At 47.0% G+C, this 119124-nt stretch overlaps 1 protein-coding gene and 1 pseudogene across 5 annotated transcripts; both read right to left on the reverse strand.

Moving 5' to 3' along the window:
* Positions 1-8045: 8045 nt before the first annotated feature.
* PXYLP1 (2-phosphoxylose phosphatase 1) lies at positions 8046-78017 on the reverse strand. 5 transcript variants are annotated; one of them, XM_028099269.2, is made up of 7 exons: positions 77923-78016; positions 57529-57654; positions 42627-42758; positions 25833-25991; positions 24747-24873; positions 14785-14924; positions 8046-10349 (listed from the first exon to the last, which is right to left on the reverse strand). In XM_028099269.2, the coding sequence occupies exons 3-7, from the start codon at positions 42703-42705 to the stop codon at positions 9409-9411; spliced, it is 1446 nt and encodes a 481-aa protein (XP_027955070.1). In that variant the 5' UTR covers positions 42706-42758; positions 57529-57654; positions 77923-78016; the 3' UTR covers positions 8046-9408. The 5 variants fall into 5 exon arrangements, with proteins under 5 accessions (XP_027955070.1, XP_027955071.1, XP_027955073.1 ...); XM_028099270.1 differs by lacking the exon at positions 77923-78016 and adding an exon at positions 77352-77435; XM_028099272.2 differs by lacking the exon at positions 57529-57654 and having other exon boundaries at positions 77923-78017.
* Positions 78018-102055: 24038 nt separating this feature from the next.
* On the reverse strand, positions 102056-103081 carry LOC114205662 (methylsterol monooxygenase 1 pseudogene; annotated as a pseudogene).
* Positions 103082-119124: the final 16043 nt, after the last annotated feature.

Below are 119124 nucleotides of genomic sequence, written 5' to 3' on the forward strand. Positions count from 1 at the left end.
GATGGACAGTAGTCCATCAGGATCCATCAGTTGAAGGTCGGTTTAATGATCAGTCTATCCATCAGGGAGCCAACTGTTGAGAATGCCAAACAGCTGGGTCACCAGTAGGACAAAAGGGCAGCTGGGGTGAAACCATCTGGATACAGAGTGTGTTTCTATTTGCTACATCCTGAAGACAATACAGTAACACACACACCCCTGTGTTTGCCATTTTGCTTTCCATGGTTTCAGCTACCAGCAGTTGTGGTCCGTGGTTGGGAAGCATATGATCCTCCTTCCGGGTTATAGTCAGAAGGTCAATAGTAGCCTAACGCTACATCACAGTGCCTACGTGGTTCACCTCACTTCGTCTCATCACGTAGGCATTTTATCATTTCACATCATCATAAGAAAGAGGGTGAGTGCAGCACAATAAGATACTTGGAGGGAGGGAGAGGTGAGGGAGAGAGACCTCATTCACAGAACTTTTATTACAGTATATTGTTATAATGGTTCTATTTCATTATTAGTTAATATTGTTAATGTCTTACTGTGCCTAATTTATAAATTAAACTTTATCATAGGTCCGTATGTATAGGAAAAATCATCTTATATATAGGGTTCAGTACTATCCGCGGTTTGAGGCATCCACTGGGGGTCTTGCAATGTATCCCTCCCAGATGAGCGTGGACTACTATATAGGCAAGCGGAGGGAAGAGTTGACTCCTAGGCCACCAGAGGGAGCTTCAGTTTGCTGGGAAAGAGGCCTCCTCTGGTGTGGGGAACCAGGAGAGGAAAAACTGTAGAACAAGGGCCAGGCCAAGTTGCCAGGAGAGGGCAGTGTGGCTCCCCATTCACATCCACACCTGGCCCACTCCAAAGCTAAACTTGGACTTGTGGGAGCCCAATCTCTGGCCAGCTTGAGGAAAGGCTCCTGAAACGATTTCTCACCCAGGAAGTGCTTAACCAACACATGCTTGACTCCCAAGCTAAGAGGAAGCCAGACAGCTGCCAGCTGGGAGGACGTGCCATTCCCGGGCACTGCTGCAAGGAGCACACCAGCCATGGGGGAGGAGGGAGAATGGAGGAGGAACATCTTACCCCTCTCTCCCAGGACATGGAGGGGAGCAACGCCCTAAAGCTGAGGCACTGAGGGCAGGATCTGTCTTCTGTCCAGGTGCATGTCACTTCCTGGGCTGCTGCTTCAGCTTCTCTAGGGGCCAAGGAGGGGCTAGACCAATGGACCTAAGCCAATGACTCCCATTCCTTTGCTGGCCCCTGTGGTCGGTTGCTTCTTCTGCAATGGGCAGTAACTCTAAGGCACAAAGATGGAGGTTAGATACAGACAACGAAGAAAACGTGGGGAAAAGGATGGGCTATGAGCTTAATTTCCCTTTGGGAATGACTGAGATGTTTATATAAGGTGTCAAATATGGCATTGGGCACCAAGGCAGGACTCAGAAGATTCGAGTTCTTTTCTCCCCCAAAGGGAAGTGCATGAGCCCAGGTAGTGTGTCTCCCAGTTATGCCTGGAGCATGATGTTATGCCTCCAGATGGGCTTCCTGGCTTAATGGGCAGGGACATATTCTAGCTCCAGCTGGTTTGGTTCTCAGAGCAGTTCAAAGAAAGAGTAACTTAGGGGCAGGAGTGATCGTAGAGGTGTCCCATGTGCCTGGTGCTTTATGTACACTCTCAGAGGAGGTATTGTCCGCAGTTTACAGATGGGGCATCTGAGGTCTCACAGCTGGGAAATGACGTGGAACTGGTTTTAAACTCAGTCTGTGTGGTTCCAAAGCTCTTTCCCTTTCTGGGAAACCCGACTCCAGACACAAATGGGGAAGGAGAAGGAAGTGAAAGACTGGGAGGTTGCTAGGTCCTGAGAAAGATTTGCTGGGGGTAGGGGTGGGCTGTGGACAGGACCGGACTGTCCCCTTCAGAGATTCTGCAAACTTGGCATCCCACATGATGACATTAACCCGTCTCCTCTCCCCCGGGTACGCAAAAATGCATCAACAATGGCAGTCTGTGCCCAGCCCCTTCGGCCTTGCAAGTAACAAAGCTGGAGAGGTAAGTGGGAGTCAGACCATGAAGGGCTTCGTGAGTCACTTTCGGGAGCTTGGATTTAATCTAGAAGGGAGAGGAGGACCAAGGGGTTTTAACAAGGAGGGCATGGTTTGATTTGTGCTGCTGCTGCAAGTGTGCAGTCCACATGTCAGAGGGGAATACTGAGTATGGATTTAGCATGTAAGCCCTCACACATACTTTACGTGGGGCCTGGGAGGAATGTTTACTATGATGGTGTCGTGATTATGAGCAAGGGCTCGGGAGTCTGCAGCTTTGACTCACAGTTCTGCCACTTCCCTGCTGTGAGGCCTTGGCAGGGGACCTCTCCTCTCGGTTTCCCTCTCCATCTTAAAAAATGGGAGACAATAAGGATGATTTCCAAGCCACAGAATGGCTATGAGGCTGAAACAAGGTTTTGCTTCTAAAGCACAGCACAGTGCCTGAGACACTGAAGCGCTCAGTGAATGCTGGCTCGCCCTCACAACAAACGCATCTCCTGCTCCGCTCCCGATCCTCTTGGCCTCATATCTTTGTGGGCCACCGTTGTGGTGACTGGACCCAGGACCTGACAGCATCTCATTCTTTTGCTTTCCACCCCAGGGCTTCTCGGATGCCAGAGTTCTCAGACAAACCCTCTGCCCTGATGCATGTCCAACCCAGAAGTGCGGGGCAGGCAGCAGAGGATGGGAGCCAGGGATAAATGTTCCCCCTACCCCAGTCTTCCTCCAGGTGAACCGTTCGGATGTGTCTCATGTTTCTCAGGCAGGCCTGGCTAGAGCAACCAGTCACCATATCAGCTCCGTATGCACCTTCCCTGCAGATTTCCCTCTCCCCCCCTTGTCCCCTTCCCTGTCCTTCGCTTCTGCTCCTTGGGACCACATTCCCTACTAAACATCTACACTTAAGGTTTTTTCCTCAGGCTGCTTGCAGAACCCAGGCTAATACAACCCACTGTAAAGTGATCCTACTTTCTTGGAAATGCGGCATGAGAAAAAAGTGGGAAGAGGAGCACCTGGGTGGCTCAGTTGTTAAGCGTCTGCCTTCGGCTCAGGTCATGATCCCAGGAGCCTCGCATCGGGCTCCCTGCTCAGCGGGGAGTCTGCCCCTCCCCTTGCTTGTGCTCTCTCTAATAAGTAAATTAATAAAATCTTTAAAAAAAAATGGGAAGAGAAAGGGCAGGCGCTAGAAACATGAATGTCTGTAGCAGAGATCATTCCCTGGACTAGGGTCCACTCAGCTATACTCCTGGTTTCAGGTTCCACTAATTCACTCGTATGAGGGTAGTGGAACGAGGGGGCAGAGGACAAGGTGTGCCAAGGGAGCTGGAAGAGCTCTGTAGTCTAGGATGACCCGTGTTCCAGCCCTGGATCTGCCGCTTCCTACTGACTGTGGGATCCTGGGCCGATGTCTACCTCTGAGCCTCAGTCTCCTTACCTACACAGTGAAGATAAGAAATGCTTAACACATCTTGTGAGACATAAAGGCTATGTCAGTTGAGTGCTTAGTCCAGTGCCCCGCCCCTGGTGTGTGTTCAGTAAATGGGAAATCTTGGTATAACAGCTTTCTGTAATCAGCTTTGGGCTGTTCAGGATCAAGTTTCTCCTATTGCTTCTTGTGTGCTAACTTATCTTCCACAATAAAATAAACCCCTCAAAGGCAGTTATAGAAATTTGTGATCAATAGATACGTTATCCCTTTCAAGTAACTGACTCTAGTTTTTCTGCCCAGACTCACAGAGGCCTCAGGCCTAGGATTTGCTTGCCCTCTGCTGCAAGTTGGTTCCCAGGAGCAGACTCAAGACAGGGATGCATGCGGGAAGTGTACTGGGGAATGTTCTTGGGGCCAATGCTGTGGAGGAAGGGAAGGCAGCAGGAGAGGCACAAGTGGGCTGAGATGTAGTCAGGAGGCCTCAGCTGACCCTGTGGGGAACACTGACGCTGAGATGGCCCTTCAGGTTTCTCCCCGGGGTTTTCAATCCCTGCCCTTGCCTCGACATTGGATGTGGCCATCCTGGGAAGGAGGCAACGCCACCTTGCGCATACACCCAGCCACTGGGGAGAGAGTCCTGAAGCAGGGGTTTGCGTGGGGCAGCACCCACCACTTCAGTCCCAGTGGTGGCTTTGGGGGATGTGGTAGCTGCTGCGAGTCCTCTACCCAGGATCCACTCCTTCTTTTTCCTTGTTAAGAGGTGCCTGATTGGAGACAGCAAGATGCCCAACAAAAATACTCACTTTTCGAGATTCCTTTGCAATGGAGGTGGGCCAAGGGACCCTGTTCTGGCCAGTAAGATGTAAACAGCAGTCTGGGTTCCCGATGACATGGTAGGGCCACTAGAGAAAATGAAAGGCTTTGTTTGCTTAACCACTGTACTCAGGTTTCTGTTGCATGTAACCCAATAGTCCTAAATAGTTAGGAGAGGCACCATCACATCCTGCTTAAGAACATGGTCCTTCAAGTTAAATGGACAGTAGCTTGGAGTCCCACCTCCACTGCACGCCAGCTAGCTATGGGAGACCTCAGATGAGTCACTCCATCAGACTTAGCTGTCTCTCGAAAGTGGGAATGGTGGTACTACCTAAGACGCGTCTCATGTCACACTGGGGTAACCAGCTTGTCCCAGCGTGCCTGGAACTTGCTCAGTTTTAGCAAGGGGATTCCCGCATCCTGGGAAACTCATCAGTCCCAGGCAAACCGGGACAGCTATCCTCCCTGTTAAAACACATCCCCAAACTACCCTATCTCCTTTACAGATACAAGCCTGCAGGCTGAAGGCTAAAATGAAGGCTAAAAATGATGTTTGCCACTATCCCCTAATGGCTCAGTATAATATAGCATCACAGCCAAGATTAGTTTTACATTATATAATAGTTTTTTCTTAACAAAAACGGCAACCACAGATGGTCAGAGGCACAGTTGGAATAGTCTCCTGTTCATTTAGATTTAAATTTATAACAGTTGTAACCCCACTACGTTTTAGTACTCACTGATATTCACCAGCAAATATGGTATATTGTAGGGCTATTGGGAGGATTAAATTAGTCTAGGAAAAGCCTTTTCCGTGGTGTGTTACACAGCACACACACTGTAAAGTTCACATACGCTTGGGTTAGACTCTAGGCTTTGACTCTTCCTTTGGAAAAGTCACTTCATCCCCTGCCCCCAACCCCCAATCCAGCCTCTTTCCTCTTTTGTATTAGGGGTAATAGGAACTTCTTGAGAGGGTTGTTTGATTGATAAAGAAATGCTTGTGGGGCTCCTCAAGGGAAGCATGAGCCCACAATGGCCTCAGGCCACCCCTTGCTGAGGGGTTCTGCAGCTCTGGGAGGAGCCCAGCGGACCCTTCAGGAACACCTGCTCCTTGTGAAGGCCAGGCTCAGCTGGCAGATGGGCTTCAGGGGCCAGGAAAGCCTGACCAGACCCTCGGAATTCAGCTGGTTCCTCTTAAGCAGAAGCTATTATTATTCATGAGATGGCCACAGGGCAGGCACTATACAGGGGTACAAGCCCAACATTTAGTTCAGTGGCCTTGAGCAATGAGAGCTAACTGGTGCCCAGGCTGGAACTCTGGCCACCATCCAAGCCAGAACTGCAATGTAAACCCTGGCTGTTCTCTCTGGGCTACACCCACGCTAGCTGGGCTGCTTAATCTTTTCAGAAGGCTTCCTGAAGATTCACAGAAATGGAAGCATGCATCCCCGCCTCTCCAGTATCAGTCTAGGGGTCCTAGAGAAAGGAATCACTTTTTCTTTCCAAAGCCTAATTCTGCTATAGTTTCGAAGACCCTCCAATAGGCTTAATAGCAGTATTAAGTTCTTCAATTCTGTTTATAAATGAAAGTGGAGAATACTCTAGTATATTAATAAATATCTGTAGCTATATTGAAAAAAGGGTTAACTACTCAGTTGGGCAGAAAATTAACACATACAACTGCTGGCTTCTGCTTGTTCTGTGTACCTCAAAAGCCTATGGCCCCATTTTAGTACCTTGGTTTTAAGTTTCAATCTCGTTCATTTTTTTTAAAAGCTTCATTTATTTGAAAGAGTCTTTTTTTTTTTAAGATTTTATTTATTTATTTGACAGAGAGAGACAGTGAGAGCAGGAACACAAGCAGGGGGAGTGGAAGAGGGAGAAGCAGGCTTCCCACGGAGCAGGGAGCCCAATGTGGGACTCAATCCCAGGACTCTGGGATCATGACCTGAGCCGAAGGCAGAGGCTTAATGACTGAGCCACCCAGGTGCTGAGAGAGAGAGAGAGAGAGAGAGAGAGAGAGAGAGAGAGTCTTAAGCAGACTCCACCCTAAGCTCAGAGCCTGACACCGGGCTGGATCTCAAGATCCTAAGATCATGCATGACCTGAGCCAAAACCAAGAGCCGGATGCTTAACCGGCTGCACCACCCAAGTGCCATTGTTTTTTTTGTTTTTTGTTTTTTAATTTGACAGAGAGCGAGAGCGCCAGAGCACAAGCAGGGGGAGTGGCAGGCAGAGGGAGAGGGAGAAGCAGGCTCCCTGCTGAGCAGAGAGCCCAACACAGGGCTCAGTGACAGGATCAGGACCTGAGCCAAAGGCAGACGCTTAGCTGACTGAGCCACCCAGGCGCCCCCAGGTACCATTTTAATGATATTTTAAAAACTTGTGTTACGTATATCGTTAAATATCATGCACTGTCTATAAAAAGAGCTAGCTAGCTAGCTACCTACCTATCATCTATCTCAATGTGGAAATATCTCCAAGACATACTGTTAGGGGAAGCAAGTTAATGAGAAATATGTTTAAGACATACTGTTAAAGGAAACAAAATAATAAAATATATTTTAAGGGAAGCAAGTCACAGAACAATATATATAAAGTGATCTTATTGCTATTTACAAATTACTTATAGTTCTACATCTGCATGGAAAATTTCTGGAAGAATATCTGTCAAACAGCTCACAGTGTTCTCTTTGGAGGTGAGACTAGAGGGGAACTTCACTTTTGAAGTTTTCAGTGTAGATTGTTTTCCAGTGTGCATGTATTAATTTTAATCATAAAAACAAGACAGCTGAATGTGCACATGTATACACCCACACCTGCCATGAACTAAGTCATTAAGACCATTGTCCAGAGTAAATGCATTACATCCAAGAACTAAATGCATTACTCTCGGCTCAGTGCTCAGTGTTTGTTTATGGAGCGAGATGTCTCAGAACTTGATACTGAGGAAGATTTATTAATTATGTGCATACCTGATGTCTTGGGAGGCAAAAGCTTTAGCTATGCTTTTAATGTTGGCTCTTATCCAAAATATTTACCTTTACAAACAGATTTCAGTTTCAAACTGATTTTTTTTAAAGATTTATTTATTTGAGAGAGCCAGAGCGAGTGCCCCACACCAGAGCAGGGGGGAGGGGCAGGGGGAGAGGGTGGGGGAGAGACTCTCAAGCAAACTCCCTGCTGATCCCAGAGCCTAAGCGTGACATGGCGAGGCTCGATCTCACAACCCTGAGATCATGACCTGAGCCAAAAATCAAGAGTCAGATGCTTAACCGACTGAGCCACCCAGGTGCCCCTGAAACTGATTTTTAAAAAATATCTTCTGATCCACTTTTAGTTTTAAGTCTTCAAGCTGTGTTTAGCAGTTCTAAATCAGATATACTGTGAGTGGGAGCAAAAAACAACTGATTAGGCTTTAAATACTCAAGAGACAACACGTGATTTTCAGCAATCAAAGAAGCAATTAAGATAGATTTTAAACCAGTCCAAGGCCACTAGCTGTGCACGTCCCCCCAGCCCCCGGAGCCCAAATGCTGCTGTCAGAGCAGCAAGCCCTGGCCCCTCCAGGCCCAGCACTGCCTGGCCTCCCTTTTCCACAAATAACTGGGAGTTTTCTAATTTAAACGTTTTTACTTCCATCAAAAAAAAAAAAAGAAAAGAAAAAAGATAAATGTCTAAAATATTGGAACTTACTTGAAAAGAACTAGAGTGACTTGTATGTACAAACCATGACTTGTATGTATGACTATTCTTCAAAAATTTATTTATAGAAACAGACGTATCCAAAGGCAACATTAGACAAAAACAAAGAGAAAAGTTTGGAATGCCAACAACACTGGGGATTCTCACTTGCACTTTACATTTCTTCACATGGAACTAGCACCATTGTAGTTCAGAAACCACAGATTTAATTACAATTGCTTCTAATATATAAAATATCTTATAAAGATTATTCAACTATCTAGTAACAAAGTTCTTCGAAAAACGTATTTAAAAATCAATTAGAATTTACCATTTGAAATTGATGAAAACGGTTTAAAAAATTGATCCAATTCTACGGCTTGTCAAAGGGAATGAGCCATAATTAGTTTTATTGGAAGAAAGTGCCTGAATTCAGCTTCTGGCTTCCTTCTAACCACCAAGCAGGTACGGTAAATCGAATATTACCTACGAATAAGAGCACATCTAAAACCGGTCTTAGAAAATATTTTCCTGGACTACAAAAATACTAAATGGAATACAAAAATTTCAGCCTATACAGCAAATAGACTACAGCAGACAAAAATTTTAAACATACTTAAAACTATCTTCTACCATAATCATTATGAACATCAAGTATTATCCTAATGATTTTTCTGTGATTCATTCTGATTTGATGTTTATGTCCCCTCAATTTTTGTTATATAACACCAGCGACAGACCAAAATCGGTGTTTCTCGCAGAAGTTCCTGGAGGCACCACTGAATAATTCTTTGTATTCAACTGGTTCTCAAAGTGCTGAAAGTGCAAATGTAGTAGAGCCTGGGTTTTTGAGATCGGGGGTCAGCAACCCTGGGCCGAGAACATAGCCACACATTCATTTGTTCACATGTTGTCTACGGTTGCTTTCATGCCACATGACTGTATGTGGCCTCTGGGTCCCCAGAGTCTAAAACCTTTACTATATGGCCCCGTACAGAAAAAATATGCCAACCCCTGTTTTAGATAAATCACTTCAGGAAATGTTTTGCTGAACGGGGACAAGGCAATATGTTCCCATTTGAAGAAAATTTTGGCTGAGGTTTGCTGGTTCCGTCATATAGTCAGATCGAAATAATACACATGTGGATTGGCAACTCTGGGTATGGAAATATTCTTCTGGCATCGTAAGCAAGGTCGGGCTATGATGAAAGTACCTTCCTCTCTCTGTGAACTGGCTGTGACTCACGTACCCGATTATAACAGTGTGCTTCCTGTGCTTCCTGTTCAACCCAACCATCTACGTGGCTCCAACATGATTTCTAGCCTTTATAAATCAAAAATCTTACACCCTTGGCAATGGATAGAACTAGAAGCGCACCCTTCCCATCCGTCTGTATTGGCATAGATTCTATCAGCACCGCACTGCCTTCCTTTTAGAATCCCTCCCTGTGACATGCATCATAATAATTAGTACTACCGCTACTCCCCAGGGCCACAAACATGTCCCTTTTGACAAATCGGACGAAGTTTTCGAGGGGGCACATAGGCTTGGAAGAATGCTTGCGGTGGTCCTGGCAAAAAGAGGTGTGGAATGTGACATCGACACCATTATAAAGAATCCGGACAGAATGCTCACTGGGCTTTTCTCTGTCTTGCCAGAGCTCCAAGATCAACCTGGCTGCAAACCTTGGGAATCTGGCTTCCATAAGGCCCAAGGCACTGAGAACTGGCGACAGAGTGACATCGTGAGCAGAGTAGAGGGCAAAGACCTCCTCTCTCCTGCCCTCTGCGGTGCGCTGCATCCGGCTGACGGTCTGGTTGAGGATGGGATGGGCGCCCAGGAGCGCATAGCCCAGATAAAGCTTCTTCTCCCGCCTCTCTCTCTCGTCCTCTATCTGATGCGTCTTGATCACCTTGAAGTGCTCCATGTCAATACAGCCATTCCTAGTGCACGGGAAGCTGACGTTGTGGCAGAAGCGGCAGAGCATGGAGTCTATGGGGTTGGCAGCTCGAAGCTGCTTGGTGGGGACGTCCACGATCCTGGCCATGTCCTCGTAGGTCCTCTCCAGCTGGCTGTTTTTCAAACGTAAGAGGTACTGCCGACGCTGCTCCTTTTCCAGATACTGGTTTCTCACGGGGCAAAAGCAGTTTCCGGAGCAGAAGAGAGCGCTTGGCTGGTGCCTAAAATGAATCTTCTTCCAGTCAAAATCGGGGAGAAAGCCATAAAGCAAGGCCAGCCCACTTTGTAGGGTCCGGCTTTTCCCAGTGGTCTCCAAGTAAAGCTGGTCTGTGGACCAGTCACTCGGCAGGAGTTTGTGTTTCTTTAGATAGATGTCCCTCAGCAGCTGGCCATTCTGCAAATGCTGCACAACTCCTGAAACACAGGGACACAAACCGTCCTCACTACCAGCTCAGCAAAAGGGGGAGCAAAGGGAGGCCGAGTCAGTGGCCAACTCTGCAGTGCTTTCGACCAGCGATGAGAATATAATAAACAAAACCATTCCCCAGCGTGTGGAAGCTACAAGAATGGGTTTGCAGGAACTCATGAGGGGAGCCCCTTGGGCTTATCCATGAAGGGATGAGCAGAAGAGGGGAGCACCAGGACCATCTGCTCAATCCCTCCCTTCCCTGGGAGGGGGCATTGTGACTGGTGGGCCGAGGAGGGCAGTGCTCGAGCCTCCTGGCAGGTGTCAAGGCTGTAATTGGCGTGGGCTTAAGGAGAACTTTCTCCCTCCTGCCCTGGGACACAGCATTCTTTAGTGTGCAGGGAGGGACCATGGAAATCAGTCAGGTAAAGAGAAAAAGGTGCTGCTGGCTGCTTAGTCCCCTCACTGGTGGGAGGTTCTCTCCTCCTCATTCTCCCTACTCTGCCAAGTGAAGGCTCCCCGCCAACCTTCTAGGTACATTCCGCCTAATCCTCCTGGACATTACTGGCTCATCAAGGACATTCTGTCTGCAGAGATATGGAATGATCTCTCAGACACCCAGATAGAATATTTGAAAAAACAAGCCAAGTGCAGAACAGTACATTTATTATACTCCTTTTAAATAAAAATGAGGGAAAAATAAGAATGTGTATTTGCAGTTGTTTGTGTTTTGCATAAAGAAACTTTGGAAAGATGCATAAGAAACCAACAGCAATGGTTACCTGAGGAGATGGGGGCACAGAAATGGGGCAAATGGAACATGGATAAAAACAAGAATTTTAAATTTACCTGTCAACTAAAAGCTTAAAAAGTTTTAGTTTTGAACTACCACAGTACGGTAACAAATTATCTTGGAAAAAAAAAAGAAAGAAAGAAAAGCAAAGCCTTATCTTCAAGCAGAAGACAATCCAAGATGAAAGCAAGCTCACCCACCAGGCAACAGGATGGAGGGGGATGGAATCTCAGTAACAGATCTGAATTCTCTGAGGGTCAACCACACTCAGGACCGACCAGTTCATGACCAATGTCGCTTATTCAGATGCACAAACGGTGTGAAAACCTGAGACAACTCGAGGCTGCGATGCATGAGACAGAGGGCACTGCACTGGCCCAGGAAGGGGGAACGGCTCAGGAAAACATCACGGAGGACGTCTGCGTCCCCTTCTGAAGGAAAAATATTGGCAGCAGAACTCCCTCAGAGATCTGGGCTGACACAGGTCTTAGGCATTTCCAGAATGGTTTGCAAAAAGAGGCAAACCATGATGACAAACATTAAGAATCTGTGTCTGGCCCCAGTTCACCTCTGGGCCTGCCTTACATTCCTAGGCTGCATCTATTAGGGTTGAGGGCTTCCCGTGTGCCAGACCTTTCTCCTTTCATCCTCACAAAACCCCGATAAGGTAGGCATGTTATTATTATTCCCTTTTTTCTTTATTTTATAGCTGAGGAAACTGAGGCCCTTAGCCAATCACTGTTAAGAGTGGCAGAGGTGGCTGGCACTCCAGCCCCTATCTGGGCCCAACCTTGCCCTCCTAGTCCCTGCTTGTAGCACTTCCTCCCTGTCTCTTCAGGCAGACATACTAAGTTCTAGCCAGTTGGGGCCTCTTAGCCTCTCCAAACACAGCCCTTATCTTCATGACCTTGGTCATGCCCTTCCCCTTTCCCAGCCTAGAGAAATCCTCATCCAGTGCCTGGCTCCAATACTGCAGGCTCTGTAGTCTTCCTTCTTCCTCCTCCAGGGCAGACCAAGAATTCCTTCCTTTTCCCGTTCCACTGGATCTCCAGGACTTGAGCTGCGATCGCGGAGCATCCCGCGGCAGCTGCATGCTCCTTTAGGACAAGGCGGGGAGCATCTATTCATCCAGCCACTCCCCGCCCCACCTACACTCAGCAGCTGCCAAAGCATCTTGAATAGAGTAGGCACTAATGATGGGTCTTATATAGTTACTGTGGGGTGCCAAAAGTGTTTCAGTTAGAAATGGTTATTCTAACAGCCATGCATTTTTAATGAAATTTAAAATAGAAGATAAAAGTGAGCATTAAAAGAAAATTAGGGAACAGGAGCAAACAGTACCGTGAAAATGATTTCTCGAGTAATGCTGATTTAGAAAACGATGTAGATAATAGAACAACTGAGGAGAAAGGTAGGCATGAATGAGTGTCTCTAAGTGTGTGAGGGACAGCTCCCCCAACCTTTTCTCGGGGAACAGCCCCTGGATCCAGAGGCTGGGCAGGCCCCCCCTGCTCCGTGCACAGTCACTCTGACCTCCGAGCTGGCTGATGGACACTGACCCTGAAGGACCCCATCAGATTTTCTCTCTCTTACTCTCTCAAGATTTTGGACTTGCAGTTCATCTCTAGGTGTGGCCAGGATTGTCCCTCTTTGGACAGACACGGAGCAAAACCACAGAGGCTGGGACAGATTTCTTATTCCTGGTTCCAGTTTCTGGAGGCCCGGTCATATTCCTGCCCTCAGGGTCTGGAGTCACCCTGAATCCATACAATAAATATCCCTCTTCTGCTGGGGTTGGTTTCGGTTACTTGCAACCAGAGGGTCTAACCAATGGTTCTCAGCAAGCCTGGCTCTGCTCTCAGGGAGGGTTTGGGGGGTTGAGTTGTCATAATATACGGGGAGGAACATTCTGGACACCTACTGGGTGGGGGCCACGGAGCTAGACAGTCTCCCCAAGGAACTGTTCTCTGACCCACATAACTTTTGAATGTATCACAAGATATTACCATGTGTGAAAATCCTGTTTAAATACTTTAGCCTAGAGCCTGTTTCTTTGTATCATAAATACAAAACCATTTTTGCATACCATTAACATCCACTGATTTTTCCAGAAATGCAAGAGAAATTAAGGGACATCTGTATTTTATTTTGGTCAGAACTTGTTAAAAAAATCATGTCCCAAAATGTGGCGTTAGAGTTCCCAATATAATATCCCTCGGTCTGCCAATCTACATTTAAGTGTAAACAACCAACTATGTCATTCTGTTTCCTAGTGAGGGGTGAGGGTGTGCTCAGGCTTTTATACTGAGACACATAGCATTATCTAATAAATTCATTTCCTTTTGTTTCTCCTTTATATTGTGGTTACGGTGCCTGATATAACTGCTTTTCTTTACAATTTTGTATCTAGAAAGGTTATAATTATATTTGAATTTCACTTTAGGAGAGTGAAGGGAGCACCACAAAATATTTGTTACAAAAAGGGGATGCTTGATCTGGTCGGAGGCGAACTCCTGTTTTAAACCACGGCAAACCTTGAGCACATGGAACTAATTATCAAAAGCTTTTGACAAAACTCCTTATTCAAGGCTAGTCTTCCAGAGCCTTCAGCTTTGCCCACTCTGTCACTATCATTCTCCCCAATAATAATGGCTTCAAAAACATGGCAAAACTCCACAGGGCCAACCATAGGACAGAGACCTTCCTTCCATCAGAGCCGAGGTCCCACGGTACTTGTGGGACGAGGAAACAACATGGTCGATAGGTCCTCTCGATTCTTCCAAAAAGGCTGGTGACCACGCAAAGGTCCTCTGAGGTCCCAGACTGAAGTAGGAAGAAGCTAGAACCTACTGGGGGGGCTCCCAGTTCCTTCTCTTCCTAACAGAGGTAGCCCCCAGTTAACTTGCCAACCTGCCCTGACATCCAGGAACTGGCTGTGTAATGGTACATACAGGGCTGCAGAGGGAAAGGTGGGCTTCTGTGAGGGACACACTCAGCCAAACAAACTCTGTGCTCACTGGGGATCTGCCATATGTGTTTGCTCCTGAGATCTCGCACAGGAGAACTGATCAGGTCATTTTCTTTGACGTTTCTAAGCACATGGGATTGGTTACATAAATTATGGCCCAGTAACAGTGGGGTAATATGGAGACACCAGAAATGATGCTGTTCATGAATACTGATAGGGAAAGATTATCACAATGTACCATTAAAGAATACTGATAGGGAAAGATTATCACAATGTACCATTAAAGAGTATGTTTAGTAAGATACTACTGTGTGTGCATGTGTGCATGCACATTGACGAAAAAAGATGACTAGTTTCTTTCTTTCTTTTTTTAAGATGACTAATTTCTTCGGTGGATTGGGATTATGGGTATGTTCAACTTTTCTTCCTTTTGCTTGACTGCCTTTCCTAATTCTCTTCCATTGACATATACTGCTCTTGCACTAGGAAAAAGGGTTATTTTTAATTTTTTAGAAATCAGATGTTTACTTAAGATACCTTGGTGGACTCAGAGCTCCCCGAGGTGCCCGTCCTTAGTCATCCCTGTGAGCCCACAGCACCTTGCCCAGGAGTGTTTGCTTCAATGTATGCCACACAGAAGAGAGCGCAGGAGAAGGAGTGAGCCGATGGATGTCACACATACCTGTCTGCGTGAGCTCTCCCATCTCACACAGTGGGTGATTGGGGTAAAGAGGCAGGGAGTGTAAGGGGCTTTCGAAAGAGGCTCCGGATCCTTTTGACATGTGACTAACGAAAGCTTCCAGTTTAGGGTGATACGGTTTCCTAAAGAGATGACACAGAGAATTAGTGGTCACTATGCTCCAAAACACAGCAAAATCCCAGCTGTGTCATGCCCTGCTCACCCATAATAACAGGTCCTGGCTCCATCACTTTGATTTTTTTTTTTTAAGGTTTTATTTATTTAGTTTGAGAGAGAGTGAGTGCGCAGGAGCAGGAGGAGGGACAGAGGGAGAGGAAGAAGGAGAGAAGCAGATCCCCGCTGAGTGCAGAGCCCGACACCGGGCTGGATCTCAGGACCCTGAGGTCATGACCTGAGCCAAAATCAAGAATCAGATGCTTAACTGACTGAGCCACCCAGGCGCTCTTGGCTCAATCACTTTTTTTTTTTTAAATAAAGATTTTATTTATTTGTCAGAGAGAGAGAGAGAGAGAGAGAGAGAGAGACAGGGAGCGCACAAGGAGGGGGAGTGGCAGGCAGAGGGAAAAGCAGGCTCTCCACAGAGCAGGGAGCCCAATGCAGGACTCGATCCCAGGACCCTGACATCATGACCTGAGGGGAAGGCAGATGCTTAACTAAATGAGCCACCCAGGCGTCCTGGCTCAATTACTTTGAAATTCCAGTATCATTACTGCTCGACCCCTGACGTTCCATGAGGCCAGCCTGGGCCCCCAACTTCTGCTTGAAGCATCCATCATTCCGGGCACTGTGGGAGTCAGCTTTGCCCTCCACCTCCCAGATCCCCAACCCGCACCCCTCCTTGTTTCCCTCCTCGGGAGTCTACCGGCTGCCACCAGACAGGCCCGGGCTGGGAGTCCTCCCTGATTTCTCCCTCCCCTGCTCCCACGCATGCCATCTGCTGCCCAATCCTGCAGATGTGCCGGTCCTCCTGGGGCTTCTCTGCCCCTCCCTCCTGCAGCCCTGCGGCCACTGCCTGGGTTCTGGCCCAGGCAGCTTTTGTCGGTAAGGCATGGGCTCCTCTTTGGCCTACCTGTGGCCTAATCTTGCCTTCTGCACAGCCCCAGATCAACTTAAAAGCAAGGCCGGCTGTCCCGCTCCTGTACACTACCACCTTTCCCCAGTCCGTGCCCGGCCCCGCCTCACTTGGAGGCTCAGGGCTCCCCACCCTCTCCAGTCTAATGCCAGGCTCTGGTCCCACATAACCCAGCGCCTTCTGTCTGCCCAACCACCTTGTTTTTTCATGCGTCCAAGACTTTCCATGCACCACCCCTTCCTCCTAGCAAACCTACCTCAGCCTTCACCTCAGGAATCCCTAACTGACCTCTGGGAAATCTCCTTTGAAGAAAACCACCTGATTAAGATAACCAAGATCTCTATAGCTCTCTACAATTCACTATGCATTTTGCATATACAAGTATCTTGTTTTATGTGGGGTGGTAACGAAGAGCTTAAAAAACATCTCTTTTTTTTTTTATAATACCTGACATTATTTATATTTCTGCCATGAAGTACATGGGGGTAAATCAAGATTTAATTTATCTTTCTGGTTGCTAGTATACAATTTCCCTGAACTATGAAATGCCCTACAAATATATACACATTTTCTCCGAATAATGAGATGACCTATGAATATACACACCTTTTCTTTGAATAATGAAATGGCCTATGAATGTACATACATTCTCCAGCTGAACGGAAGTGAACAGATAAGACGAGTTTCCAGCTAAGCTAAATCAGCATGAAAGGAAGCAGGGATTAATTGTTCTAATGGCAGACCTCTCCTGTCTGAAAGCCCAGTTAACTTAGGCTGCTAAAATGCTTTTATTATCTTTCAAAAATGTAAAGCTAAAAAAGAGCCCATCTTGGGCGCCTGGGTGGCTCAGTTGGTTAAGCGACTGCCTTCGGCTCAGGTCATGATCCTGGAGTCCCGGGATCGGGTCCCGCATCGGGCTCCCTGCTTGGCAGGGAGTCTGCTTCTCCCTCTGACCCTCCCCCTTCTCATGTGCTCTCTCTCATTCTCTCTCTCTCTCTCTCAAATAAATAAATAAAATCTTTAAAAAAAAATAAAAAATATTTCCTTAAAAAAAAAAAAAAAAGAGCCCATCTTTAAAAAAAATGTCCTAAATTTAGAAAATGCTAATCCTGACACGGTATAGTGTAATCATCCTGGATTGCTGCAGGGCACTGTGTCTTTCCATAAAAACAGAGGGTATGTTATTATTCCTGAGGCTAAAACACAGAAATATTTGCAAACTGGGGAATAAGAGTTCCAGACTGACAATGAAGCTGCCGCTATGAATCCACATACACAAAGGCCATCCACCAACAGGAGTCAAATGTTCTGCTCCAGACCATTATTTTGGGTTGGTGATTTTTGAGGATCTGAGAAGGTTTTGCTGCCAATTTCAGGACTGAAATTTCACTACTGGAAGTGTTTGCTGAGCTATCCCAGCTTTTCAGGGCATCTGACTGCTTAATGATATGTTAATATCTAACTGTATACATGAGAACTTGTTTTTGGTTTGGAAAGATGGTGATTCATGGAAGAAAAACTTCACTTACAGAAGAGATAGCAAATGGCTGGATCTTTTTTAACAAGACAAGGACCAGGTAACCTGAGTCCCTGGGCCTGTCCTGGATCTAAATGACAAGATCCTGCCTGCGGAGTCCATGGCCCCACCCCTGTAGCCAAGAGGGTACCGGGCATGTGGCAGATACTCCAAAACATGTGTGAATGAATTTGACTGGGAAGTACCACATCCTTAGATGCTTTATGGAAAGTCCAGGCCTCCCATAATCTGTAGCAATGAATATGCCAAGTTCCTATACGGGTTTATTAAAATATTCAGATTCAATGGAAATACGAATGAAACTGCTAACTGTGATAAAGACTCTCTTTGAGTAAACTATAATTAGGCTCCTCTGAACCCTCTTTCCAACTAGGCCTCAACCTTTGGACTTCCATATTCTTTGGACTTACGTCCATCTTTGTATCGCTCGGCTTTAGCAAAAATCCTGCTAAGCTGAGTTAGCCAGAATATCCCGCTCTTGATATCTGATCAAATTCCTCTTTTAGATAAAAAAAACAACAAAACTTCCTCATCCCCCAGGTGGTATCTGTTCACCCTGCCTGCCTTCAGCAATCAACTCACCTCTGAGGTCTCCTCTTAGTCAGTTTCCATCCACTGACCTCCACCCTGCTCCTTGGCTATAAATTCCCACTGCCCATGTTGTATTTGGAATTGAGCCCAGTTCTACACTGAGATCTCTTTTCCCCTCCTGCATTAGTTCCTGAATACAATCTGTTTTTACTACTTAACAGTTGTACACTAAAATCTGTTCTCCTCTGGGGCGCCTGGGTGGCTTATTTGGTTAAGCATCTGACCCTTGATTTCGGCTCAGGTCATGATCTCAGGGTCATGAGATTGAGCCCCATGTTGGGTTGCATGCTCTGTGAGTAATCTGCTGGAGATTCTCTCTCTCCCTCTGCCCCTCCCCCCACTTGCGTGTACTTTCTCGCTCTCTCTCAAATAAATAAATAAATCTTAAAAACAAAACAAAACAAAACAAAAAAACTAGGGCGCCTGGGTGGCTCAGTTGCTTAAGCGACTGCCTTCGGCTCAGGTCATGATCCTGGAGTCCAGGGATCGAGTCCCACATTGGGCTCCCTGCTCAGCGGGGAGTCTGCTTCTCCCTCTGACCCTACCCCCTCTTGTGCTTCTCTCTCTCTCTCTCTCTCTCTCAAATAAATAAAATAAAATCTTTAAAAAAAAAAAATCTATTCTCCTCTTCTTGGGAAGTTGGTTAGATCCAGTTTCTGAGGTCCCAGTGGTTAGGTAGAGTCACATGGTATTCACTGACGGAACAGAAGGATGTATCCCACTATTGGGTTTAGGTTTTCAGATCATGGGGTGCCCCTTCACATTCTTTTCCTTCCCACTGGCCACTAGGTAGACATGGCAGCAATCCAGGTTCAGTCACGTAGACATCCCCAGGGCATGATGGGAGCCATGACCTGGAAGGGGACCTGGGGCCCTAAATGACCAAGTGGAGCCATGTCATATGACCTGGATCACTCATCTCAGACCTTCACACAAGGCAAAGATCAACTTGGTTATTTGAAGCAATGGATTCTTCAGTCTCTTTGTTACAAAAGGCTAGCCTTACTCTGACTAGCACAGAAATTATATTTGTCCTGATGAATTTTTCTTCAGGAAAAACTCATGTTATTGCAGCCTCATTGGAAATATGTTTTCCTACTAAAAATTGAAAGAATTAAAGGTGCTACTATCTTAAGGCTTCAAACTATTCACTTCCAGTATTCGTATTTACATTTTTGTATGCATTGTTTAATATCTCCCTGTGCCACAGAGCTTGACACAGAACCCCAAGGCTAATCTATACACCCATGAGAAAATTTATTGTTTTAGCTATAATCGGAGCAATTACTGAGTCTTGCACAGAACATTAAAACAGAGAAGAGATATAATACCAGTGATACTGTTATCAGAAAACACAATTCAAAAAAGCTTACATGGCTGGAAACTGGAAAGAGTTCATACCATAGATTTTTACAATTTATGCAACCGAATTTACTTTATATTATTAATGAAATAAAATTCTAAAAAGACCAGCTTAATATATTTTTCTCGGTCTTTGGCTTTCTGGACCTCTGTGCACTACCTGAGGTGATTAATTGCCCCTCATCTTTTCTTAAAACGTTCTCCTTTCTTAGCTCTCCTAACATCGCCTCCTGTTTGCAAAGTCATGGTCTCCTCCTGGGATCCTCCTTTCTCTCTGTGCTATGTTCTAGGTTGGTGTTTGCCAGGACTCTGTTTTTAGCCTTCCCTTGCTCCATAGGCTCTGTGATACCAGTCACACCCAGGGCGTCAGCTGCCATTGACACATGAACTCTCAAATGAACCTCCAACTCCGAGCAGGACAACATGCCAGAGCCCCACACTACACGCCTATACTACCTTCTAGAAATTATCACTTGAATGTCTGATGACAGCTCATGCTTAGCACTGAGACCTGTCCTCAAAACTTCCTTCCCCTTCCTCCCTTCTTCTGCACTTTCTATTCCGGGCAGGGGAACCACCACCAGCCAGACACCCAATCAGAAATCGGGGCATCATCCTCTGTCTCTGTCTCACCCCCATCCTACCTGTCAGCAGGTCCTAAAAACCCCACCTTGTGACCTCTCAGATCCAAGCCTTCTCTCCAAATCCACTGCCACTCCCTGAGTTTTGGCTCTATCATTTATTCATTGAACAAATATTTAATTGTGCTGCTCCCACGTGCCAAGTACCGTCTTAGGCACTTGGGGTCCAGCAGCATTGAACACTGCCCTCAGGGAGCTTACATTCTAGCCTGGGGAAACAGACAACATACAATGAACACTAGAATGTGTGTGTGTGTGTGTGTGTGCGCGCGCGCGCGCGCGCACGCGAGCACGCACATGTGCGTATGTGTGCATGTTTGCACATTAGAAGGTAACAGATGCTATGAAGCATGGACTGGTTTCTAAAGAAGAGCAGGGGAAGGGGGACCTGGGAGACTTGGGTGGACGAAGTGCATGGTAATTTTAAGTGAAGCGTTCTGAGCAGTCTTACTGAGAAGGTGACATTTAAGCAAAGGCTTGAAGGAGGTGGGAGAGCCCGTGGGCCATAAAGCTGCTGGGGAATAGCTGTCTGCAGAGAGGACACAGTGGGAAGGAGAGCTAAGGGCAGTGTGGCTGAGGCGGAGTAAGTGAGGGAGAGAGCAGAGCCCCAGGGGAAGGCAAGGGCAGCACATGGGGAGGAGGGAGAGCACTGGAGGCCTTGTAGGTCAAGGACTTGGGCTGGGAGTGTCTGCAGGAAATCTTTCTTCTGGATCACTATCTCCACAGGAACGTAAACATCGCCTCCAGCCTCTAATCCATCCCACCCCCCCATCATGGCAGCCAGAGATCTTCATAATTTCATCCCTCCACTTCCCAGCTCCTTCGCCACCTTCATGCCTGGCGTCCATACTCCTTGGCTGGGCATTCGAAGCATCCGATGACCTAGTCCCTCCCCGCCTCTCCACTCATGCTGCAGCCTGTGGCTGAGCTGTCCACCTCCCCCCACCTTTGCACAGGTAGGTTTCACCGCCCCAGGTGCCATTTATCATCAGCTGCCACCTGACATGTTCCTGCACACCCTTTAGGTCCCTTTGCCTTGGTGGCCTTCCCTACCCTGCCATCCCACCTCTCCCTCTGCCCCAGGCTGAGTCAGGCTGCCCTCTCATGGTTCATGCCCCCAAATATGGTTCCCAAACTACCTGCACTTCTACTTTTTCTAATTCTTCCACTTCTTCTCTGATACTGCTGCCACCACCATCAGTGCTGACCACCAGATCTGTCTCTCAAAGGGGAGTGGTCCCCCTGGGGGCAGGAACAGCCTTTCTTCTACAAATCTTTAGCAGCCGGCTCTCCTCCTTCCCCCTCCCATCCAGCTACATACTGATCTTACTGTTCTCATACCTGTGCGGTTCTTCTGGCCCCAGGACCTTTGCACTTGCTGTTCCCTCTATCTGGAACACTGTTCCCCCAGATCTGCACAGGGCGGGCTCCTTCATTTTATTTAGGGGCCTGCCCACATGCCATCTCCTGGTACATGGGCCAGTCACATGTCACAATACCTGACACATAACAGGTGTTTAAAAATAAAATGTATTGAATAAATACTAACTGAAGTGAATATTCTTTTCTTCCTTGGATGTAGAAAAGAGTATCTCATTCATATTCATGAATGCAAAAAAAAAAGCATCCAATAAACATTGCGTATCTATGGCTAATAACCTTATTGCTGGCTGAACACTGTCCTAGGAGAGTGAAAATTGCACCTCTGTCATGAGGCACAGGACATTCATGAAGAGGCAGCTTCCACTACAAAGACTTGGGAGAGCCACGGACCGTGTCCCCGTGAAGGGAAACATTGGGGCCGCCAACATGCACGGACATCAGCTCCTACGTTCTCAGCTCACTGCGAACCTGCCTGCTGGCCCAGATCTGCCCTCTCACTAGACTAGAGGAGCGGGCACATTCTAGGACCCACTGCCTTTAAGGGGCCATAAAAATTAATGATTCCTGAAGCTGAGCTAGTACCTGGGAAGGCAGCAGGCGCAGCTGGTGACCCAGACCCCACAGTCCCAGGGGACTCAGAAGCCCAAAGTGGGGTCACGTCGCTGGGAGTCCTGCTCACTCTAAGTGTGCATTTATAATGACAAGTCAACTTCATGTTTTTAAAGATGGATTAAATGAGAGTAATTAATTAAACATGCATACTCCTCCCTCTTTCCACCAAGGACTTCAAGCAGCTCCTAAAGATACAGAATGTGCAATAAAATAGAAGTACGTCAAAAGATCAAGGCCAGAGAAAATGAGGGCGGAGACAAGAGCAGCTGGTCCCCCTAGGAACTGCGCCTCTCAAATGGGAGCTCCAGAAATGGCCCTGTCAGGGGGTCCTGCCGTGGCTGTGACAGAATGATGGGCCCTGGGACCTGGCCTGGCCTCATGACCATGACCTCGCAGAGGAGGAAGGAGGCCGGGCCCAGCAAGCCTGCAGGCCACTGCAGTAAATGAAATGCCATCGTGGTCCACCTCTCAGTATGACCAGCTCAGTGCTTCAGTCCATCCCCTTAGTTAGACTTCACAAGGCTGTGATCAGGGATGGACTACTGTCCCCACATTCCAGGACAGAGCGCTGAGGCTCACAAAGGTGAAGGGTTTTGCCCTCTATCAAAAAGGTTACAAAGGCCTCAGAGGATTCCACGGCAGAGGCTGTAATCTATCATGAGGCGCTGGATGGGCAATTATGACTCATGATTCTAAGGTCCTGAATTCACTCTGCAACCAACTAGTCCAACAACTATTTTATGCCAGGCTTTAGCTGGGCACCAGTGATAAAGGAGCAAGACCCAATGCCCTTGAGGAGCCAGCCAGTGGTGTGGGAAGGGCAGAGACCATCATGCTGGAAGATACGCTGCAAAGCACAGGGGAGGCCCTGCAGGCTGGCGGGCAGCCATGCCCAGTGGGCACCTTCTGTAGGAACAGCTAGGGTAAACTCCAGAGCCTCGAGGTGCTCAGGGACCCGACTGGTCTGGAGACAGACCCCTGGTCTGAGCCGAGCCACTGAAATTCTCCCATTTGGGAGCAGAAGCCACGAGTCACCAGGGCTAAAGCATGGTATTGCCCACGGAGTCCTTGAGGCTGCCCCGAGTTTGGCCAACTGAGAGACCTCTTGGCCCATCCATTCCTGGGCAGTTCAAAGGGCAGATACCCACAGTCTATGCCGGTGGTGCAAAGCCACTTTGCTGAGCTGCCCTCCCTGCACCCTCTCCATGTCCTCCAGCCATCCCAGACACTCCAGACGATCCCCCGATCCAGACACCACAGGGTTAATACACAGCCCGGCAAGTGGCCTCTAGCCTTGCCCCAATCCTAAGGCCAGTTCAGGACTGCTCATTACTCTGTTCTGAGGCCCTTCCCGTAAGCCCCCTTTCCAGTGGCAGTACCCGCTACCAGCGGAGAAGCCATGCTCACACAGCAGGAGGGGTTGCCCAGAGGAGGCAGCATCTCAGGGGAGCCTGGGAGGAGCTGTAGGAGTGGGTCACGTGGGGACGGGGCGAGCAAGCTAAACAGCAGGGGCAAAGGCCTGATGGGCTAGGGGGCCGGCGAGAGGTGGGCAGAGCAGGGGTAGAAGGTCCCAGCAGGAAGGCTGGCACAGGCTAGAGACCAGAGGAAGAAAGCCAGTGTCTGCGTGGCCCTCGACCCAGGGGCTCTTCCAAGCCACAGGACGGACACTGGGGCATGCACCTAGGCTTGTTAACATAGAAGGGACACAAGTACCCAGGCTGCGAGCTCTGTGACCTCTAGTAGGGAAGGAGTGCATGAAAGCCTACAGCCAGGCACTATTTTAGGATGTGTTTATATCCAAGGGTTCACTTTCTCTTCTCCATATAATCTTGGACGGTGAGAAGCCTGGAGACGCAAAGAGTCACCCTGAAACCCCCTCCCTGGGGTTCACACCACCACCCACTAGAAGGAACAGGCCTGGCTGCAGGGAGGCAACCCATGGTTCCCCCAGACCGGCCCTGCCCGGGGCAGGCTGGCATCCAGAAGCATTCCATCTACATGACGTCTTCCTCACTGAGCACTTCCCTCTGTCTCCTCCGCTCATTCGGTCAGCCCTGCGAGGGATGTTATGTGCCCCCTGACACAGCGCTGAGGCCCGGCCCGTCGTTTCAGCGCTAACTCGGCCTCTCGTTTTAGAGCCGTATGCAATCTGTTGAATTATTTTTCATCCTAAGGGCATTCAACCAAGAACGTGCTATCCCTACTCCCGTGAAAAATGAAAAGGCGGAAGTCAAGTCTCACATGTATATGGCTCTGCAGCGGGGGGTGCACGTTCTCCTCTATCATTTCACTTCCTCCTGACCCAACGGTCAGCAGCAGCATCCCCACTGCAGAGATGGGAGGGGGAGGCTCAGAGACTAAGGGACTTTCCTGCTGCCCCAAACAGCAGAGCTGCCCCAGGGTCTGAGGACATCTGGCCCTGTGCTCACTGCACTGTGTCCCAGCTCTTTCTCAAACTGCAGAACACAGGAGGGGAGAGTGGGCCTCACACTGGCCTGGACCCAAATCTCAGTTTATCTGCTGTGTGGCCTCACACAGCTGTCCTTGCCTCTCTGGGCCTCCTCCTTCTCCACTGGGAAATGGCAATTAACACGCAGGATTGTTTTTGAAGATCAGGCTCCTGGCAAACAGGACGTGCTCAACAAACGTAGTTTATTCCCCTTTTCTGCCATTCTCCAGCCAGCATTTTGATCGGGACAGAAAGAACAGATTCTTGAAAATGACTAGTAGAAAAAGTGCAATTTACCTGTTAGCCACCAGAGTGCAGTCAATTTCTGGTCGCTTCGTTTTGGGAATGACATACAGTGGGTACCTGTCCCCGTGTCGAATGAACACATGCACTGAGACCAGCTTAAAATGATGCGGGGCGTGACCTGTGGGAGAGGAGCATATCGCCTGGTTAGCACTCAGGAGGTGTGGATCCTGTCCGCTTCGCACAAGTGGAGGGATGAGCATGGCAGGAGGGTGCCGGTGTAGGGGGGCTGCTCACAAGGCAGGTGGAGGAACAGAGACAGGGCTGGTTATGTCTCAGACTCCCCAGAAGTAACAGGTTCTGGGGGTATGGCTGGGGGCTGGAGGCCAGTGAAATGGGGGCACGATGATTCAGGTAGCCTCACTCACATCCACAGCCTAGAGGGAGGCCTACAGAAGTGCTAGAAACAATGACTTCTGCTTTGAAGCTCCATGAAACAGGGGCTCCTAGCTGGCTCAGTCAATAGAGCACGTGACTCTTAATCTCAGGGTTGTGAGTTCAAACCCCACGTTGGGTGTGGAGCCTAATTAAAATAATAAATAAAATAAAGCTCCATGAAACAAATCAGGGCACAAATTGATAAAAATATTAAATATCATTCTTTGATGCACTTTCAAAAAAGCAAAACTCAACACAGAAATCCTATTTTCCGACACTTTTACCGCAAGATACCAACAGAGCATCCCGCATCCTGTGGATGTCCTAAGCCCCGAGAGAGTTTACTGGAAGGGGGGGTAGATGGGGGAGACACCCTAGAGTCCATCAAGCCTACCTTTCCATCTCTGGTATCTCACCGAAAACCATGATGGAGAATATGTACAGAGGGCTTCTCGGGAGCTGTTCAGAGCAGTTACCGAAGCCTCTGGGCAGCCCTGTGATTAGGGACTGCTAGTTACGCCCATTTCACGATGAGGAAGCTAAGACTTGGGAACTCATTCAGGGACACGGCCTAGTGGCGACTGCAGGATTTGAGCCCAGGCTGTCTGGCTCCTTCCTACCATGCTGTGCCACTTGAAGAACTACTAGTCCCCAGAGGGGTGCGGGTCCAGGTGCCACGCTGGGCAGCGCAGGCAGGCCTACCTTCCATGCTGCGCTCAGCCACGCTGGGAATGTTGCAGTACAAGAGAGCTTCGTAAATGGGGTCCGTCACGGGGGGCTCTGTCACTGGCTCAGGCATGACTCTCTTTCGACTCTTGCTACTCACTCCATTCTTAGCGGTGGACACGGGGGTCAGGTGGACTGCAAGGGAAGCAAAGCAGGCCATGACATGTGCAGTCATGGGAGGCACCAGGCCAGCCACAGGGGCCCAGAGCACGGCTGGACTTTCACCGAGTAACTCTTCTCTCCCTCGGCACTAAGGTGGACTTCAGTCCAGCAAGCGGTCAGCTTCTCCTCAAGAACTTTCTTGAGCCCTCAGTGTGCCCTGCCTCTTTCTCAATGCCATTACCTTCTCCTGACCAATAATTAGTTGTGCAAAAGGCAGGTGGGCCACCCCGGAGAAAGGGGCCTTGCTCCGGTGGTAAAGGAAAAACTTCGTGCAGCCTGGTTACCTCATTCCTAATGCCCTTTGAATTCTGGTAAATACCAGAAAGGAAAACTATCACCTCTTGAGTGCCTATGAAGTGCTAGATGTGCTGACAGATCTCATTTGATATCATCTGCTTTGCACTTTGGGGTCCCCAAGAGCCCAATGGCAGGCGTCACTCATTAACCCTCCCAAGACCACTTTACAGAGGAGAGAGCCTAGTGCCAAGAGGGAGACTGAGGCAGCCACCCAAGGCGGATGTGGTGGATGGAGCCCCATGTCAAGCTCATTCCTCTGCCTCCTGGCCAGGTTCTCCCCACCAGTCTTCTGGATGTCACGCATTGGTCCTGCAGTCTGTCCATCTAGCACCCCTCTTTCTGTGGGTGAACTGCTCCTTCCCAGTGTCCCTGCCCCAGGCTAGGGGGTGGGGGGACATGTGACTGAGTCAATGAGGATAGTGATGGGGCAACTAGTCTCCTTCTCCTTGACAGAGGTGCTGTGCACACACTAGCAAAGGGTCTCTTGAACACTGATCTCTAAGAATGGAAACCTGGGGCTGCTCCAGCTACCTGTCTGTCTGTAGTGGGAGAAACCTCTGTCTGCAGTGGAAGAAAATGATGCTGAATAGAGACAAGGCAGACCAACAAATGCAGAGACCTAATCAGAGAGGGAGAGAGAAAGACCTGAGGACATCCATTCTTGGAGACCCTGGGCTCAGATGTGGCTGAAGCCAGAACCTCTCTTAGATGTCCCAGTAATATACATCATACATAACCCTTCTTGCTTAAGCTAGTTTGAGTTGGGCTTACTTTCAACCAAATGAGTGCTGACTAATAGACTTTATCAATTACTTATAAGCAGATATAAGTCCATCTTCTGGGTCAATGGTCCCCAACTTTTCCATGTATGGGGGACCTCTTTGCAGCACCACAGATTTTCTGGAACTCTCTACACAATGATAGTTCTATTTTTAGCATCCACCAACTGAGGAAATGCACAGAAATAGCTGTGCCCAAGTATCATTTAATTTCTAAAAGGTTTATTAATCACCAGAATACACATACATACATTTGAACAATAGCTAAAACGGGGCCCAACCACCAGCCTAAATCCATTTAAATTCCCTAATTCCTTCTACAGATTTTTCTAAATAAATACTTAAGACTTCCCTTTGGCAAACAGATGTTATAAATAAAGGTAAAAGACAAACAATCCACCGAAAGGAAAATATTTGCAATGTACGTAACAAATTATTAATATCCAAAATGCATATGAGCTCCTACAACTAAAAAATCAGTAAGGGATATGTGCAGGCCAATTACAGAAAAATTGGCATATTAATGGCAATGAACGTACAAAAAGATGTTCAACGTTATTCATACTTAAATGCAAAATAAAACAACAGCCTCTGATCTCGCCTATCAGGCTAGAATATCCTGTTTTAATAATAAAGCAGTGCTGGCAAGGGCGTAAAAACTCACTTCCACACCGCGGGTTGAGAGTGAAAATAGAAACCTTTTGGAAGGATTTGGCAGTATCAGCTAAATGTTATATGTGCCTTATCCCTGATCCCATTACTCTACATCTTGGAATCTACTCGTCAGACATCAATTGCAGTCCTAAAGATGTATGGCCAAGGAGATTTGCTGCAGTGCTGTTTGTAATAACAAAAAAGGGAAATCGACTAGGTATCCATTATTAACAGAACAGAACGTTACACCCATATTGGGGAATATTCTGCTACAGTTAAAAAGACTGGAAAAGAATCAAAGATAAATGAAGTGAGGTGAATGAATCAAGCTACTGGATAAGAAAAAACAAACCAGAAATGTACGAATATACAGGCATTTGTTTATTATGTAAATGCATAGAGAGATGTCTATAAGGACACCCATCACAATGCAGCAGTGGTTTCCTCTGGGGAATGGATGGAATAGGGTGTGAAGAAGTATTTTTACTTGTTTTTCTATAAATGTCTATATTGTTTTAGAGATCTGCACACATACATATTTACAGTAAGCATGTGTTACATACTTCCTCTATGTACAGACATATATGTATCTTTCTATAACATCTAGCCATACTTCTTTTATTAGCATATTTTCATTCATTACTTGTATTACTTGTATTACAACAACCATCACAGAGCTATAGAATTGGTCCTTCAACAATTCAAAATTAGTCCTTTGGTTGGCCCTATAGTCACTTTCTTCCCAGCAGCTGGAAACAGCCGGATCTGGTAACATACAAGCTCAGGTGTCTACAGGTAATTTACTATTGCGGGATTTGTGCCAGAGTAAGGGAAGGAGAAAAGTATATGTCTGAAGGCAGCACCTTAATGACCCAGCAATTCTGGCTGTGTGGCAACCCTGAGTCCTTAACTCTGCTCTTTTATGAAATGGTGCCAGATTCTGACTCCTTGGCCATGCCTGTGAAGCTAAGGACACATGAGCGTGTGAGTGACACAGGGACATAGGGGCATAGGTTTGCTAGTGTACCTGTAAGCACATGGGGTAAGGCCTATGGGGGCCACCACTTGGGAACTGCTCTAGACTGAATGTGTCCCCTTAAAACTCACATGTTGGAACCCTAACCCCCAATGTGATGGTTTTTGGAGGTGAGGCCTTTGGAAGATGATTAGGCCAAATGGGATTAGCCTCCTTATAAATGAGACCCCAAAGAGTAACCCCCTCCAATTCTTAATCTCAGGAAACAAACTGAGGGTTGCTGGAGTGGTGGGGGGTGGGAGGGCTGGGGTGGCTGGGGGATAGACATTGGGGAGGGTATGTGCTATGGTGAGCGCTGTGAATTGTGCAAGACTGTTGAATCACAGATCTGTACTTCTGAAACAAATAATACATTATATGTTAAAAAAAAAAAGATAGTAGGAAGGGGAAAATGAAGGGGGGGGAATCGGAGGGGGAGACGAACCATGAGAGACTATGGACTCTGAGAAACAAACTGAGGGTTCTAGAGGGGAGGGGGGTGGGGGGATGGGTTAGCCTGGTGATGGGTATTAAGGAGGGCACATTCTGCGTGGAGCACTGGGTGTTATGCACAAACGATGAATCATGGAACACTACATCAAAAACTAATGATGTAATGTATGGTGATTAACATAATATAATAAAATTAAATTAAAAAAAAAAGAGTAACCCCCTCCCTGCCCCTCCACCATCTGAGTTTACAGAGAAAAGATGCCTTTTCAGAAGCGGGCCTTCACAGACACTGAATCTGCTGGTCCTTTGATCCCGGACTTTCAGTCTCCAGAACTGAAAAAAATAAATTTCTGTTGTTTTATAAGCTACCCCGTTTATGGCATTTTTATTAAGTGACCTAATGGAATAAGAAGGAACCATGGTAGTTGGGCCCAAAGGACCCATTCACAACCCAAGGAAGCAGTGGTTTGAAAGTCACAGATAAAGACTGGGTGATAATCAGAGGCCTTCAGTCCAGAAAGATTTTATCTGCTGCTTCCCTGACATCTGGGCCTGTCGGCCTCACCCACTAGTTATTGAGATCACCCCGTGCTGTTTGCACCCTCCTGAGTCACCAGAATGCAGGGCCAGCCCACACAGAGCCCTCCGATGGGTCCTCCAGATGCTAGACGTTTGGGGGAGGTTCTGATGCACAGAAGCCAAGGGGTGAGATGTCTCCCCCAGATCCACCCTCCTACCTCCTCGTCCCCAACTTAGTCCTCACAGTCCTGAACTGCTTGGACCTGCCCCCATGGCCACACGGTGTTTCTTCCCCACACCCCTCCTTTTGTATCTAACCACCCTCATCCCACCCTGACATCCGTCTTCCATTGGCCCCCCACCCCCGGTCCTTGCTGCCATCTTGGCTCACGGCACAGTACCCATCAACAGGGGTGTCCACAGTTGGTCAACCAGCCACCCCAAACATCCGGAGGGTCAGGGCTAGGTCTTTTTCATCTTTATACTACCCGTCCAACCAGCACAGGGCAGGCCCCCTATACCGCTTGTTGAACCGGAAGCCTACTCTGAGCCCGGTGCTGTGCTCCACGCTTTTGATGAAGTGTTTCACTGGACAGAGGAAAGACGGGCAAGGGCCCAGGGTCAGGATCAGATCATTACTTATCAGCAAAGGCCCCTAGGCCATAAGCCCCTGTGTGGCCTTGGGCCTTAGGCCACCTCAGTTACCTCGACAAACTCAGTGATCCACAGGATCACCAGGTGATCCTACAGCCAGGTGTGTCTGTTGCCAGCTCATTACCAGGGAGACACTTTGACTCGCACACGGACAAGGTTAGAGCCCCTCCTCCAGGGCACCAAGCCAATGCCCATGAGCCCAAGCTCACCTCCCCATATCAGGGCCCTGGTACAGGATAGAGAACAAACATCTACCTGCACACCTGGCCTTCCTCCACTAGCTCTAGCCTTAAGAACCTCCTACTAGTATGCAAGCCCTTCACAGACGCCTCAAATCAGACTTGACTGAGCATCGTGGGGGCTCGAATCCCCGGGTCAGATCACCACCCCTCCCCGCCTTCTCTGGAGTGGCACTTCCCCCCATGCCAACCCCGTGGCTGGGTGGGGGACTGTCACGCTGCTCCTCTAGGATCCCACCCTTGCCATACTGACTGGTCTAGGGACAGGGACTCGAGTCTAGCCAACTGTGCCAAAAAGGGCCCTTTCCAGGAGAGAACGGCTTCCCCATGTAGAAGAAGCAATTTTATAAGAAGTCAGGTGGCCTCCTGCCATCCCTACCCGAGGCTGTAGGCTGCTTTCTACTGTCCCTGGGTTTATGTGGTTTACTTGTCAGCTCCTCCTCTTGTTACACTGACACCCTGGCAGATCCAAAATCAGGTGTCAGGGACGCTCGGGTGTCCCGGTGAAGGCAAACACGAGGGGGCGAAAGTGCTGGCTCACCTCTCCGTCACTGGCTCGGCTGCCTGAGTCACACCACTGACCACACCAGCAAAGACCCTCATGGGGCCAAAGGCGTGGCCCTGCCATCTGCCTTTTACCTTCCTCGCTCCAGGGCCTGCCTCCCCACCTAGCCGTGGGCTGCTCATCTCCCCAGCGGATGGTAGTCACCTCTTGGGACTTGTCATTTCCAGGGCCGCTAAGGGCTGTCCTCATTCACCCCTGCTGCCATGGCTGTCCACGGTTCTGAATGCAGGGAGGTGGTATGGGGCTGCGGACTACTGAGTCACAAACGTGGGTTCGAGTCCTGACCTTGTTACTTCCTGGCTGCATGACCTTGGGCAAATCCTCCTGCCTCACTATGCCTCATTCCCTTCCCCTACCAGAGTGGTGGTGTGGATGGCCTGAGACATCCCCTGTGGAGCACTGCACGGGGCCTGCCGTGTGGAAGGGATAAAGAAGTGCTCTTTGCTCGCCAGTCCCCTTGAGGGGATTATTCTGGCTACTTCCAGGCTCTTAGAAGGTGCTCCCTTCACCTGGGGATCTGGAAGGGATGCTGACCCTCTGTGTCCACACCTTTCACAGAAGCACAATGAACCAGTCTCCCTTCCCCTCTCAACCACCCAATTTTGGCAGCCTTTCTGACTCCTTTAAATACATCCAGCTGACCCAAGATGGCACCTTTTTTTTTTTTTTTTTAAAGTAAGCTCCACACCCAGCGTGGGGCTCGAACTCACGACCCTGAGATCAAGAGTCACTTGCTCTACTGACTGAGCCAGCCAGACGCCCCCAAGATGTCACCTTCTTATAAGCTAAAACATCCCTAGTTCTAGCATCCCCCAATAATCCAAAGGCTCTCGAGTTCTGTCTCCTGCGCTGGCCTGCCAAAGAGTAACGATTTGCTCTACTGGCAGTTCTCACAATTCCCTCAGTGCTCCTCAATCCACCGAGTTGTCTTAAAGGTCCGTTGTGACTCTACCCTGCACCGAATATAAAAATGTCTGTGTGTAATTCTCAAATATAAGCCAGAACCACAACTGGAGACCCATTCTGTTATTTGCCTTTGGCCATTTGCTTTTACAGGCAGGAGTAGAAATCATGCTTAGGGGTGCAAGATGGAAGGCAAGTCCACATTTGCATACTTTGAGAAACTTGGTTTTACATGGACAAGAATTTTTTTTTTTTTAAGATTTTATTTATTTGACACACTGAGAGAGAGAGTGAGCACAAGCAGGGGGAGCGGCAGGCAGAGGGAGAGGGAGAAGCAGGCTCCCCGTTGAGTGGGGAGCCCAATGAGGGCCTCGATCCCAGGACCCTGGGATCATGACCTGAGCTGAAGGCAGACGCTTAACTGACTGAGCCACCCAGGCGCCCCTACGTGGACAAGATTGATCAAGCAGCTGAATCCATCCTTTCTGACCTATCTACTTTGGGCCACAATACAGTACCAACTTTTCCTGTTCTCCTTATTCTTAACTATTCTTCATCCCTCATTCTTGTTGCCTCATGGTGAACCACCGTTAGGTAAGAATCTAGTAAGTGCTTTTGGTGCCAGTGATAAATAAGCCCGGTCCCATTTAGGGAGCCAGCAAACCACAAGGAGGTATGGCTCACAGGGTTGGGACTCAGCAGGCTAGAGGTTTTGCTCTAGGCTGTTCCCAAGCTCTTATCTGCTCCTTGCCTGACCCTCCCTCTGATGTCAGCCACTAAGCCCTAAGTCCACTGACTGCCAGAGCACAGGGACAGGGTTCCCACGGTGGCCTGAGCTTGAACCCAGCTGTGGCCTCCCAGAGGGGACAGGAAATCTCACTGTTCTCTGGGGCAACTGATAACTGGCCTGGCCCAAACAGGGTCCTTTGGGTTAGATGACAGAAGCACCAAGGACTCCAAATCATGACAGAAACTAGAAATCAAAAAGCCATCCAAGGACAGGCCCCCAGAAAGAACTGTGAAAAGAACCTCAGTCATTCTTAACCATCTCATAGCCCGAATCCCCCTGCCTCCCCTTTGAGAATCTGATAAAAGTTACTGCTCCTCAACCCTGAAAAAGGACTACATGCACAAGCTTCTGAATTTGCCTTCTGAGGGTTCACAGGAAACTCCGAAACCACACAAGACGATGCTGACATCTGTGGACTCAGGCTAACAACCCAATGTGCCTGGAAATAGTTTTCTGATTTTGACACCCTTGATAGATTTTTCTTTTTTCAAAATGAAAAGGGAGCTTTACAACTCACATAAACATTTGTTCATCCTAAAATAGCTGTTCAACACTAAGGTATAAAAAGAAGTGAAAATCACCCATAATCTTATCACCCAGAACAACCCACAGTCTACATTTTAGTGCATATGTGTGGCTGGATGTCCTGCCAGAGGTTAATCTATGCTTCCGTCCCTGCTCTGAGGAGGGTACTGAGGCCCAAGGACACTGTTTCCCCTCCCCTCAAGAGGAACAAGTAAGGGGTGCCTGGGTGGCTCAGTCACTTAAGCATCTGCCTTCGGCTCAGGTCATGATCCCAGGGTCCTGGGATGGAGCCCCCACATCAGGCTCCCTGCTCGGCGGGAAGCCTGCTTCTCCCTCTGCCTGCCGCTCCCCCTGCTTATGCCCTCCCTCTCTCTCTCTTTCTGACAAATAACTAACTAACTAACTAACAAGTAAGTTTTCGGTGTCTCAAAGGCCTACCTTTGGAGAGCCCTAAACCCCACTGAGGCCACCAAACCAACCGCCCAGGAAGGCAGCTGGTCATCTGCCCTCTGTGGAAAGGGTGACAAGGAAGAGATGGCCAGGGGTGGGGGCGGGCTTCAGGGAAGCCCCCTCACTGAGAGACAGTGCTGAGAGAGGGGCCTGCACCCTCAGGTACCTGGACTGACCAGCCAGCCCACCCTCTGCTGGATACCTGGGGCTGGGGAGAGGCAGAGCTCTGGCTGGGTTCCAGGTTCCCCAAGAGGCACACCCCCGGGCAGAGGGGTCCAGCCCCTTCGATGACACAGGAAATCAAGGGAGGGGCATGAGGTGATGCTGCAGCCTAAGCCCCACAGGTCAGAGAGGGGCCATGCATCATGGTCGACTTCCTGTCCCTCCCACCCAGGGGCAGCCTGGCTCTGCTGGGCCGTGTGAGGCGCTGGGTGCCGACAGCGAGACAGTTGCATAGCTCTTTCTGGGTGCAGCCTGACTTCACCCTCATGTTCCGGATTCAGATTCTGCCCTCAAGACCTCATTCCTGGTCCTTCCCCCCGACCCCCCAACCACCCGGCCACCCTTCCCTCGGGGTAGAGCTGCTATCAAGATCACGGGGCTCCACCTCCAGTTACCACTGACCTCAAGTCAAGGTGGACTTTCTCAGGTTTTTTTGGTTTTTTTAAATGTCATCCAGCTTGGAGCAGGTGCCCTGTTGCCAAGACAACAGGGACTGGGGCCCAAGTTCATCAGTGCAGTTGGTACAAACTCCTTCCCACTGTGTCCTCAGCTCCCCTCCATCCCGCAGTTATTCCAATGCAAACATCCCCCAGCTTTCTCTCCTATTTTGTCCCTCTCCCCACACAGTCTTGGCATAGGGAGGTACCTTCCCTGAGTTCACTGGCTACTTTTACTAACATTCTCTTGTTTTACTAACTAGCCCCGATAGTCTCTTCTCTAAAACGGGAGATCACCTTCTTGCGAAAACTGTTGAGTTGACACACACACACGTATTCCCATATAAAACACCGTATGTATTTTCAGTTACTATATTATGGACACCCTTGCACGTGAATACAGACGGATCTGTGTAATCACAGCATAATGGCTGCAAGAGTATTTACTGTTGGACTCTTTGGCTGCCTTCCCCGCCTTTGCCTCCTGTAAGCAATGCTGCAATAAACATCTTTAAATATACATTTCTATCCTCTTATTTAATTATTCTTAGTAGAAATTCTCTAAGATCAGAAACTGGGAAGGAAGGAAAGAAGGAGGGAGAGGGGGAGAGAGGAGAAACACTGTGCTCCCCACCCCCAGAAGAATACTAGAAATGACCCCCACACATAAATGTGTCATTTTTAGCTCATGGAAGGGCATGATACTCTGCCCTCCCCCTGTTATGTAACTACAACATAAACTTAAGACATATGATGAAAGCTGATTTGTCACACTTAATTTTGACACCTACAGAGTTTTTTCACCCACAGATATTTATTTAACTCTATGGGGTAGTTGGACAGGAAGCACTCAGAGAAAAAGCAAAATTAAAATTCTCAGAAATCAAACAGAAAATAAACCTCCAAGAAAAGAATTGAAATAAAAAAAATGCTAAATGTAAAACCTAAGTGATAATGATGAACTTCTTAGGTTAAAAATGCAAGCCCTCATATTTAATTCCTCATTTTTTTCTGACTCCAATTCACCAAAATAAAATCCCAGGAGGAATCTTACTGTGGCTTTTAAAATAGAGTACATAGGGGCGTCTGGGTGGCTCAGTTGGTTGGGCATCTGACTCTTGGTTTCGGCTCAGGTCATGATCTCAGGGTCCTGAGATGGAGCCCCCCTCATTGTGTTGGGCTCTGCGCTCAGCAGGGAGTCTGGCTGAGATTCTCTCTCCCTCTGCCCCTCCCCCTGCTCGTGCACTGTTTCTCTCTCTAAAAGAAATAAATCTTTTCAAAAAAATAAATAGATAAAATAGAGTACATAGTATATAAGACCCTTGGCATTCTAAGGGTTGCAGCCCCAAACCTTTGCCATGGAAACATTAAAATCTTCAGGAATCCCCAGTTCACACACACTCCCGGGGCACATGGTTTTCTCCATAAAACAGACACAGGATGAAGAGCAGGAGTGACAAAGTCCCTTGGCTGGCTGGCAGGGCCAGGCCCGCTCAGCAGCCAGGAGCTCATTCCCAGCTATTATAATCCAAATCTGTGCCTCAGCAAAATCCCTGCCACCACCTACCATGGAGTTCAGGGTGCCTGCAAAGAGTGGGAGCCGTGAATGCCAACAGCGACTACGAAGAGCAGGCTGAAGTCAGGGTCTGAACAACCAAGGCAAATGTGACAAAACCCAGGCACCTTATAGGGGCTCCTCACTCTCCTTCTCAGAGGCAATTTTCTTTTAATTTACACACTGCTCTAGCAAAACTTGGTTATTCTCCTTCCCAGAGGGCACACACACTGCTCACACACACTCACACACCACATACACACCACTCACATGCACCACGTACATACCACTCACACACGCCCCATTCACATGCACCACACACACCACATACACACACTACCACTCACAGACACCACACAAACACACCACATGCACAACCGCCACTCACACACCACATATATACAACTCACACACACTAAGCTGGTTCAGCCGGGGTGCCCACTGAACACAGACACAGAGCTGATTAGGCAGAGGCTCCTCAGCTGCCTACCTGCTTCCCTCGGCTTTGGGGCCCCACCTGCCATTCTGCTGCCTTCATGGCCTCCCTTCCTCTGTCTGCCCGGATCTCATCTTTGCCCTGTCCCCTCTTCCTCCTACCTGTACCACAGGGCGCAAACTCCCAAGGTGCCACGGTTCAGCAAGTGGAGACCATGGAGAACGGAAGAGCTTGTACTCCCCACGACGGGGGTGGCCAGAACCCAGCTGCGGGCTCCAGCCACTGTCCCTGCAAGAGACCATGGGTCTTGACTTGCTGGACAGTTTTTTTTTTTTTTTTTTTTTTAAAGAGGGGCTAGAAGTTTACGTGAAATTGCCTAAGTTCTAAAACATTGGTAAATAAATGTAAAAATGTGAAAACACTGGTTGAGCCAAACAAAACTGTCAATCTGGAGTAGCTTCTGCATGCTCCCGGTCTCCCCAGGTCAGGGCTTCAGGAACAGTGAACACAAAGTCCCCCAGCATGGTCTCTCTAAGGCTCAGATCCTGAAACCACTTTCCGGCAAGACACGGTACCCAGTTGGCCCTCAGGTACCTCCTCAACACCTCCAACTCCTCGTCCCGCTCCACACCCAGCTTGTCCACTTGCCTGGGCCTTATCTAGACCCGGGGAGCCATCAGCCCCACATGGTTCCCTCCCAGTCCACATTCTGGGCATTTTCTTTAGCCTTCGGCATATTTAACCCAGGTGGAGATGAGACGTTCATGTGACACAAATGCCTGACTGAATGAGGCATCTACTGAACTACCTGAGCCAGACTCCTGTGTGTCATCGTGGCGTCTTCCCCTTCTCCCCTCACCCTGGCCCACTCTACCACCCAATTAGCTCGACGTCCCACACCCTCGCCTGCCGCTTTGTCTCTGCTTCTTCTTCCACGGCCAATACCTTCAAGGTGCCCCCTCAGTCTTTCATGAAGGCAAAACCACCTGAGTTGCCACCTGGCTTCACCCTCCCATCAGCCCCCGAACAGGGAGTGCCCAGGATTTGTGCTTATTAGACTTACCCAGGGAGCTTGTCAAAAGTGCAGATTTCGAGGGTCCCACGCCTGCCAAAATTCTGATTCTGTAGGGAGGGGCACAAAATGTGCTCATTTTTGGTTGTGGAACATGCATTCTTTACACGTTTCCAGAGCCACCCTGCTCAAGGTGCTCAGGAGACCACACCTGGGCAAACACAATCCTGGACTGTGGTCTTTCCAAGCCATCAATCTCCTGGTGTTGTTGCCTGCTTCCAGCGGCTGGCTCCCCACAGCCTTCAGGATATAATGTAGTGATGGAGGTGGCCCCAGCGTTTGTCCAACTTAACAGCTACACGTAGGTGACTAACTGGGTCCTACTCTCTTTCACTGTCTTTGCACACCCACCTCCTTCTGCAGGAATGCCCCTCCCACCTTCCTCCACGGCCAACTCCTACTTACCCCTCAAGGATGAAGCTCAGATGTCACCTCTGCCGGGGAGTCTTCCCTGAATTCCCAGACTGGATTAGCTTCTTGTCCTCTATCCTCCCATATCACCCTGCCATAAATGATCTCTAATTCATTTTATTTAACAAACACACATACAGTGATCACTATGTGTCAGGCACTGTTATCGGTGTCTTAAAATATGGGCTCACTAAATCCTTTACTAACGCTGTGAAATAGGGACTATCATTATCCCCATTCTACAGATGAGGAAACTGAGGCAGGGAGAGGGTAAATAACATGGCTGAGGTCACCTAGCTGGTAAGTGGCAGGACAGGAATTCAATCCGGGCAGTCTGGCTTTTTCTTAGAGCCGTGTTCTCCACCACTGTCCCCCCTGCCCCCGCCGTCACCTTACATGTTATTTATCACCTCTTACCCTCCTAGCACATCACACACTGTATTCCAAGTGTCTGCTCGTGATTTTCCCCCAGTAGGACAGATAGCTGCTGTGGTCCTTGACGGATTAAGCTCCCAGCCCAGGACCTAACCTACGGTGGAAACTCAAGGAACATGTGCTGAAGGACAAAGCTGTACACACTCATGGCGTTGGATCAACAAGAAAAGATAAAATTCCTAAAACCTCAGAGTCTGAAGAGACTTTAAATGGAATCAGGCCCGATGACCTACCTAGTATCCTCCTCTTCACAGAGCAATGCTCCAGAGTTTGCACCCCAAGCATTCCACCTCTGCATGCCACTGACTTTTAGGACGCTCCACTGGAATGTGGCCCCATGGTCACCTGGGCCACACAGAACAAGTCTGACCCCTGCAGAAAGGGCTCTTGAGATACTGAAGACAACCCTGGCTTTCACTGCTGCGGGGTAACCTTCCCTCTTCCACCTGGGGATCTGAACATCCAGTCCATCTTTGGTATTTTCCTCAGAAGCTGCTCTGGTCAACTGGGGCGCTACCCAGGAAAATCACCGCCAGATATAGTGCCATGTGCCCAGCGTAGACTGGCCACTATCATGCCAATGGGCTCTGATCAAAAACAAAAAGAAGTAGAATATATTTCAGGAGCCTCCTCTCTGACAAGCACCTGAAGGAACCCAAGCCTCGGCAGCCTCTGGGACCCCGAGAGGCCTGGTTTCTGAACATGGTACCTGGCGATGGGACTCTGTGCTGTTGTTTAAAAGGTTTACATTGGGCGCCTGGGTGGCTCAGTGGGTTAAGCGACTGCCTTCGGCTCAGGTCATGATCCTAGAGCTTCTCCCTCTGACCCTCCCCCCTCTCATGTGCTCTCTCTCTCTCATTCTCGCTCTCTCAAATAAATAAATAAAATCTTAAAAAATAAAAATAAAAATAAAATAAAAGGTTTACATTGCCTACGCTTCCACAAGCCAAGGGGTTTCCCACAAGGTCTCTGTTCTCACACTGACACTGCAGCAGCCACAACTCATTCCATTTTACAGAAGAAGAAACAGAGGCTCTGAGAGGTCCGACTTGCCCAGGGCACAGGGCTGCCACGTGGCAGAGCAGCATCCAAACCCAAAGCTGTCATTCCAGAGCCTGCGCGTTGCCGCCGCACCGCCGTTTTGGGAATGGCCGTTGGAACACGGTGAAATGAGCATAAAATAAGAATTAAGGACAGGCTGGGCTGAAGGAGGAAAAATGGACGATTACAAAAAAGAGCAGAAAAAGCAGAAATACAACTAATCAAGTCTTTACATGCTGGTGGTCTTTGCCCTGTTGCAATGAAGCACTCCCTTAATCTGAGAAGTAATTTTTACACTGGTACACATTTTAACTAGAATAACTAAAGATAGGTATGTCTTACTTGTTCCCTTCTGCAATTTGGATATCAGGAATTTCAGAGTTTTCCTATTTCCAAACTCAAAAATATCCAGGACTTGAAAAGACAAAATGAATGATTTTCATTAAAGGCTGTTAGTCTACAGCAGGTCATTAGTACTATTTAAAATAAACATATTTTGAGAAACTATGAACTGTATCTTAACCTTTTTTATATCCTTTCCATCCACCTCCACCCCGACACTGTAGAAAAATGCGACACACATAAGCACTTAATAAATACATTTGGGGTCAAAGACCCTACTTTCTGTACCAAGAGGAAGAAATGCTTATTTAAACAACCTGATTTTTAAATTGTAACCCGGGTCATAACTTTCTCATATTCAAAACATGAGAAAAAGCCAACAGGACAAAATAAAATACATCATCATTGCAGAAAGCAAATAAAACTATACTGGTTCACTTAAAGCCTGAGAAAAACCAAGTTATATTTGATTGCCTCACATATATTACCTAAAACAATTATATGTGCTAATCTGGTATTTATTCAAAAATTAGTCAAAAGAAATGATGAAAAAAAAGTCCACATATTTTAGGGTAAGAATGAAAACACAAATGTTAGTTAAAGGTATGCTTTTGTATTACCAACTAGTGCGGTTCCTTATACCGTAATAACCAGCAAGCCACAACGCAATTAAATAAATAAAGCAATTAAACTCCATATCTACAGAAATGGGTAAGTTTCAAAGTTATAGTTTACCGAGAAGTAGAAGAGCAGTAAGAACATCCATATCTTAATATCTTTCCGAACTCCAATGTATCCAAGAATAAAGAGCTCCAACCCGGGCAGGCTAATTTACCCTGCAAAATTTCCCTTAAAAAAAGTATGGCTGAAAATTGGCTCTCCTAAAACAGAAGGTACTTTCAGAAGAGTTATATAAGCAAAACACACTGGCCAATTCAGTGACGTGGAAACCACCTCATGCAAGAGAAACGCAGCAAACACAAGTAACCCACATTCACGTCTCAGATCCTGTCAGCTTCGTAGAATAAAAAGTCAAGGTTGATTGTAACCTCCTACCTCCCCAGCCAAAGGATGGAAAATTTTTAATGAAAAGTTATGAACAGTTAAACTACTGAGAGTCCTAACACATTTTTTGGAAAGGATTCGTATTTTATGGTTCATTAACCATCTGGAGTATCTTTAAACTTCCTATGCCCACCTACTCTTGACCTCGTTTCCTATTCTGGAACGATAAAATGAGTATTTTTAATTGTCTTTAGTATTAGAAACAGCCTGTTGTGGGTACCAGACGTGTACATGGAGTATGTCACAAATTGGAGGTGTATCAGGGGAAACTTGCTCAAAGCCTCCTCTCTTCAAACCACTTATTCCAAATGCCAAGTCTTTCCCACATTCCTCAGCGCTCTCAGAACATCTCACTTGCCGAGCCACCTGCTCTCCTTCCCATCACTCAAGCTGCGATAGAAATGCCACCTCCTCACAGAGCCATCCTAGGCAGTGATGGGTGCCGACCACGTATCTCCCATCCATCAGGGTGCGGTGGTAAGATGGAGGGAAGGCAGGTGACAGCAAAAACGCAATTCCCAGCATTGGACAGACATTCTCAGCTTCGAGTATATGGCACCAGAAGGAGAGGGAATTCGGGTCAGCCTGCTTTTCAGAGCAGGTGTCGATTCATTCATTCATTCGTTTAATGGTCATGAAACACCTACTGTGTGGTTGGCAGTGCAGTCCCTGGGGTATAGAGGGAAACAGGACATGGTCCCTGCTCTCAGAGAACAGTCTTGTAAGAGGAAGAGTCACAAGAGCTGAACATTAGAATACCATATGGCTGGTGTGAGGAGGGGAACAGGTTTAGGGCAGCCTGGAAGTACATACACCAAAGAAGCATCAGACCCGGTTGAGGGGGTGGGGGGAAATCCTGGGAGGTTCCTAGAGGAGAGAAAGACTGAGTGAACCACGTGGAGGAAAGGATGGGAGGGGCGTGAGGAGGATGGTGCTCCAGGCAGAGGGGCTGGCGGGATCTGGGCACAGAGAACGGGGTAAATGCGTAGAGAACGCCAAGCAATTCGGCGTGAGAGAGGGGCCACTGGAGGACAGAGAGCCTCCCGGACAGCATGGGCCACCCCTGCAGGGTTACAACCAAGGAGGTGCCGGGGCCAGATCTGTGTTTGAGGATGGCCTCTCTTGGGGTGAGCAGTGGGGTATGCAGCTTTGGGGTCGAACCTGAACACAGGCGCCCAGTGAAGGACAAAGTGCTGGGCAGTGAGATCCATGGACTGGCTTCATCAGCCCTGCCCTTGCCTCACCACATGAGATGCCCCGTGTATGGTCCCTGCTGCAGAGGAAACTGAGTTTGGTACCTAATCCCCTATGCTCTCCAACAACTGCAGCCTCACAGCCCACTGAACAGAAAACAGACACCCAACCCTCAAAGAACCAACCAGCAGGCTAAACACCCCGGCTCACAATGGGCCGCTCAGTGTCTCCCCCTTGGGAATCTAAGAGTCCAGGAATAACTGGGCAGTTTAGGAACCTATGCAGAAGCCAAAAACATTTTGTGAGGCCTGGTGAGCACTCTAGTTCCTTATGGCCGAAAACGACACTCAGGACAAAGCTCAGCGGTTTAGGGTTTGTACTCACAACCATCCACCAAGAGTACCAATAATAAAAAGACTCGGTTGTTTTAAACTGCATTGTTCATTTGAAAAACAAAGGCTTTGGGGCCTGCTTGTTTCCTCCCCACAAGGGCCCTCTATCTCGGAATGAAGCCCCCTCCCCTCCCACGAGCCGGCGGCACCAGGCGATACTCACAGAACTGCAGGCTGAGGCTCACGAAGGCCAGCAGCCCCGCCAGGGCCAGCAGCAGCAAGAAGCGACTGCGGAAAAGCATTATTGTCTGTTCTATTTTCTGCTCATGGCTTCACCTCCAATCGGGAACACGTCCTGTGAACAAAACAGAGGCAATAAACATGTGCTCCGAGGTGGAAAACCAAGTTTGTCAACTGAAAATAATCCAATTAGCCCAGTCCTCCAGCAGGGAAGCGTGAATCCTAGTCACGGAACAAGAGCAGGTTATGTCTTTGCCCCCAAATGAGCCCAGCCGAGAATGCGCCCTTCAAATTAATAAGAGGAAACCAGTTCATGACTGCTTCGTTTATCCGACATCAACACAGAATGAAACACTTCCCAGCAGGACCTTTCCAAAGAAAAATGTAAGGAGCTTTTATCGAGCAACTTACCGTGTGCCAGACACTCAAGTCTTGACGGACCAGCTCATGCTCAGCCCATTCAGACAACCGACTTCTAAATCTTCAACCTTTTTTGGTGAATATTTTGCTGATATGATTCTGGTCTTTTAAAAACTGTAATCACTAACCTGAACGCCAATCACCGCCACGTGTCCCATAGTCACACCTTTAGGAATGGCTGGAGTATGCCAGAGGATTTGTCGCTACACTCAGTGGCCCCATCTGCTAACTGAAGACCTCTCCCATCTGGACTGGTGACCCTATTTCTGCTGTGTCCACCCGCCTTCCTGCAGCCCCACTCTACCCATTCTCCTTTCCACTCATCACGTTAGAGCTGTGCAAAACGACTTTCAAAAATGCTGAATGAGGCCCTTCTGTGAGAAAAGTGAATGGCTGCTCGAGGGTGTAACCCATCAGTTAAGTTTCTCTCCTTGTTCTCTCTGATGTTTAAAACAGAACTTGAAAACCACACTCTCTTCAGAAAAGGTCCAACCTGTTATAGTAAGAGGACAACAATAATTTCAAACCTGATTTTAGCGGCAGCATCTTTTCCTCCTTCAAATACAATCTCCTTCAGAACCCCAATAGACACAATCAGACAAAAGCTCATTTGCTCACATGGTGAGGGCTGGGGTTGCACAACTTTGTGAACACATGTACCAAAAGCTATTGAGGGGCACCTAGGTGGCTCAGTCGGGTAAGCCCCTGACTCTTGATTTGGGCTCAGGTCATGATCTCAGGGTCATGAGATCGAGTTCTACTTTCGGCTGCAAGCTCGGTGTGGCGTCCACTTGGGAGTCTCTCTCCCTTCCCTCTACCCCTTCCCCCCTCGTGTGTGTGTGCGTGTGCGTCCATGCATGCACGCATGCTCTCTCTCTCTCAAATAAATAAATAAATCTTTAAAAGCTATTGAATTGCGCACTTTGGGTGAATTGGATGGTTTGTGAATTCTATCTTATATCATCTATTTTTTTTTTTAAAAAAGCATATCTGTAGGGAATGAAGCAGGATCCAGAGCCCTGGAGTCCCTTGTTTCCCAGCCCCTAAGCCCAGGAAGGACCCTGCAAGGGAGTTTGAGAACCACTCCTTTAAAGGGATTTGTCAGACAGTCTACAAAAAGAGAACATTTGCTAAAAGACTAACAAAAATATACTTGTACCTCACAATGGAGCCTGTACATTGGCAACCAACATCTCCGTTGACAAACAGATCCTAATTTACACCTTCAAATAATCACTGCTTCTGTCCCTTCAGTCACCACCCCTAAGCAAGGACCAGTGCCTAGTGTCCCAAGATGGCCTGTAACTCCTCCTGCGGACACCCCCTCCTTGACCTGGAGGGCACTCACTAGCCTCGCAAGCTCTCTAGCATCCTGGCTAATACAGCATACTATCCTGGCTGATCCTACCAGGACTTAATATATTTGGGACCCCAAATAATTGTTTCCAAAATTCAAATTCCTCATAAACTCCAGTTGAGAGTGTTTAAAAAGACACACACAGATCTAAAAGCAGCTCAGCAGAATCTGTGCTTGGTGAGAAACACTGGCTTCTACATTGAACCCCCAAGGAAGCTGAGGTCACAGTATGAGACAGAGCGTGGGTCTGCCTGACTGTGGCACTGCAGGTCGTCCTTTCTGTGCTAACAACGAAGGTGAACCCTTGATGCTGATAAACCCAATCCCAGATACAAAGTGTTAAGCCTGGGTGGCTCTGGGCCACCTTGACCTTGGGGGTATCCTTGGTAATGCTCATCTGAGCAGGTTCAACAGTAAACCTCCCCATAGGGACCAAACAACCTAAGTAAAATCCGGGTCACAGTTTCTTTCTTTCTTTTTTTTTTAAGATTTTATTCATTTATTTGAGAGACAGAGATAGAGAAAGAAAACAGGAGCGGGGAGGAGAAGGAGAAGCAGACTCCCCGCTGAGCAAGGAGCCCAATGTGGGGCTCGAACCCAGGACCCTGGAATCATGACCTGAGCCAAAGGCAGACGCTTAACCAATCGAGGCCACCCAGGACAGTTTCTGTCCTCCACCCTAGACAGCCTCTACTGCCTGGCCCAGCTCCCAGGGAATGTGTGTGGAAGGCGACAACATTCACCTGTGAACACTGGCCACAGTGTTTTCAAAACATACCCCACTTGGGCAGAATAACAATGCTCGGCTACCCTCGCACCTCCCCTTAGAAGCCTTCTACCTTTGCTCTGCTTCTCCAGGGACCAGGAACTTCTAACTGCTCAAAATCAGTGTTCCCTAGGTTTCCATCCACAGAGCACAATGTGAACCAGCCACCATGTGGGGCCCTTGACACAACCTCTTTCACACTCTGCAGGACAGACACATGCATTTCTAATATGCAGGCAGAAAACCCAAACTCAAGAGTACAGGTTATTACGTCTCAGTGACAAGATACAAAACAAGATCTCTGTGCCTTTACAGTTCATTTTACGTGTTGTGGTGTCCCCAACAGGTGTGCATGCTGACTCTAGCTGCCAGCTGTGGGTCAACACAGAACCAGTTAGCTCTTGGCACGTGCCAGCCAGCTTCTTAGGTACTTGAAGATGGCTGACAGCTCTTCACTGAATAGCCTGAGGGTTTCAGAACCCTCTCTTTGTCTTGGTCATTCCTGATTGAATTTATTCTGCTTTATCAATGACCTTCTTATAAGGTGACCCTTTTAATTTGGGGAGGGTGAGTGGGGTGTGCAGGTGGAGACTGGATCACAGAGGAGTCTGGAGGAGGTTCTAGGGGATATGTCTCCTTTGGGGTATCTCTGAACTCCCGACCATAAATATTCTGGGGTTTCTCTTGACACCTTCCTCACTCTTTTGTCACCATGCCAATTTCTGAGATCACCATCTTTTCCTTTACATGAGCATCTTCCAGCGTTCCTGCCTGGGAGATGGCCTTTGGGGTCTTTGAGAACTCTCCTGGTAGGAGAGCTCTGCAGCCCTTGCTGCTTGAAGAAGCTCTTTCTTGTGGACCACATCAGCAGCGCTGTGGGGAAAGAGAGGAGCAGCCCTACAGAGCCAGACAGACCTAGGCCAGAGCACTCAGCTCAGTGACACAGGCCAAATTCCTTAACCTCTCTGAGACTCAGTTTCCTCATCTGTGAATTGGGGCTAATCACCTCAGGACGTTGTGAAGATTAAAGTCTACATACAGCATATGACAGACATTCAAAAGACAATGGTTGTTACTAGCATGAGGAGGGAATACCCTCCTCATCTTCTCTCAGTTCACTTTGCTGCTTCTTCCCTCCTCCTGGGAGACAGGAAGAGTTTCTTCACCTGTTTGTTGGTTTCTCCAGGTATGTGAGTACTGAAGGTTCACCTCTCCCTCTGTAGCTCCAGCTCAAATGCTGTCTTCAGCCTCTCTCCCTCTGGGCGTGGGAAACAATCTTGCTGGCCCTGGGAAATCACCCACCTCTGACTTCTAAGCCCAGTGGTGTCTTTTGCTCCAGTACCTCAGAAACCAGACCTGCCACTTGATTGCTCTGCGTTTGGGTGTGGGAGGTGAGGATCTTTCTTCCCATGCTGGGCCAGGTCTGGCTCTTCAACTACTTCTTGCCTCCGGCCTCTTGGGGGATTTTCCACCACACTTACTGGCAGGTGAGGCCACCAGAACGACGACTAAGTACTCTGCCTATGGTTTTACCTGACACTGCCTCTTTACATGAGGATGAACCACAAGACTGTTCAGAGTTGCCTTCTAGTGGCATTAGGTGGAAATAACCACTACTTACTGAGTTAGACCTTAGGCTTATAGCATGGTGGATTTGTAGCCTTTCTGTATCCATGGCCTGTGTAGTTTCCTCCCACATGGACTCTAAGCTTGGACAAGGTATTGACTTTGGCCAATGGGGACAACAGTTAACTGAGCTGTAAGCAGAGGCTTTAAAGGTACTTAATGCACTGGGGCCTGTCCTCCTTTGCTGCTTTCGGAACACTGAGACCACCATGGGGAGACACCCGGGCTAGCTGGTGGAGGATGAGAGACCACATGGAGCCAAAGCAAGCAGCCCCCGCTGAAACTCTCTTCAACCAGCCTGCCCAACACCACACGTGGGAGCAAGGCCATCCCAGACCATTCCAGTCCAGCCACGCCACCAGCGGATGGGGACCAGGAAGTCAGCCCAGACTTAAAAGAAATGCGCAGCCAACCCACAGATCACAAGCAAGTATAATGGTTGCTGTTTTAAGCCACTAAGTTTCGGGAGCTTGATACAAAACGAAAGCTAACTGATAACAACAAAGAGGAAATGGCTTGCATCTTTACTAGGAATTCCTAAGCCAGGGTCTAGAGCTCCGTACCATCATCTGCAGAAAGCACATGCAAAACTCTACTTTTCTACTTTCCTTAATAAGCTGAGTGCTTTTTCGGAAAGGAGCTATATTTAGTTCCAGATTTAAAATACTGGGGATGTGCTGGGTTAACCAGATGGCGGGGATTGTGTGCCTGCCTGACTGCTTCTAGTTTTTAGGTTACTGACATCTCTACACGTTTGCAGCTTTTCATTTGACACAAGCTCCAGTCTGGGAACACCCACCCTTTTCCCCTTAATACTCCCAGGATTTCAGCACCCTCCCCCTTCTGACCCTCCATTGGCACCACCAAACACCAAATGCCAGGTATGTGGTCACAGTCTCATTATTTCCACTTATGCTAGTGTGATCATGGCCCCGGGGGTGAGCACACAGCCTGGAGGGGGTGGCGACCTCAACCCCAGGGAAAACACACACCTTCTTCTGGAGCCTATTTTCCTAGAAAACTTGGAAAGGAAGGTCATGCTTTATTCTTCTTTTTAATGGCTAAATAAACATGGTAGCTAAAATTCACATGGATTTGAAGACATTTGTGTTTGCCAGCTGGAGCTAGGACCCCAATGTGTGTGTGTAAGCACCCAAGTGCTGGTCGCATGGTGGGACCTAGGGTGCATGGGTCAGAGAAAAAACGCCTTTGGCAGAGACACTTCCTCAGTGCGAGAGACGGAGAGGAGCCCTGACATGGTGGCGAACAGGCGGCTCCAGAGACCGGCAGATCTGGGCCAATTCCCTGCTCTGCTGCTTAGTTTGTGTGTGCCCCTCTGACAACTAACTTCATTTCTCTGAGTCCTGGGTGTCCATCTTTAAATGAGAGTGGGAATAAGAGAATGAGAGAGCAGGAAGGCAGGGAGGTGCACAGCAGTGGCAGCGGGCATATGCTGTGTTTGCCCAGCTCTGGAGGAATCATACAGATCCCTGCACCATCATCTAGACACAAAGACTTGCCCCTTCCCCCGAGCTACTGCTTCTTCCCCATGCTGTGGTTCCTCTTCCAAATCCTGGCCACTGGCCACATCTCTACTCGCCAGCCCCAGCTGTCAGGGCAGGCAGCCACGTTTGCAGCCTCATTCCCGACTCCCCCAGCATGACGAGTCTTCCTTTGGCTGACTCATCTGTGGCGTGCCCCGGCACCACCACAGCTTTTCCAGCCTGGAATATCTGTGTCAGTTTCTTTCGGGTTCCATCCTAAGAAGATGAGGATTACCAGCCAAAGGGCTCTGTCTCTGTGGCCTGAGCTCTGGCCCACTCTCATTTTCATCCATAGGGAGGAGGCTCGTGCAGCCACTCAAGAAGTCATGCAATCCATGAGTTCCCTCCAGGCATCTTCCCGCATATTCCTTCCATGCGGGCTCTATGCAAACGCTCCTGGGGTTTACTACAGCTCCGCTGGACACTCCATCACATTTGTTCAAGTAATGCCAAGTGACAGCCAGGCCTCTGGGTCCACAGTTGAAACCCCAGAGCCTGCTCACTCACAGTCCAGAAAATAAAGTGCATGGGAAGAATCACTGCTACAGCAGCAGGGTGAGATGCTGGGATTATGACCTACTTCAGCATGGTCCTCACATCTCCCTGTCCTCTGACATTTCTCAAGTCCCACCACCTTCCAAGGAAAAGACGCTCTAGACTCAATATGGCATCATGACCGAATCCAACTCCTATAAATACCTCTGTAGAAACAACTGTTTTATGTTCCAGGCTGAACATGTAACAGTGACTAGTAGTCATCAGATGTCTACTGGGCACTGCCTTAGTGCCTGTGCTAAACCCACACAGTAAAAATACCTTAAATCCAGAAACAGAATTATTACTCTGAAATCCTGATGAAACAGCAAAAAACAAAACAAACAGAAAACCCAGACAACTTTAATTTTACAGCAGATTTGAATGGTGAAAGGAAATATTTTAGAATATAATTTTGAAAAAAGGACTAGTTGATAGGTACTTCCCTTTATATTATGGTAAGTACTGTTTCTGAATTAAGAGGAAAAAGGAACATGTCAAAGGCATTTTTATAAACTACCATTCTACCCCCAGAAATTTCCAAAGCCCAAGCGCTGGTCTGATTTTTACCTCATAAGAGTGGGAAATGCCACGTCTAATGACTCTGGTCTCAGGGTCCCCTTCAAAGTGTACAGAATTTAGGGTTTTAAACATGACCACAACTGCTTGAAAGAAAAATGTGTATTTAATTATCTCTTATTTGTGTAGTTAAAATACCATTACCAGGAATAGAAAGATGTTATTAAAGAAAATGCTTTAGATGTATTCTATACTTTGATTTTTTGGGCCTTAATCACTTTGGCCTAAGTAAATACACTATTATAATTAAAAAAAAAAACCCAAGGCTATAGTTGTGAACTAAATATGAACCAAGCAAAGGTAAAAGCTACATCTTTTTTTTTTAAATTTTTTATTGTTATGTTAATCACCATATATTACATCATTAGTTTTGGATGTAGTGTTCCACGATTGTTTGTGCATAACACCCAGTTAAAAGCTACATCTTAATAGTCCTCTCTATCCAACGTCACCTCAATGTAGAGTTTAATTGCAAAATCAAAGATGCTTGGCTAAAAATAAACCAACCTTTAAGTCTGAGGAATGATGGACAGACTTCAGAACCTCCTAGAAACCCCCAGGCCGCAGGGCAGACACCAAGGAAGCTGTGGGTTCCTAGCAGTTATTCACATTCCAGTTACTCAAATTCCAGCTAGTGTGCATGCTCAGTTCCAAAGGTCGAAACCAAGTCACTCATCTGGTCAATCAGTCGATTCAAAACCACCTTATTTCTCAAGATCCAATATGTGTCGGGTATCATCCACAGTGCTGTGGACACAGAACACAGGATTCAGGACACAGTTCCGCCATCTTGAAGCTCACAGATGAAATGTACAAAAGTATATACGGCAGAATGATACGAGATCTTGGGATTGCTTTAAAATATTGGGGGGGGGGGAAGGTTGAAGAGGAATTAATAAATCAAGAGTGGCAAAATGCTGACAACTCCTGGCAAAACTAACAACTGATTGATGGATTCTTGAGGATGTATTATATGATCCTCTCTGCTTTTGTGTATGTTTGAAATTAAAAGTTAAAAAAAAGAGAAAGGAAGCTCACAGTCTGGTCAGTGGAACAATGAGTAAAAAGACCATTACACCATATGGAACCAGTGCCGTGAGGCAGAAGCGGGAGTGGGAGGAGGAGATCCACCTAGGCCCAGAGAGGGAGGATAGCTTTCCTGCAAGAGGCTCAGCTAGAGCTCAGTCTTGAAGAGCAGACTGGAGCTGGTGCATTTATAATTGCATTTTAGGAAAACAGAAGGAACCAAAGAGACAGCACCAAGTGAGACTGTATTGACTGTTGGGGGGCAATGGGGCGGGGGTTGTGGCACTGTTTGAGTGTCAGGAGCCACAGAAGGGAGGTGGGTTAGTCCAGGCACCCCACACCAGCTGCACATGCAGTGAGGCTGCTGTGCCTGGGGAAAGCTGGCTACCCAGGGCCAGGTGAGCTGCAAGGGTCTCACTCCCCCTGCCCGGGCCAGCCTGCCTGATGACCCCAAGGAGTCCTATCACCAAGGGCACCAGACAGTACATGCACTGATGCCCACTCCCTCCCTAGAGTCCCCTCTTGGCACAAAGCCCCTGACTTCCAGGTCGGAGCAGGGGGAGTGTGATCCCAGGATCCATGCCACCAATCTGTGTCAGCTTAAGGGACAGGCCGACTTCCTGGACTGACCCTCATTTTCTGGGGCCAGGGTCCGGTGTCTTCCCAGCCCCAGCCTCCTTTGGGAATACAGGACCGGAGCAGGACAGAGGCTTCCGTGTTCCTCTCACAGGGGCGACAGCTTAAAGGATGCCTATAGGGTGTGTGGTGGTTCTCCCCTTGAGCGTTCTGCACTTTGCCCCACGGCTGACCCTCCCAGGGCTCCTCTCTCACCAGGGTACTCTCCTCCAACAGAACAGCCGGTCTTCTCCCCTGGAGTAGTGAAAGGTGATGTAACCCATGGCAACGTCAGGCGCAGATGTGACAGGTGGTGACGGGAGCCATCTCCTGGCCCTGAGGTAACGGGGCGGTGGGCTGTTCAACACTGCAGATCAACCCCCAAACTGGCCCTGGATAAAGGGTAGCATCAGGCCCCAGGCTCTTTAGCCCTCCTTGCATGGTTCGCTACGATCTGGCCACACCCCACAAATCCCACCTCATGTCCCAGCCCTTCCCACAACACGGAGTTAAGCGTGTGGGCTCAGGGATCAGTTGGCTAGGGCTGAAGCCTTTCTTAAACCCTTACAGAGCCACAGTTTCCCCACCTATGAAATGGGAACAACCACAGGCTCCACCTCACATGCTGTGTTAGGGATAGTGAAGTTAACAGGTGTAAGGGACCTAGCACAGTACCTGGCTCCTAATTAAGTGCCAGACAGGTTAGCAGTGACTTCTCCTATGATTTTAATACCTACAACCCACGTATGAGGTACTCACCCCGCTTCCCCTTCATCTCTGCCCCCACTCTAGAAATAGAAGGTCTGCAGGACCCTGCCAGAGAAGGTCAGAGTTGGGAGAGGGTTTAAACATCACCTGATTCAAGTCCTTTGGTTGACCAGAAGAGAGGCCAGGACAGGTCAGAACTGGCAAAGGCTCCAGGCTGCTCAGGGAGACTGGCTCTAGTAACTCAAATCCTTGCTTCACAATCTGTGTGGCACCTAGCACGCTCTCCTTGTTATGTGCTGCCTCCCCCTGTATAGGACATATTGTGTGTGGCAGATGTTTCTGTCTCCCAGAGTCTATTTGCTCTTTTTTCTTCCTAAGGGAATCCTCTAGGTTTTAGCTGGATACACGGCCACCCAGCTAGAGATGATATTTTCCTGAGTCCCTTGCAACTAGTTGTTGCCATATGATCAAGTTTGGGCCAATGAGTTGTGATTGGAAGTATTATATGCAATTCTGGGTCAAAAGGAGGCTGTCTGCCCTATCTCATTCTGAACTTCCTTCTTCACCATTTCCCATGCTCTGAAACACTGGCATGGTGGGTAGCCAGCTTTCTTGATGCCTATGGAGACAACATCCTAGTGGATAACAGAGAAGAACCCTGGATGACCTCATGGGGCAGACTACCCATTTCCTTGACCGTCTACCAGCCCAAACTGCTTTGGGAGAGAAGAAACAATCTCACAACCTTTTAAAATCATTGTTATTTCACTTCTGTCAAAACAGTCAAACCAATATCCTAACTAGAACCTGCCACTAGCACTAAATGACACTAGTCCTCTTCATGGGGGCTCCCTCTGTAGGCAGTGATGAATAAACACACAGTCATGACAAATTGCATTCGGCAGAAAAATCTCATCACACATTTTAAATGTCACTCTTAGATATGATATACATGAGTCACGGTTGTAATAACCTTTGTTCTTTTTGAGTTTTATTTTTTTATTTTATCTTAAATTATTTATTCATCTACGAAGATGGCTTGGATGCAGGTAGCAGGAAAGCCTCACTAATGCAAAGGGACTCATCCATATTCTCCACATTATGAGTCATAGTGTGAGGAACAGCGGCTCCAAGGCTAGTTAATTCAGCACCCCAAAAGCATCATCAGGAAGCCAGGATCTTTCCATCTCTGGTCTCTCTGCCATCCTGTCTTTGTCCTCTCCCTAAGATGACCTCCCCCCCAGGGTTTAAAGATGGTGGTCATACTGGTGGGCATCACGGTCACACTGGGCAATCTATAGAGGGAGAAGGGACAATCCTGCACATTTCTCCTGGAAGCAAGGAAGGCTTTCCCAGAAACCCTCCAGCAGGCTTCCCCTAATGTCCAACTGCCAGAACAGTGTCATGAGCCCACGCGCAAACTCATCACTGGCACGGGGAATGGACCACAGCGATTGAGTGAAACCAACTGGGCTTCACCTCCTTCCTGGCAGAGGCCCATGGAGGAAGGGAGAGGGTGGAGGCCTGCACAGAATCAAGAGTTCTGTTAGGAACAAGGGAGCAAGGGGATGTCTGCAATAACCCACAACTGGAGAAGATTTGACAACACACACAATTATTCTAAAAAATAATGACAGTACCAGCACTTGTCAGATCTAGCAATCAACGCACATACAGTCCTAATTATATGTTTAAGGAACATCAGCGCTGGTTTGCTCAGGTATAATTCCGCAGTGACAAACGGGAGGGCAGCATCCCTCACGTAGCATGTCCTACCAACAAGACCGTTTATTCTATATTTTACATGTGTTTAAATATGCAACATGAATTATTTACCTACCATTTCTTTCCAGAAAGGATTTGAGGCAGATAATCTACAGATTTAGTATTTTTAATCCCTGAAATACTAAAAGGTTTCCCCCCCCATTTCTGAACTATACCTTCCTGCCCCTCTCTCCTTTGAGGCTTTTCCCCCCAGCTCTACAAAGGATAAACCTGTCAAGGTGTCTGATCACTTCTCAGGGCCAGAACAGATTGAAATAACTAATTCGTCAAGCCAGGATTTCCAATCTTACGTACTCCTCAGTGATCTCTTTCGGATCCTGTGGGAGAAGCCTGTGTTGCATTCAACATCACTGCTTTGCTCCTTCTTAAAGTTGCACCAGCAGCAACATCTGAAATTGGCATATTCTGACTTTAGAATGTCAAGAGTAACTATAAGTACCTCAACAAAAAATGGGAGAACATGCAGTTGGCATGATTTACTCATCACAAAGCCCCTTAAAAAATAGAGCTGATTCTTTTTTATTTTCCAAGCAAACTGTGTCAACCAGAAGTTTGTTATGATGTCAACGAAAGCACAAAACATTCAATAGGCAGGGTTGTAAAATGAGAAATACAAATGTACAACGAAGGTTTGCATGGTAAAAGCCACATTTTACAGGCAAAAAATAAAAAGAGCTTCAGAGGGCCTGAGAATCCCAGCGGTGCCATGTGGATCAGGCCCGTCTGTAAGTGCAGCTTGCCACAGCCCCTTTCTGAAAGCTGTGTTTTCCAGGTTAACAATACTACACAGAAATGGGATTTTGTTCTAGATGGACGCATGAATGGGGACACTGATGCATGCTACAGATCAAGGTGTTTTGACCAATGAGGGCTTTTTCAGGCTTGAAGCACACTTACCTACAGAGCTTTGACTAAACCCGGTGCTCAATGCCAGCTCATTCCATGACTCGATCATGATGAGGTACGGAGTACCAGATCCCCTGTGGACCATCACTACCTGTGCCCAGGGCAGGAACTCCATGCCCTTAAAATATGTTTTAGAAAACTTCTGCATGGTTCAGTGGGAAGTTGGCAGCCTCAGTGTCAGTACAGAATGAGTCCTCCTGCTCAAGGAGGTGGTCAAGGGTGGGTAGTCACCTGCTGGCAATGCTGTGGGGGACTGACACGTGGGTGACCTCTAGGAGCCCTCCATGTACCTGAGATCCAAGGATTCTCTGGTTCAGATCCCAAAATAAGCTCTCAAAACTTTTTTGGGGGAGTAGGGGGGCGCCTTTGCACTTACAAACTCTACAAAAACAGAGCTAAGGGCACTGTCACACAGAAATCACCGACATTTAGCTTGGGAAGGAATCTGAATGGCTATCTAGTCCAAACTCCCCTCCAGTAAAGTAGGGACTAGCACTGTTATAAGCTCCAAAACTTTGATTTGGCTTGGATTAAAGCTGTAATTAAACATAAGCCTCAAAGTCAATGGTACTCATCATACACAATGGTGAAAAGCTGAGAGCTTTTCCTCTTAGATCAGGAACAAGACAAGGATGCCCACTCTCACTTTTACTCAACATAGTACTAGAAACCCTACCCAGAGCAATTAAGTAAGATAATGAAATAAAAGACATCCAAATCAGAATGCAAGAAGTAACACTGTCTCTATTTGCCTCTGTATGCAGGGATGGAGAGATATATATAAACAACCTAACCACCAAAAAACTGTCAGAGCTAATAAATGAATTCAGTAAAGCTGCAGGATACAAAATCAGTGTACAAAAATCAGTTGCACTTCTATACACTAACAACAAATTCTCAGAAGGAGAAATTAAGAAAATAATCCCACTTACAATCACATCAAAAAGAATAAAATATCCAAAATACATAAAGAACTCATACAACTTGATAGCAAAAAAAACCCCAAACCCCCCCCAATTTGATTAAAAAAATGTGCAGAGGAACTGCATAAACATTTTTCCAATGAAGATGTACAAATGGCCAACAGGTACATAAAGAGATGCTCAACATTCCTGATCTACAGAGAAATACAAAATACAATTCCAAACCACAATGAGATATCACTTCACATCTATCAGAATGGCTATTATCAAAACAATGGCTATATTACAAGAGATAGTAAGTGTTGGGGGGAACATGGAAAAAAGGAACCCTTGCGCACTGCTGGTGGGAATGCAAGCTGGTGCAGCCACTGTGGAGAACTGTACGGAGGTCCCTCAAAAAATGAAAAATAGAGCTACCCTATGATCCCACAATCCCACTTCTGGGTATACATCTGAAGGAAACAAAGTCAATATTTTGAAGAGATATCTGTACCCCACATTTATAATAGCTAAGGCATGGAAACAGCTTAAGTGTCCATTGACAGATAAACAGATAAAGAAAATGTGGAATATATATATATATAATGGCATATTATTCAGTTATTAAAAAAAGAAGGAAATCCTATCATTTGCAACAACATGGATGGACCTTGAAGGCATTACGCTAAATGAAATGTCCATTACGCTAAGTGAAATAAGTTAGACAGTGAAAAACAAACAATGTATGGCCTCACTTATATGTGGCATCTAAAAAAGCCAAATTCCTAGAAACAGAGAAGAGTTTGGTGGCTGTCAGAGGCAGCGGTGGAGGTTAGGGGAAATGGGTGAAGGTGGTCAAAAGGTACGAACTTCTGGTTATAAGATAAGTAAGTCCTGGGGATGTAATGAATAGTACAGTGGCTACAGTTAACAATATTCTATTGCATACTTGAAAGTTGCTGAAAGAGTAAATCTTGAGGGGCGCCTGGGTGGCTCAGTCAGTTAGGTGTCTGCCTTTAGCTCAGGTCATGAACCCAGTGTCCTGGGATCAAGCCCCGCAATTGGGCTCCCTGTTCAGGGGGAGTCTGCTTCTCCTTCTCCCTCTGCTGCTCCCCCTGCTTGTGCGCTCTCTCTCTCTGTGTGTGTCAAATAAATAAATAAAATCTTAAAAAAATATACAAATCTTGGAAGTTTTCATCACAAGAAAAAATATTGTGTGTGAGGAGACGGATGTTAACCAAACTTGTGGTGATCATTTCACAATACATACACATATACACATAGCAAATCTTTATGTTATACACCTTAATACAATGTTATATGTCAATTATATCTCAATAAAACTGGAAAGGAAAGAAAATAGGATATAACTTGATGTTGAGTAAATAGAAACGTACAGTGTTAATAAAATAATCCAAAGGAAAAAAGCACACTTGGGAGTAGCATATTATAGAAGGCAGAGCTTCCACTAGTCTGGATCCCCAAATCTCTGTATGGAGCTCGTGAACCCCCATCCTTGATACCATTGTCTTGGAACCAAACTGGACTGCTTTTATATGGAAAAATAATCTACTGTGTTAAGCCACGGAAATTTAGGAATTTGTTATAGCAGCTTAACACAAATCCTTACACTTGTCTGTATATATAGGCTTTTGATAAAGATTAAACAAAATAAGGGGCGCCTGGGTGGCTGTCGTTAAGCGTCTGCCTTCGGCTCAGGTCATGATCCCAGGGCCCTGCATCGGGCTCCCTGCTCGGCGGGAAGCCTGCTTCTCCCTCTCCCACTCCCCTGCTTGTGTTCCCTCTCTCGCTGTGTCTCTCTCGTCAAATAAATAAATAAATAAAATCTTAAAAAAAAAAGATTAAACAAGATAATATATATAAAACACCTGAGTCATGGTTAATTTCTTTTCATCTTTGGTCCGCTACCCACCTGAAAATATACCAATTCACCAATAAAATCAATTTTTTTGCTTTGGAGCAAGGGAGTTTTCTAGGAATATTCAAATGCACAGATTGGGGCAAGCCCCATAAACTTATTATCAGGCAACATTTTCAGGAGAGTTTTGGTCATTTACATCTTTAAAACACTCTGTCATCTGGAATATGGTACTTACCTTGAAACCTAACTTGAAGCTGAGGGAGGTAGAGGCCTTGAAACAAAGATGTCACTTGGTAGATGGTAGGGCCTTTTAAAAAGTCTTCCAGAGGGGGCCATGCCTACCTGTAAATCACTAGGTATTCTAAAAAAAAAAAAGAAAGAAAAAAAAAGTCAATGGTACTTAATTAATGAGAAACTGGGAAGCAGCTGTTCACACAAGTGCTTCTGAGGATGCCAAGCACCGGGGTGGTCATGATCTTTGTTTACACATCAGTTTCACAAACTTAAGCTAAATGAAAAAATACTTATTCTGTATTATCATCATAAAATTGAGTTTCTAAATTGAGTTTCTCAGTATGTCTACTAAAAGAGCAAAGAGCTATCCTGTAATATTTAGTCATCTTCCAAGGTTTCCTGGTTATTAATTGGGCACTATTCATTGTTAACTGTTGCACTATTAATTGGGTGTTACAGGACAGCATGATGGTAGGAATGTTTGCTGCAGTCCATGTTCAGCTAACAGTGTTGTGAGCCCTGTCAGCTACGGAAGATTGCTCTGCCCACCAACTCTGTCAGAACTAACCACAGACTGCCGAATCACTGACATTATCATAACGTGTTTAATCAGGATGGAGATCTATGCTTCCTTTTCTGAAATTAGGAAATTTCAGAAAAGTCGTCTTCTGTAAGCAAAAGAAATCATTCTAACAGGTTAATTTAAAAACATAATGCAAAATCTTGTTCTTCCCAGAGGTCTGTCGTCTTTTCAGTGAGATATAATTTACATATAACACTGTATTAGTTTCAGATGCACGACATAATGATTCAATATTTGTACATATTGCAAAATGATCACCACAGTAAGTCTAGTTAACACTCCTCACCGTAGTTAACATTCATCACCACACAGTTATAATTTTTTTCTTATATGAGAACTTTTAAGATCCACTCTTAGCAACTTGCAAATACACAATACAGTATTACTAACAATAGTCACCATGCTATACATTACATCTCCATGATTTAATTATTTTATAACTGGAAATTTGTACCTTTTGACTCCCTTCACCCATTTTGCCCATCCCCACCTGGCAACCATTAATCTGTCTCTGTCTCATTAATCTGTCTCTGTGTCTCTGACCTCATTTATTTTTTTTTCAGATTCCACATATTAAATGAGATTGTAGGACTGTCTTCTATAATATCCCTGGCAGGTGGTCATCAAAACTTTGGGCCTTTAGCAGTTTCCTATAATACTCCTGGGATCCTGATCAAACCCTGCTCATGGCCTACAAGGCCCCAGTGTCAGTCCAGGCTCACCTCAGCCACACACTATAGCCCTCCAGTCATTCTAGCCATCTCTTAGCCCCACAAAAGAGCCTTGCTCTTTGGGGACTTGGTGTCTGTGGTCACGTACATCCTCTGATGACCCAATTAGGAGGTGAGTCAGCTGGACAGATGCTTGGAGTACCAGTCTGCAAGAGGCATCAACTCCCTTCCCCGCAAGAAAGAGCCAGAGATGAAGAAAACGATGACTTTCTGGAGCCATTTGAGGCAGGGGAAGAAGGTGGGACCCCCAAGGGGCATGCTGGAGCCAGGACACAGGCCATAAGACTGTCTCCTCTAGAGAACTCTGGTGAGCAGAGCCAGGCAGGTAGGGTTTTTTGTGTTTTTTTTTTTTAAGATTTTATTTATTTGATAGAGAGAGACACAGTGAGAGAGGGAACACAAGCAGGGGGAGTGGGAGAGGGAGAAGCAGGCTTCCCACGGAGCAGGGAGCCCGATGTAGGGCTCGATCCCAGGACCCTGGGATTATGATCTGAGCCGAAGGCAGACGCTTAACGACTGAGCCACCCAGGCGCCCCGGCAGGTAGGTTTAAAGCCAAGGATGAGGGCCACCTGGGGGACTCTGTTGGTTAAGTGGCTGACTCTTGGTCTCAGCTCAGGTCATTATCTCAGGGTTGTGAAATCGAGCCCATCGTCAAGCTCCCCATTCAGCAGGGAGTCTGCTTGAAGATTCTCTCCCTTTGCTCCTCCCCCCACTCATGTGGGTACTTTTTTTCTCTCTCAAATAAATAAATAAATCTTAAAAAAAAAAAAAAAAGCCACGGATGAAAAGCTAGGGAGAGCAGGGCATGAGTGTGGTGGTTCTAGATAGAGCACATCTACAAATTTTCTGTCACATCTCCCATCAAGAGGGGGTTCTAGGTCCCCTGAGCAGGCCTCAGGACTACCTTAATAGAATGGGACAGAAATGATGCGGTGTGACCTCTGACACCAGGTCAGAAGAGTCCCTGAGATTCTACCTGGCTTGGTCTCTCTCAGGTCACTTGCTTTGGAGGCCTGAAGCTATCATACTGGAGATACCACATGAGAGGCCACCCAGAGACAGGGACGCCCAACTGTTTGAGGCTTCTCAGCCCAGGCTTCACACATGTGAGTGAGGGAACATTCAGGTGATTCCAGACCGGCCGGTGCCTGAATAATTGTGCGAGACCCGAGTGATACACACGAGCTGGCTCAGTCCACCTCCAGACCATGAGGATAACAGTAAAATGATGGCGGTTTTAAGTCACCAAGTTCTGGAATGATTTGTTACCCAGCGGTAGCAATGAAGCGAGGGACTCTGTCCATCTTGCTCCTTACTCTTCTGTCCTCAGTACCAAGAACAGTATTTGGCCCAGACCCGGTGATCCATCAAGGTTTGCTGGATGACTGAATGAGTGGACAGATGAATGCATGAATGAACAAAGGGGAGGCTCATCACAGCCACCAGCAGGCCATCCTTTCTGCCTTCCCCCAGCCGGCACCCTGCCATCTCTCCTCTACCCCAGTGATGTGGGAAACAAAGGCAGAAGGAAAATGATTAAATTTCCTTACTTGCTACAGCCCACTGACAAGTCCTTGAAACTGGCAGAGTGACAGTCTTCTGGGGACTCAACTGCCTCCATGTTAATGCTTTGCTAAGGCAACAGGCAATCCTAGGCCAATACCGCCTCCACACAGGATCCTGTAAGTCTACTTCAACATATAAAAATTCTTTTGGAAACTTCATCTCTACCACCCAAGACACATGTTGGCAATCACCTGCCAAGCATATGGCCTACCTCCTCAAGGTCCTGGAAACCTTGCTTCCAAAATTTCTTAGACTTACGCTGTCCCTAACCCCCTCCCAACTTGAGAGTATATAATGGGCCACTTCTCCTGACCCCGGTGCAGCCCTTTCTGCCCACAGGTCCTGTCCCGTGCTTTCATAAAATCACGTTTTTGCACCAAAGATATCTCAAGAATTCTTTCTTGGCAGTCAAGGCTTCAAACCCTAACGTTCTTTCCTACATCACCTCTACCTTTCCCACCTAGCTAACTCATGACTGGCCCTCAGCTCCCAGCTCCAAGATTATTTTCTCAGGGAGCTGCCCTTGAACTCCCCTGTCTAGATCAGATCCTGTCTGACATTCTCAAGTCACCCTGTCTAGAACCTTCATGACACATCTCAGGACTCTCATTACATACTCAATATAGCCACGCTGAAATGCTGGCTGTCTCCTGTGGTTAACTATAAACCACCAGACGGCAGCAGCGGGGTCTGTTCACAAGCATGTCTCTAGTGCGGGACAAAGCCTCTCCCAGAGCTGGCTGTGTGTCAGAACATTTCTGGAGACTGGTAACATACAGCTCAGCTGTTTTAACTCACAAGGCTTCTGACACCAAATGTGTAGTGTTTTGTCCTCATGCCAACCAATTTTCCAACTCTGTGGATACCAGTTGGGGGTCCTACAATTCAATTCAATTCTGACACTGACTACCCCGAGTTAGTGTCAGACTCCATTGGTGTAAGAGCTAAGTCCCAAAGACGGCCCCCACTTGAGTTGCCAATTACAAGTACTGGGTCCCCAAATTGCCCACTTTCGTCAGACCTAACTACAAAGTCAGACGGGGGGGGGGGTCTTGCACAACCCCTTTTCCCCTTTCAGTTTTGATAATTTGCTCCAACAGCTCACAAAACTGGAAAACACTTTACTTGCTCTTACTGTAGATTTATTATAAAGGATACAACTCAGGAAGAGCCAAATGGAAGAAATGCATAGGGCAAGGGCACAGGGTTTCCATACTCTTCTCTAGGCATGTTGCCTTCCTAGCACCCTGATGTGTCGCCAACCTGAAAGCACTCTGAACCTCTGCTGCTTAGAGGGTTTTGTTGGTTTGGTTTTGTTTTTGAGGTTTCTAGATGTAGTCACAATTGATTAAATTGTAGGCCATTGGTGACTGATCTCAACCTCTGGCCTCTCTCCCCTCCCTGAAGGTCAGAGGGTGGTGCTGAAAGTCCAGCCCTCCAATGGTGCTTTGGCCTTTCAGGCAACCAGCTCCCATCCAGAAGCTACCCACCCCCCACCCCTTGCCAGCAGATATTAGCATATAAAAGACATTCTTAGCACTCTGGAGATTCCCAGCATTTTAGGAGCTGTGTGCCAGGAACTGGGGGAAAATGACCAAATATTTATTTTTATGATACCATCCTGTTTTTAGACGGTGCTCGTTTTTATTGTTCTCATCAATATTGAGCTACAGTTGGCCTCTAACTGCTAGCCTATCCTTGACCAGGCTGTCCAAACCCACTCACACCCTGGTCATTCTCACTACACAGATGCCCAGGGAACCAAGAAGTTGTGTCTTCTTCAGGTTTACTCGGCAGTCAGAGGAACAGCTGGGGTCTGAAGCCAACTCTTCAGACTTGCCAGTTCCACCCGGTGTCCATCACACCACACCGCCTCCCGGATGTTCTCACTGCTGTGAAAAGATCTGGGAGAATCATAATCCCTCCCTTCAAACAACAATCAGCAAACCTGCGCACTTTCCACAATGGAACCCAGGAACCCAGCGAAGCTTCTTCATATTTAACATACACTCTTCAACGTCTCTATAGTAAAAAAAGCTCATGCAGATGTTTACTTTAGGCACCTCCCCGCCAAATACCTAAGGGATGAGCCCCTGGGCAAACATCTAATTCCGATTTTAATTTGATTCTTTTACTGGACAGAGCCCTGCAGAAGGTGTTCGTTCTGCTTTCCTTTCTTTTCTATTACTTGTCATTCCCCAGGTCTTGGAGATTAAGGATTTAAATAAACGAAGATAAAGAATATTCCAGGTGGGGGCGCCTGGGTGGCTCAGTCGGTTTATGCTCTGCCTTCGGCTCAGGTCGTGATCCCAGGGTCCCCGGATGGAGCCCTGTGGCCGGCTCCCCTGCTCAGTGGAGAGTCTGCTTCTCTCTCTGCCCCTCACCCCACCCGTGCTCTCTCACTCTCTCTCAAATAAATAAATAAAATCTTAAAAAAAAAAAAGAATATTCCAGATGATCTGCAATAGTTCAGTAAGATAGCTCTCCTGAAACTAAGCTTTTGAAGACAGTGCAATGACCCAGAAAAGAAAATGTGAACATTTTAATGTGACTTAATGTGAAAAACTAAAAAAAGATAAAGCCATGCATTGCACGACTCTAAATTTTTATTTAAATGTGTGTGTATATATATATGCTTGGAAAAGCTGGATGGAAAAAAATATAAATTTAAAAATGACATGGCACGTCTCACCCTTTAGACTGGCAAAAAAATAAATAAATAAAAAATAAAAGATCACTTATCTCTAGTGGATGTTAGTCCCAATGGGGACAAATTCTTTCACACACTCTTGGCAAGAGGGTTAAACTGGAACAGTATTTGTTAAGAATTGGTGGTCTAATTAAAACAGTAAACACACATACCCTTTGCCCCTAGAATTTGTATTCTGGGTATCCTCAAAAAATGCTCGTTCATGTGTACAAAGCAGCAATAGGAATAAATATAAATGTCTGAAAACTTAAATGTTCTCCCATAGGGCAATGGTTGGAAAATTACAGTTTGTTCATGATTCTGCCTTAAAAAAGGAAGAGGGGGACACCTGGTAGAGCATGTGACTTTTGATCTCAGGGTTGTGAGTTTGAGCCCCACATTGGGTATAGAGATTGCTTAAAAATAAAATCTTAAAAAAAAAAAAGGAAGGAAGGAAGGAAGGAGTAGGCTTAGGTGTGGATGTGGACAAACCTCCAGCTTCTACAAGTTAAAAATGAATGAGAGAGGGTATGCAAGTGGCAGCCTCATAGATACAGAGCATATCTACTGTGTAGGTATCTCACGTAGGTAAGACATTTGCACATCTCAACATATACAAGGAAATTTGAAGAAAACATGTAAACTTACAGAATAAGGTCTGGAAAGAGACAGCCTCTGTAGAGAGCAAAATGGAGTCTCTCGTTTCAAGAGGGAGCCTGGGTCAAGCAATGACACAAGTGGTTGGGAAGATATGGCCGGGACCAACGTAAGCTGATACCCCAGCACCGGTAAGTGGCAGAACCAGAGGAGGTCTGCAGAGACCCAAAACTGATGAAATCCCTTTAAAAAAGGGAAGGATTTTGGCAGCAAACTGTCAGACTCTTCAGACCTGACCCCTCTATGTCTGACCACTTAAAAAAGGCAACTGCCACGGAAGGTTCTGCCGGATGGATTCCCGAACAGAACCGATATCCTTCCCTGCTGGAACATCGGAAGCAGTCAGTGCCAAGCTGACCTGGACCAGACCCAGGCCTTATCTCAACTGTGCGCCCCAAGACTGACTTCAGTTTGGTTTGTTAACCTCCTGCACCCTCTGTTATCTTGTTTGTTGTGTGGCTTGTCTTCTGCCCTGCTCTGTGTGCTGTGTAAGAAGCCAAGTTTAATCACATGGTGAATTGTCATTGAGTTTGGAATCCTGAACCTGCTTTAGAATTGTGATTTAACTTTGCTTTATGATTGAATAAAGCTGACATCGTGGAAAGACACAATCGTGTGTGCCTTCATAGCGTGCTTATGACGACCACCAAATTAATAGTGGTCGTCTCTATTGTGGACTTTTCAAAATTTACTCATATATTTTAATGCTTTGTTTTTACAATGCATTATGTACAAATAACAAATAAAGATTAGTAATGACAGCAGAAAATGTGATGTTCTTAAGTCAAAAAAGCAAGCTATGATACAGCATATACGGTTTGAGCTCAATTATGTTATAAAGATATATTACAAAACTGGACTGAGGGGTTTGAAACAGGGCTGGGAGTGGGACTTTTTACTGTTATACTCTTTAGAATTTTGAACCTATTGCTATTTTTAAAAAATCATTGAAAGACAATTTTTAAAGGAATGCTGAAAAAATAAAATAGACCCTTGATGTTATGAGTGGTTATGACTGGGATTTACAAGTAATCCTACTTTTCTTTGAAACAAATTGCAAGGGTGAAAGACTGGTTTACAACTCTTTAAGTAGGTGGTGAGGTCCTGGAAGACTTCTCTCATTTATAGTTTTCTCTATTTTCCAAACTTTCTTAAACAAACATTTATTACTTTCAAAATTTGAAAAAAAGAAAGCTGCAGAACTTATTTAAATTATTTTTTAAACAATGCAGTCCATGGGGCGCCTGGGTGGCTCAGTTGGTTAAGTGTCTGCCTACGGCTCAGGCTCAGGTCGGAGATCCCAGAGCCTGGGGATCTGGGCCCCTATGGTTGGGCTCCCTGCTCAGTGGGGAGCCTGTTTCTCCCTCTTCCTCTGCCCCTCCCCCACTTCGTGCTCTCCATCTCCCATGGCGTGCTCTGTCTCATAAATAAATAAAATCTTTAAAGCAACAAAAAAACCCCACAACAATGCAGTTAAGCAAGAAGTCACAAGACTTCTTGGGTACATGATAAGTTATAAAGAGACCAGTGGTTTTGAAAGAGCACCTCCTTTCAAAACTAATGCAACATGAAACCTGATGTGTAAGAAAGATAAAATCAGAGTTTACTGGGAGGGGCGGGGTCCTCCACTCAGCAGAAGTCCCATCACAGGCGCAGAAACCAGGACTCTGGGAACGCCATTAGGAAATGCACTGTACAGACAGACGGAGGCTGCAAGGGCTCGGGGAGGGGCCAGTGTGCTCGCTGGTCATGGGGGGCTTCAAGGAAGAGGCAGAAATTGCTAAAGCTACAAGGGCAGGGAGGATGTCAGTGGGCCTGCCTGACGGGAGCTGGCATTTCAGAGAGGAGAGGCCATGTACAGAGTGGTACACAAGTGGAGGCAGAGTACGCCCCTCCCTCTACTGTTGACTGTTGACAGGTTCTATGCAGTCACTCCTCAGTGAACGGGGAGAGTGACTGGGGCCAGACTAGGTTCCTGTAAGAGGAGGGAGCCACAGAAGGTTCCTGAACAAATGCGTGATAGGATGAAGGCGTCAACAAAGAAACATCACTTTTGAGCGGCTGATGGATACACTCCTGCACATTCATCCCACCCTCGAGTTTACAGCAAGGCACTGGCAGCCAAGAAGGCAGACAACCTTGTGGGCCTCGGCATTTAGGGGCTTGAGGCTAAAATGCTAGCTTTTGCCAAGCTTCTGCTGCATTTGGTCAGAATGTCAGCCAGATAGACTGCGGGTCTTCCACCAGTGCTATCCTGGAAGCCACCCACATTTCGAGGGCAATGGGGATGGGACCCCAAGTCACAGCTCATGGTGCCTCCCTGGTACTGAGATCTAGCCCATTTTATCCCTGTTATATCCCTTTTATTTATTATACTTACCATCTTAGGCAGGTTACTTAATCTCTCTGAACTGGCTTCCTCACCTGTAAATGGTTATTCAATTATTCATTCAACAAATATTTCCTGAGCATCTGCTATATGCCAAGCACAGTTCTAGAAGCTGGGGATCGGCAGTGACCAAGTCAGTCCAAAACTCTTCCCTCATGGAGCTTATATGCTCGTGGAATGTAAAATTACCCATTTCACGGGGTTGTGGAAGGGATGAGGTACTCCCTGGAAAGCATTTAGGGTATTAAGGATCCTGTACCTAATTCCAATGTGTGTATGGGTTTTTCCCCCACACCACCCAGCAGTTCTCGGACACGGGCTGGGTGTCTCACAATTCAACTCAATCCCACCCCACCTACTTGGACACAACGTCAGATTCCACAGGTTAAGGGCTCAGTCCCACAAGACTGCCCCTCCAGCCCCCACCGCTTCAGAGGCCAATTGCAAATCCAGCTTGTTGCCTGTGCTTCTGACTAACCGGCAGACTGGAGGTTCCAACAACCCCTTCTTGGGTTCAACTGAGTTGCGAGGGTGGCCCACAGACCTCAGAGAAACATTTTACTTACTAGATCTATAAAAGGATAGAATTCAGGAATAGCCAGATGGAAGAGGTGCACAGGGCAAGACATGCATGTGGGAAAGGTCACCCAGCTTTCACGTCCTCTCCCAGGGTGCCAGTCTCCCACATCACCATTGGTTCGCCCTGGAAACTCTTCGAACCCATCCTTTTGTGTTTTAATGGAGGCTTCATTACACACGCATGACTGATTAAATCTTTGGCCATTGACAACTGATTTGACCTCCAACCCCTCTCCCCTCCCGGGAGGTCTGGGGATGGGACTGAGAGTCCCAACCTTCTAAAGGCCTGGCTGGTTCTCCAGTCAACCAGCCCCCCTCCTCAGGTTACCTGGGGGCTTTCAAAAACATCACCTCATTAACATAACAAAAGACATCTCCATTGGTCCCATCACAGGAAATTCCAAAGATTTTAGGGGGGTCTATACCAGAAACAGGGACGAACACATCTCTATTTCTTATTATAAATCACAGTAGAGGTTCTAAGGATCCTCCTTTTCCCATTTTGTTATTATGCACATTCCCTACAGCCCTTAGCACCAAGAAGGCACCTGGTAAACACCGGGGGACTGGTCCGAGTTCCCTTCTATGGATTGAAATTTCCTTACCTGGAAACAAAGCGCTATCCGTTCAGCCCTGGGCTTAGACGTGTATGAAGGTTCCTCTCTGCACCCCACCCCCCAGCACTGTCAATTCCACCTTAACAAACACGGCTGGGGACGGAGAAGGAAGGGAACCGTCCTGGGGCCATTCCTCACCCGGAAGGCAGCTAACAGCTCTGCTACACCCTGGCACAGCCCTCATTTCCTCGGGGAGCTGAGCAAACCTGCGGGCTGGTGAGAGCAGGTCCCTTCCCGGGCAATGCTCGCATCTTCCTCGTCTGGACGTAAACTCCTCACGGACTGGGGGGCAGCACCTCATGGGCCCACAGAGATGACCCGGCCTCTCCCAACAGGCCAGCCCAGGGCAAGGCCAAACCTCACTTGGTGGATTTCAATGTGCTCACAGGATGGGTAATAGGCACAACCAGGCCAGGTTCTGAGCCAAGTGGCCAGAAGTATTGGTAGGAGTTGAAAGGAGAGGGAAAAAATTGTAAACCAACTTTAGAACCTCATCCTCGGGGCTCCAGGAAAGTGCTTTGTCAAAAATCTAGCTGGCACATATCTTGATATGTAATGACAGTTTCAACTTTCCTCACCAACTACATGCCGATGATCTGGTGGCAGCCTCTATTTTTACAGCCTGAGTAATGCCCGGGCAAAGGACCAGACAAGAATCGGAAACAGAGGGACGGGGCAGGAGAGGTGATGGCACAAGTAATGGGCCCATATCCCACTCACCTCCAGCAGCCAAGCCCTCCTCAGATTCCTGCCCACCCTCCCCAACAGCTTCATTCCCTCTTCCGGCCCAGACCCTGCTCAGACCCTGCGATCCCCTGGGGCTAGGACCTTATCTGCTTTGTTCACTGCTGTATTAAATGAGAGAATGGCCACGCTGCCCTACCACAAGTCTGGCACACTGGACCTACTCACCGTTCCCTCTGAAGCCCCATATGCCCCTTCTCAGAACTCAGTGTCTGTGCCCATTTCACTCTCTCAGCCCACGTGCCTTCTTGACCTGGTTAACTCCTGCTCAACCTTTTTTTTTTTTTAAAGATTTTATTTATCTGTCAGAGAGAGAGAGAGAGAGAGAGAGCACAAGCAGGGGGAGAAGCATGTTCCCCGTTGAGCAAGGAGCCTGATGTGGGGCTCAACCCCAGGACCGGGGATCATGACCTGAGCCGAAGGCAGACGCTTAATGACTGAGCCACCCAGACACCCCATCTCCTGCTCATCCTTAAATTCAGCTCAAAAGCCGGCTCCTCCTGGAAGCTCCCCCTGATCCCAACGCTAGGTGAGCCTCCCCCCAATACTGGGCAACCATAGCCTTCCCATAATACTCATCAACACGCGGGCTCATGTCAGCTTCCTTGCCTGTCTACCCCCAGGGCTAGGTGGACACAGAGCTGAGTCAGAGCATGTGCTCAGTAGGTGTGTGTGGGAAGAAAGGAAAGGAGGGAGGGAAGGAGGAAGGGCACCAAGAAAGATGCTGTGGATGGAGAGGCACCTGTCACAGAAACCTACAACAAACTGAACAAGAACAGTAACACCCAGTAGATCAATGAATGGATCATTCATCAGACTGAGGAAAAATAGCAGGAAGTGGTTGGGAAAAATATTTCTCAAATCATTGGAGTGGGAAGCAGAGGTCACTCTTTCCCGCATCTTCTCCTCCGTTCTGGATGTGGGCTGGGGTGGGGGCTGAAGAGGAAGAAAAACTTTGGAAGGTTAGGTGAGTGGGGGCACTTGAAAGGCTCACAGGCTCAGAGCTCCTCCGGCCCACGGGTGCTGAGGGCCATTTCTTCTGGGGGTAATCTTCAACTGCTGAGTGGGATCAATTATGACTCATTCTCATAAAGCTGTTAAGAACATGCCCTGGGTCAAGAAAGAGGAATAATGAGGACCTGCTATTGTCCTGCTGGCCCAGTTCCCAAAGGTAGGAACAGAAGCCGGGAGTTAAGACAGATGATCTGGGGGAAAAAAAAGACTATTTTTGGCTGGAGCCTTCTTAGCACAGTATTTCCTTGTAAGACAGACTCCCCCAGACGTCCCACAATATTCATTCCTTCTTCCTTGCTAAGAGAATTCTGATTTTGGCGGGTTGGGGGGGTGCGGGGAAACAGTGTGCTAGAGATTGCCAGCTAATCATGAAACCCAACTCCTCTTCCTCCTAGGCACTGGACCACGGTCCCCAGCCTCTCTTGCAGGAGGTGTGGCCATGTGTCTGAGCAACTCCCCCCTCCCCCACAGCCAGTAGAATTAATTCACCACCTCCAAGCTTGGCCCATAAAATTCTCCCACACACCATCCTCCGTGCTCCTTTTTCTTCTGACTGATGTAAACAAGCATGGCAGTCTTAAGAGCCTGGGTCCCTTAATCACCTCTTGAAGGAGAACTACCCACGAATTAGGAACAGCCATTTTGGGATTTGTGTGAGCAAAAAGTAAATGTCTACCATATTTGGGTCATTAAGCCTATTTGGGTTGTTTAACAGTAAGCCCACCTAACTATTCTTGGCAGCAATGTGCCCTGCCAGATACTCACATGGCCCTTTAAACTGGGAGTGGTCTGCTAGGAGTTTTGGGGAAAATGTCTGCTTTCCTGGGGCGCCTGGGTGGCTCAGTCAGTTAAGCGTCTACCTTAGGCGGAGGTCATGATCCCAGGGTCCTGGGATCGAGCCCTGCGTAGGGCTCCCTGCTCAGTGGGAAGCCTGCTTCTCCCTCTCCTCCCTACTCCTGCTCTCTCTCACTCTCTCAAATAAACGAATAAAGTCTTTAAAAAATTTATTAAAAAGAAAAGAAAGGAACAGAAAATGTCTGCTTTCCTGATAAAAGGTACGGATGTTGCTGGCACCTCCTTCCTGCCCCAGTCATCTTGCCATCATGAAGGACAGGCCAAGAAAAGAAGAGAAGGATCAGTCCAGACGGACATCAGCTGCTGAAACTAATGCTAGCAACCACCTACCTTCAGACATCTTGTTACAGGAGAAAAATAAACCATTATTTGCTTAAGCCACTAAAGTAGGGCTTTCTGTTACTTGCAGTCAAAAACCAACCTGACTGCTTTGCAACCGCCCATGCATTCATTCATGCAGCCTTTACTGAGGCGTATTTCTTGCCAGTCCTTGTGCTAGGGGGTGAAGAGTCAGAGACAAGCTGGATGTGGCCCCCTGGCCTCCAGGAGCCCCCCGGCAAGCCGGGGAGATGGGCCCATGAGCAGACAACCCGCATGCAGCAGGAACAGATGCTATGATGGCACACGGTGTCCCAGGGGAGTGTAAGCGTGGAGTGGTGGGCGGGCACTGGGGCACGGAGTTCCCAACTCCCTTTCTGGCATTCAGCACACTGAGAAAACACTCCTCAAGCTCAAAAGCAAGTAAAAAGAATGAGCTATGCTCAGCCAAGCCAACTGCAATTACTTACTGTACGTTGAGTTGTTAAACACCATCAATTAATGCAGCTGTTCCAAGATAATCAGCCGTCATGAAAGCAAGATGCACAAGAGGAGAAAATTAAAATATCATATGCCACTAACTTAGAGATGCTGTAAATGAGAGGAACCAAGAACGAGGCAGCCTTGTCGACATCTTCCCGCCTGCTGATGTTAGTCATCTCCTGAAATACACCTTCTCTTTCTCAAAAAAGACCCAGTGATTTTTCACCTTGAAGATAAAGCCAAAACAGAATCAACTGTCCGTGCCATGACCTTCAACCAGAAATGTCCAAGCTTTGATTTCCAGGTCTGTGTTTCCATTAGGAACTGTGATGGAGACAGACAAATTGGCGACAAAAGATGACCCCATCTGGGAAATCGAGAGGCACCCAAGACCAGAAAACTTAGAGCACTCTGTTTAACTCAGTTCTGCCTACATACAAATAAATGGTTTTTTAAAAAAAGGAATGACATTATTTGCCATGTCTTTATCTTCCAAGCGTGGGGCAAGCTTTAAAAAAAAAAACCCAATAATACAACAAAACCTCATTTACCTCAAATTCCAGTAGTTTAAAAATGAATAAAATAAGCAGGCTCCTCATTAAGAGATCAGGTTTCCAGTCTGCCTGCCAACTTATTACCGTAAGCGCTCCAGCGTAGAGCGAAGGGCGTACCAATCACACTCACACAAGGCAGAGAGGTGCTCATGTTCCTGAGGCAGCAATCCCAGGCTCCCTGGTCCATGGCCCACGGCTAGGGCCCCTCGCCAGGCCCTCATGGCAGGGACTAGTCAGCAGGCTTCCAGTGGGAGTTTCTTTGTAAGTCACACAGAGCAAGTGAGGACCTCCCTTCTCCAGAACCAGTTATTAACCCAAGCCTATCAACACAGTTTCCCAGAGATCTTCCACATCCAGAAGGTTCTGGCTATGGCAGACTCGGGAAGCACGGGAGTCTGGCCTTCTGCCTCTGGCAAGTCCCTTACCCACCCCTGGGAGCAGCTGTGCCAGTCCTCACTCAGAACTGGGTCCCTCCTGGTATTGCAGGCTTCTAGGGCTGCTAAAAGACCAGTTCAAAGCAGTGGCCAGGGCAGTATGCTGTCCACCAGGACCAGGAGCAGTGCTGGCAAACCAGGTGAGTAAATACTGAGTTTATGGTCTCTTATCACACTTCCCACTAACAACCTGAGACCAAGAGTTATAGTGAAAACATTAACAACCAGCACCTGTCGGGACGCAGACCAATCAATTGAGTGCCTACCTTAAACAGCCGGCAAGGCCAAATCACACCAGTGTGCACCTGCTGAAGATCACCAGCTCCCCCTCCTGCCATGGTCAACCCTTTATAGGCCCACCCTAGGCTCTCATGACCGCAATAGGTGGCCGAGAGCCAGGTGAATGCCTGGGCAACGTCTGTACTACCCTTCGTGTCCTTCGCCGTGAACTTAAGTGTCCTCTGTGCCAGAGGGACAGAGACTACCTGTGTCTTAGCCACTCTCCTATATCTATCAACTCAGTGCAGCTGGCTGGCTCCAAAAATGTATTAAGGAATGAATGAATAGCAATAACAGCTAACATTTTTATTTTTATTTTTTTTTAAGATTTTATTTATTTATTTGACAGAGACACAGTGAGAGAGGGAACACAAGCAGGGGGGAGTGGGAGAGGGAGAAGCAGGCCGCCCACTGAGCAGGGAGCCCGATACGGGGCTCGATCCCCGGACCCTGGGATCATGACCTGAGCCGAAGGCAGACGCTTAACGACTGAGCCACCCAGGTGCCCCAACAGCTAATAATTTTAAAGCATACCATGTGCTAGGCACCGTTCTAAGTCCTCATCATGATATCTCACTTCAGCCTTACAATAATAGCATCTCAATTTTTATCATCATCATCATCATAATTTTACAGGTGAAGAAACCGAGGCACAGAGAGGTTAAGTCACTTGCCCAAGTGTACAGACCAGTAATGGCAGATCCAGGATTCAAAGCTAGCCTGGCTTCAGAGTCTACACTCTCCACTACTGTACTATGCTGAATGTACAAACTCAGGTACTCTAGTATTAGGAAGTCATCAGCAGAGAACCTCTGAAATCCACAAACCCTTAGAAATCCTTCCAGGTGGTTTCTGGTGCTGTTAATCATACAGTTTTTGTCTGTTTGACCTGCAGAACATTTTAAAGAAAGCCTACGTTTACTCCTAAGCAGGAGACTATCTATAATTTTCAGATAACTATGTAGCCACATTTGGTTATCATGCAACTGTAGCAGGAATATCTAGGTTTACACAGTATTTCCCTGCTCAAGAGTTCTGAGCTCTAGAAGCCTCTGAAACCCCCAGGGGTCCCGTCTCCATCTCTAAGATCCCAGACTTGCTGGAAGGATTGAATGAGATCATGGACTCAGTTGCCCATTTATAATGGTAAGGTATTGCATAGGCATAACGTATGATCATATCAATATATTTCAACAAAATGACCTATTAAGATTTCTAAACTCATCAGTCTATACTCACCAAAATTCTATACTTGCCTACACTTCTATGGAAGTTCCTATTTATATCTCTGCACATTTTAACAGCAATGTTTAAGCCTTAATAACTGTGTCCCTCCATTATTATTTTTGACCTTCCAGACATTTCTACTATAATACCGTTCTTCCACCTTAATCCACCTGCTTCTTTCATTTGAGAAGCACCAAGAGTTAACAAGGCAGTAAATGTTTTATTCTAACTTCAGATTCTTCTATATTAGTTGACAAAATTAGCAAGCAAGAGCTTCATTTTATTTTATAATTTCAAAGCTCAAAATGATATGGCTGTACCTCTGAAGGCCCAATGTTGGGTATTGCATCCAAGAATGAGGAGGGTCTAGGAAAATAAACTGTGGTTTTGTTAGTTGGAAAGATACATGTCTCCTTCTAATTGAGAGGTAGGACAGATAGTATTCAAACTATTTGTAAATTTGGTGTAAATTATGACTCTAACCACAAATGAGCAGAGAGAAAGGGAGGGGTGTGTCAAAACCAGGTGCAATAATTTTCACCTTAGTTTGTTTTTTAAAGCTCGGGTTTCCATGCTATGATTACAGCTCATTCTAAGGAAGTCAGTTATACGCAGAGGCACACAGTGGTAAGCACATGACAAAAAGATACCCCATAACATGGAAACATGAATGTGTATGTTGCGGAAGTGACTGGGCAAATAGCAACAGAATTTTCAAGTTCCTACAGATGTTTGAGTTCCCCAAATTCTCTTCCACCCCAGGGTACCAGCACACGAGGCAGCTCCACTGCTGTGTGTAGTGCGGAAGGATGAGACTGGGGACTGGGGACGGGACAGAGGAGGGAGGGGCAAAGGAAGGGAGGGAGGGTACATGGATGACCCAGCCAAGAACACGCAGTGAAGGCTGCCTTCTGGGTGCAAGGAACTACTCCACGAGGCGCCTCTAAGTTCCTTTTTCAATCATTTTATCTTTTTAATCCTTTATCTTCCTCCATGCTCCTGGGACTACTCCCCTCTTCATTACTGACTGAGCGAGCGGTTCCTTTCCAAAAACCAGAGGTTTCCCCAACAGAGGCCCAAAACGTTCAGAACAGCCTACTGGTTCTGGGGGTGGAGGCTAGCAGGCCGGAGTCTATGGCTCGGTTGGATAACCCTGACCCTCCTGCCTTTTGAACTCAGGGCAGACGCTGCGATTCATTCACAGGTGCCTCCTCGCGGCTGCCCTGCAGGATCTGCAAGGTTGAGGGGCTTCGGCAGGCGCTCATCCATCTGCCAGGCTGCCCAGCAGGTTCAAGAAGGGCCCCCCGGAAGGCTGCCTTTGTCCAAAGGCCCACCATCCTACCAACAAGCAGCTGTTGCCTCTTCTTCCCCCCTAGCGGGGGTGCACAGACTCTGCCAGTTGCTTCATCTTTTCTGCTCCCCTTTGTGCTCTCCCCTCAGCATCTCAGGTGTGAGGTGACTCCCCAGGGCCAGAGCCCAGACCAACGTCACTCAAGCCATTTCCAAAGGAGCACAATCCTCCCTCAAAAACTTAAAAGAGCTCTGGACTCTCCCACCTTGCTAAGGCCAACTCTCAGTTGTTCTTCAAGGCCTTCTAGAAACCAGAACAGTGAGCCCAGCAAACCATATTTCAGGTTACCATGGGGCTATTCTTCCTATCTCAGTGACTCTGCTCCTCATGGTAACCCCTGGACCAGAATGTGGGCACATGTCCTTATCCACCAACCAAAAGCCTTGACCCAGGGCAAATCCTGGGGCTGAAGTCTACCCCTTCTGTTTTTCCAGGACCCTGGAGAGTCTCCCATCCTTTTCCCTCCCCACCTTGAGATAGCAGGCACCACCAACCCCTCCCAGTCTCTCCCTCTCTGTCTCACTCACAGACTGCAGGCAATAATTAAACCTCTTCTGGAAAACAGATTTTTACCAGCTGCAGGAATTCTGGGTAAGAGCCAGACCCGAAGACAGAGACAGTCTGTTTAAGAAAGATAAGCCCAGGACAACCCTGGACCTGTGGGCAGTGCAGGGAATTCCCACATCCAGGTAACATTCTGAATGCCAGCCCTTCCCGGATTCCTGGGAAAAGGTGGTGCGAGGCATGCCCACTCCCTCAGCCTCTGGCTGTTCTTCAGGGCTGGCCTTTGACAGAGGCAGAAAGGCTGGCCTTTGCTCAGACTGCCAGTGGGTCAGAGCCACCTTCAACAGACAGAAACGTCCTCATAAAACACCAGCCCCGCTCCCCCACTCCAGAGCTGCAAACCATATTGCCAGAAATGTCTAAGAGGCGGTACTCCCTGCTCTCCATGGGCAAGTTATCTGGAGTGGACAGCAACCACCGGACCGCAGATGGTGCCACCTGAAGCAGCCGACAGGGCTCTGCCAATGGCACTCAGTCTCCCTGAGGGCTTCATCCCATCACACACAGGGATGAGGGATGCCTGAGGTGGGGGGATGCAGCCACAGCTCAGGGCCCTATAGGATGAGCTGTGCAGGACTCGTTCCCTCAGCCGACAGCTTTAGCTCCCCAGAGTGCCCATCATTTCCTCACTCCAGTTCTAGGATGAGGACAACTGATTTCCTTCGTGGAAATTCTGGAGTCCCCACGGAGGTCAGAGACACAGCTATCAGAGCCTGACCCACAAACTGAGCTCTCGGCCCCAAATAAACATGAAAATGAGTTTCTCTCTCTAAAAAAAAAAGTTTGTCTTCAGTGACATTACGTACTTTTTAAAAAACTAATGAATTTAAGGATAATATTTTGAAAACAGTGAAGCACAACGGAAAACATAAGTTATGGACTTGGACTAGATTGAAGAGGAGGATCCATTTCTTTCCTAGATAAACACTGAGTACATATCACTTAAAGGGTGCCAGGCTGGGTGCTGAGGCCCTCCAGCTAGTGGGGCATCTGACAGCCAACAACTCAGCACCCAGCAGTATGGTGAGGACTGAGCAGATGCCCGCAGCAATCCGTGGGCACTCAGAGGGAGCCCACTGAGCCCCCGTGTGCCCTTGGGCTAATTACTTATTAATTCACTCTTCAGTGCTGAAAGAATATTGAGCTAATTACTCTTCGGGCCAATCAATAGGAAAAAAAAAAAAAAAGTTACCGATCCTGCAGTTTCACAAATGCTCAGAGTGTTGTGCTTCAGAGGCCAAGTGGTCCATCCTCTCCCTGGTGCCCCAAAGCAGCCTCCCAAGCATGAGTGAGGGTGGGCTGGCCAGGAGCTAATCCCTGAAAGAGAAGTATCCCCTGCATGCCCTTTCTCTGAAATGGGCAATTAATTTAAGCGAAGACTTAATGAAAGCCAGGAGAAGGGATGGGGCAGATTCAGGCACTGGCTTCCGGGCTGTAACCAATACATCTCCACCTCTCTCTAGGGACCACGAGGCTTTTCAAACCATCTGCTTTAAACTCTCTTCCCACAGATGTCCAGAACTGAGCACCAACACCTCTAAGAAGGAGTTGTTGCCAAGCCCCGTTTGCAGTCACGTCACGTTTGTAAGGCTGGGCTGGGCACGGTCTGCTTCACACTCGGGTTCACCCGGGGGCCCTCCGCAAACAGCAACAAATGTCCCCAAGTTGTGAAGCCCTCTTGGGGCCCCCGTGGCCATCCACCCCACGCTTCCCCATTCGCACGGATCTAATTCCACATCTCTCCTGATTTTTACTTTTTGAAAGCCTACAAAGCATCCCAGCCTTCCCAGGAAGGCACTGGCCACCGAGGCGATGAGAGCCTCGCTGAACGCCCAGCGGAGCGGGAAAATATGGCTCCAGATCCTCCTGCACCGCTAATCCTATCACCATCCACAGGTACAACTTGAAAGACCGCTGCTGCCACAAAGAAAGCAACCTGGTCTAAGCCAATTCCATTTTTGTGTGTGACAAAGCCGGCTTCTTCAGAAGATCGCAAACAGACGAGCAAAAGCAACGCCGTGGGGTCTGAACCATGCAGCCCTAACCTGAGCACCCAGGCATGACAGCCCGCGAGCGCAGCGGCCCCTCGGCGGGGTCCCCGGAGGCCCGCAGGCGCGCGGCGCAGGCAGCCGCGGGGGAAGCCAGCCCCACCCCCGGGAAAGGCCGCGAAGTTGCCGCCGCCTTCTCACCTGGAGACCAGCAGGTTCGGAAGTGCCGCGGGATCCCGGGAGCTCGAGGGCCGGCTGGAACCAGGCGCGGGAGTGCGGGGGCCCGGCGGGAGCGGGTTGGAGGGGGCGGGGACGCGGTGGAGGCAGGCGGGGCAGGAGAGGCGCGGGGCTGGAGGTGGAGAAGCCAGAGGCAGCGGGATTGGGGGAGGCGCCCGGCGGGAGGTAGGGGCGAGGGCGCGGGAGAGGGCGCCGGAATCGTCGGCAGAGTTGGAGGGTGCTGAGGCTTGGAGATAGGGGCGGAGGGCGGGGTGGCTTGGGGAGAAAGCGCGAGTCGGGGGCTGGGGTTTGGGGGTCTGGGGAGGGAGCGAGAATGGAGGAGGGAACTCAGGCGCGGGATTCAGACCCGGTGTTCGGAAGCCCGCCCCAGACCCCAGCACTACTCTTCCACTGGAGACTCTGCCCCATCGTCCCGGCCTCGGAGCGTCCCGAGGACCCCGTTGGGCTTTCAACCCCGGGACGCCTGTCCGCCTCGAGCCTCCACACCGCTCAGCCGCAACGGCAACCAGCCCGACCCCGGCCCGCTCCCACTCACCGTCCATGGTCCCGGCCCGGCTCCGGCCCCAGCTCCGCTGCAGAGCACCCGTTTCTGCGCTGGCCGCCTGCTCAGCCGGGTGCGGGGAGCTCGGGGGGAGGCGAGGGCGGCGCGCACCGACTGCCTGGCCGCACGGCCGCAGCGCCCCCTGCTGGCCCCGCCCCGCGCCGGGCGCCCTCAAGCTCCGCCCCGGAGGCGGTGATGTGGAGCAGTGCGGCCCGGGAGAAGGGCGCGGAAGGGTTAGCGGAGAGGACGTTGACTCGGGAAGGCAAAACAGTCCCCAGAGACCCGTCAGCCCGCGGAGTTCCCGGCGTGCTTAAGCCACGGTCACGGGCATCCTGAGTGCACTGGGACCGCGGCCACAGGCGCGCAGAGTCGCCGCGCGCCTCACAAAGCCGGACTTGGGATCGATCAGGGGCTACACAGATGCACGCCTAGGCCAGGGTGCACGGACCCGGCCCGGGCCCCAGGACCCAGTGAGAGTGTCTTTGGGCCGTGTGCCCGGCCAGGCGCCGCCCCGATCCCGGTGCTGGGAGGGGCACGCGTGTTTGGGGTCCTCCACCACCGGGGACTGCTGCCTCGTGGACCCAAACTGTCACGATTCTTGCCACAGTGCCCCCACCCTCGTTCAGCCTTCCTCACGTTTCTCTTCCGGCACCGACCACATCCGGCCATGTGTGCCAACTGTAGACCTGCTGCTGCTGCTGGCTCTCGGGATGGCCTGCAGGCGCCCTGGGCAGGTCGCGGGCCCCAGGGCCTCTCCTTCACCCCTTCCCGGCCGCGGCTTCCTAAGAGCGGGCCACTGAGGACTCACCCCGCGCTTGAAACGGATTTGTGTTATGTGCTGTTAGCCGCGAGGCTTGCGGTTGAACTTGATACAGCATTTGTGGGTCATTTCTTTTCAATGTTGGGTTCCAGCTGGGGCGAATTCCTACATGATTTCTCTGTGGGAGATGATCTCACCAACTGTGACTGTCGGGCTTTTGGTGTCAGTGACCCCTTATGTGCCCTAGCACAACTGGCCTCGAACAAAATAGACACTGCTAAGTGTTTACGATTTACCTTCGAGAAGCACGTTCTGGAGGAGCTCATCACTTGGCCCCTTCTTTCACTCGTGTGTTAATGGCTCCTACACTACACTACACCCATATTTTACCCATGTTTCTGCCTGCTCTCTGGTTTTCTGCTTAGAACTGCTTAGAACTTCCCTCACCAAAGTCTTCTGCTCCCAGCTCCCAATCCCATCTACCCATGTAGTCTTACCTTTCCCCCAGCCACCTCGGATGCCTTCCTCCCCTGAAGGTTCAGGGTTCCTCAAACCCTGCTAGCCTGCCCTTCTCGCCTCATTCCTGTGATGCCCTGCCCTCCTGAGCTCCTTCCTGCCCTGACTGACACACAACCCCTTCCAGTTATGAAGCCGGGAACGGTGTATCTCTCACTGTGCCTGTAGCATCACCCCTGACTCTCTCACCTGGCGCTCAGTCTACCCATCCCACCCAGCACTCCTCCTTCTGACTGTCCTCCCACTGATTCCCGGCTCCACCCTTTTGCAGGTGCTTCCTCCCTCTAACTTACATGGGTTAGAGCACTTTTTGCTGTAAATGATAGACAATGCAATTCCCACTTCCTTAAACAAAAACAAAAACAAAACAAAAAAGAATTTGTTGACTTATGCAAATGAAAACCCCGGGGCACATCTGCCTCTGGTCTGGATTTGGTTCCAGAGACTGAAGAATCCAGAGATTCTCCATCTCTCAGCTTTGCTTCCTTCCGCGTGACACCCCAGCAGATCCAGGCTCACAACCTCACAGCAACAAGTCCAGCAGAGAAATAACTTCTCTTTGTCAACCATTCCAACAGGCCTTGGGCCTGACTCTCCTCAGCAGGAGTGGGTCACCTGTCCATCCTGTTCTCTCAGCCACTGTGACCTCAGGGTAGATTGGTTTCTTCTCTCTCTCAGAGCTGCCTTCTCATCCCCCACAGGGAACATGTGGGTGCTCCTGGATCCCTTCCTTGTCACAGGGCGACTAAAGGTGACTCAGGGGCCCCATCGGGAGCCATTTCCCATTAAATATGCCACATCACCACTTCACTTTGCCACAGCCCTCCTGTGTTGGCACATGGCATTCTGGGGCAGAGTTCCAAACAGGAAGTGGGTACAGGCTCTCTCTGCTCTCAGCTTTCTCCTCAACCTGCTGGGATTTCTCTTGTTGTACTATACCCCTTCCTAGGTCAAGACTTGGCAGAGACGCGGGGCGCCTGGGTGGCTCAGTTGGTTAAACCACTGCCTTCAACTCAGGTCATGATCCCAGGGTCCTGGGATCGAGCCCCACATCGGGCTCCCTGCTCATGCAGGAAGCCTGCTTCTCCCTCTGCCTGCCACTCCCCCTGCTTGTGCTCTCTCTCTCTAGCTATCTCTCTCTGTGTGTCAAATAAATAAATAAAATCTTAAAAAAAAAAAAGAAGACTTGGCAGAGACGTGGCCTCAGGCCCCTCAGGGAACTTGGGCATCATACTCTCCCTAGGCTCATTCTCTTCCATCTCTTTCCTCACATTGCCTATTTCCTGAGAGCTTCTGTGCCACCTTCCATTCAGGTGGAAGTATCCCCTTCCTCCTCCTTGTGGATTTTAGTTCTGACCGGTACCCATGCTGCCCAGCTTCCAGGACAATAACACCTCATGGCTGAGCTATAAGGAAGAAGAGGCTCTAAGGAAAGAAAAAGAAAAGGTTCCTATGGGAAAAAATATACGGGGAAGTATCTCAAGACCATGATCCCCATTCCACCTCTTTCCTTTGTGGTTGTTGAGGAGGCAGGATGTCATCGGCCCGAAGCGCCAATGGTCATCTGGCCAGCACCTGGGACAGCTGTACCAGAGATTGTAGCTGACAAAGAGGGAAGCAGAATTGAGAGATAGGCAGCTTTCTGGCATGTCTGAAACCTCCTAGGACCTGGATTTTTTTCAAGTACACTGTCTAGTAAATCCCCTGCATCCCCCAAACAAGTTAGAATTGGTTTTTCTGTCACTTGCAAGCAAGAGAGTCCTGAGTAGTACCAGCCCACAGCACAGTGCCTGGCACCTTGCTTCCTACAAAATAGGAACTGTCATCAACGTGCAGTGTCATCGGATAGAGGAGCAAGTGATGCCCATCGAAGACTGGAAAACAAATGAAAGCATGCAGTGTCATCGGCTCACAACCTTGGTCTCCCCTTCTTTTCCCAGCCTGTTCCTTTGTCCTTTCCACTCACATCTTGGCCCCCCCAGGGAAACTATCAAAATTCAGTGAAAGCTGAACCCATCCATCTTAGGAAAACAGTCCCAGGCTCACCCAAGTTATGAATATTCTGCTAGGCAGCTGCCATTTGCTGAATGAATATTCTGCCGAGCTTTGCTGCAATTTCACACAAGCAGTCCTTGCCTAGACCAAGAGCAGCTAGGAGCAGGTGCCCATCTTCAATTCAGTTTCAATTCATTAAGCAAAAATTGAACAAATATTTGGACAGCCTCCTTTGTCTTGCACTGCGGACTCAGAGAAACAATGGACAACTGCCTCACCCTTAAGGGAACTTCACTGCAGGGGAAGACAAGCAGTCTAGGACAGAAACTGACATGACCTAACAATACTGGGGAGTCCTCTAGAGGAGGGGGTGGGGTGGTTTATTTGCACCAGGTTCTAAGTTCCAAAGGTCTGCTGCCTGCAATCCTGCCTTACGACAGAAGTATACATCCACACAAAATATTTCTTTTGTGCCCTCCACAATATCTAGGTTACAAATATTATTTTTTAAATTCCATTTACCGTGGGTTTTGGTTCTCTGATTATTAAAGGAGTGCCCATTCACTGTAGAAACTTGGAAAACTACACAGTACACAAAAATAAACATGAAAATAAAAATTCTCCGTCATAAATTTCTGTCAATTAATATAGTACAGAATATCAAACTAAACTCTCAAGAGAGAAGATCGTCCCATGCAATCTTCCACCTCACTGCTGACAACACCGGCCTCAGGAGATAAATATCTTAAAAAAGGCGAAAGGTCATTTCAGAGGTTCTTGCAAAAATGTTGTACTCTCCCTAACACTTGCATGTTTAAAAAAAAAATGCAATGAGAGCCTCTCAGCTTCGGGGTGGTCTGTTCTCTATTATTTATGTATGCATGATTCATTTTACCAGCTGCAATCTTTTCTCACTGCCCAGGCTTATTATCTAAGCCCCTTCCCCTCCTGAGAGCAACTAGGGAGGGCAAATTCATTTTACCGTCTATCAGGGTGAAATTTAATTAGAAAGGCAAATCTGGAAGAACAGAACACAAAATAACCATGTTAAATAAAAATAAAAGATGGCTCTGAACCTGACCGAGAGCCAAAAAAGATCACAAAGAATTGAAGTAATTTGCTGAATCATAGATCTAAATATTCATTTTTGTCCTCTAAACTCTGAGCTCAACTGAAAGATGTTTCCAAGAAAAAAGAAACAAATAAGCACTAGATGAACTCACACGAATCTCATTTAGAAATCATAAAGGGACAGCAAAGATTCTGGCAATCTATTTCATCTGCCACAGTACTTGGCACATACTTTTAAAAATAGGATGAATGGATGAATGGACTGAAGAGTCCCTCCCTCTCAGTTAGAAGCCAATCAGAAAGGGGACAAGAGAAAGTGGGAACAGGGTGGAGCTTTCTGCAGTCTCATGGGGTTCATGTTCATGAACGTAACACCCCAGACTTCCAGTTAGGACCCAAAACAGAAAAGATGGAAGCTAGAAAACAGCTTTAAAATGCCAAAGGAGGGGCACCTGGGTGGCTCAGTCGGTTGACTGAGGCTTGGTTTTGGCTCAGGGTTGTGATCTTGGGGTTGTGGGATCAAGCCCCGTGTCAGGCTTTGTGCTCAGATGGAGATTCTCTCCCTCCCCCTCTTCTTACCGCCCCCCCCCCCACTGCCACTCTCTCTCACTCAAATTTTAAAAAATGCCAAAAGAAAGTCATTGCCAATGCAGAATTCTGTGCCAGAGAAAACAGGGGACACAGAATAGTCAGCTTGTCCAAAATCAATCAGAGAAAAGGAGAGCTCTGGGGCATCCTGAACATTTCAGGGTCCTTTTCACTGAACCAAGGTGTTTTCTTTACTTCATATATATGTTTTAAACCACTGAATGAAAAGAAAACGAAACACCTCAGTACTATCCAGAGAGGAGCTGAACAAACTTATCTTCTAGTCAGCTTGAATTTTTTTTTGGAAATTGCATTCCAAAGCCAGCTGGGGTCACCCATACTCTCAGTGTACTAAGGTTACTTATATTTTTTAACACTGGCTGAGTTGACTTGGGTTCTGAGATCCTTTGCCTCCAGCCCGGGCCTCTCTGTTGAGCAACAGACAAGAACATCCAATTACTTGCTCGGTGATGCCCCCTGAACCTCCACGAACTCCACCATGTTAAAACTGAACACTTTATCTGATGTCCTACCTGGTGTTTCCTACCTTAGGGAATAACACAGCAACCAGCTTCCCTAACCTGGAAACTAGAGACTGGGAGGTCTTCCTCTCTCCCTCATCCCCTGCATCTACCTTTCCCAGCTCCTGTTAATCATACCCTGTTTAAATATTCCCCCAATTTGCCTACTTTGGTTCTCCCCATCACTGCCATAGTGCAAACCACAGATTTGCCTTCTATCACGAGAGAGTACTTTGCATTTTCTAGAATTTTATATAAATGAAATCACACAGAATGCATGCTTTTTGTTTTGTTGTTGGCTTTTTTCACTTAGTGTAATTATTTTGACATTCATCCATGCTAATGTGTGTATTAAATATTCTTTTTCTTGTTGAATATTATTCCATTTTAAAGATATATATCATAATTTGTTTATCAATTCACTGTTGATGGACATTTGGGTTGTTACCAGTTTGGGCTATTACAAATAAACGTGCTATGAACACTTGTGTACAAGTATTGGTACTTGTATTAGTGGGCTCATGTTTTCATTGCTTTTAGGTAACTATATAGATATGGCATGGCTGGGTCATATGGTAGGCATATGTTTAACTTTTTTTTTTTAAGTAATCTCTGCACCCAACATGGAACTCAAACTTAAAATCCCGAGATCAAGAGCCCCATCCTCTGCTGACTGAGCCAGCCAGGCACCCCTATGTTTAACCTTTTAAGAAGCTGCCAAATTGTTTTATAGGGTGCCTACATCATTTTACATTCTCTCCAGCAGTGTATGGTAATTCCTGTTGCTCCATATCCTTACCAACACTTGATACATATGGTCAGCACTTTAAATTTTAGCCATTTTGGTGGGTGTGTAGTAGTATCTCACTGCAGTTTAAATTTGCATTTCAGCACTGTTTAATGATGTTGAGCATCTTTTCATGTGCTTATCTGCCATCTGTATATCTTCCTTGGTGAAGTGTCTGTTCAAACCTTTTAACTATTTAATTGGGTTTTTTTTTTTTTTTTGGTCTTATTATTGAGTCATGAGTGTTCTTTCTATATTTTAGACACAAGTCTTTGTCAGCATACATTTTACAAATAATTTCTCCCAGCCTCTTGTTTGCATTCTTATTTTCATAACAAGTTTTTGAAGAGCAAAAGTTTTTAATTTTGGTGAAGCTTAATTTGTTGATTTTTTACTTCTACAGCTCTTGATTTTTGTGTTTTCTTTAAGAAATCTTTGCCAAACCCAATGCCAATAGGATTTTCTCCTAACTACTTCAGAAGTTTTAGCTCTTACATTTAGGTCTATGATCCATTTCAAGTTAATTTTAGAGAGAGTGTGAGGTTAGGGTGGAGGTTCAAGTTTTTGCATATGATTTCCAATTGTTTTGTCATCATGTGTAAACATTATCCTTTCCCTATTGATTTGTCTGAACACCTTTGTTGAAAATCAATTGCTTTATTCATGTTTGTCTATTTGTGACCTCTCCATTCTGTTCCATTAATCTATCTATGTATCTGTCTTTATGGCAATGCCACATGGTCTTGAATATAGTAGCTTTATAATAAGTTGTAATAACAGGTAGCACAATCCTCTGATTTTGTTCTTCTTTTTCAGAATTGTTTTGTTTTAGGTCTTTTCCATTTCCACATAAATTTTAGAATCAGCTTGTGATTTCTACAAATTTCTACAAAACACTTGCTGGACATTTGAGTGGGATTGCATCAAATCTATAGATCACTTTGAGGAGGTTAGCAAACTTAACAGTAGTAAGTCTTCTGAAATATGTACATCATATATGTCTATTTGTTTAGGTCTTCCTTACTTTCTGTTACAATGTTTTATTGTTTTCATTGTACAGGTGTTACACACTTTTTGTTGAATTTACCCTCAATAGTTCCATATTTTTGATGCTGTTTTTAAAATGTGCAATTGTTGGGGCGCCTGGGTGGCTCAGTTGGTTGGGCGACTGCCTTCGGCTCAGGTCATGATCCTGGAGTCCCGGAATCGAGTCCCGCATCAGGCTCCCTGCTCAGGAAGGAGTCTGCTTCTCCCTCTGACCCTCCCCCTTTCATGTACTCTCTCTCTCCATCTCTCACTCTCGTTCTCTCAAATAAATAAATAAATAAATAAAATCTCAAAAAGAAACACCTTAAAATGTGCAATTGTTCATTGATACTAGGTATAAATACAATTGATTTTTGTATATTGCTCTCGTATCCTGCAAACTTGCTAATCTCATTTATTTGTTCTAGTATCTTTTGGTAGATCCTTTAAGACTTTCCTTGGAGGTGATTATGTCATGTGTGATAAAGAGTTCTTCCTTTCCAACTGGATGCTTTTTATCTCTTGTTCTTACTGTACTGGTTTAAACTTCTAGTAAAATGCTAAACAAGAGAGGTGAGAATGTTTATGATTGTAAAGGGGCTTTGAGTCTTTCAACATTTAAGTATGATGTTAGCCGTAGGCTTTTTATTGGTCCCTTTTATCAGGGTGAAGATGTTCTTTTCTATTTCTAACTTGCTGAAAGTTTTTATCAACAATGGTGTTGATTCTGTCAGATGCTTTTTATCCATCTATTGAGATGACGAAACAATTTTTTCTCTTATCGCTGTTAATATGGTATATTATACTCATTATTTTTAAATGTTAAGCCAACCTTGGATTCCTGAGATAAATGCACTTGGTCATGATACATTATCTTTTTAATACATTGCTGCATTTGATTTGCTAAAATTTTGTTTAAAATGTTTGCATCTATATTCATGAGTGATATTAATCTATAGTTTTCCTGTAAAATAATTTTCTGCTTCTGGTGTCAGGGCAATACTGGTTTCATAGAATGAAACCATTCCTATTTTAGTTTCTGGAAAATTCTGTGTAGAACAGGTGTTATTCCTTCCTTAAATATTTGGTAGATATCACCATGGAAGCCATCTAGACCTGGAGTTTCCTTTAGGGGAATGTTTAAACCATGAATTTGATTACACAAATAGACGTGACTGTCCAAAATATCTATTTATTTTCCAGTGAGATTTGGTAGTTTGTGTCTTCAAAGTAATTTGTCAACTTCATGTAAGTTGTCAAACATATTAGCATAAAGTTGTTCACAATATTCCCTTATCTTTTTAATATCTGTAGAATCTGTAGTGATTTCTCCTCTCTCATTGCTGTTATTGGTAGTCTGTGTCTTTTATGTCTCTTCTCTCTGCTAGAGTTTATAAATTTTATTGAGCATTTCAAAAATTTTGATTTCATTGGTTTTATCTGTTGGTTTTTTGTTTCGTATTTCATTCATGTCTGCTCTCATACTTATTATTTACTTTCTTCTATTTACTTTCCTCCTTTTCCCCCTGATTTCTTAAGGTAAAATTTTAGGTCATTGATTTCAGACCTTCCTTATTTTCTAATACAGGCTTTTAGTGCTACATAAATTTCCTTTTTAATTATTGCTTTAACTGCATCTCACAAATTCTGATATGTTGTTTTCATTTACATTCAGTTCAAAACACTTTTTGATTGCTCTTTGACCCATGAGTTATTTTAATTGTCTGTTTAGCTTATGAATATGTGGGGATTATCCAGCTATATTTCTGTTATTGATTTTTAATTTTACTCCATTGTTCAGAGAACATGCTTTGTATGATTTGATTCTTTTAAAATTTATTGAGACTTATTTGTGGCCCACAATATAGTTGAATTTGATAATGTTCTGAAAAAGAAGGTACATTCTGCTGTTGTTGTGTAGAGTATCATATAAATATGAATTAAATCAAGCTGGTTGATAATATTTTTCAACTTTTCCAATCCTCACTGATTTTCTATTTGTTCTATCAATTATTGAATGAGGGGTTGACATCTACCATAATTACATATTTGTTTATTTCTCCTTTCAGTTCTATTAATTTTTGCTTCATGTATTTTTAAGCTGTTACTAGATGCACACATGTTTTGGGATTGTTATGTGTAACCGATAGGTTGTCCCTTTATCATTGTGAAAAGACCTTCTCTATCCCTTCAAATATTCTTTGATCTGAAATATACTTCATATGATATTAACACAGCCACTTCAGCTTTCTTTTGGTTAGTATGGTACATCCTTTTCTATCCCTTTTCCTTTAATCTATTGATGTCTTTATATTTAAAGAAGTTTTTTGGTAAGCAATGTAAAGTTGTAGGTTGCTTTTTTTAAAGGTGTAATTTTATTTATTTGAGAGAGAGAGTGTGTGCATAAAACGGAGCACAAGCGGGGAGGAGGGGCAGAGGGAGAGGGAGAAGCAGACTCCCCTGCTGAGCAGGGAGTCCCGCTTGAGGCTCCGTCCCTGGACCCCGAGATCGTGATCTGACCTGAAGGCAGACACTTAACTGACTGAGCCACCCAGGCGCCCCTGTGTATTGCTTTTTTATTCAATCTAACAATCTGCCTTTTATTTGAAGTATTTAAACTATTTTCATGTAATAAGATTAATAATTTGGTTGGATTTGACACTACCATTTTACTACTTGCTTTTTATTTGTCCCATTCTGTTTTTTGTTTGTTCATTTTGCTAATTGAGTATGGTGCTGCTCCCTCACTGCACAGAGCACCCAACATATTCTCACACATTTTATAGGGAGCAAGAAGCTAAACAACTCTGACTTGTACCTCCTCTGCTCCCTTCTCCCTCTCCATCAGACCTGGCTTCAACATCCTAGCCCATTCCTTTGGACCCTCCCTGGGTTGCAAAATGATCCAAAGGAGAAAAGTTGAGTTGAGCCATAGATTGGGGTGGGGTGGGGTGGGAAGCAGGCCTGGGACAACTGGGGTGCTCTCTGTTGTCCTGGAGAACCGAAGGTGTACCAACCCAAGTCCCTTTGAAAAGGTGACAGGCCAGCATAATGGCAGCATGGAGGGGTGGGCAAAGAATGGAGTGGTTTCGAGAAGTCTCCAATTCTCATTCATTCATTTTTTGAGTGCTAGGATATGCCCTGTGCTCAGTGCCCAGCACTGTGTTGGGCATCAGTGAAGCAAGACAACACTGAATCATCACTGCCTGAACAGTTTCAAAGGCCTGTCTGGGAAGATGGTATGGTCAAATAAGCAACAGAGCACAATGTGATTGCTTTGGGTTCAGTAGGAAGAAACGTAATCCTATTTCGTGTAAGGGACAAAAGTAATGGCTAGAGAGGTCCAGTGACATGCCCAAGGTGACCCAGCAATTTGGTGTTTGAGTTTGTATAAAATTAAGGCCCGCAGTAGGTTTTCACGCACTGTCTCAGGCCTCTCATGCATGCAACCCTACCCCACAGACCAAGAACACCCTCACAGGTCAGAACTGTCCAGTGTGCAAAACATGACATCACAATTCATCACCAGGGTCCTTTGTGCAGGTCCCAGGTCCTTGAGCAGGGTCTGTAGCACCCAGAGCTCACCCCACACTGTTCCTGCTACCTCGAGGGGCTGCAACTGGTCACGCGGTAGACATGTCAGTTCATCAGACAGCAATGTCTCTGGATCCTCCCAAGTGCCTTGCACATGCCTGGCGATCGATAAATGTCTGCTGATCAAATCTCTGTTAATGAATGGCGACGACTTCATCAGTGAATATTGATGGATTTGAGACTCCTGCTCACTCTGGACAATAAGCCAGGGCTTTTGCCAAAGGAGACAGAAAAGAATTCTCAATAAGCCGGATGTGTTCCAGTCTCCTACATGGACAAATCTGTAATCAATTCAGGGGAAGTGGGGCTCTCTCTGTTGTCATGGTGACTCTTAAAAAAAAAAAAAAACTTCTTTAACAACATCCCAGACATCAAGACTCTGAAGTAATGGCCCTTTTAAAATGGAATCATATTAATAATATCTACCTGACTGAACAATGTATTTCTTTCTTTCTTTTTATTAGATGCATTATTAACTTGGCTAGGCAAGACCTGGTAAATGCAAAGTGCCCGTTCAAGAACACCACTTCCAGTTTGTAAGATATAAAGATGCAACCCACCTATTCCAGGGATCCTCTTGGAGAAGAAATAAGCTCTATGAATGGTGATCTTCAGATTGTAGATTCTTGAAGGGTCTGGGTTGTGTGTGGGTCTCTTCTCTTAGGTGAACCCTCAAAACCTGGGGCAGCTCATGCAGACAGGTGGACCAGGCTGGTCACAGAACATCAGAGGGAAGTTGGGAAAAGAATTAGTAAATTTCACATAAGTTCTACATTGTACAAGAAATAAATTACAAGAATCTTGAATCTTACTGCTTTCCTTCCCGTGTCAACTTTGGACATTGGATTAAAGATATTCAGTGTTTATTGAGCAAGTAATAATCCCTTCTCAGCCTTTTGGCTAAGATCAAGTGTATTGAGCAAGTAATGTGGCAGATAAACTCTGAAATAGCCTCCAGTGATCTCCACCTCCTGGTATTCAAACCCTTGTGCAACCCCCTCACTTTGAATGTGAGCAGGACCTCTGAGTTGCTTTTAACCAATATGGCTAAGGTGATAAGATGACACTTCTGTGATTATATTACATAAGATGTAATTTGTTTTGTTAACTGACTCTCTTCTTTGCTGGTTTTGATGAAGCAAGCTACCATATTGTGAGCTAAGCTATGGAGAGGCTCGCTGGCAAGCAACTGAGGGCAGACTCTAGCCAATAGCCAGAAAGGAACTGAGACCCTAAGTCCAACAACCCCAAGGAACTGAATCCTCCCAATAACCATATGAGCTTGGAGGTAGATTCTTTCCCAATCAGATCTTCAGGTAAGACTCTAGCCCTAGCTAACTCCTTAATTGCAACCTCATGAGAAATCCTGAAGCGGAGGACTCAGCTAAGCCATATCTGGATTTTTGATTCATACAAACTCTGAGATAACAAATGTGTGTGGCTTTAAGCCACTACCTTTGTGTATACAGCAATAGATAACTAATACAAACACCTGCTAATGTTCTTTTTCTTCTGATTTCTTTTTTTAAATTTAAATTCAATTAATTAACATATAGTGTATTATTAGTTTCAGAGGTAGAGTTCAGTGATTCAGCAGTTGCATATAACACCCAGTGCTCATTACATCACCCGTCCTCCTTAATGCCCATCACCCAGTTACCTCACTCCCCATCCACCTCCCCTCCAGCAACCCTCAGTTTGTTTCCTATAGTTAATAATCTCTTATGGTTTGTTTCCCTCTCTGATTTCATCTTATTTTATTTTTCCCTCCATTACCCTATGATCCTGTGTTTTGTTTCTTAAATTCCACATATGAGTGAAATCATATAATTGTCTTTCTCTGATTGACCTATTTCACTTAGCATAATACCCTCTAGTTCCATCCACATCGTTGCAAATGGTAAGATTTCATTTTTTGATGGCTGCATAATATTCCATTGTATATATACACACCACATCTTTATCCATTCATCTGTCAATGGACATCTGGGCTCTTTCCACAGTTTGGCTATTGTGGACATTGCTGCTATAAACATTGGGGTGCATATGCCCCTTTGGATCGCTACATTTGTATCTTTGGGGTAAATACCCAGTAGTGCAGTTGCTGGGTCGTACTGTAGCTCGATTTTCAACTGTTTGAGGAACCTCCATACTGTTTTCCAGAGTGGTTGCACCAGCTTGCGTTCCCACCAACAGTGTAGGGAGGGTTCCCCTTTCTCTGCATCCCCACCAACATCTGTTGTGTCCTGACTTGTTAATTTTAGCCATTCTGACTGAACACCTACTAATGTTCTAAGTGCCTTGCAGACACATGGCAGACAATTCCCTGGCAGACAACTCCCTGCCTTTGTGCATATTCCCTCCTAGTTGAGGAGACAGAAAACAAATAGATAAAATAAATAAATTATTGCCATGAAGAAGAAGAAATCAGGGCGAGGAAATAGGAACAGGAGGTAGATGGTATTTTAAAAGATTTTTTAAAGTAATCTCTATACCCAGTGTGAGGCTCAAACTCACAACTTCAAGATCAAAAGCCACACACTCTACCGACTGAGGCTCCATGGATGATATTTTAGATAGGGTTGGTGAGGAAACTTCTCTGTGCAGAGGAAATATTTGAACAGAGAACTGAAGAAGTGGGACTATCAGAAGGAAGAGCAGTCCAGGCAGAGGGAATGGCAAATCCAAAGGTCCTGGGGTGGGATCAAATTTGGCAAGTCAAATCCCTTGGTAGAGGTGGTGTTGTAAGAGCTGAGCTGAGAGAGTTGGTAGGGTTGGATCACAGTTGGCCCTGCAGGCTGTGGGTAGGGCTTGCTTATTATGTGCCATGTGAGAGGAGGTACCAGAGCCTTCTGAGCAGGTGGGTGACATGATCTGAACTATGAGAGTCTCCCTGGAAGGATGATCCTCTTCTAATACATTCAGCATGAATTGCATGAAGCTACACAGAGCCTGAAAAGTAGAAAAGAGCCTCTCATCTATTTTTTTCGGGGATTCTCCCAGAAACCCTGTGAAGTAGATGGGGCAGGTACAGGAATTCCTCCCCAGCTTTGCCTCTAGTTTTTTTCCCCTCTAGTTGAAAATACTGGTCTATGTGGTTGGACTGCTGGGTCCTTTTTTTCACACTCAGGATCCATTATAATGGAGGCAGGATGAATGGTGAGTCACTCCAGTCATGACTTAGGGACCCAGATCATAATGTCAGAAAGGCTTTGAATATTTGCATGGAGATGAAAAATAGTGCTTCTTAGATGCACAGCATTTGCAGCAAGGCAAGTGGACGTAGGGGAATCCTCCCACCCCCACTTTTTATTTTTATTTTTTTTGAAATTTTAGGGAAGGAAGATCCTGAAAATATTTTTTGTGAATTAATTATACAGGGCACATTATTGCTAATCTAAAATGTTTTAAATGCCAGTAAAATGGTAGTTTTTTTTGAATGGTACTCTATGTATTGTGTTTTTGTAGAGATCAACTTAAATATAATAGGAGTTTTATATAGTCACATTATTAATTCCTCAACCTTATTTTCTGGTAAGATTTGACACATTCACAACATTTTTGTTAAACAAACATAAACCTCAGGTTTGAAAGAGAAATCTGTATTACTATCACTGAAGTTGGAGAGATTAAGTAAAAGACCTCTGTGTTTTCTTAGAGGGGTCCTGCTGGCTTGGGCCATGGGAGAGGGGGAGGGCAGCAACCCTAACAATATTGGGAAAGAGGTGACTGAAACCTCACCCTACTCTCCATTCAACCACCATCCATCCATTCCCTCATCCATTCATCCACTCATCCACCCACCCATTCATTTATCTATCCACCCATACATCCATTCAACAAATACTTATGGAGTACCTGACAAGAACTAAACATTGCAATAGAAAAGTGGAGATGAGGCAGCCATGGCCACTGTCTTCATATAGTCTAATCTTCGTTCTCCACACAAAGTTGGGTACCATCCCTAAATTACCATCTCCTCCTCCATTACCCTGAGCTCTCATTTCTGCAGTCACACATCTCACACTGGCTGGGGGATGTCCAGGTAAATGTTGCTCCCTAGTCTTGCAGAAACAGAATCCAAGAGATTCTCTCAAAGCACTCTCTGAGATAGATGTGGTCAGAGTAGACAATAAGAGATCTCAGAATCTGGTCCAAAGTCCTTCTGGTACCTAATTCATGGGAAGCTCTTCTAGGTAGGAATACTAATAGCACAAAGCCTTCTGAAATAAATATTCAGATCTGTTGAAGAGTATTACAAGCTGGAAGGATTAAAGAGTATGTTCTTATTTTCAAAAAGTATGTGTTTCTTTTTCTTTTTTTTTTACATTTTATTTATTTATTTGAGAAAGAGTGAATGACAGAGAGAGAGCATGAGCAGTGGGGAAGGGAAGACTCCCCATTGAGCAGGGAGCCAGATGGGGGACTTGATCCCAGGACTCTGGGATCATGACCTGAGCCAAAGGTGGACGCTTAACCAACTGAGCCATCCAGGTACCCCCAAAAGTACATGTTTCTTTCTAGACCCTGTTACTCTGTTCCCTCTGCCCTAAAATTTTGATGTGTTCCCCAAGGTTAACTGCTTTGCCTTCTGCTCTATGTATCCTGAGTGAGTTCAAACATTTCTTTTTACCAAATCTGAATCCTGGTCCAACAAGATCTCTTAAGCTCGTGACTTATATGTCTGTTTTCCTTCTGGACTCACATATCCCAAAGGGCATAGAAATTCAGCCTGTCCTAAATCAAACTTTAAGGCAAGTACAATAGCAAGGCCTCCAGACTTTAAGATCTGATGAACGAAATCTCAGGGGATGTATCCTGGGCTAAGCAGAGTAGTCCAGAGAGACTACCCCTAATTTAGGGACATGAACCCACCTCAAGAAGCACGCAGCAGAGAAATTCTGGGGTTCAGAGAGAAAACTATGTTACTGTCCAAGGAGGAGAGTCCCTGGATAGAGGAGTTCTAGTAGCAGTCCTGCTACTAGAGAGGTACCTTAGTCCTGGAGTAGGAGACTGTTTTAGGATGTTCTGGTTCAGGGTCCATGGCTCCTAAACAGCTGAATGATTAAGACCTTCCCATCTTAGCATATTGACACATTCAGAACTTTCCTGACTCCAGATCAGGATCCCAGGGCTGTGAATATATGAATATACACCTTTTGGGAGATGAGGTACATCAGCCTCCTATAAGTATGGTTAGTGTGAGCCGAACACTAAAAGACATCATTCTGAGTGGACTGTGAGCCCCAGCTCAGGCCTGGATTCCCCAGGTTCTGAGGGCCCAGAGAGGCACTGTCCATTTTGTGTGGCATTAATGCCATCCAGTTGATCCATATTTGCACCAATTGTGCATGACCACTTTTGTGCTGTGATTTCTAGGACTTTTGGGTCTGGCATTTCCCTTATTTACTCACTGACACCAGAAAGTTCACTTTTAGGAGCCATCACTCCAATAGCTAAGGCTTTCTTGCTATTTAAATGCAGTCTGTAGATCAGTATACACTGATTCAATTTTGGAAAACTGTCTGGGAATACTTACCAAAGATGAACACCTACTCCATGATCCAGAAATTCCATTCCTAGGCATATACTCAAGAGAAATGAATGCGTACATCTGGCAAATAAATATATATGAATGTTCATCACCTTTTCCGTTATAGCCCCAAACTGAAAAAAAAAAAAGACAACTGTGCATCAGTAGAAGAATGGATTTAAAAAACTGTGGAGAGAATGGCTGAAATTAACAATAGGGGAAACAACAGGTGTTGGTGAGGATGTGGAGAAAGGGCAACCCTCTTACACTGCTGGTGGGAATGCCAACTGATACAGCCACTCTGGAAAACAATATGGCGTTTCCTCAGAAAGTTAAAAATAGAGCTACCGTACAACCCAGCAATTGTACTACTAGGAATTTACCCAAAGGATACAAAAATACAGATTCAAAGGGGTACCTGCACTTCAGTGTTTATAGCAGCATTATCAACAATAGCCAAATTATGGATAGAGCCTGTGTCCATCGACTGATGAATGGATAAGGAAGATGTGGTGTGCATGTGTACACACACACACACACACACACACACACACACACAGGAATATTACTCAGCCATCAAAAAGAATGAAATCTTGCCTTTTGCAGCAACGTGCGTGGTGCTAGAGGGTATTATGCTAAGCAAAATAAGTCAATCAGAGAAAGACAAATACCATACGATTTCACTCATTTGTGCAATTTAAGAAAGAAAACAGATGAACATATGGGAAGGGGGGAAAGGGAAAAAAGGAGAGAGAAACAAGCCACAAGAGACTCTTAACTGTAGAGAACAAACTGAGGGTTGACAGATGGAGGTGAGTGGGGGATGGGCTAGATGGGTGATGGGGATTAAAGAGGGCACTTGTTGTGATGAGCATCATGTGTTGTGTGTAAGTGATGAATCACTGAATTCTACTCTGAAACCAGTATACATTATATGTTAACTAACTAGAATTTAAATAGAAATTTGGAAGAAAAAAATTCTGTAGGTAGAAAAAAAGTGGAAAAAAAAAAGACAAAAAAGAACAAAGAGCCTCCCAAAAACCTGTGGATAGCCACACAATGGAATATTACACAGCAGTAAAGAGAAATAAAGTGCTGATGCAGGCAGCAACGTGGATGAATCTCACAGACACGCACTGAATTAAAGAAGTCAGGCACAAAAGGCTACATGCTGTATCATTCCATTCATATGAAGTTTAAGAACAGGCAAAACTAACAGCGATAGGGGTCACAGGAGAGGTGACCTCAGTGTAGAGATATCGACTGAGAAGGGGCACAAAGGAACCTTCTGGGGGCCAGATATAACTTTATCATGATCTGGTGGTGGCTACATGAGTATATTAGTGTGTAAAAATTCATTGGCTTGTACACTGAAAAGTAGTGCACTTTTGGCAATTTATTACAAGTCTCAATTTTTCAACATCGAAAAAGAAAAAAAAAACAGGGAAAAATATAAAGAACATAGTCTTGAGCAGGGAGAGCAAGTGTGTTTAATATCTCACCTAGACTCTAATTGAGCTACATTTTTTGTATGGGGCCTGACAGTAAACACTTTGGGCTTTCTGGGCTGTATCATCTGTCGCAACTACGTCGCTTTGCCCTGGTAGCATGAAAGCAGTCACAGACAATAAATAAATGAATGGGGTGGTTGTGTTCTAATAAAACCTCATTTACAAAAGCAGGCAGTGGGTCGGATTTGGCCTGGTGGCCTGTGGTGTGTCCACCCCCTGATCTAATCCACTGGTGGCGACTTCCCAGAGAAATTTTGAGCAGTTGGAGGCCCCTTTGGAGGTCCCCGGGGAAACTGTAGCGATCCCTAGCTACGTCTGTCCTAAGAGAGGGACAGAGCAGTTACACAGCAGGGAGCAGTAGCCAGTCCCCCCGAATGAGCCCTTGCGAGGCCTCGTTTCATCGGGAAAAGAAACCCTTTGTCCTTCACCCTCTTACCAAAGGCCTCCTCCGCCATCTGCCTTCACGGTCTGGCCCCCGAGGCACTGCTCAGTGCCGCTGATGCTTCCCCCTCCATGCCTTCTAGCCCAGGTCTCCCTCTTCCCCATGCCACTCCCAACCACCTGTCATGAAATCCTCCCCTCCCCTGGGGGTTCTGCCGTGTAACCATGTCCTCCTCTCTCCCTGCTCAGAGCTGACTTGTGTTACCCTCCCAGGCACCTCCCTCTCATGGCCTTCCTCCTCATCCCAGGGATTCTGGTGCCTACGGGGCTGCCCGTCCATGCCCTAACCTCTAGGACCCTAGACAGCCATGCTTCCAGAATCTTCACCCGCCTTCTCCCTGAGCTGCTGGTTCCCATAGCTGCAGTGCACACCTCTCCATCACAGAGCCACAGGGGCCCTGGCCATTTGCATCTTAAATCCACACGTTGCCCACTCTAGACACAGCCCTTGCCGGTCTTGGCTCTCCCTCCCTCATTCTCACTGCGCCTCCTCATGAGATCGGGAAGACTTTGTGTGACTTGGGCTTCTCCCTGTTAACCCCTCCAGGCTCCACTGCTCTTCATGCCAAGCTTTCCACCCTCTTGCGGTCACTTCAACCTCCTCGCCCCTCTGTCAAGCTCTCTTATCCAGCCCCTAAGCACCCCAGTTCCTAAGGAATCCTGTTGTCTGCCCCTTTGTGCCTGCCTCTGCGTGGCCTAGAGCTGTTGGAGAACATCTTACAGGCTCAGGCTGGGCAGAATATAACCTCGTGGACCTCAGCTCAGCTGGGTCCTCAATGCCACCGGGATTTCTTTCCCCAAAGTGCTACAGCAGCTCTTTGCAAACCTGTCTGCGGGCTCCATCCTGTACCCCTCACTCCGCGGGTGACTTTGCCCCCACTGCTCAGAGGGGGCTCTTTCACTTCTCAAGTGTCCGAGGGAGATCCAGGTTCAGCTTAACCCCCTCCCCACATTCTCCCTAACAGTCAGTGCACATTTTTGGGGGCTCATATCCTCAGATCACTCTGGTCCTGAGTTCCTGCCTCAGGGGGCCTCCTCCCTGCCGTTGGCTCCAGGCCTACCCACATAAAACCACCCTTGGGAGCAAAACCCTTCCTCTTCCAGCTTGTGTCCAGTGCTTGGGGGCCTGCAAATTAACAGGAGAAAAGACAATGTTCATTTTCACACACGAAAGTGGAGTTCCCAATAATGGGAAAAACACAGAATAGCCTGAAGCAAAGGTTTATATATATCAACTTAACAAAAGAGGGGTTTTTAGGGCTTCGATGGGAGAGTTTGGGAGGTTATTGATGATATTGGGAATGGGCAGTCTGTCTTTTTGGCAGCTGAATTTGCAGTAGACTCCCTCATAGGAAGATTAAGGACACCTGTATTTTGGGAGGCCCTGCTTTAGTCATAAGATTTCTTTCTGCATCTTCTGTACTCAAATGTTTTTACTGTGTGTATGTATATATGTATGTATGTATGTATGTATGTATGTAGGCTCCACGCCCAGCCTGGAGCCCATGACGCAGGGCTTGAACTCACGACCCTGAAATCGAGATCTGAGCTGAGATCAAGCGTCAAATGCTTAACCAACTGAGCCGCCCAGGCGCCTCTCAAATGTTTTTACTTTAAGATTTTATTTATTTATTTGACGGAGAGAGAGAGACAGCAAAAGAGGGAACACAAACAGGGGGAGTGGGAGAGGGAGAAGCAGGCTTCCTGCCGAGCAGGGAGCCCCATGTGGGGCTCGATCCCAGGACCCTGGGATCATGACCTGAGCCGAAGGCAGACGCTTAACGACCGAGCCACCCAGGCGCCCCTCAAATGTTTTTACTTTAAAATAATCTTTATACCAACTCTGGGAACCCCAGAGGGTCGCCACAGCACTCGGACAAAGCATTTGCAGGTATGGCAGATTTTACCAGCCATTTTGAGGACCAGTGGAATTTACGTCATAGAAAAGCAAACAGCCTAAGATTGCACATTGGAATTTCCTGCTGGGAAAAAGTCCCTCAGCGGCTTTTGCCAATTGGAAACCCACTCCCACGTGCAGCTCTTCCTGGCCCTGTTTTGCTCTATTCGCAGCCCAGCAACCATAACCTCCCCCTCACCTTCTCATTCAGAGCAAGGTAGCCCTCTCCTGCCCCTACACCTAGATTGCCCCAGGCCTCCCTTTACATTGCCGAAGGCTTGATCTATTCAGCTGAACTATGGGCACATCCCCTGAGCCCCTCAAGTCTCAATCACCCTCTTACCCACCAGTCTCTGCCAGGAGGAGGGGAAGTAGCGAAAATTACTTTCCCCTCTGATCTGAGAGTCTGGTGGTGGGAAGGAACCACCGTCTGCTTTTATTTAGAAAACCATTCTATTCCCTGTCACATCTGTGTTCCGTGTCCCCCAGTCCCCCAGCCCCCCGTGGGGAGGGGCCCTCCTTCCTAACAGCAAACCACTGAGCCTGGAATTCTCCCCTCCCGCCTTCTTGGGGCCTCACTCCTACTTTTCTCCTCTTTCTCGAGGTTTTAACTGCTTTCTCCACTGGCTTCTTCTTCCCATCTGCATTTAAATACTCTCAATTCTCTTTTAATCCTTGGGGGGAGGAGAAAAAAAAACCCCAAATCCTCTTTAAGTCTTTTCCTCCGTCTGCAACTGCTGCCCTGCCTTTTTCCTCTCATTCACCCCCACGATCTGGAAAAGTGATCCCTGCTCACAGTTCCAGCTCTTCCTGCCGGCTTCCTCCGGTGTCACCTCACTGAAACCTGCTCCGGTGCCATGTTGGGTCACCGCTTTGTAGTGAAATCCAGCTTCCGCTCTGAAGCCGCTGCGTCTCTAGGTCTGCATTGCATTTCATGCTGTGAGCCTGCCGTTCCCCTCCCGACCCTGCTCCTACTCGGGCCCCTCTAGCTCTGCTGACGTCCCTCCTGCCTCTTCAGCTGCTCCTCCTCAGGCTCTTCCTCACGCTCTGCCGCCCATCCCTGAACCAGTCCTTCTGCAGGACTCTGTCTGCAGGCACCTTCTCACTCTGTGTGCTGGGCCTGAGCAAGGTTGCAGTCAGTTACCACTGTTTCTTAAGCGACACCTCTCCCTGGAAAGTTCTGCACATCTTTGGGGTGATGATTATAGCAGGGACTGTCAATTTGCCTCCTTGAATCTGTTCTCCCCTTTTTACATGGTAGCAGATCCCTGTTATTTATTTATTTAGTAAAGATTTTATTTAATAATTTGACAGAGAGACAGCAAGAGAGGGAACCCAAGCAGGGGGAGTGGGAGAGGGAGAAGGAGGCTTCCCGCTGAGCAGGGAGCCCAATGCTGGGCTCGATCCCAGGACCCCGGGATCATGACCTGAGCCGAAGGCAGACGCTTAACGACTGAGCCACCCAGGTGCCCGCAGATCCCTGATATTTAGCTGGGTACATGGCTGTTCACCATAAAGAAGGTATCTTCCCGCCTCCGTTGCAGGTGGGTGTGGCCATGTGACTTGGTTCTGGCCAGTAGGCGTGAACATGTCATGGAGAACTTCTGAGAAGACTATTTAGAAGAAGCTCACTGAACTTGGGGTCACATCCTGTGTTCTTTTTCCCCCTTCCTCCTGTCCACTGACTGGAAGGAGCTGTAATGGCTGACTCCCCTGCCATCTTGGATCATGAGGCAATTTTAAGGATGGCAGTCCCATGTAGTGGGGCAAAAAGATGGGAGCAGTCTGGGTCCTGGAGAGCTTGGTAGAGCCTCAACGCCTGCCCTCGGTGCCCCCCTGGACTTCTTCTGGGGGAAGAAAAACATAAAAACATAAAACATACAAAACAGCACTGCTGTGTGTCTAAGCCACTGTTGAGTCTGTTGAGTCTGGGAGCTGAAATAAGCCCCAATACATCTCTTGAGCTCCCAACGGATGTAGGAAATGTTGCAGTTTGGAGCCGACGGCCAAAAAAGAATTCTTGAGACATCTTCGGTGCCAAAAGGTGGTTTTATTAAAGCCCAGGGACAGGACCCGTGGGCAGAAACAGCTGCACTGGCGTGGTGCTGGGTGACTGGTTGTATACTTTCAAGTTCGGAGAGGTCTAGGGATAGCATGAGTCTCTAAGGAATTTTGGAAGCAAGATTTCCAGGACCTTGAAGGGGCTAGCCATTATTAGGAAAATGTCATTTTTTTTTAAAGATTTTATTTATTTATTCATGAGAGACAGAGGGGGAGAGGGGGAGAGGGAGGGAGAGAGAGAGAGAGAGAGAGAGAGAGAAGCAGAGGGAGAAGCAGGCTCCCAAGGAGCAGGGAGCCCGATGCGGGACTCAATCCCAGGACCCCGGGATCATGACCTGAGCCAAAGGCAGACGCTTAACCATCTGAGCCACCCAGGCGCCCAGGAAAATGTCATTTTTTAAAAAAGATTTTATTTATTTATTTGACAGAGAGAGAGACAGAGTGAGACAGGGAACACAAGCAGGGGGAGTGGGAGAGGGAGAAGCAGGCTTCCCGCGGAGCAGGGAGCCCGATGCGGGGCTCGATCCCAGGACCCTGGGATCACGACCTGAGCTGAAGGCAGACGCTCAACGACTGAGCCACCCAGGCGCCCTAGGAAAAGGCCATTTATTACTGTCTAGTAAAACCGTAGTCACGAGACTCTTCAGCTGTATATCAGTGGGCCATATGCTTGGGGGATGACTGCCAACATGTATCTTGGGGGGTAGAGATAAAGGAAGTTTCCAAAGGAACTTTTATTTGTTAAAGAAGACTTAGAGGATCCTGAAGGTCAGGATAATGTTGAGCTGAGATGGCCTTTTGCCCTCAGCAAAGTATTAACATCGAGGTTGCTGAGTCCCTAGAGGAATGTCACTCTGCCTGTTTCCAGGACTTGTCAATGGGCTGTAAGTAGAAAGGAAATTAAATTTTTTTCTTTGGCCTCTGTATCCCACATCACTGACCATTAAGAAGTTGGTGATCTTCTCCTGCCCACCTGCTCCTCCCCCTGGGTGTCCAACCACAGGTAAAGATGCACTCCTCCCTCCTGGTTTCTCCAGACCGGAAACCAGGGAGTCACTTTTTTTTTTTTTAATCAGACAAAAAAAATCACATTTATTTCAATAGTCCAAAGTGTAAATACAGCAAGTCAGTTCACGTTTCAAGATACAGCTTTAAGTATAATGAAAACTTGAAATACAAAAATGAAAGGGTAAATAGAAATAAAGCTCAATTTTTTAAAAAATTCAAGTAACCTGAAAACCTTTAGACTAAAATATTCCACTTATAACAATTCAGAAATGCCTTAATTTATACATACTAGTACAGTGCAATCCCAAAAGACTTCTCAAAGAAAGAGAATCACCCCAAACCGGTCAACTCAGGACAAGAGTGAAGTTCTTGGTACTGGCTATTCCTGATTCGGCAGCCTCACTCACTGTCAACTGATATGGCTCAACCCATGATACTTTGATGTTTAAGCAAATTCGAAAAAATGTTTAAAGTTCAATATGAGGCCAACACCCTACTAAGAGTTTCTGAAATGGCCACTATATATTTAAAAGATTTTAAAGACCAATTTCAACTTCAGGCCTATGGTATTACTAGGAGAAAGACAGAAATTAATACTTTTTCCATTACTTAAAACCTTTCTGTAAGGTTAGCAACATGGCCTTTACAACTTCCTCATGAAAATCGTACTTAAATATATACTTATTTCTACACATACAGAACTTTTATATAAAGTAGAAAAAGTTCCCACTAGGAAGATAATTAAAGGTTGTTAATGTTCTTTGTATCACTTAGCAGCCAAGACACGTTTATTTCTGCTCTGCAGAAGAAATGTTAGCTACTCGCTTCAATTCAGGAAAGTGTGTATGTTCAGGAAGGTTTAGATATTTATTCAGTCTTTTTCTCAATCTTCTTCATCTTTTCAATGTAGGCAATAAATTGAGAGTCTGTTCCAAAAATTCTATCCCACCATGTAAATGTTGAAGCATAGTTTCCGATGAAGTTCATGTGGTGGAAATCATGATGCCGAGAACCAGCATAGAAAGGGATCAGATTTAAAGGGTTGAGAGGAATGTCATAACCACTATGGACATCAATAGTTTCTATCAAACGAATAGTCACCCATGCCCAAAGGAGAATGACATGATCACATAAAAGCATGATTCCAATGAAAAATCCAGTTCCAAGAATCAGAGTTTCTAAGGGATGTGCATATTCAGCTTCCATTCCAAATGGAGCCTGAAACTCATGATGAACTTTATGAATATATTTATATATTCTTTTGTGATGTAAGAGCCTATGCAGGAAATAGTGCCAGGTATCCTCAATCACTGCACAGCCGAAGCATCTTGCCAAAAGCAGATACCATCTTGGCATTCTTTCCCAATCATAAGGTATATTAAAATACTCTGTAAAATAATAAGTTCCACAGATCAAAGGAAGCTGGATACAAAAGTGATTAAAGAGAAGTACTTTAAAACATTTCCATTGGTTTTCCCATGTTTCTGGTTTATCCTTTTGAATTTTGTACTTTTTCATGTAAGGTATAAACTGAAACAAAAATCCAGGTAAACAGAACAAGAAATAAAGGACCTCATGAACTATCAAGGATCCCCATGTTGCAATCTGGAACTTTGTATAATTATTCAACATATAGTTCCAAGCATTTTTAAATGTTTCTTGTAGAGGGTTTTCAGGTAAAAGTGAATCTACATACTCCACAGCCAAGGATGCTGAACTAAAGATGCCGATACTTTCATTTGTTGCCATTTCTCAAATCTCTGCTGAAAGCCTTAGAATTCTGGACGACCCTGCGGGAACTGCGGGCCCCCGTCACCCAGACTCGGCCGGGTGCTGCAGCCTCGGAACCTCCAGGGAGTCACTTTTGACTGCCGAGTATCTCCGGGCACACACCCAGTGATGGAATCCTGTCATCCCTATCTCTTCACTGCATCTCAGGATCCATGCTCTGCCTCTAGGCCAGCATAAACCATCACCTCACAACCACCCACAGACCTGGGAGTCCCAGGGGGCTGGGAAACCGCCTAATGCCCCCAGTGAGGATCCTGGAGGCTAGGCCTCGCTTGCCTGAGACAAAGGGGAAATGGGGAGGTGAGGGTGCCTGGGGGCTGGATGGAAGGAAGAAGAGACTTGAAGGGACTCGAGGCCCCAGGGACAAGCCTTGGATGCCCCACTGTTTCCTCCAAGGCCAGCCAACTGGGATGGTGTCCTGGGCAAGGGAAGATCTGGGCCAGATCTCAACATTTGCTTTTTGGAACTGCTGCAGCAGTGCCTTCCCGGGGACTTCCCTTTTCCCCCAAAGCCATTTCCAGCCACTTCTTGGCGAGGCTTAGTTATCAACTCACAGTCTGTGTGTATGGAGCTCAGGTAAGTACAACCAGGGCCCCCAGGCATCCCTGGGCTTAGTCTTCCTTCCATTAAACTCCTGCTGTGGGCTTGGCATTGTGCTAGGAGCCTCCACCATCCTTTGGGGAGAGTTTTCATGCCTATTTTCTAGGCCGGACTCTGGAACTCAAAGAGGTAAAGTGATTGGCCCAGGGCTGCACAGATGAAAAAGAACGGGCCTGGGATTTGCCCTGGGTCTGACTCTGAATCCCTGCTCTTTCCTGCTCACCAGTACCCTTAAGCCTGGATAAATATCTCCATCACCTGCAGAGCTATTAAAAAGTCTGATTCTAGGGGCGCCTGGGTGGCTCAGTCGGCTAGTGTCCGACCCTTGATTTCCGCCCGGGGCATGGTCTTGGGGTCATGGGATCAAGCCCCGAGTTGGGCTCCGAGCTCAGCACGGAGTCTGCTTGTCCCTCTCCCTCTGCTCCTCCCTCCCACTTGAGTTCTTGCTCTCTCTAAAATAAATACATTAAGAAAATCCTAAAAAGAAATAAAAGTTCTGATTCTAGGGTCAAACCGCAAAGATTCTCCCTCAGCTGTTCTGGGCTAGAGCGGGGGAGTTTGTTTTCCACAGGTGCCCCAAATTCCCAGGTAATTCTGATGCTCAAGCAGGTCTAAGATTGGAGCTGCTTCAAGTCCTGCTGCCTCTGGGAGCCTGGAGCGGCAGCTCCCCGCCCCTGCCCACCCCCCCCCCCCCCCGCCCCTGCCCCGCTCCCGCCCGTACAGCAGGGAGGAGGGGCCGCTAGATGAGGCAGCTGCAGCCCTGCACAGGGGTCTGGCCGAGCATGAAAGAATCGCACCTGCAGTAGGCCCAGCAGAGCCTGCTGAGAAGTGCTGGTGCCAGGAGACAGCTGTTTCCACCTAATAATACCAGTTTCAGGGACTGTTGCTTTGACTTCTTTGTGCATTTGACCAACCTAATTGTTCTCGCCCTTCACCTTGCACAGAGATGCCAAGTTTGGGCACAGCATCTGCCTATGTCAGTCTGTGTTCGAATATCTTCATGGGCTCCTCCCATTCCACGGAGTCCAGGTGAAGCTCCTGGCCCCAGGGTGGTCTAGCCTGACTTCTTGTTCCGGCTTCTCTCTGGCTGGTCTCCTTCACAGAGCCCCTGGACCCTTTGCTCGTGCTTCTCCTTTCTCCCCTTCCCTGATCTAGAACCAGCACCTCCATCCCCAAACTCTTCCTCACTCTCCAGATCCTATTCTAACTAAATATCCTTTCCTCCAGGGAGCCCCCCTTGATAGACCTGGTCCATAGTCTTCCTGGCCCCGCTAGAACATTTGCTGTTGCTCATGTCTTCTGCTCTGCTGTGTCCTGTGACCTCCACACATCTGTGTCCTAAGGACACAGCACAGGCTGCTTCTCAAGGTCATCGGCTGGGTCTTGAATGTCTTCTTGACTCCACATCTGCACTCCTGAGTCATGGCCCAAGCCCGGCATTGTCCTAACAAGTCCCTTTGCCCTTTCCTCCCCGCCCTCAGAACTGATCTGCCTTATGACCCTTTACTCCGCTAAGAAACCAATGACCCAGTTTGTAATAAGCTAATCATGTGACTTCATTTTTCATTTTGTTAGGAGAGGAGCTAAATTTTATGCAGCATTGTCCCTGGCTAGGTGTCTTACCCCAGTTATCTCATTTATTACAAAAACCCCTTGAGGTAGGTGCATTAGTCATTTTACCATCGCGGAAACTAACGTTCAGGGAAGTTAAGCGATATGCTCAAGATTGCGCGGTGGGTGGGTGATGGAGCAGGACAGTGAGGTTCAGCCGGTGCGTTTTCAATCATTCCCTCAGCTCCTGGTAATCCCTTTCTTACTCTGCAGTGTTAACAATAGTCACCAGATGGTGTCTCGAGGCAGCTGCGGAGCCGGGCTCCCTTGGATGGACCCTTGACGGGAGGCCGAGACTGTGGTGCCCACCTTCACCACCAGGGGGCAGTCGGGGGAAAGAAATGGCACACAAGAGGCGACATAGCTCTAAATGGCTAGGGCACCCCGTTACCTTAGGGCTGTGGAAGGCCACCGCAGTGCACTGATTATTTTAGTTACGCTAAACATTACGGGTTCCAAAATATGTTATTGAAATCTTCCTTGCATATATCAAAGCACCCTAGATGAAGCAGAACTTTAATCTTTTTTGTTCACTTGAAGTCATCAGCATGATTGATAGAATGAACAGCATCCCCTCTGCAACCTCCAGGCTTGAGCAACAAAGAGAATCACCACCAAGTACCTCGTGCATGCAGATGCTTTACATGCTTTATCACGTTTTATCTTTACGTCTTTGAGAGGTTCTGAGAAAGGAAGTGATTTGCCCAAGTTTACAAGACTGCAATCCCAATCAAACCAACCTCAAAGTTTCTTAGCCTCTCTGAGCCTCAGTAGCCTCATCTGCTAAATGGACATAATGATAACAATACTTATGACAGTGCCAAAAAGGATCATGCCCATGGAGTGGCACAGGTGGGAGCACTCAAGTGTGTGAAGTACTAGATGCTAGGTACCCGCTGTCTATCAGGGTGAAATCTAAAACTCATCCCCGAGGCCAGTCTCCCTGTGCAGCACCAACAGCATTATACATTCTGGTGGTGGGTATTTTCATATTTGACTTACGTGGAAAGACTGAGGCCCCCAAAGGGAAAAAGTCTTAGCTGAGCTTTCTGAACTGGCTGGTGTTCGTTGATTTTCATTGATTCACATACTTGACAAACATTTATCGAATACCTACTGTGTATCAGGCCTCTGTCAGGCACAGGAAAACAGGGATAACTCAGATATTTTCCCCTTATTTCAGGTGTTCACAGTCGAGGGAAAGGATGAGTGCCCCGATCAGGACTGTGTTCTCATTCCCCACTGCCTTCTGTGATGTCACCTCACCCATATATCCACTCACAGACCCACCTACCAACGCCCCCATTCATCTGCTCATCCATCCAACCATCCACCCACCTATCTACCCACATATTCATCCCCTCATCCATCCGCCCCTGTCTGCTCATCCGTCCATTATCCACCCACCCATCCTCCCCCTTATCAGTACATCCATCTAAAGAGTTGTTTAACCATCTTTCCTCTGGGTGAAGTCCCTTCCCTGTGTCCCCACAGTCATTCATGTTCCCTCTGTCACATCGCCTATCAGTCTGGTTGTAATGGTCTCTTCTCTTACCTGTATTCCCTTCTCAACGATGAGATCCCTGAGAACAGGAGACTGGCGTGTAAGAGACACTCAGCAAATGCTTGTTCAATAAAGCAGTGATGCCCAAAGTGGGAGATGGGCACCTCAGGGTTTGTGCAAGATGATCCACTGGAATGCAGGAGGACAATTTTAGAACTTCCATTTGCATTTATTTTTAAATTAAATAGGAACGTAGTTAATTATCTCTACATTGATCCTGATGCAGCTGGTGTATTAGACAATCCTGCATTGCTCCTAGCACAGGAGGCATCCGGAGAGGAGAACAGGAGCCCCCCATTGTGAATGGACTCCAGAGGCCCCCTCCCTCGTTTGCTGGCTTTCAAGCAATTGCAGATGTAGTACTTGAACTATAGGATATCCCCTGATGCTAATTTTACAAAAGTGAGATTTTCAAATATCAGAGTCTTTGGTGTGACTTTGTAACAGGATGTCAAGTGACTAAAACTTTTGAATTCGTTGATGGTTAAATATGGTTAATACCATCCCCTGAATTTAAGATCAAATGGCAAAACTGGGTATTATATTTAGCAAAACAAGGGGATAAAACAAGAAAGAACACATGGGATCTAAGACCCAGGGGACCCCACAGCACAGCAGGGTGGAGGAGGTCCGGAACAGTTGATGGGCAGCAGGTCCAGAAAGCAGGCAGGTCAGATGAAGCTGATGGCTGAATGACTCAGAGGAAAACTACTTGTTAGCAGGCCTGATGTTTAGCCAAGATGTGCCAGTTGTAGTACTTCTGAATCGCTTGTTAAATAGCAACTAACATGAGCCACCCTTCTTCCACTGCCCGGTCGGAATCCAGAGTTGATGCTTGGCACGGGGCGGGGCTTCCAGTACCTGCCCTGTCCTTTGATGGCTAGTGCTTTGTCCATTTTGATTGCTCTCTGCTATGAATCATCCCCACATATTGAATTAAATTAGGTTGGTTTTTGATTAAATATTTTTAGTATAATTCTCTGCTTATTAGAATATCTGATATGATGGAAAGTTTGAAAGAAAACTAGGGTATGATATAGGCAAATGGGACAAAGAAAAGAAAGGCAAATAGAAACTCCTGAACAAACAAGACTTCCAAGAAAGCGTGCTTATAGTATGTTACCGTAATTGGCTGAGCCACCATCAATATTTGCCTAGTCATAATCGTGTAAACTCTGTTGCCTGATTTTCAATTTTTAGATTCAGCCTGTAAACAACAGAAACCCTACGTGTAGCTGTGAAATGGAACACCAGTCCTGAAAACATAAAGTAAAGCTGACCAGCATTAGGAGGAAGGAATAGGGAGAGAAATTAATATCTTCAACCGACTAACGGACAGTCAGAATACACCGTGGAGGGCTGGTGGGCCTAAGAGTAGACATATAAAGGTAGCATTTATGCTTACGAAGACATCCAAATGAGGAATGCATATGATAATCTAAATTCAGGTTAACTAGGAAGGTCACAGATAATGCCTAAAATCGATAAGTCTAGAAAGCATATTAAAGTCATACTGTCTCGAAGAGGTTTGGGAAGATGGCAGAGTAAGCTCACATCTTCCCACGTTTACAACTAGATATCACTCATATCTGAGTAAATAAACTGGAGAGCAATCTAAAGACTGGCGGACAAACTCCACAACTAAATGTAGAGAAGAGAATCATACTTTCTGGAGATATGGAATGAATGCCCAGCAAAAGTACCTGACAGAGATCAGAATGGCCCCACTGGGAACAGGTGGGAGGGGTGGCTGGGCTTCCCTTCCAAGCTCTTCTGTGCTCCTTGACATTTTATCAACCATGTGCATCTGCTAAAAACTTAAAACCAGCAAAAGGAGCTTTTTTGTGATTAAAGTGGATGAAGTGGGAACAACTTGAAAGCAGTCCCTTAAGTGGTGGTTCTTGAAATTTAAAATTTGTTGACAGACATGCTTTTCTTAGAAATCTGTTGTGATTCAGACTCTAAAAAACCTCCCCTCTCTCCCCTGTTGGATCTCATCAGGTGAGGTCTGAGAAAGGTGACCAGGTGTGGTCCCAAAGCTGGAAAGCTGCTGCTGAGTTCAGAAGGGGATCGAGGCTCCTTCTCTGGATGGGGCATGTGTGCTGACGTGGGGGCGGCAGGTCAGGAACCAGACCACATCCCAGACAGGAGCTCAGCAATCCGGGGGCCCCACAGCTCCCGCACAGCCCTAGCTGGGATGTAGGCCTGGGGAACCCTGGGGAACCCTGGGGAAGGGTCATTCTTGCTCCGTGAGTAAGAACCCAGGGCTACCTGTGTGCTAGATGAGCTGCCCCCAGCCCCTGGGCCATTCTGAAGTCCTAGCATCCCTCCCTGAGGACAGATGGAGACAGCAGTTGGCAGGCAGACACGCACACAGGTGGACAAAGACTGTCCATCGGTTGGCGGGTGGGCAGGGCCCAGGAAGGGAAGCCCGACCCTTTTCTCCTCCCTTCTGCCCCAATCTGAAGAGCTGAGGATACCAGTCTGCAGGGTCCCCTCCTGCCCCTCCTCCTACTCCCCTTCCTGCCCACTGCAGACCCCACACAGATCCCCAGATTCTTCCCACTTTGAGCAGGGCCCCTAATTCCAAAATAATACACCACTACTCCTCAGTCAAACCCAAACTCTCAAGGTCTTGCTCCTCCCTGACCTGGACCCTTGCTGCTCAAAGGGTGGTTCTTGGGCCAGCAGTAACACGCATCACCAGGGAGCTTACTGGAAATGCAGAATCTTGGGTTCCACTCCAGACTCCCTGCATCAGAACCTGCATTTTTAAGAAAACCCCAAAGAGGGGGCACCTGGGTGGCTCAGTCAGTTGAGGGTCCAACTCTTGGTTTCAGCTCAGGTCATGAACTCATGGGTGGCAAGATCAAGCCCCACATCAGGCTGTGTTCAGCAGGGAGTCTGCTTGAGGAATCTCTCCCTCTGCCCCTCCCCCCAACTCACACACACTTGCTCTCTTTCTCTATCTAAAATAAATATATCTTAAAAGAAAAGAAAGAAAGAAAACCCCCAAGTGATTCACATGCACATTAACATTGAGAAGCCGAGAGTTAGAATACACTATCTGATAAGTCAACTGACCCTATTACTACTAGCTGACATTTAAAAAATCCTTCCTATGATGCAGGGTGCGTGCTAAGACTTCACATGTCTTGCCTTATTTAACTTTCACACAACTTGACAAGGTAGGGACTCTATTGAGCCCATTTTACAGATGAAGAAGCTAAAGTACAGAGAGATCAATCGACTTGCCCAAGATTACTGGGACTGACCTGGGATTGGAAGCCAGGCAATCCAACTCCAGAAAACTCTTAGGTCTCAAGACTGAGGTTAATAATGATGTTATCCATCTGGGGAGGGTTTGTGCTTATTCTAAAAGGTCTTAGAAAAACATTCAAGCAGGAGAAGCTGTCCAGGAGCTGGGCAGAGCTGAGGACAGGGTGGGAAGGGATGTGGATTCAAGAACCACTGTTTCAGAGGGTGACTTGGAGCAAGTCACTTAGCCTCATCTGTGGAATGAGAATGAGAATGATGGTTTCTGCCACTCAGGGTTAGTCGATTATTCAATGAGAAGGTATGCACATCCTTTTACTAACAGTGAGCATTGGACATTAGTTGCTCCTCGAGTTCGAGGCCAGTACCAGATGCTGGGATGTAGAAATCGGGAGATGACGCTCCACCCTCTGAGAGTTCAGAGCCCAGGGGGAAATGGATTTACAACAATACAGCATGTCTGTTACTCCAGGGAAGCATGGGGGTTATGGGAGCCACAGGAGAGATGTACAATCCCCTCTGTGCAAAAGGAAATGCTTCCCTAGAGGAGGTGACCCCTGGGTTGAGTTCTGAAGTTAGGCCGGTGGAGGAGCATGATCTAGATGAAGGGAGAGGCATACTGCCAAGGCTGGAATGGCAGTTGGCACACAACACCATCCAGCAGCCGGAGGGCGAGGGGCGTGGGGAAGGCAGTCCCCAGCCCACAGCGCAGGGCAGGCCAAGGCCAGGGCATAGGTCAGAGAGCAAAGGTGCCTTACTTGCCCCTCCCAGATGGTTTGCTCCAGGCCTTCCCCCACCACCTGCTTCCTCTGAATTCTCATTGTCTCTCTTGGCTTCCAGGCTCTTTCTGACTGAGGCTTTACTGTCTTCACTGACACACAATTGCTCTCTCCTCTCCCTGCTGCTGGGTTTGGAGACCCAGTTTTTGGGCTAACACCTCAGACCCCCACAATTCTGCTTCCCAGCTTCCTCCTCAGACCTGACCCAGGTCTTGGGAAAATGGCACCCTCCTGGTTGTCACCAGTACGCATACTGGCTTTGTGCCTCTGCCTCTGGGCAGACACAGCCCTGTGCTGGGGGTCACAGATAAGCAAGGGGAGTGCTGACAGCCTTCAGCCTCACTCACCTCTCAGGTACCTTTGTGCAGTGCTCAACCTGCACAACCATATGGTTGATGCTTAAGAACTCGCCCTGTTCTCTGCTCAGGCTGGGGGTGCCTTGGGAGCAAAGATACTATCATACTCATCTCTGATACCCAGTGTCCAGGAACAGGGCTTGCCACTCAGTGGGATGAATGGATGGCCTCACACTCATATCTTCCAGCTCAACTGCCAGGGTTAGGGAAAAGAGATGCACTGCATAACCTGCCTGGTGGGACAAGGCTAAACTTGTTTCAGTCTCTAGCTCCCTCCCGCTTGGGCTCAGAGCAACTTGACTACGCCATTTCTGTTGTCCAGTGGGACCCAGTCTCAGCAAAGTACCTGAGGGCAGAGGTAGGAGTGGGGCCTTCTAGGCTCTTCTACCCAATGGAAGATCTGCTCCCCACAGCCAAGGAGGGATAAGGGACAGGCATGGCCATCGGGGAGTGATAGCCAGGGTGGGGAGATAGATTCATCATGAGAACATATAATGAATAATTCAAACCTGCTGATCATTTCAAGCTATGTTCAAGCTTCCCAGACTCCACCAGTGAGTGTGTCCACTGAGCTCCCGCCGGGGGCCCCTGGGAGTCTGGGGTGAGCCTGAGCCGCCTGCTACAAGCTCGAAGTCTCTTTGAAATTACCTGTTTCATCTTAAAAATTCATGAGAATTTTGCACTCTAGTTCTGGGCTTGTTTTAATGTAACATCGTGTGTGAAATTACTTTCTGTGGGTAAAACAGAAGTTGCAGAGAGATGCCTGAGTTTCTCTGTGACTTTGCATTCTGTTGGCGCCGTCTTGGTCTTGGTGAGGAGACAGCTCTTCTGTTGTTTTTCCTGCCCTGCCTCCATTCCTTTCTGCCTCCAGTGGCTCAGTTCCCCTTTGGGGGAACCACCCCCCTCATCCTCCCTCTACAGTCAGACTCTGCCCTCTGTCACAGGGGTGGGCCCATAACTTAGGTTACATTCTTCTGAGCACAGTGAGTGCTTTGGGAGTGGATGTGTGGCCCAGGGTGAACCAATGAGCATCACCCTGGGGACTTCGGCTGCTGCTGTTGGGACAGAGAAGGCCTATTTCAGTTGGGATGGCTAAATTGCTGTGAGACAGCCTGGAAGCTTCGAGCCACCTAGTAGAGAAAAGCTGCCTGGGAAGGAACCAACCCAAAGGAAAGCAGAACTGAAACATGGAAAGAGGCCAGATCTCAGTGGGCCATGTAAGTCCCTGGATCTAGCTATACCTGAAGCCATGTCATTTTTTGGTGAAACTGGTTTGCATTAGGGTTCTTTCACTTGTAAATAAGAGTTCTGAGTAATTCAACCAGTGGGAACATGCTTCAGTTTAGAGGCCAGGCCTATTGGAAAGAATCTCAGAGCTTTGGCATGGGAGCCAGAAGACTGGATTTGGGTCCTAGCTTTCCCACAAACTTGCTAAGTGATTTTAAGGGTTGAATTAGATCATCTCCAGGGGTTCTTCCAACTCTAAGATCCTCTGCCTAAAAAATTTTGTAGAGATTTAATGAAAGGCAAATTTACCAGAGGCTTGGGGTAGGATTCATGGGCTGTGTATCTGGAGATTCTGACTCTGTCAGGGTGGGGCTTACAAGTCTGTATTTTTAATGCAATGTCCAGGTGGTTTTGATACACAGCCAGGTTTGGAAACCACTCAGATTCTTGAATTCTTTTTCCTGAGGCAGCCATTTAAAGATTTGTCCAACAAGGACTTATCGAGCACCTACTATGCACCAGTGACACCTTCTTCTGACAATGACCTTCTTGTTGGGCAGGGAGGGTGACCTTGGTCCTCATGCCGACTTTCTGTAAAATCCCAGAGCTGGCTCTGAGAAGGAACATACATTACTGGCAACACACTTCCTCCAGTCATTCAATTGCTTCAAAAATAGCATTTAAAACTTTTATTGATGAATAAGCTATTCACTGTCCAGTTGGTTCATTTATAAACAGCAAGTAGGTGAACGTGTGCATTTATGTAGCTGTTGCTGTTGATGTCTCATTTAAAAACTTAACAAGACCATGCCATGGCAACCGTAACTCCCACATTACTAGAATTTAAATGGCTTATTATCAAGATAAACATTTATTATATTAAGGTATGCAATATTAGTGTCATATTTTATACATGGTTACTTGTAGCATAGTTCAGCTTGGGGCCAACACCATATTGAATTATTTAAAGCCATTTCTCCCTGGGTTATTAAAAAGTTCAGTAAAATATATATTAGTGTATAAAATTTTAATGCATCATTCACATTGCAGTGTTTGCAAGCTCTTGGCCTTTAGAAGAGGAAAGCCAGGAACACTGAGCCCTAAACAGACTGTGTCTTTGAGAAGGTGCCCACCGCGCAAACAAACACAGCTTGCACTTTGTCTCAACAATGACTTCCAACCACACCAGGCTCTCTTATGCAAGCTACGGGCGGGGAGGCCAGGATAAGATGACAGTGACCAATCACGGCTTTGGGAGGCCTTTGGGTCCTTAAATGCAGTGATTTTTGACCCTATTGACTTAAATACAGAGAGAGTGGCCACCAATTCTCTCTGCTCTGTATGACCCCTAGTAACCCCTGGGTTGCTCAGGTGGGGAATGAACCAGGTGTTCCCCACACTGTTGTTCACCCATTTCCCGAGTGTTCATTCTAGCTTCCCTGCGCCACGCCTTCCCTCCTGGCTGGAGTAGGTGGGGCTGGAGTACAAGGTTTTAAAAAAGCTCGGTCAAGGCAGAGAAGCCCTGTCAAATGAAGGGCCTACTATTGCCAACGTCCCCTCCTACTGGCCCAGATCCCCTGTATCGGGGCAGGAGGCTCTGCTGGCCAATGTCTTATCACACCAAGGTTGGACCACGTGACCTTCAGCTTGAGCAAATTACTGCATTCCTCTGAATCCCAATTTCCCCAATAAATACCTGTGTCTGTGAGCATGAGACACATGACACAAACCAGGTATGTTCCCACTCCTTGAATGTTGATTTTCTGCTCCTGAGATCTGGGTTATCAGCACCTTCTAATTTTTCTTCTTTCTCTACCCCAAGTCCATGGCCATAGATCAGGCTGGGCATGTGGTAGATGTTCAGTATGTGATTGTTCTGTGGCAGGAAAATGTATTACAGCGTTCATTTCTCATATTCTCTTTGTGGTAGGAGACTCTCCCAAGGAAGAAGAGGTAATTTTTCTCTCTTATCTTGCCTCTCTTAACAGATAAGGGCGGACTGGGTCTGGACTCCTTTATCTCTGGAGGTATTGAGAGCTTTTGGGTTTTAGAGCCCAGAAACAGAAGCTACCAGGAGCCTTAGGCTGGGGTCCCCAGAAGCAATCCCCAAGCCAAGGATCTGCAAGCACTCTGGGAGGTGATCCCAGGAGTCACAAGTAAGGGAGTGGAGGGAAAGGGAGCGAAAGTTGGTGTGCTAACAAGCACTGGGGCTCCATCCTACTTGGACATCTGGGAGATTGTGGGAAACAGAGACGTGCACTGTCCCACCCTAGGTGCCCAGAGCTGGCATATTTATCCACCAAGTGCTATTCATCACCGGTTGAAGTTGCTCCCAGGGCATTAGCTTCTGGGTACTTCTGGCCTTCATCCTGGGCCAAGCATAGTCCTGCAGCTGGAGAAGTCCTCAAGCAGAGTGTCAAGGGCCTGCAGGAAGATGCTCTTGGCTTCCCCAGAAAGGTGAGCTCGGGGTTAGGGGCAGTGTACCTACAGTGACAGCGACATCTAACACCTAGAAGACAGCTCTTCCACACTGAGGGGGTTAAGTTTGGTTCTCCCTGAGGGGAAGGAATGGAGGCTAGAGCCTGGGGCTTTGGGTGACGTCTGGGGATGGAGGGGAAGAAGGTGAGTCCATGCAAGGTGAGAATGACACCTCACTTTCATAACAGGGCCTCCGAGGGATGGCATACAGACATCTGGTACTGGATCCTAAGGAGTCTGACTCCAGGGAACAGCAGTGAAAAAACACTGTGCCCAAGCTGGAGAGGAGGTAACACCACCCATTTTAAATGGGCGACATGGGGGGAGCCTGGGTGGCTCAGTTGGTTGAGCATCTGACTTTTGGTTTTGGCTCATGTCCTGATCTCGTGGCTCCTGAGATCGAGTCCTGCCTCCGGGTTCTTGCTCAGGGGGAGTCTGCTTGGATATTCTCTCCCTCTGCCCCCTCCCCTGCTCACTCACTCTCTCTCTCTCTCAAATAAATAAACAAATTAAAAAAAAAAAAAACCAAACAAATAAATGGGCAACATAGGTGAGGAGAATCTCATTGGTGGCTGTGATGGCCTGAAGACCAGAGATGCTTCCTCAAGTTTTCAGGAGTCTGCAAGTTCCACTGGCATCTTGGATGACCCTTGGGAAAAGAGAGAATATCCCCAATAAATGGGTTGTACTGAGCATCTTACTGCCCTGGTAAGTGGAGGCTGAGATTCTGATGGAAATAGAATTAGGAAAAGAGAAGTACTATGATGCTTCTTGCTCTTGAGTGTTGTGGAGCAAATGCAAACCTATTTCAGCGGTTGCAGTGAATAAAGTTTTGAAATCAGGTGGGAGAGAAGCCTGAATTGTGGGGCCGTAACCCCAAGGGCGAGCAATTGTACTTAAATGCTGTGTGTCCAGCACAGGCACACAAAAAGAAGTGTCCCCTCTGCAGCAAGTGAAATAGCATCCCGAGGCCAGAACACACAGCAAAGTGATTTTTAAGTGACAGAGACCAAAAAAAAAAAAAAAAAAAAGTGCCTCTTTCTCCTTAAAGACTCACGAAGTGTGTGAAGTCATGGAGAAGATGAAGAATAGGACTTGAATCTTATGACAAAGTCTAGACACCCAGAGGAACTTTAAAACACAGAGCAGGACATCCTAAGGGCAGCCTGTCACTTTGAGAGATGGCCCAGGCTGGAAATGGAGACAGGTTCCAGAAAGCCTAGAGGAATTTACAAAATTGACAAAGGCAGGCATGTTCCTTGAGGAATTCAAAGCTTAGGGTAACTGGGCCTGATTGAAGGACATTCCTGACCTTCACAAACCCCCTGCAGCCCACAGAACCATAAGGAAGGGTAGGCCGGTGGGCCCTGGGTACCAGTCTGTAGAGATATCACTCCAGAGCTATGCTAAGATGTCGGTGGGATAATTGAAAACATGATACCAGTAACTCAGATGTCCCCACTTGGCCAAATGTACTGCGGTCCTACTTTTGCTGAGGCCCACAGCACACTGGAGGGGAAATTAAAAATACCCATAGAGTGTATCCACCTACTATATGTGAAACAAATACTGTGAAAATATCAAAGCAGCCCCTATTTATCAGCCTGTCTGAGACACACATGTCTCAGGCCAGCCCTGAGATAGTAATTCTAACCCCTGGATGATGTAGGTGTCGCTATGGAAGCAGGATCTGAAAGGCACCCAGGCTTCCAGCAGAGGCACAGGGGAGCAGGGCAGACCTCTAGGAGCAGGTGGGGCCTGCTAGGGGAGCCTGGGGGAACACAAGCAGTTCTATGTGGCGGGAAGGACAAGTTGGAAGTTTCAGGATATGAAGTTGGAGACATAAAACAAAGGTCAGATCACAGTGGGCCCTGTAGTATGATAATCATATACTATTCTTTCGATTGGGATGCTTTTTAAAAATTAAATTTTTAATTTTGAAGTAATTATAGATTTGTATGGCAGTTGTAAGAGATACTACAGGGAAGTTCTGTGTACCATTTATCCAGTTTCCCCCAATGGTAATGTTTTGCAAAACTATAGTACACATCACAAACAGAATATAGACACTGAGACAGTGAAGCTCAGAGCGTTCCCATCCCCACAAGGATCCCCAATATTGCCTTTTTTTTAGCTACAGCTGGTTCCCTTCCATGTACTGTCTCTTTCACTTCTGACAGCCATTAGTCTGTTCTCTATTTCTATAAGTTTGTCATTTTAAGACTGTTACATAATTGGAGTCATACAGTGTGTAACTTTGGAATTGGCTCTTTGCGCTCAGCATCGTTCTCTGGCAATTCATCCAGGATGTCACACGAATCAACTGTTCATCCTTATTTATTGCTGCATAGTATTCCATCGGGTGGAAGTGCCAGATTGTTTACCCATTCACCTGTTGAAGAACGTCTGGATTATTTCCAAGTTTTGACTCTTTTGACCACAGCTGCCATAAATACTCTTGTACTCGTAAATACTATATGAACATGAGTCTTTATTTCTCTGGAATATACCCAGGAGTGCAACTGCCAAATCTTATGGATGTTGCATGTCTAGTGTTTGGAGAAACTGCCTAAACTGTTTTCCAGAGTTCAAGGAACTCTGTACTATTTTACATTCCCAATAGCATGTGAGTGATCAAGTCCTTCTGCATCCTCACCAGTATTTGGTGTTGTCCCTATTTTTTTTTTATTGAGAAATAATTGACATATAGCATTGTGTAAGTCTAAGGTGTGAAACACATTGATTTGGTACATTAATATTGTAATATGATTACCATCGTAGTGTTATCTAACACCTCTATGAGGTCACATAATTATAATTTCTTCTAGCGGTGATAACTAAGTGAACAATTAAGATGAGATTTAGGTAAATGGATTGGCAGGGTCAAACCCAGAGGAGTGACCCCCTTAAGTGGAGAGCAGGGTGCTTCTAAAACTCAAAGAACCACAGGATATCAGGGTGGGAAGAAGCCTCAGAAATCACGGAGTCCAACCTTCTTGATATATGGGTGAGTATACTGGGTCACAGAGATGTGCCCCATCAGCAGATTCTTAAAAAAAAATTATTTACTTATTTATTTGAGAGAGAGGGAAAGAGAGAGAGAGAGAGCACGAGTGGGGGGAAGGGCAGAGGGAGAGGGAGAAGCAGACTCCCTGCTGAGCAGGGAGCCTGATGTGGGGCTCAATCCCAGGACCCTGGGATCATGACCTGAGTGGAAGGTAGATGCTTAACTAACTAAGCCACCCAGGTGCCCCTCACCAGAAGATTCTTATCACGAATGATGGAAAATTTCTATGGATAGTTGAGAAATCTGTTAGTGCTTCATAACTTTAGTCCAAATTCAGACCACTGGAGATCTTGTTAAAATACACATTCTGTCTCAGTAGGTCAGGGGTAGGGCCCAAGAGTCTGCATTTTTAATAAGTTCCCAGGTGATGCCTGTTCTGCTGGTCCATGGATCACACAGAGAGGAGCAAAACTTAGAAAACATTAAATAGCTCACAGAATTTACAGGTGAGCCAGAAAACCAGGCAAGGTGGCTTCATGATCAGGTGGAATCACACTGGGGAGCAGGCACAGGAGCTATGGGGACCCTTCTAGGAACCCTGGCACCGAGTGGATTCCATGGAGGTCTGTTTCTTCACATCATGAACTTCAGTTTCACAATCTGGCATGGAGCTTCTGACTGGCAGAGTGGGGATCAGCCTGGTCCCTTGTTTCAAGGGAAGCTGGGAATGAGAGCTCCCCTAGCTCTCCTAGTCAGGAAGCCCTGACCCACACAGTGGAGGATCTCCTAAACTCAACTCAAAGGGGCTGGATGGCCAGAAAGAATGACATCCCCCTCTTGGGTACAAAGTATAATTTCCCCTAACAACCAATAAGATTAAAAACGCTGAAACTTCTAGGAGGAGGCACACATTAACTCATATTTGTGAGGGCCAATGGTAATTTTTTATTCCCCCATTAAAGAAGCATGTGGATATTTACTGAATATCTACTATAAGCAAATCACTGAGGTGGGTAGTATCCTGTGTTCATCTTACCATCTAGTCAGGAACTAGGCTCCAAATATCTCTCTATAATTTTCTCCAGGCTTATGATTTTTCTCTGACCTCAAAAATCATGGGAATGGTCTCTCTTTAGGAAATCCCTGTCATCCATGATCCCTTTGAACTTCTTTCAGATGTCAATTCATTGGCACCAAA

The sequence above is a fragment of the Eumetopias jubatus genome, unplaced genomic scaffold (genome assembly GCF_037043125.1).
Source record: "Eumetopias jubatus isolate StellerSeaLion01/CBP00866 unplaced genomic scaffold, mEumJub1_p1.0 scaffold_1, whole genome shotgun sequence".
In the NCBI taxonomy this organism is placed as follows: Eukaryota; Metazoa; Chordata; class Mammalia; order Carnivora; family Otariidae; genus Eumetopias; species Eumetopias jubatus.

What these genes read in the sequence shown, in the direction of transcription:
- PXYLP1 (XM_088026006.1), bottom strand. Translation starts at nt 37,683, where the DNA reads ATGCATGTTCCACAACCAAAAATGAGCACATTTTGTGCCCCTCCCTAC. An exon ending in ACTTTTGACAAGCTCCCTGG is followed by an intron (nt 25,992 to 37,574) that starts GTAAGTCTAATA and finishes CTTCCCTTGCAG; the next exon opens with TCCACCTGACCCCCGTGTCC. An exon ending in TGCACTCTGGTGGCTAACAG is followed by an intron (nt 14,925 to 24,746) that starts GTAAATTGCACT and finishes TCATCTCTTTAG; the next exon opens with GAAACCGTATCACCCTAAAC.